Source organism: Apus apus, chromosome 4 (genome assembly GCF_020740795.1).
Source record: "Apus apus isolate bApuApu2 chromosome 4, bApuApu2.pri.cur, whole genome shotgun sequence".
Lineage (NCBI taxonomy): Eukaryota > Metazoa > Chordata > Aves > Apodiformes > Apodidae > Apus > Apus apus.
The window spans coordinates 3,250,350-3,394,147 of NC_067285.1; the positions used below are offsets into that span (position 1 = coordinate 3,250,350).

The following is a 143,798-nucleotide window of genomic DNA, read 5'->3' on the forward strand; positions in this document are numbered from 1 at the left end:
AACCCATAGCATTTTTTTTTTTTTTTTAATTTGCTGACTTGAAACACTTTGTTCCAAACCAATTTATCACGGGCTGTCAGTACTTTTAAGCACAATAATATTTTTCCAGCCAACAAAGCCTTAAGTGGAAATTAAAACACAATAGAAGTGTAACTCATCTGTACTGCTACAGTTTCTCTTGTGTGATGGAAATCCTGTATTTTAGTTTTCCATTTTGCTCAGTAAATGGCAATATAGTTACACTATAACCAAGGTTAAATGTTGCTGTCAGAAGGCCAGCACTGAAGCTAACAGAGTCTTCAAATGAGAGGGGTTTTTCCCACATTTGTTTGCTGTCTGTTGGCTGGGAACCAAGCTTTCATGTTCATAGCAGTATAAAAAGCAAGCAAAAAAAACCAAAACCCACAACCTGCAGAGACTATTGAAGTGTCATTTTTAGTAACACTACTCCATAAATCATGCTGTCATTCTCACCTCCAGGTTCTGCCAGTGCTGCCTCCCCTTGCCATGAGCTCCAGAGGGTTTATGGACACAGGCTACTGGTTCAGCTTTTATTAAACACAAGGAGAGCTCCATCTCTGTCCTTTGTCCTCCTTTTATCACAGAAAAGCTCTTCAGGGAGGATTGCCTGTGGGCCAAAATCTAGCTATGGCCCAACCCTCCTACCTGCAACACCTGCAGGTAGGGCAGGGCTGGCTGCCCCTTGGGAATGGTGGCACCATGGAATCGTGGATGGAGCTGCAGGTCCAGGGGACCACAAGCTTCTCCTTCTCCTGGACATGTTCATGGCCCTGGAGTCCCACAGCTGAGGCCACCAGCCTCAGGCCATGGGAAGCCACAGGTGGCTCAAGCAGGGTCAGTCAGTGCCAGGGAGTACACTAAGCTATCTGGGTAGGTAAAACAGAAAGATGGCTACTTTGGGAGGCCATCTGTCTTCTGAACTGTGTTGACTCCACATGACCCTTGTTTGGTCTCATCAAGAAAAACGAAGAGTTCAAACAGGTGACAGCTCCTGCTCTAATGTGCAGGGCAGCAAGTGGCTGTTGTACCGGGCACACAACTAGTAATGTTACCAGCATACATCTCTTCTTTTCTTTTTTTTTTTATATTAAAAGGGAAAGTTAGCAAAGCCTTCAGAAAAAAAAATGCAATTCAAGGTTAGGAATAGCCCCTCCACTTCCAGCTGCAAAGAGGCAGTTCCACATCCCAGTGGACAGACACACAAGGGATGCAGGGATTTGGCATCAAAAGATTTAGTGCTGGAAAACAGGATGGAAAGAGGAACTGTTCATGAGAGCATCTGCTGATTCTCATCTACCAAGAACAAACAATAATTTTGGTTTTTAAAATGTGACATGCTTCACATTCATATTTCATAGGCACCATTTGCTTCATTATAAAGTACATTTAAATTAAAGCTCTCTATTTAAACAACATTATTGGGGAAAAAACAAGTGACACCCTTAAATTCCCTTTGCTATTGCAAAATATTGCTGCCAAAATGGAGGATGAAGAAGAAAAGAGAGTAAAAAGAACACTGTAATACCACTGGTATCACAAATCCAAATTCTGTATAAAGCCCACACAGAAAAATCTTCCTCCTCTGAAAGACTGAGCAGCAAAGCTGCAAGGAGTACCCATATATTAACAAGGTTTCATTAAAGATACAGAATATGTTACGTGGTATTTACTGCTTTCCTACAGCACGTTATCATAAGCACTTGCACAACAAGATATAATTTAAATCAATAGCAAAGTTCTCATTGGGATCTTTGAAAGCAGCTTATACCCTAATTTACTAAAAGCACTCATCTGCAGCGAGTGTTTCTGTTATTTGTTAGGATTAATTAAATCCTTCTGTATTGTGTTAAAAAGTATATCTTGCACATCCTTATGGGCCTGCTATAATAACAGCAATCAGAAGAGATAATCAAGATGCTTTATGTCAGAAAATAATGCAACATCCCAAAGAGAAGAAGAGATCCTGCTAAATAGCAAAGCCACAGCCAAGAGTGGCTCTACAGGAGATATTCAACAGAAGGGTCAAAAGCAGGTGGAGTGACAGGGAGCAGGACAGAATAGGCAGACATCATGAGGACAAATTCAAGAACTAAAAGAGGCAAGATCATAAACCAGAACTCTGGAAGAAAATGGCAGAGTAGCAAAGAGTTGCTGCTTGGATGTCCTAATTTACAAAGGCAACACTCAATCATGCTCCTAGCCCAGGGCTTGGCTGTGCTGGATGGACTCTTCCAGTGCCAGAGGAGCTGCCTGCAGAGCTGCTGGAATGATGCTCCAGGAAGAGGCTCAAAGTACTCAGTCAGGTACCTGGCTGAAGGGCAGGATTTCTGTTAAAATACTCATCATGAAGGAGAATTAACTCATAATATGTCGATGTCCATTAGTGAACATTCTCCTTGATTTGGTGACTTATTTCAGTTTCCTCTCTTCCATTACAGGTACCAAAAGGGAAAACCAAAAAAAATTCCTGACCATTTGCATTTGTTCAATGAACCAGAAGATATTGTTGCCCAGTTCTGAAGTTTTGCAGCAAACAAGCCTGTACTGTGACTGAGGAAAGCAGAGAGAACATACTGCTACTGCTGCTAAGCATATGAAAACAACAGCAAAGAGCAGGATAACAGCAATTGACCTGCCTGCTTCATGTCATTTTAAGCAGACTTTTGCAAAAAGCAGCCTCTGTAGGATTATCTTCTGCCAGTCCCTCATGACAGTCATTCCTTACTGAGTGATTTCAACCACATCTGAGAGAGGCTGAGATCTCAATGGCAGTGGGTCTGCAACAACAATCAAGAAGGATGTAACAGAAAATGAGATAAAACATCAGACACCAAGGGATCCACTAAGGTCACAGGGAAGTGATTTCCAAGTTCAGCTGAATGTGACATAATCCAGGGTCATCTTCAGATATCATGATACCTCATCTTCACAGGAATCAGATACATCCCCACTGATAGTCTGAAGCCTGTAATGCCAGGGAGTGGGCAGATAAATCATCTGGTGCTTTTGCCTTTCGGAGATGCTTCTCCAGCAGATCACATTTGGTTTTGGCCTCAGACTGGGTAGTCTGTCAGTCTTTGCTGCCAGCCACTCTGAGTGCCAATAATGAGCCTGTTTTGTGAGCAAGCATACAATTAAACTTATCTCATTTGGATTGAGACATTCAGACTGCTGAACAAGATTTTCTTCTGCTTCCCTCTGTTGGTTTTCTATGCTGCTGTCATCAGAGAATGAATTAGTAGCTTGTAGCAAATATGGTCCAAAGCTATGAAACACAAAAAATGTTAAGAGGAGGCAATAACTTTTATTATATTACTTAGCAAAGAAAAAGCTTGATCCAGGAAAAGCACACAAGAGTTGTGCTCATAGGCTGTTGATAAAGACATTATCAGTATCATTGTTCAACAGAAGACTTGCCTCTGGAACTAATGTAAAACATGTTATTTGATATTTGTGTAACAGTACGGATCAGTCAAGATTAGGAGACTGTTTTGCTACTTTTGAGTCCTAAGAGTTAGAGTTACTTTACGTCAGTGATTTGTTCTTCCCCCATCTTTCAAGGCCACTTCTGGTGCCCTTGAAGGATTGGAACTGGCATCTCCTGCTGTTAAAGCCTCACAAGATTTCCAAGTGGAGTTAATACACAGAATATATAAAAAGACTCTCCACTTCTCTTTCTAAAACCCTGCCAATAACATAAAATAAACCCACTGGCAGCCCCTGAGGGAGGCTGTCACCTCCCGGTGGCCAGACCCTGCTGCACCCAGGGGTGAAGCCCTTTGTGTCGGGATGAGGTGGCCACATGACAAACTCTGCAATCACAATAATCGCCCTGGAGCCTCCTATTCACAGCAGCCGGGGGCGAGAAAGGTCAGGCTCAGTCTGCTCTTTCCCAATTATTCTCCAGCCTGGCAGTAGCAGACAAGAGCCCAAGCAAACACACGGGCTGGTGCTCACGGTTTGGCTCTACCGAGCTCCCAAAGTGCAAAAGCTGCTCAGCCTCTGCTTAACTTCTTCTGCTTTAATCACTGCTATTTAGAAGAGTTTGGATGATTTTTTTTTTAAATGTAATTTCTGGAGGTTCATTGGGATAATTAAACAACTCGAAGTGTGACGAATGGACAACAAAGAGGGCAGCTGGACACCAAGACTGACCTTGCAAACTGAAGAGCTGGGAAATTCTAATCCTGAAGCACAGAGAAATGGATTTCCTCAGGTTTAGGGGGCTGGAGTGACCAATACTTACACCAAGGACTCCTTCCACTACAGATGCATTTGTGCTGGGAATAATATACATCAGAAAAATGGAGCTTTTGACCTTTTCTCCAGAGATCCACTGCTTTTCAGAATTACTTGACTGCAGTGATGGTGAAGAAGAGGAAATACTAGTATGTGGAGAAGATTTAGAGCTTAATCCTTTTGATGGCTTGCCTTACTCCTCCCGTTACTATAAACTTATGAAAGAAAGAGAGGAACTCCCAGTCTGGAAAGAGAAATACACTTTCATGGAAAGTTTGCTTCATCATCAAATTGTGATTGTGTCAGGAGATGCTAAGACTGGCAAGAGCTCCCAGGTCAGTACAACATACTTGGTTGGGTTTGGGGTGTTTTTTTAAAACTATTTTTAGAACATTTAATATTGTACACTTTTCAGAGTGACTATTACTATTTTACTAATATATTTTTAAAACAGAAACAAACTTTTGGTGATTCATTCAGTATTCACTGCTGTTGCCCTTCATGTATTTTTGGCACATCAATATTCAGATTTATATTACACTAGTGTCTGGCTTCTGTTAGTAATGGGCTGTTTGATACTGCAATATAGTAACAATTTAATAACATCCAGTTGTGAAGAGTTCAGCTGTAGTGTAGGCACAAAGAGGTGTACTGAGTTTAGCAGTTCTCAGTGTAGAAACAGATGCATAGCCACCAGTTGTGATCTGAAGTATTAAGGCCACAGAAAGCAAGTGAAATACAGAACGTGACAGAAGATTAATGCAGTCAAATATAGATGTTATATATAGATATCAAAGCATACATTTAAATAACTTTATTCAGATATTCCCAAACAATTACTTTATGTTTGTGCAAAGCCATTGTTACTTGGTTGATCATGTCTTTTGGGCTTCAGAGTAAACGGAGCACTGAAGAGTAACACACCCAGACTGTGTGTCTGAGATAGTGTCAAAAACAACTAACAAAAATCTCAAATGACAACTTTTTTTGGTACTAAAATTAAAAATATCAAAACTTTTCTGAACCCTGAAGAGCAGGTGGATTAACTGCTACAGTTCCAAAGTCAGAACCAAATAGATACATAACCTTAGAAAAATTTTATATAAAGTTTCCTTGTATCTATTACTAAGTGCACTGTAAATCTATGCTTTCCTTGTATGTCACAACATCACATCTTAACTTGAAAAACTACATACTTTAAAATGTATTACAGAATGTATCACCTAAAATCCTTCACTACAGAAATTACAGGTATATTTCTTCTGTCTTCAGAGGAGCCAAGGCTAAGTGTAAAATGCTCGAGACCTAGCTCAGGTTGCTTCAGTATTTTATCAGTAAATCATATCTTCTACATTTGGCAGGGCACTATTTAGCCCATGTGGAGAATTTCATTGCCTCCTCCTTAATAGCGACTAAGCTTGTCATTCTATCCTCTTTTTCACCATCATCACATTGAATACCTAGTAGAAATGGTAAAACACTGCAATGCCTGTGTTAGATTCAATGCATGTTCTTACTTGAACAGTTAGTTTTGGTTCTGATCAGTGCTCTATCAGCAAAGAGATAGAGTGGATTTGCAGGCAGGTCACAAGAGAAGGTGAAAAAAGTTTTCAGGGAATGAAGGATTGAAATCAGCAAGGCTGTTTCTCAGGGAGAAGCTGTGGTCTTTCCCAAGAATACCCAATTACTTCACAGAACTCATGTTAAAAGAGATCACTGAAGCCAAGATCTCAGTTGACTCTAACCACATAAATATCCACTAGGACTATCAAATTCTGTTGTAATAATAGACAACAACATAAGTCTGATACCACAGCAAGCAGAGAATTTTCTAGTGTCATAAGCCAAAACATGATTGTTTATGACTGGGATCAGGAGCAAGCTCTCCTGCAGGTAAAGCTGAAGAATAATTACTGTAGCAGGGCATCTCACACATTGCTAGAGACCTTGATGCGGACACTGCTAGAGATCACATATTGAACTAGAGACATCATACCTCTCACTGGAAATTCCTCTGTTCCTACAAAGAGGATATACACCCACCTGGTGCCTGGAATATTTTTCTGCAGTGCAAAGTCTTTTCTCCCCGTTATTGACTATAGTTTGTACAGAACAAACTTTGTATAGTAATGAACTACTTGCTAAGAAATGTTAACTTTTTAAAATGCCCTTAAAGAAGTTTAAGATGATGTAACACTTTGCTGGGTGGTTTTCAAACATTTTAAAAAACATGAATTATTATACATAAATAAATGATATGTGACTGATGCACCTCGTTTATATACGTTGATTAAGGATTTGAAACCAAATACTTTCACTAAAATAATATTTATAAAGTAATCTCACTTTCTAGTGACAATAACACATTAATATTTTCTAGTGTTTATTTTCTACTGTAAATATATAAATTAGATAGCTCCTGCATAAGTTTCTGGAGCAGTTCAGTTTCAGTTATCTTTGTTTAGAGAGTAATTAATCTGAAGTTACATATATTTACTGTGGCATTTGTGGCATTTGTCAGTTTGAAACCTTCTTCTTGGGACATATTTCTTATGTCAAGCAGCTGAATGTGACTTAGGATGGGCAGGTTTACTCCTGAGCCAGCTGAGAAGCCCCTGACAACAATTCACTAACATTGCTAGTGAAGTGATGATTAAGAATGATCGTGCTGGTGCTACCTGCTCCCCAGGGGCCAATCTCATCCCTTCTGCGATATATTAGAACTAATCTGAGTCCAGCTGAGAAATTCCCAGGTAAATCTTCTAGCCCACATCACTCTAGCTCTTGACTGCTGAAGAGATTCAGACATTTATCAAGCCAGATGATTTCTGTGTCAGGTACAGCATCATTAGTTGGGCAAACAGCAAGCAGCGAGCGCTCAGATTGATTTAGTTCTTCCCCACTGCCTACTTCTTCTTTTTTTTTTTTTTGTCTCTGCTAAACATGTTAAATACCAATACGTTTTCTTATTTACTTACAGGTTCCTCAGTGGTGTGCTGAGTACTGCCTTTCTGCCCACTATCAGCACGGGGTGGTGGTGTGCAGCCAGGTGCACAGGCAGACCGCGGTGCGGCTGGCGCTGCGCGTGGCTGACGAAATGGATGTCAACGTTGGCCACGAAGTGGGGTATTCCGTCCCATTTGAAACCTGCTGTACAACAGAAACCATCCTGAGGTTTGTCTGCTTGGCTTCTCATGCTTTTCAAGCTAATAGGTAGCTTCCAGCTCTCTGCGAGTGCAAAAGCTTGCAGCTGACAGCATTTCAGACCTTCAGGCTCTTCACTGCGCCTCCCCACTAAGGTGGACAGGACAGGGAGCCTAACAGCCTTGGGGAAGCATTGCTGTCATGGCAAAAATATGTACACACACAGCATGGACACAAAAAACCGAACACAGCTTTACAAACTTGTGTATAATATTTTAAAATGCAGATACTGGCGATATTGTGATTGATCAGCAAGCTGTAAAAGGCTTGTGTCCTGTACTAAACTGTAGTAGAGATTTAAGTGGGCAAGGTTACCCTCTGTGCAAAGCTTCTTTAGCTCCTCAGCAACCTCCATGTCATTCTGCTTTTTCTTTCTCTATTTTGCAGTACAGGAGCATTCATTACCATAAGGGAACATGGGATAAGCCATCACAAAGTATGGAATTTAAAAGCAATCAAAAATCATGGCTAGAAAAGCGCATATTCTGTAACAAGAAGGGGGAAAAAAAAGCTTTTAGAAGGTTTTTTAAGATATAAGAAATGTACTTAATGTATTAAAGACAGGCAGGTGACAACTGCAATACAAGGATTCAGATTTTGAGCCACTGAAATTTAAGAGCTATTTTCTCTTGTTTCTTAAAGAGGCAGGCACAAATTATAAAATCTAATAATAAGCCTTTTTCCAGCCTCTGATTTCCAGTGAAGAAGAGGATACTCACAACTTCAACTTGTCCTCCTTTTGCATGTCCTTCCTCTTCCACAGAGAGCTCTGCAAACCACATCCTTCAGCTGATCTTCCTGCACCTGCTCCTGGCATGGAAGGGAGATGAATCTTGTCCTCTCACACATGGACACCTGAGCAACACAGCAATAAATAACATTTTAGAAAACTTTCAGTAGCAGGAGTAATAGAGATAAAAGTAAGGAGGGCCTTACAGGGTGAATTAATCTCCCATCTTGGTTCTGACACTGCCTCAAGCACCTTGTACACCTTCAATTCGTCATCTGAAAGTATCAGTTCCTATGTCAAGAATTGGTGGTGGCAATATTGGTGCTTAAGTTGGAAGATGAGAGGTTATATAAGTTACGGTTTTTGAGGCTTCCACAGCTGCACCGTCTGAGCCCGTGGGCAGCAAATCCAAGCCCAGCCCTCCTGGCACCTCCAGGGAATGTCCCACCACGCTCCTCCAGGGATGCAGGGGGACAGCCGGCATCTCACCACGGGCTGCAGGGACCTTCTGCTCGGGCACCGTCTGCCCCTCCTCCCTCAGCACCCACAGGCACCGCTCTCCTCTCCAGCTCAGCTTCTTCTAACTACTTTATCTTCTCAGCTCTTCTCTCAGTTCTTCCATATATTAATCACAGAGGCCCATCTATTTTCTCTCTAATGGCTCCTTGGCTGGTTTTGGACTTGGGGGAGCTCTTCAACTTCTTACCATCCTGGGGTCCCGTCCCCGCTACCAAAAAAACCCCACCAAACCAAAGCAGCACACTAGAGCATCCTTTCAAATGGAGTGCCACTCACCAGCATTCAATTAGATTGAGTTTCTAGCTACTTAAAGAAGGATTTAAACATATAGTTGAGACTGTGATACTGCCTACAAAACAGATTCTCTGGTCTTAGCGAATCTTTCTTGCTAGAACAGAAATAACCAAACTGACCCTGAATTAATTTCTTCTAATCAAATCCGAATATTCCACAAAACTTTGCAGAGTTTTCTGTGTGTACGTGTGTTGCAGATACTGCACAGATGACATGCTACAAAGGGAAATGATGTCTACACCTCTTCTGAACTGTTACGGTGTTATCATCTTGGACGACGTGCATGAAAGAACGGTTGCAACAGATGCGTTACTTGGCCTTCTGAAAGATGTATTGATATCACGACCAGAACTGAGGCTGGTGATTCTGACGGCTCCCCACATGTCCAGCAAACTGCAGAATTATTATGGCAGCATCCCCTTCATAAGAGTGGCAAACAAGCACCAGGCAGAGGTTGTATACTCTTGCAGCATTCAGAAAGACCACTTTCTGTCTGCGCTGCAACTGCTCTTTGAGATACACCACTCAAAAGAGAAGGGTGACATTGTGATCTTTCTGGCCTGTGAACAAGTAAGTTATTAACTGATTCAAATATCCATTCCTTTAATCAAGAAACAATTTACACCTCCGTTTTTATAAGACCTACAAGTATCTTGTTGCCAATACCTAAGACATCAGACGCTACTAGCAGTCTTTATCATTTCAGGTTTTTCCTACAAAGTCATGTTATACATAACACTGTATTATATCTACAGCATGAACTAACACAAGGAACTCTCAGATTTTTTGTAGGCTTAAAGAAAAAAGTAGCAAAGGTGGCACACAGGGACAGGAGCCACAGACACAGGCAGGAATGCATCGCAGTCTATTCTGGCATTGGGTACAGCACACTTTGTGCTATCCCTGTTTCACAGAAATGGACACATCCAATTTGCATCAATGTCCTCTTTCCTTAAATCTTTTACCTTAAACCTGCCTCGAGGGTTTTTCCATTTGCTCCCTAAATTCACTGCTGCCAGGACTGCACAATCAGGTCTTTCTCTGTCAAAGCAATCTGCCTATCAAATAAATATTTTAAGACTTGAAATCCTTAAAAATTATTATTAGTGTTTATTTTCCTGATCTTCAACCTGCCACTTTGAATTATTAAATCTGCTTTAGAACAAAATAGTCATCTTAGTAGCTCCAGGAGATAATGACTTTTCACAAGCAAAGATAAATGACACTAAGCTACCCAGGTAGCATTGCCTTTCACTGTAAAAAGGGCTGAATATGTAACACTTGTAATAATGCCAATAATCAGTTGTAAATGTTATAGAGACAAATTTTCAAATTAGGAATTAATGAGTTCCTATATCAGTTCCCATATTTACAAGAAGTAATGTTTGTGGAGGAAACACAGTCTTTCCATTTCAAAGGACTGGGAAGGAAGTTTTATTTCTGCTAAAAATAATTTGATGGCAAGACCCCAAAATACTAAAATAACAATTTCTGTCTTGCTGAGAAGACACTACTTAGTTCTCTTCCTCACAATGAACAAAACACCAGTTATGAACTGTGAGTGCACAGTTCACATCCCATGCAATCTTGCTTAACTGTCATTTAAAGTTTCATATCAGCAATGGCTCATTGTTCCCTAGCACTCAACTGTCTTTCAAACAGAACAAAAATATGAATAAACTAAGAACATGACAATTCATGTGTTGTCTTGGTGCCAGCCTTGCTATTAGATACCACTGTTAGAGCTTATAAGAATTTTTATAGAGCACTTTCAACCTATAACTACCATGAAAGTAGTGACACTCTCAAATAGAGACTCAATTTGGTTTGGTAGTAAAAATGCTTTGGAAAAAACCACCAGCCTTTAAAACTGAACATGTCTATGAATAATTATTGTATGCTTTAAAAAAAAATCATTCACAACACAGATTATTCTATATTTTAAAGAAAGACTAAACCAACAACAAACCATTTACAATTTATATCTGGCCCTTGAGTCTGTGGACTGTTTTAAAGGTGATGTTCCATTAACACAGCTTAGGGACATTTTACTGACTTTATGAAGTCTTCATAGACTTTATTAATCATTAAGGGGAAAAAACCCCACCATAAAAATCTTTAGAATACTTATATATTCTTAAACAAAGGTAAAGTAGGAGAGTTCCTGCCTTCTTTGATCTTTTTATGTATTGTAATTGGACTAACATCATCATAGTGGTTTCCCAAGTGACTCACTCTCTTTGGCACTAAACGTCTGATGTGGATGCATCCTACATGTCCTACATACATAAAGTTTAGTGACAGATTCATAATTTCTCAGCCTTGCTATTCCTATACCATATTTTTGCACATCTGTCTTCCCCTGGAGGTTGGTTTGAATATAATTAAAGCCAGAGAACACTACTTTGAAAATTACAGAGGGGAAAAAAACAGCCTAGCTATTCCCTGGTCAACAGTTAGTGGATACAGTAGGTAAATTCTCATGCATAGTTCTTTTTACCCACTTTAATTATTAATCATGTAATATTTAAATGTTGTTATAGTTTGATACATAGTTAAAATTCGTGTTAGAATAAAGAAGTTTCTTTAAAATTGAATACATATATTTGTTTGTCAGGAGAAATAAGAGGAAAACCCAACTTTCTCCTCATTGCAGGAAATTGAAAAAGCTTACCAGATGATCAGACAGGAACAATCTAATTTAAATCCTGACCTTGGAGAACTCATCCCAGTGCCCTTATACCCCACAAAACAAGACCTAATTCCCAAACCAAATGAGGACAAACAGAAAGGCTGCAAAAAATACAGAAGAAAAGTGCTACTCACCACAAGCTTTGGAGAAACCTTGATTTGGATTAAAAATGTAACCTTTGTCATTGATGTTGGTGTTGAAAAGAGAAAGGTTAGTACAGTTAACCCCAATCAGTATGGCACAAATTAACTATACATAAGGGTTTGTTTCCAGGGTGGGGGGAAGGGAAATATGCAGGTACTAGACAGATGCATATGGTTTCTAAAGGATGAAATATTTTTCTATTCTTTCAGAAATCAGATTCTATCTTTTTAACAGTCAAACTAACAAAATTCAAATAATTTCCATGGACGTCTCATATGAAAACCAAGCATGAAAACACAATTACTTCCTAAATTGCATCAGAAAACAAAATTTTAACGTTTCTATAGCCATTTAAACACTCTCAGCTGTAACAGACACTCCTTTGGGCACTAATCAAATGACACTTCATTTGCAAACTGCATCTCACCTTAGTTTTGGCCTATCAGTCATCATTAGCTCTTCAGTATCTCATAGACGGAGCAAAATACAACCAGTACTTTGCTACCTACTGGCAGATTGTCTGGTTTAGTAGATTAACCTCACCCCTTGTTTAACAATTTAGTAATCACCGTGGTGCCACAGATCATAGAAAACTGAAGGATGCTCACAGAGGGAACAAATCCTTCTTAAAGCTGCTTGTGCTCCCTCTGGATATGTGCTTCCATCCAAGTACCTCCAAATTCTGCAATTTAACAAGTTAATCTTTGACCCTTTACTGTTCATTCTAAGTATGCCCTCAGTTCCTGTTTTCCAGCCCATTCTGGGCAGAACTAGGGCAGTTACAAATGCCTGTCTTTTGTTTCTTTCATTTATACAAACCCTATGTCCTAAATAATGAGTGACATGATAAAGACATGAACATGATCATGTCATTACATGAACTGGAAAGCTGCACGACTACAGGCTTTGTAACTGTCCCATGTGTTTTGCTACTCAAAATAAAAATTCCAGTGATAGGCAAAAGAAACAATATAACACAGCTTCTTTATATAGTCCAGAACTGAATCACCAAAATTGAAGTGTTTGTAAAATTTTGGATTGGGGATCATTCATCCTGATTGGCCTTGAAAACAGTTTAGGCAAAAGCTTGGAACCCACCACTACATTTCATTTTCATTGCAGAAAACTGTGTCTAACATTGTCGTTTTTAAAGGTTCTCATATGGGGGTTATAAACTAATGTGGCCTCAAGTCAAGGGGAAAAAAAAGAAGTCATACTTCTGTGTGAAATGAGCAAAAGCTTAAAAACCGTCTTCAAGTAGATCATACATAACTCAGCTTATTTCTGAAACAGCAGATGTCTTGGATGATGGAAATGAATCTCACCTCCATGGTAAACTGAAGCCCAAAATAAAGTTCAGTGCTTCCAGACTTCTGTGAATCAGAAATATGAAGCAACGGGAACAAATCAGTTTCTACACAGCCCTGATGCCTATCAAATCACCACCACTATCAGTTAGACAGTTTTTACCCTTTCATTCAATTATTTTGTCCTAAAAGCTGCAGTTTAGTCCTCCTAATATTCATTCCTCAGCAGTCCAAATGCATATTCAATCCACAGAGAGCAAGAGTTTTGTGCAAACAAAATCCTGAGTGAGTCTTTCAGTGGGGATAGATCATAAATTTACCTGGAGAAAATGAATTTCTCCCTTGCACTGAAGAACACTTGATTTTTTTTCATTAAAACTCTATGTAAAGTTGACAAAGTCGATCCAGATGACATGACTAGAAAGTTGTCTTATCCAGATTTTATATTCCTTGCTGTATATCACAGAAGCTTTTGGACATCATCCTGTGGTCAGAAGAATGACTGAATCAGCTCCTCAGTTTAATCAAAACGAAATACAATTAAAAAAAAATACAATGAGCCATTGTACATCTTTGATACAGCCCTTGTCCCCTGTGCTGGACTGACAGATTTCAGTTTAAGACAAACATTGGGAGTTATGAAACAAAGTATTATCAGCCAATGTTGAGATTCTGTCACTGGAAGAAATAAATAATCTGGTTTTATGCTCCTCTTGATGATCCCATAGATACACATTTTGTGCTTTAGTAAGGTAAATTTCTTCAGAAAAAGACATTTATCTTACAATATATATACAGAGTTATTGCAAACCTGTAATTTATCAAAGTGCTGACTGCTCTCATTTCCAAGCTGGTATAAAAAGAAATGGAACTGTCACTACCCTTTCTGTATAACAACCTAGACAAAAATTCAGTACAGACCATTAATATATATGTAGTTTTCACTTACTTATCTGATACTTAATATCTCTTTCATTTAAAGGTGTACAATCCTAGAATCAGAGCAGACTCTGTTATAACGCAGCCTATCAGCAAAAGTCAAGCAGAGATGCATAAACAAATTCTGGGCATGTCTTCATCAGGTAGAATTATTAGCTCAAAATTTAAATCCATTAGCTCAAATTAATAATAGAATCAATGTGACAATGAAAAAAAATAGTAATAATAATAATAATAATTTTTTAAAAGGTACTTTTCCTGAAATCTCTTCCAGGAAAACTCTTCTGCTTGTATCCTGAAGAATTTACATACAAAGAAATGAAACCACATCTACCAGCCAAAATAAAGGAATCAAAGCTAACCAGCATGGTTCTCTTCCTGAAGAGGATGGATATAGCAGGCTTAGGACACTGTGACTTCATAAGCAGGCCAGGTAATGATGATGCACCAATTTTCCATGTTCTTATCATTATTTTATCAGTTATGTAAAGATCAATTTTGCCCTGTCATTGCCAGTACTGCTTTTTATTGAAGAACTTGTAATAATATTGCCACTGCTTTCAGACCTTACCTGCCAGAGCAGCTCATAAAGCAGTAGTTGCACTTAGAAAAATGGTACCATGTATGAACTGTTTGCTGTGAAAAAGACCATAAAACATTCAAAAAGGAACTGGAATTAATAGTAATTAAGAAAAAAACAACAATATTCTAAATATCTTCTCCTCTAGGTTTCATACTGTTTTCTAGGAACCCACAAAGAAAATTTTGCATTGTGCAAGGCATTGTATAGATATCTAACAAAATATATTCCTTTAATCCAAAGTTTACAACCCAAATAAACTATTGTTACTATCTAGGAGATCTATCTGGAGGAAATCAGCTTTCTTCTTATCATTCAGCATCTCCCAGCTCAAGTTTACAATAAGCTGTTGCTTAAGGACAATATTATTTATAAAATTAACTCAAACTTTCACTACTAGACAGGGAGTACTCTCAATTTTGAGGTAAAAGTGTAAAGGAAGTAGTTGCATTATTAGCAGCAGTAGTAGTAGCATGCAACATATATTAATACATAAAATATATACAAATAAATATATAATTATAGTATAGAAATTTTAATTCATATTTTAGGGCTTTTTCTATAGAAGTGGAAGTTTTTTAGGTAGAATTTATTCTGCTTTTTCTTTGTCTGCCTGTTTAGCAGAAACATGTCTAAAAGAAACGTGGAAAAGTTTTGTCAGTTTGAGTGGTAACCAATTCAAGATGGATGAGAATCTGAGTATTTTGGTCTTGTGAGTGTCACCTCCTGTGCTGCATCTAGGAAATCTTCATGGAAAATGGTTATGGAATACAGCTGGCTTCCACTCAAATTCAGAAAACATTTTACTATATAAAAGAAATTTATTATAAAATGTATTAATACTTTTACTGGACAGGAAGAAAATTGTTCTTGGACTGTAGAATGGAATTAGTGAAGTTTCATTAAGAAAAGCATTCAGTATTTTTGGATTTAAAAGCCCCATGGAGACAGTTGGTATTCATGGAGAAAGAAATGTTAGAGGCATTTAAGGATTTCACAGATGTAGGAAGTCTTTAAGTTTTGTCTGGATTGTTGAGATAATGCAGCTGCAGAAGGCACCTTGCTGATGTTTACAAAATTATAAAGGCATCTGATGAACGCATCAGCTTTACTTGGACAGGCCTCAATATGAAAATGTTGCTAACTAGATAAAAAGTGTGAGGTCAAGGTATTTAAGTCTGCGGCATTACTGAAACAGTGTGAGGAATGTTAGACAAACTGCCTGAACAAAGAAAAAATGCCACAGACACTGTTAGGGGCTCCTCTGAAAGGAGACGCAATTTCCTGGTCTCCTTGTCTTACAGTCCCACATAATTAAACACTTGAAACATTGCTTCCTATATCCCAGGACAGATCACAAATTGGCTTTCTTTGCCTCAGGTCTTTCTTTTTCCCACTTCTGACCAGGAAACAAACCTCTTTCCTACTAACACTGAAGTTCTATTCCCAGGCCAGGTCTCCAGAGATGACCATCAGGTTCAGGCTACCAGAACACAGACCAGGTGAAATACCTGGCATGAAACAGGTTTGTCAGAAAGACACAGGAATACTGAAGTAAGCAAATGTGGAAGGAGAGTTAGCACTGCATTAGACCAACTGAGAGTACTCAATGTTCAAGCTTTCAAGCACATAAAACCTTGTTTTGGGTCCTTTATCCTCCTGGGAGACTTGGGAGCTGCTTTTTTTTTTTTCAGCCTGGAAAAGCCCAAGTTTTCTCATTCTGTGCTGAGACAGCCCCAACCTGACACACAACAGACAACCCCAACAATGCCACCCAGCTCTGCAGTGGCTAAAGAATCCTCCAGCAGAAGCAGAGACTAACCCTAAAGTTCCATCAAATGTCCTTGATGCCCAGTTCCAAGTCCCTCTGGTACCCAGTTAAAGGGTTGCCCTGAAGCTTTTTGACTGCTCCTCATAAGGTCAAATAGATGTCACACATTTCACACAGCGTGGCAGAGGAGGCAAAGAGAAGAGCTACCAGAGATGGAAAGCATACTTTCTTACAAGAGATTTTAGCTTTACACAAAGGCTTTGTTATCTTTGCTGCAGTCAGTTTAGTTGCATAAGCCTTCTGTAACCCGAAGTGATGAGGTAGACTGAGGAAGAGGAGGAAGGGTCTCTGAGATGGTATACAAACCTAAGTGAAAAAGATGGGCAACAAGGCTCACAGAGCAAGCTTTTCTAACCCTAAGGAAACTCCTGGGCATAACAGTTCTTATTCTTTACTACTGCCAGTGCACAAAACATGGGACAAGACCAACTGGATCCCAAAAAAAACCCTGCAAGCAAGCACACAGGAAGACATGGCAGTAATTCCATATGCTCTCACTTCACTTGGCCAAATCAAGCGGAGTTCAGAGCATACAGATACTAAAACACAATTAGCCTTTCTGCTTCTCCCCAGTAGTCCCCTACAGCTTGTCCTGGGCTTGACCATTCTATGTCTCTTCATCTCCTTGGACTTGATTTCCCTTTGATTAAAGGGAGTAAGCACACAGCAGCACCTCCCACGTGCCACACACGCCAAGGGTTTTCCTGTGCACTGTTTCTGTTCTGCAAACATTCTCAGGTTTTCTTTGCAATTGAAATGGACAGAGGATTTAGGGGTTTTTTAACCCAAGGTGAATTTCTCTTAAACAAAATCATAACATATGGATACAAATTGGTGAACAAATTAAAAGTAGACTAAAATTCAGAGCAAGAACTCAAAGACAAGTACTCCACAGTCCATTCCCTGTACATGAAGTAGGGAATATAGAGCTGAGAAGTAAAGCAACAACAGTTACATCAGTAAAACATTCTATTTCTGCTCAACAACAATATGCACTTTTTTTTCTGCTGCTCTTTGAGGAAAAATAAAAGCCTGGATTAACTCTGACTCATTACTGCATTATGAAAGCAACAAACATGTCAGTCTTACAGCTGCTGCACTTAATTCATGCTATAATCGAGATGAGCAAATGCAGCAGAGTTGTTCTCCTTGTTGGAATTCATGACCCATATGAAAATGTATTTGGCACTGCAGTTCTGAAGTGCATTATTTGAATTCCTGTGCCACTTTAAGAGGGATATCTTTACATTTTTATCAGTTAATCAGCTAGATCTTTACTGTGTTATATAATGGGACAAAAGACCTCCTTTCCCATAGATTGCAGCAACGTTATGTATTTTTGTAAATCACTGGAAAATCATTATTTAAACTATGCAAATCAGTACAAAGATGAAGCCATGTAGAATTTCCCTAAGAAATCAAGGTGAAAGCAGCTTGCAGGTTCTGCATCCATACAGAATTACCATAAACAATTTTCAGATTAAAATATTTGGTGATTCATGGGTATCATAACATTGGAGAGCTATGCTATTACAACCCCTCTGAGAATATATTTCTAGAATAGGCATCATAAAAAGAGTTGTATAAATGCATGTAATTTCAAATTGTTTCAGAAACAACGTTTGTTTGCATGTTTTTTCTTTAGAAACAGGCTGTCAAAGACAAAAACTCAATGTAACATGTATGATCTGCTCAACAGAGATCACATCAGGGCAGATTAATTCTCCTAAATTCACTTGATGATTCTTTGATGTTTTAATTTCTGAATTTCATTGATCAAATAGTATTATATATCTAATAATGAAAAACTTTCTGATAGCATAGACATGGCTACATACTTCATATTCTGTAATGCACGAATCAATGGAAAAGGATAAAAGGAATTGGTGGAGGTAAGGACCAGACAGCAAACAAACACAGGAAGCAAAGCATGGACTGGATAACCTGACCCTTAGCAGCAGCCTGTATCCATGGCATCAGGAATGGGTGTCAGGGCACTATGTACAGCCCAATAACTGAGCACACACCTCACTGTGTGTAAACACTTGCTTAAAATAGGGAGCTGGTACCACCAAGGGCACCCCAAAAATGAGAAGAGATAGCCCAGGACAACTCTCATGTCATTTACTAGACAGTAACAGAAAAAAACAAAGTGATGGTCATACTCTTTGTGGATGTACTACATGTTGCACAGTCATGTGCATCCTTTGAGGATGACACAAAGCAGATGGAAAACTGACTCCACTGAACAGTCAGTGGTAACCCTGGTGTGTGGCTGTACCTTGGTATATTTATGGTAGGAAGATGTAGATGAGTCCCTGCCTGCTGGCAGAAAAGCACAGTAGGAACCATTACCAGCCAGCTTGGAGGAGTGAAGAAGCAGCCTAAGGGGGAATGCAAAGACTGCAAAGTATGAGTTTGGAAAAGTAATATTTAATGATATACTATTATTATAACTTCAAAATGATAGTTACAGAATTGGTGGCTTAAGGGCATGACAGAATCATAACAAAAATCCTACCTCAGAAGTTACAGTGGAAAAAAGAGAACTGATATTAAACCTGCACATAGAAGCTTGGCTTTGCAGAAGAAAAATCTTCAAGTAATTTGAAGAAAACTTGGCACTAGGTTTCTCCATTTCTTTAGTTTGCTATCCAAGGAACGATGTTAAAAAACAGTAACAGAAAACACCATTCTCCAGAATATTTTCCTGGCAGTAATTACTTTGGCAGTTCATCATGCTGTTAAGTCTAACATAAGCTGGAAAACAAACATGTGCTTTGCCAGGGAGCAAAACAGCTCTTGAAAGACAGTGTCCCTTCACCTGACATTTATGTCAGCCCTAACTTTGTAATAGCCATTCCCATGGAAAGAAAAGATCTATCAAAAAGACATTTTACATAGTCAAAATTTTCACAAAGCAGGAGACCAGAACACAGGACCTGTAAATGCTCCAGATAAGCACAACATGGCAGTCAAATGGACTATTTATGATCATCAAATCTACATTTTATTCCTATCTCTAACACTTGCTTATTACAGAATTTTTGGCAAATGGCTATATCACTTGCTTCCTTATGCAACAAGAATAATACTTGTATATTGATTCAATTACACATCAAATGCTTCGATTCAGCCATTTAGGATGTGATAATGAAAAGCTACAGCCACCTTTAGAAACATAATTGTTTACATCAAAGTAACCAAAAAACTGTAAAACAAAGACTATCATTTTAAGTCAGCTTGAAATCCTCAGAGAATTTTTTTCAGTGCTAACAATGACATATAGTTACATATTTGCTTTACTAAGCCCAAGTATGATCAAGAGTAGAATCTGTATTTGTACAAAACTGGTCAGATTTCCCAAGACAAGTTCAGAGTAGCCCAGTCTTAGGTAGCAAAGAACACAGGCAAGGGAAAGAAAATAACATATAAGGAACTACCTTTTAAACACCCAGGGATGTGGCTTCTTGTTGAAGGCACAGGACACATCTTGAGAGCTTCTTCTTAACTTTGCTCCCATGAAAGCAGCAGTTGAAGCACAAAGCCCTGTGGCTTGCTCGATGGCAGCAGTAGTAGGTGTTGGCAAGCAGCCCTAAAAATAATGAGACTTGCTTGCTAGAAATTGTTAGAAGACAAAGCAGATTTCTGTTCTTTAAAGAAGAGCTTTCCTGATCTGAATGTTTTCACTATTTTTATAATCGTTTTTATTTAAATAGGAACCATGCCATAAAGAACTCTCAAATGAGCATCTGCTGTCCTTCCAATGGCTTTTTATGGAGTTTGTGCCTCAAAATGCAGACCCGTACCTGAAAGCCCTATTCTAGTTTTTTTCCTTTCCTGTTTCTTCACCTGCTTCATCTACCTTTACCATTTTGTCCTTTCTAGCACAGTAAAACTCCAGGAGACTTCTTTATTCTTTTTTTTTTTGGTTTGTTTGTTTTGTTTTCTCTTACACTCCTAGTAAAACAGAAAAGCAATTTGTGCTCATAAATCTCCAGGCAACTAACTCTAGGGCATAAAAATGCAAATTACTGATGCTATCAGGGGATTGAAATTGGCTGCCATATAACCATGTATTTTGTAAGTTGTAGCACAAATTACTTTGTTGATTTCTAGAAATTAGCTTTCCATGATTTCCTGGTAATTACTATCTGTCTGAATGCCCATTTTACTCTCCTTGTATTTTCAATCACTGGTGTCTCTTTGCTGTCACTGACTCTTTTTCTTCATAAGCTGTTACTTCAGATGTCCTAGGTATTTCTTCTCAGATGCTTTAGCTTTTGCAAGGGCTCATCTTTTATCCCATTACACTTCATATGTCTGATAACAAATGCTCTCTCTAGACACAAACCCTTCATGTTTTACAGGCAATACAATATGAACTCTCAATACTGAAACAAAACAGGTCCACAGTTTTAAAAGGAATTTATAGACTCCTGAGAGAACTTCCCTGAAAACTAACAGTATGTGTTTTAAAATTAAGCAAGGTCTCAGCACTCACACATTTACACACTGGAGTAGTTCTGTAAAAGCTCATGTCAGGGGAATTAGCAATTTTCCCCTTCAGACATTAGTAACAGAAAAGGGCTAAAAACAAGTGTTTGCTTGCTTCCCTTTTTTCTTTTACTTTACTTCACTCTAACTAGTTAACTACAGAGTGGTGGCAATAAACTAAGAGCTCATTGCTAACAAAGTAGAAAACCAAATTCAGTATTTTCTTGCAGGAAGGCAGGGTGCCTGAAGTGAGGTGTCATGGCTCAATGTGACCTACCAGCTCCTTAGAGACTTTCTTTGCTTTTAATCTTCCTGATGCAGAAGTAGCCTGCTACTGAAATGTTCCTGTTCATCATGAATTCAAGCAAGAAATTATTTCTAGTTACCTACTAATGAAGATACAAGAATAAATACACACCCTGCCTGTGTGGGTAGCTGTGGTTGCATTTTGGGTTTTTTTTTTGTTTAGAGGTTTTTTTCCAACATTAATATGCAAACTGACAGCAGCCCACAGAAGTCTGAAAAATTGCCAGTGCAATCATTAGTTTCCCAGTGCTGGGTATGCTTGGCTGGGGATGAGGCCAAGTTCTACTGTACTGGAATTCTTTGGCATCAGCTTCAATGAGACTAGAATTTAACTTGTTATCCATAAAACAGAGTGAAAATATCAAACAGTTCCTTAAACTGGAATAAGGATAAAGTTGCTGCAGTGATAGGAGAGCAGTTATGAATTTAAATGAGCTGGCACTCATAGAAGGTATTGACCACTTACAATAAGACCTGGATGAGAAACCTACCTTTGAAAAGAGCTGGGAGGAAAGAGCCTTCACACTTCAAGCATTCCCAAATTTCCATCAATGTCTTTCATGCTCTAGCAGCTACTCTTAGGACAGCGTAGGCTTGACAACTTCTACTCAGCTCTCAGGTTCCCTCTCTCTGGCCCTAGAACCGCACCACCATGGTTGCACATAAAAGGTCTTCTATGCATGTCTTGCCAAAGGGACCTCCTTTCATCAACAGCAAATTTCCTGCAGACCTGCTCAAGTTCTCATTTTAAATACTGGTTTGCTTAATCCTGTCCTTCCAGACATGTTCTATCATCATTACAGCTGTGAGGGTCTGAATTGATTTCAGCAGAATCAAGTGTCACTGAGAATCTCCTGACACCACCTAGCAAAATAAAAAATAATCAATAATAGTAAAAGGGCTAGTGTTACATAAGCTGGTTGACTGCCTTAGATGCAGAAAAGCAAGAGAAAAATTGTGAAGAAAAAAAAGGTAAAGTAATAAATTCAACAAGATACTGATGAGAAAGGAGAGTCTTTGTCAAACTCCTTTGTTCCTTACTCCCATCCAGCTGAGATGTTCAGAAGAGCTACTGCAAATGCCATCTTTTGGTCTATTGACAATTAACTGCTGAGATGTAATGATAACTGATGAAAAGGCATATTGGTGTCCCTGTGTAAAAGCCATGTTCTGTATCTTGTGGGCTGTTGATTTCATTCACCCTCATCCATGAAAGAGCAAGATTTGTGGAGGTAATCCTGACAGATTAAGCTTAATAAGCCATTAGTCAAAACTGAATTAACTGAACAGTTAACGGAAATAATTGTTGATATTCCAGCAGTCTTCAGAAAAAAGACATGTGGGCCATGTTAGCCTGCAAGCTTGGCATTCAATGTAAGCAGAAGCAAGCTTCCTCACTGACCATCCTGGCAGGCCTCCTCCGCTTGCACTTCTCTAACATCAAAGACACAAAACCCAGCACTTTTGTCCCCCTTCCCCTCTGTCATTACTGTTCAGGCCCCATCTTAAACACTAAACTCTAACTCATGGTATCCCCCATGTTTGCCTCTGTTTAAGTCCATCTTGCACCCGTGCTCCCTACCACTGTGTGGCCCAAACTCACTTCCCACTGGTTTTCCCAAATTAATCTCTCGGCCTACTTCATTATTTTCCTACATTCACTCATTATTTCTTCTGCCTCACTGTTCTCACTTCTACTTCTGTAGGTTGTGAGGAAGTTATAACCTACAATGAGGGAGAACTGAACACTTGATTTTGTGCAGTGAGAAAGTACAATACACTATTCAGCACACACTGTGTCTTGATTTTTGACAAAAACTGCTCTGACAGAAAAAAAAATATCAACAAAGTTATTTGCAGCCCTATAATTGTTACCTCTTACTTTCTTCCAGAATGTTCTCAGCCTTCCATTCATCTCATTTATTACTTTTTCTTCTTAGCCATCACCAAACAATAGAAGCTGACTTCTGTCTTTTTCACAATATACAATTGAAGTATCATAATGAGAATTCAAGCATTCATCCAGATGTAGCCATTCACAAGAATTTGAATTATCTTTCCTTTTTATTAGCTCCTGAAAGCCTGATGCAGGCTTTGGAAGATCTTGATTATCTGGCAGCCTTGGATAATGATGGAAACCTTTCTGAATTTGGAATTATTATGTCAGAATTTCCCCTGGATCCACAACTGTCAAAGTCAATTCTGGCCTCGTGTGAATTTGAGTGCGTAGATGAGATGCTCACCATTGCAGCCATGGTAACAGGTACTCATCAATAATGTCTCACTGCACAGCTTGTGTCACCTGCCAAATCCATGCATACTCTTCCATCTATTCACAAGGGCAACCTGAAGGCAAACTTGTTATTCACATCCTGCTTATTGCAGGTTAATTAGGATCTTTTGCTAAGTCTTGAAGCATGCAGTGAAACACAGGTCATGAATTTTTAAGTAGCACTCCTGTCCCATGCTTCAGGTGCCCCATTAACTTCCAGCCTTTCATCAGAAAGCACACACAGAACATCCCTTCAAAGGAATGATCTTATCTCATATTCATCTACATTTGTTACGGATTGAAGCTGCAAATTAGGGGCACTTCTAATTACAAACAATTTTGGACACTGACCTACAAATAATTGCTTTGTGATCTTGAAATATTTTATAAAACTAACATAACCTGAAGTGCCTGTGTCATTCTGTCCTGACTCTACTCCTACATGGCACTGTAAGACAAACCAGCTGGCTCCAAACACTGGACTTGTGAACTCTGGAGGAAGAACATTTATATTAGAAGGTTGTTAACTATATTTGAAACCTATTCATTTCGTGAAAGCTGCTATTGAAATTTTAACACATGAAAGATTCACAGAATCAAAGGTTTTAAGATAACTGAGAGGAGGGTGACTCCTGAAGAAGATCAAATAGCAAATAATGACAAGGACTTCTCAGAATCTCACCAGATAGCACAGGACAGGGTTTAGATTCTTAGATTCTTCCAGGTCTCAGTGCTACACAGTGATGTTGCCTTCAGGAATATTCAGCTGTGTCCTAATCATATAGCATTATCCTTCTTATTTTACAGTATAATCCTAGTCCAGAATCAATGCTTGAGAGCTACCTACTGCTCAACAGCCACAGTTCAGCCTTGCCTGCAGTGAGTGTTCTGGCAAGGCATTACTGTGCCCAAAGGGAATATCCTAGGCCCAGAAATTGTTGAGAAGTCTTGGGCAGCAAGAACATAAACTTACAGGACATCATGCTGCATTAGCTTTCTCCTTGTAGAACAACTTGGTTTAATGCTCAGGCTGGCTTGATTTTTAATAGTGGGCCTAAACATGCGGTAATTTTTTTGAGTACATAGAAAACCTGTTAACAATTGAGCACAGGCACAATTTCGTTTTTAAAAAGCTCAACCATCTTGAAAGACACAATTAGGTAGTGCAGTATCACAACAGAACTAAAATGCACTGGGAGGTACAAATTTCAATGTAAAGAAGCAAATTCAGGCATTATATCCACAGGTTTAGTTTCTTTCTGTATTAAAGAAACTATATGCTTGGATTCTGGCTTAACTGGATGATGCCACTATGAAGCATTTTTGACATCAGCCTAAGAGAAAGCTGCTCACCTCTTCTTGTGTTTACAGCACAAGTTAACTAAATAAGAGATTGAAGGAATATCTGTATAAATAAAACCTTAGTCAATGCAAGATTCAGTTCCTCAGCAGCAATCCAATACCAAAGATTAAAAGGAACTGAGAAAGGAAAAGAACAAAAAATATCAGTGGAGTTACTATTTGTGCATGCACATCCATGTCTTAATAACCACTAGCTTGATTTTTTTCTAAGCTCCTAATTGCTTCTTACACGCCCCCCCTGGAACAGAAGAGATTGCTCTTACCTGCTGGAGAAAATTCTCACACCCTGCAGGAGATCACTTCACTCTTGTCAATGTCTTCAACGCCTTCAAGGAAGCCAGTGCAAACTCTGCAAGCCCATGTAAGTGTACCCATACCAGATAAAATGAAGCATATTCTAACCAATTGGGAAAAAAAAAACAGAACAAAAAACCCCTGAACTTTGTTGGCATTTAGTTCATAAACTTTTTGAATTATTCTAGAACTGCTAATTTGCAGAGAGAAGAGAAACCCAAGACAGCAGCCATTACAAACAAGTATTAGTTTATTAACTAGTTGAAATGATGTAGGACAGTGTACCTCAGCCAACAAGGACATGAAAGCACTATTACAATTGTCATTTTAAGTGACACTGTACAAAACCAGAAAGATGGTTCCACCTTTAAGAGCATATAATTCAGGTTTAAGATGTGAAATGACAAAATTGAGGAGGGACTTGATTGCCTCAGCAGCTTAACAATTCCAGGTCTTTTTTGAGAGTTGCCAACTAAAAGGAAAATTTGAGAGGAAAGCAGCAGACAGAAGCTCTTCACAGTATATTCCTGTGCTCAAACATCTTGCTTGGGTTCATTTAGCCTGAGTCCAGTACTTAGACATTGGAGTGAAGTGCGTAAGTGGTGTTGAAGGTTTGTGCTCTTATTTTATTTTTAATAGCTGAAATGCTTCTTGAAATTTCCTGCTGTCATCTGAGATGCAAGGTGATCTTAGAAGGTGTCCCTGCCCATGCAGAGGGGTTGCAACTAGACGGTTTTTAAGGCCCCCTTCAAGCCAAAACATTCCATGATTTGCACATACCAAGCACAAACTTATGGCATGACAGGATTGTTTCCTGTCCAAGAGAACCTGCCCTTCACCAGCATGCAGGATCATCACCAACACTGAAAATATCATTTCAGATCCCATATCCTTGCCTGAATCCACAAAGCCTGAAAATAGAGTTGCTACTCAATCTATTTGAGGCTATCAGTTTTTACACACCAAGGGATTCTGAGTATTTTTATTCAGAAAAATACAGCTAAAAATATGTAAGGATATAAAGTATTGCCCACTCACTTTACAAGCAAGATCAATGAGCCTAAGTTGCCTGTATGGTTCCTGTTATCAGAATTTTGGACAGCTCTGACACAGCTACTCACCCCACAATGATTTTAATCTATTGAACCAGCCCAAGAGCACTTTACAGAGCACTATCTGTGGATAGTGCCTATCAGTAAGACTCAGCTTTAAGCCAAAATGCTGTTTTTCCTCCACAGACTGCAGCAATGAGAAATGGTGCCGTGATTATTTTCTCAGCTGTTCTGCACTGAGGATGGCAGAGGTTATCAGAGCTGAACTAGTAGAGATTATGAAGCGTCTTGAACTTCCTATTTCAGAGCCGGACTTTGGATCACAAGAAAATATACTAAGCATTAAGAAATCTCTCTTATCTGGTTACTTTATGCACGTAAGGAAAATACTGTGGTCTCATCTTACTGCATTGTTAACTTACATAGAATGCTTTCAGGCAACATAAGCTAAGTAGTGAAGTATTTTCATCATCAGACAGGATAAAAGCCATTTTTTCCACTGTGCATCAGACAAGCACTTCTACCAATTCCAATCCTCTCTCTGGGTTCAGCTGTCACAGCATGCAGTCCATACACTTCACTGCAAGAGGGAAACTGTCAATGTGCCTTTCACTCAAAATATTTTGACCTCAAAAAAACTGTCATATTATCTCAGACCTGATTTCCTTTTTAAAGATATTGTTGCGAAAATACCCAGGAAACAGAGAACTGATTTGTTGAATATGCTTAGGTATCCATAATATACAGCTTTCTTCCTCTCCTCTAACTGTAACTGTAAACATAAAACATGAAACATTAATTTATTCCCACTTGAAAACATGGTTTCCTTCACATCACTATGCTCCTCCTCAACACAAGAATGACCTCTCCAAACGACACTACTTATAGTGCCTGGCCACACATTGCATTTTAAAGACTTATTCTTTAAAGACCCTTCAAAGCTAATTGCAGCTACTTACTGTGTCAGTTTGCTTTCATTTGTTGCACAGTTTCAAATACAGGGATCAACATCCCCTTTCACTCTAAGCCTCATTTCATAGTACCCAGTCCCTAGCTTCCCTGCAGAAATTTATGAAGAGGTTTAGCTTCCTCAGTTGAAAGTGTCTGAGTACAAATTTAATCACTGGCTTTAATATAACAAGCAAACACTGATGTATGCATCTTGAACATTCAATTAAATAATGGGTAACTCTTTGCCTTTTTTTAGATTGCTCGTGATGTAGATGGCTCAGGTAACTACTTAATGTTAACACACAGACAAGTGGCCCAGCTTCATCCCTTCTCATCATATTACAAGACCAGAAAGATTCCCGAGTGGGTTTTATTCCATGAGTTTAGTATATCAGAAGACAATTCCATCAGAGTCGTCTCCGAGGTATCACCTGATCTGTAAGTTAACAATGATGAAACTGTTTCTTCACTCCTACCTCTGTCACAGAAGTGTAACTTCAGTCACAGACAGGGTGTGTGTGCATTGAGAGCAATGCTTGGAGAAGTCAGCTCCAGTCATCTCCTCCTTTTCCCTTATCTCCATAGTAAAAATAGCTATCTTCTGATTCTGCTCACAAATCACTCCAAGCATAAGGGATTCACTCTAGGTAGAGATATGGCTATACAAAAACAAAACAAACCTAGTAAAACAGGCTTAAGAGAAAAGGACAATTTTCATACCTAGTCAAGCAAGAGGAGTCATCATCTCCAGAAAAACGGTTGTTTTTCACACTTTTAATATTGGCTAGTGAATGTATGTGGAATAGATTTTATGTCTTTGTTGCCAGTATTGCTCTACTACTGTGTATAGCTTTGCTAGATGTCTTCATTTTCATTCAAAATACTCATTGCATTGGAGCTCAGAGCTACTGGAAAGGGAAGAACTGTGATCTCACCCCCTTAATATTCTTTTCAGGCAGAACCAGCCATCATTTAAGTCAGCCTTTTGTATTTACTAACATGTGCTGATCTGTTCAGGTACCAAAACCTCAATTTCTGCCACTGTAACTGTAATCAATCCCCACTGAAAGAACACCTCACAAGTAGCAAAAGGTTCTTACAAGGTAAAATATAAAGAAAAAACATCAAGGAAGAGTTAACACAGCAGTGTACGAACTAATCTAGCTGGAAATGCCTTTGTTCCCTGAAAAGCTGTTTTCCAGCAAATCTTTTTCTCAGTATGTTTTATGTCCCAAGCCAACTAAATGATCCCATATCCACTGTTTATGGATTCAGGAAAAGACTAGAGTCTTCCTTCTGCCAAATCTTTTTGCATCAAGAATATACATTTCATTGTCCTGTCTCTTCTGTTTTCCATGCTTATAAGAAAGGCTTTTTCATAGTTTTAGTAAACCAAAAATATGTTCAAATCTAGGAAAATACAATTTAATGCCATCTGCAGCATTGAGAGCTGAACAACAATCAGCTGAAGTGTAGATTGAGTGTATTAAGTGCGAGACTACTGAAAGCACAAACTGTGAGTATATCTTGCAGAGTTTTGGTTTTGATTTGAAATACCAACTTTGTACCTCTGTGCATCATCATGTTGCTTGTGTCTTTTGTACAAGCTTGGAAAAGAGCTATTCAAACATTTCAAAATACAATTAAGAACAAAACATATGTTTTTTCTTATTTCCTCACCAGATTCATGGAGCTGGTACCTCAGTACTATTTCAGCAATCTTCCTCCTAGTGAAAGTAAGGATATTCTGCAAGAAGTGATCAATCACTTGTCACCTGTTTCAACCATGAAGGAGGAACAGAAAACTAACAGTGACAGCCAAGAAAATGAAAACTTTTCCCAAACTCCCACTGAACAAAGATGTATTATTCAGTGATTTTAGACTGAACTATCACATATTGAACAAATATGAATAAACACAGTATATGCAATATACATCCCCATCTTAACCCATGAAATTATTTTGAAATGTTGACATAAATGTATTTAATGGAAGAAACATATGGAAAAAGCACTTTGCTTAACAGAAGGAGTTGTGTGCAATGTTTCATAACAAATATATACTATTTTAGTTGGATTAAAAACATATTGAGTAGATCGAGTTTCCTTGTAACACTGGGGTTTTATTGACTGCTTAAGGATTATACCAAACTGTAATAAGATACAATATTTAAACATAGCAATTTGATGGATATTTTTAGTTGTACCAACTACTTGTCTTCGAAGTGCACAGATGAAGCATTTGAGGAGCACAAAACCATTAACTCTAGAACAGTCTGAGAAGATTGTGAAGTCACAGTTCTGCATGGCTGCTTTACAAAAAATGGTGTTCATAGAAATGCTCAGAGTGAGAGATAGTCTTTGAGTTTATCCATAATGACATTCATTCCATCAGCTGCAACTATCATAACAGTCCTCCAAGGTTTCATTGGGACATCATCAAAGGACCATCTCCCGCCCAAACAAGTGTCACTTTCCTCTTGCACAGAGTAGCTGAACTTCAGAAGGGCTTTCTAAACAACAGAATAAATGCATTAGGATTAATATTTTTAAATAGCATGAACATAATACAAACATCTAAACAAAGTAAAAAGGCCCTATTTTGCACACACTTATCAAAAAGTTGTTTTCTTCCCTCTCAAAAAGCCCACCAAACCTACTTGAGAACCCACCATTTGGAGCTTTGAACTACTTGCTTTTTGCAGAATTCATATAATTCATATTAAATTCTAAAAGGATTGCTATCATTATAGTTTGATATCAGAAGACCTAACGAGGAAAAAAAAATAAATCAATGCATCTTTATATGCTTACTGTGCCTCATTAAGGCAGCATATCATTCCATATTAGCACCTTAAAAAAATCACAGAATCATAGAATGTTAGAAGGTTAAAGCTCATCAGGTTCCTACCCCCCCTACTATAAGCAGGGACACCTCACAACAGACCAGGCTGCATAAGCCCCATCCAACCTGCCCTTGAACACCTCCAGGGAGAGGCACTCACAGCCTCCCGGGGCAACCTATTCCAGCACCTTCCTACCCTCATGGTGAAGAACTTGTTCCTGATGTCTAACCTAAATCTCCCCTCTTTCAGTTTAAAACCATTACCCCTTGTCCTGTCACTGCTCTTGCTGGTGAAAAGCCCCTCCCTAGCTTTCCTGGAGCCCCTTCAGGCACTGGAAGGTGATTTAAGGTCTCCCCAGACTGAATAGAGGTTATTGTGCCAATTAGAAGGGATTCCTGAATAAAAGGAGTATCAGGCTCTTAAGAGACCTTCAACCCTGGAACAAGACTAAACCTCTTCCCCTTGCAGGGAAAGCAAAGATTCAGCCTTTGTTTAGGTTTTCTATTTATGAACAGTATCTCTAGGTTGTTAATTTAATTTTGGAAGAAACATCACATTAATTGAATGGCTTTTGCTCAAGAACAAACCATATGAGTAATGGAGGCTCTAAACCTTTTAATAAACTCCAAGTCTGGTTATTATAGAACTTTTCTTTTGCTCCCTCATTTACATTTTAAGGAACAGAATAAAACACAGCAAACTGACATGAGGAAAATGGCCTATCTCTCTCTTATTTGGCTCTAAGGGTCTGTTTCACTGCACTGGACACTTTTTTAGGTCAATCTATTCATCATTATGTGTGATCAGGGAGGATACACACTCCACTACTAATTCACACATACATCATTAAGTACAGAGATCCACTTAATCTAATGCCCTCCATAGTGTTTAAAATTATTTTGTTAAAAACACTAGAAGGCCTGTTAAAACAGAAAAGCGTGCTCGGTTTGAGTCTATCCATTTGAGTTGAAAATTATTGCAGTTTAAGTAAAAGGACACAATTAGTCTTTAAAATGCAACTCAAAATAACAAAACAGATTAATGCAAAACAGGCCTCTAGAATTTAACACCTGTTGACACCACAGGCTTCCCCCCCTCAGCTTTTCAATAACCTATTTATGTAGAGTTCAAGTTCAGTTGGTAAAGCTGCTCTGGCAGGAACACAACAGGAAAATCCCAACTTGTTATTGCATAGAAGGTACAACACTATTCCCTATAGCTAACAATGAACTCACCTACTTATATTTTTCTTCTTCCCAAGAAATACAATTTCAGCCATACTACAGCCTCTATCAGAGAATGTCATGAATGATTACACACAGGAAGCTTTGCCACTAACCATATGATGCATGTGCATGCACTTTATCCTATAGGCACTGCCAGAAATGAAAAATAATGGGCTCTTGACAAAGCAGTAATGTTGTAGAGTAATATTTTTAAAGCTTAAAAAAAAAAAGACCACTGAAGAATTCTTTGCATTTCAAAGTACATTTTTAATTTCATTTCCTCAGTCTTCCCCTCTCCTGATTAAGTGTGGAACCAGCAGGATTGTGTAGAGGGGTTGCTTTAGGAAATAGGAAGTAATATTTTCATCTCGGTAATTTACCACATTTTATTAATATACTTGTCCTAAATACAACAGAGATAGAAAAGAGAAGCAACAGCTACTTGTTTGGATCTTCAAAATTTTGTTGCTTTTTTTCTTATTCTGAGCATGTTTTGAAAATAACAGGTACCCAAAAGGAAGCAGATCAATCAGCTTTCCACGTCACACCGACAAACAGGACACAAATGCAGAGCTTTGCATCTGTTAAGTTTCTTGGCAAAAAAACACAGAATGCACTGGATTGGAAGGGACCTCTGAAGGTCATCTAGTCCAACCCCCCTATAATAAGCAGGGACATCACAGAATTACAGAATTTTGAGTTGGAAGGGACCTTAAAGATCATCAAGTTCCAACTCTCCTGCATGGGCAGGGACACCTTCCACTGGAACAGGCTGCTCAGAGCCCCATCCAACCTGCCCTTGAACACCTCCAGGGATGGAGCCCCTACAACATCTCCGGGACCCGTTCAGGTGTCTCACCACCCTTACACTGAAGAATTTATGCCTGATCTCTAACCTGTATGTCTCTTCTTTCAGCTTAAAACCATTACCCTTCATCCTCTCGGTGCAAGCCCCTGAAAAAAGACCCTCCCCAACACATCTCCAACTAGACCAGATTGCTCAGAGCCCCACCAAGCCTGACCTTGAATGTCTGCAGGGATGGGGCCTCCACCACCTCTCTAGGCAACCCATTCCAGTGATCCATCACCCTCGTATCAAAGAACTTTCTCCTGATGACCAACCTACACCTACCCTTTTCCGGCTTAAAACCATTACCCCATGTCCTATCATTACATGCCCTAGTGAACAGCTCTTCCTCAGCCTTCTTATAGGCCCCCTTCAGATATTGGAAGGTTGCTATAAGGTCTCTCCAGTGTCTTCCTTTCTCCAGGCTCAACAACCCCAACACCCTCAGCCTGTCTTTATAAGAGAGCTGCTCCAGCCCTCGGATCACTTCTGTTGCCCTCCTCTGGACACACTCCAACAGGTTCACATCCCTCTTGTGTTGGTGGCTCCAGAGCTGGATGCAGCACTCCAGGTGGGGTCTCACCAGAGCAGAGGGGCAGAATCACCTCTCTCACTCTGCTGGCCACACTTATTTTGATGCAGCCCAGGATGTGGTTGCCCTTCTGGGCTGCAATTGCACATAGTGGCTCATGTCCAGCTTCTGATCCACTAGTATCCCCAGATCTTTTCCCAGTGGGCTGCTCTCCAGCATGTCTTCCCCCACCCTGTATTCATATCTCTAGTTGCCCCCGGCACAGGTGCAGGACTCTGCACGTGGCCTTGTTGAATCTCATGAGTTTCACCTGGGCCCACTTCTCCAGCTTGTTTGGAGACAAGCTGAAGATCTCAGAGACATGCATTTAACTGCATTACATAAAGCCTCAACACCTGTTTTCTCTGACACAGGACTACTATGTAGGGGCAAGGAAAATAGATCTATGTATTTAAGTATTAACATGCATTGCAGATGCTGATTGAAATTCTTAGCACCTGAGATTCCTCCGTATTTATTTGCATCTTTCTCCTTCTAAGTCCTTAAAACCATGACACAAGATAAAGTTAGAACACTCTTGGAAGCTACTACATGCTGTTTGAGCTGCCACTCAGCAACACCACTTGTGATGTAAATCATGTTAGCTTGAACCTCACTGACAGATATTCAAGCTAATCTGCACTTCCTGCAATTCCCACACCCAGAGCTTGCCTGTTCTGTTCTCCTGACACAGCTATTTAACAGGTCTTTCACATTTCTTCTCATTCAGATTAAAGAAGACCTCGGCACTGTTTCCCAAACAAAAGGGATTTTGTAAAGTGACAAGGCCTGAGACATGCTGCTAAATTCAATATCCAGATTTATTACCATTTGTACACCCTAAAAATGTGGACATTTCATTCTCAGTAGTTCAACAAGTCTGGTAATTATGACATTCAATTCAATCTCTCCAGTATAGCTATATGAGTAAAGAGGTGAGGTTTGTTAATTCTTTAAGGCCCCAAGATAAAGTAACACGTGATCTTTCCCCTAAAATCTGTTTGTTTCAGGTGTTCTTTGAATTTTTCCACTATCCTCATACCACTGGAGACCTTATCCGTTGGTAATGCTGCCAGAGGTAGAATCTGCACCGTATCATCTTATTATCAGGTTAATTGTGACCTGATACAAGTAACATAGTAGTAGATTCATGCCAGCACAGAGGAGTAATTGAATAATTTGGACTTATGGATGGCACAGCTCTCTCCATGATTCTCTGGATCCAAAACGTGTTGTGTTCAATGCACAAAAATAGGTTGCATGCTCATCTCTCAACATAGCTCTAAAAACCAGCTGGATTTAATGTAAAAAATATGTGACTTTACCTTTTTTTAAAAAAACTTGAATTTTAAGGTGAAATACCTTTTTTGCTGATATGTAAAGAAAAAGAAGCATTTTAAATTAAAATAATTTACATTTTAAAACAATTTAAATTGTTACCTCATAAAAGAATTCCTCCTCTGCATTTGCAAACATTAATTCTTCCTTCTGCTGATTTCCCTTTCCCCTCTTCTTTGAATTGCTCTTTGTGGCTTCTGTAAAGGTCTTGCTGATAAGAAGATAGTAGTGGCACTTTCCACAAGGTTTGTTTGTTCTCTGTGCTTCAGTCAACTCTTTCCTAAAGATAAATAAATATTTACAAATACAATTTTAAAATACACATTTAAAAACACAACTTAAAACCTCAACAAGCATATGAGTAAACCTTGTAATGTATTAGTATAGAAAAGATATTAATTTTGCAGCTTGGATCTCAGTGGACTTACTTGTCATCCAGCCTATGATAGGAATTAATGAATTGGTAGAGATCAACGAGCACTTCACCCGCTTCACTCACTTGTCTGAAACTGATCAAAACACTCATTCACCTTATAACCCTGTCCCTTGAGCCAAATCTTCCACTCCAGAGCCAGATCTTAACACAGGAGCAGAAACATCCAATTTGCTCATTATCAGCATGCTATAAAAAGTTATCATTTTTACATTTTCCTACATTGTTCTGAAAATAATCTGCAATACAAGCTACCACAGACAAACAGCTACTTCTGTAGTAGAACAGCACATATTCTTAAATTATTTCCTCTATCGTAAGGCATGAAGAGTTTGAAAAGCTTAAAGATATTAAAAATATCTTACTTATATCTATAGTATCACCTGCCTTAACATAGTTCTATATACATAAGTTTTCTTTAAAAATATGAACAAAAAGTATTAATCAACATCATGTAAAAAAAAAAACAGGCAACCCAAACTTACTGAAGCTGCTGGTGCATGGGCAGAGCAATCTGTGGTGGCACGTTAATGAATCTTTCACTGAGGAGAAGACCCACAGGCTTAGTACTGTCATTGAGGAGCTTATCCAGTTGTTCAACCACATGCTGTTCACAGCTCTTCTCACACCGGCTTAGAATCAGCTCTTTGATTTGCTCAGCACACTGTGTACCCTAGAATCAAAAGGTGTATTTCCTTTACATTACAGAACAATAATTTATACAACAAAAACCTTGAATGTGAACTCTAAGGAAATATTCTACAGACCTACTGGCAACTTCCTTAAGCAATCTCTAAAGCACAATACAATTTACCTGAATTTATTTACCAGCTCTTAAGCTGAGGGCAAACAAAGGCTCCTAACTGCTAGGAACACAGCTAGGAGCTGCAAGACCAGGACACTCAACAACAAAATTTGAAAGCTTTGAAAGATGAAAGTGAAGAAATACAAGAGGCTGACAGCTCAGTTACCTTGGAAATACGTGTCAGACTTAGTTTTGACTCTCTTCCACTCTTTGCTTTGTTTGACCTTCAGCAAGTTATGAGGGACTAGATCAGAAAGAAAGCTAAGTGATGTGCAACTTTTAAGACCACGATGGAATGCAAAATCCTTATCCAGTTGTCCACGTGTGTGATAGAAGGCAGAAAAGCAGGATGCAGTCTCACTTATTACTATCTGGGTATTACTGAGGAATACCAACCTTTCTTTCCGTTAAGTTTAAGCAGCTTATAAAACCAAAGACTTCATCATCATCTTCATCATCGTCACTACTGTCTTCTTGGACTTCTGCTTGCTATTTAATAAAAGAAAAAACAGCTCATGTTGACATTCTATTTCCACTCTCTGCAGCAAGAAATGTTTTTCTTTCCAGAACATGCTCAGCAGTTGACAACCATCTAGGTAATCTGTACACAGACACAACCTACCAATCCTGGTTATGGTTATGAAAGAATTCTGGTTACAGTTATGAGACTGCTGCATCACTGAATGTCTCTGCGTACTTAGAGCCAGGTCATCTATCTTCTACAGCAGCATTTTCTGAAAGGCACTAAAATTTGACAGCTCACCTATAATAAGCAGCACCTTAGCACAAGGGATGACAATGTCTTCAGCAAACCAATTTTCTGTGGTTTCTAACATAGGGAAAATAAGCCTGGAAGTCTTAAAAACCATTGAGCCATAGAGCTTTGATAGAGAGTGAAACAAAGCTCAATAAAACCCTGCAATGAAAAACATGGGGAAATAACTGCGAGTCATGCAGTTGTAATACAAGGATCATGTTAAACTTGGGCAGAAAAACTGTTGCCACAGGCCATAAAAGGAAGGTACTGAAGTGATGCCATGCAACGTGGTACAACTGCACAAGTGTGCCCTTTGGGGGCAGCTTGGAAAGAAATGTGGCCATGACCTCCTGAGCACTATGCAGTACTGAGCAGCTTCCTTAGGCTGGAGTAACTCAGGAGCCTCTGCAGAGCACTTCACTGCCATTGCAGAACTTATCCAGGACTCCCTTTGGGATCCTTTCCTACGTCCAAGGAACTCTGCACAAAAGGAAACTGCACGCAGGGTATTTTTGGTTTGTATCTCTGTACATCCTGAGAATGATGGAAATCATACAGTCTTCTTTCATATGGAGATGGTAACAAACTTCTCCACGGAATTTGCAGCATTATTACTATACCACCACAAAATTTAGAGAGAAAAGTGAAAAGCCTTCCATATGTGAAAAGGAAACAAACAAAAAAAGAAACCAAGTACCTTGTTTGGTTGAAAGCAGACCCTGAAAACTTTAGCTCCCAAAGAAGAATTATACTCAAAGCAAAAAAGCAAGAAAGCATACAAATCACAAAGACAGGATCACCTTCTGAAAGTCTGTTATTTCAACGTAAGTACTGTACTTAATGTATAAACATAAATTCTGTCTTACCTTAATAATACTTCCAACATGATTCTGTTGTATTAATATATCCGTTAACTCAGCAGTGTTAACAGGAGCTTTTAGAAACAACTGGGAAATAAGAAACAAGTACACAGAAATTTTAGGCCTGATGATGTATCATGGGCCACTTAAGTAAAAAAATACAGTCACCAACTTCTGCAAGCTGCCATGCAACACTGTTCCATTTTTTATTTCCATTTAGTGTGTTTATTTCATTTCCTTCAATATCATATTGTAAAGACTGAAAACCAGCTTCTTGAAGGGCTTGCTCCTCGACCCTCCACAAGCTGGCACGTTGCATGATTAGAGCTGAATGCTTGCCCAGCATAGGTTTACAAGAAAAAGACTGGAAGTTGCCACATGAAACACACACATTACTTGTTTGTCTGCTTTTTAAGGGTTGTAATTTACAAAAAAAAAAAACAACTCCAAGAAGCTGATTAAGATTGAATGAGGTTTTCTGGGCAGTAACTAACACAATGAGGATAGAAAGATTATACAAACTGTGGAAGAACAGCCCTATAGTTCTTGAAACCATGGTTTAGGAATGTTCACTTTGGCTGTAATTATTTAATCTTCATGAGCTGAAGTACAGTAAAACTATGAATCAATAAAAGTTACCTGATGATTTGGCATAACTCCTTAGATATTATTAATCAATGGAAATACCAATCAAGCTAACAAGAAGTCAAAGTACCTGTTGTAGTAATTTCTTTATCCCATTGTAGTCATTGTCAGATATGGAATGTGCTTCAAACTCAATATTCACCTCCTATGAAGAAGTAAAACACAGAATATCAAACATACTTGGTAAGAATCTATCTGAAAACGAAACTAAACTGAAGAAACTCGAAGACAAGTAATGGTCAACATCATACACTGAACTGATTTCTCAAGGAAGGCACGTTATTTACTTAAGCTACTTATGTAAGAAAAGAGATTGTATCTTTGATGCATACAGTATTCCTCCTGGCATCCAAGAACTTTTTGACCGCTTTAAAATTCAAGGATCTCCCTGAATGAGTAAGCCAGTAAATTCTGAAGAAAACACTGTTTACAGTGGTAGTGAATGCTGTGCAAATCACAGCCATAAAACTCATATATAAACCGCAGAGCACTAGATGTTCTAACACTGGTTTTGCTTTATGGCTTTTCCACTACCCAAAATAACAGCCTGGCATGGGAGAGTTTACGAAACCTCCATCTTTCATCTGTTATAAAAAAACCAAGCAAAATAAAGACTCATCATATATTTCTGTATGTCCTGTCTTGCAACTGTGCACTTACTCTCTCCCCCTTGCACTGCATCCAACACAAAGCAAGAGCCCACAGAGCAAGCTGTTACATGCAGTAACACTCTGCTAGGTACAAGCAAAGCACCTTCTCAGCAACCACGCCCTAGCTAGTGATTGTGGTGTTGTTCTCAGACTGACAGAACTGCCACATGCCTCCTTTTACAAAGAAAGTAACTGCATAAATGAAGGGGTTGCCCTTTTTCCACTTGAAGTGGAAGGAGGTGAAGGGAAAGACTAGTAAGGCAAAAATAAAGGTTATGTGTTTCAGTGTAATTCTCAGCATTTTTAAGTACATGACAGATTTCCAAGTCTATACAGTTCTAAGTGTTCAGTACATTTCTTTAACATTAGCAATGCAAACCTTGATGTCTTACACAACAACCGAGAGAAATTTGTATGTATTTAGCCCTCCAAACCAGAACACGTGTAATAATGATATATCACCCTCAAAAGCTGGAATACTAAACTAAAACTAGCACTGGACTGCAAATTTCATCCAGTGCACAACAACGCAGTAGTGCAGGGCACACAGGCACCATCCTCAAGATCTGTCACTCGAGACTCAAGAAACTTCATCCAGACACCACAATATGCAAAAGCCCTGAGCATTAAAGAAAAAAAAAGGTTGTCTAGACAGTAGTGCAACGTGCTGTGTGGGTTCAGAAACATCAAAGAGAATACAAGGACTGCGAGTCAAGAAACATATGTTAGCCCAAACCAGGCTGAACACCCTTTTAAGGCGGGACGTGTTTCTAGCAAATGGTAAGTGCACTTTTCCATCACGCTGGTATCACTAATAACACAATTAAACTTACGCTTTTTATCGTGTCACAGTTAAAACATAAAATAAAATATTGTAGGGGCTTTTAATTTGCTAACGCAAGCTAAGTGAGGCCTCGTCTAGGAAAAGGGAAGCCCACTAACTGACTCGAAGCGAAATCGTGGTGAAAGCAACCGAAATAGCGAAATATTGAACCTTGAAATGATGCACAGAGTTTAAGCCCATAGATAGTTCTACCCTCTGAGTCTCTCCAGCCCTGTGAAAGTGACCAGACTGCCTGAGGATCCCGCCCCCAGCCCCGCACCGACCGGCTGGAGGCCGGGGCCCAGTCTGCGCCACTCACCGCGGCCTCGGGGGTTCCGACGTGCAGAACAGGAGAGAAACAAGCAGACAAAGAAAGAAATCAGCCTCTCCGACCATTAACAGGGCGCGTTCCGCCTGCCCGACTCGCGAAGCGCTGTCCCCGCCCTGCACCGCCGGGCCCGGAGGCTGCGGCCCCGGCTCCCCGCAGCCTGGCGAGGGGCTCCGCACGGAGACAACCCCCCCTCCCCGGCAGTTCCCAGCCACAGCCGCCTGAGCTCGGCCGCCTGCTTCCCCCGTTTCACCGCTCGCTTTCGCTCTGCTCCGTCAAGGGACGAGGGGAAGGCCCCAGAGCAGGCGAGGCCGGGCGCGGGCCCCCGCCTGAAGGCCGCGGGAGGGCCGCGCTCCCCCTGCCGCTCACCTCACCGATCCTCTCCTCCTCCTCTTCCGACGAGGAGCCCGACGAGGAGCCCGACGAGGAGCCCGACTCCGCTTCCGACTCGGGCTCCGAGCAGCTCTCGGCGGCTCGGGGCTGGGCCCTGCGCTTGGCCGGCGTGGCCATGGCGCCCGGCGCGCAGGCGCTCGGCAGGCGGGGCGGGAGGCGGCGGGGCCCGCTCGGGGCGGCCCCGGGAAGCGGCGGGGCCCGGGAGGCGGCGGGGCAGGCTTGGTGCCCGCTCGGGGCGGCCCCGGGAAGCGGCGGGGCAGGCTTGGTGCCCGCTCGGGGCGGCCCCGGGAAGCGGCGGGGCAGGCTTGGTGCCCGCTCGGGGCGGCCCCGGCTGCCGGCCCGGCCCGCGGGGGAGCGGGCTGGGCGGGGAGCGGGGCCGTGCGGCTCCCTCGGCGGGGCCCGGGTCGGGCCGGTGGTCGGCTGCAGGTTTGCCGGGCGGGTGGAGGGGTCGCGGCGGAGCTCCCCGGGGGTGTGTGGGGGGGTGTGTGTTCAACGGGTTGGACCGGTTGAGGGTGGGATGGGGGGCACCAGGCGTCCCGGGCCGCCCTGCTCCCTCCGGGAAGGCCCGGGGTTCCCTCTAACCGCTGCTTTAAAACATAGAGCGTTCGGGGAAATCCCCCCTGAGCCGCTTGAGAACGGCCCCTGGGAGCTGAGGTGTGTGTGTTGTGTGTGAACTTGTCGCGGCTCCCAGCCCTGCTGGGGGCGGCAGCTGCTGGAAGAAAAGCCTTTCCCCGCCTTTCCCCGGCCCTGTCTCTCTTGAGCCTGTTGTCATGGGGAAAAATAAGCCGGAGAGAGGCTGAGACACGGTCCCGGGGCCTAGAAGTCTGTCCTGAGGGTGTGACGTGAGTCAAGATTCCTGACAGCCGAGTTAGAAAAGGAATCGAGTGCTTGCTGCTTGCTTAAAAAGAGAAATCTTGGACTAGTTACAGGGAATTCCAGGCAAACGAGCGGAAAAGGCAGTAAGGTAGAGTGCTGTCAACACAGTGTGAATGTGATTTATGAGTAATACCCATCAGGAAAACGTGTTGAAAAATCCTAAGCGCTAAAAGTGTAGAAGTGGCCATTAATGCTGCAGCCTCATTCGGGCAGGCCGTGTTCCACTTGAGTCTTTGTGTCTAGTTAATGAAGAAAGGTGGATGCTAATGAGGTCATTTGAAGAGGAAGACTGAGACTGGCCAGCCAGAAGAGATGCGAGGCGTGGGGCCCGAGTTGTAATTTTGGCTTTATAAATGCCATCCAAGTAGGTCAGAATCTGCATGTCCCTTTAAAACGTTAAACGTGCCTGTGTTTATTATTTTTTATTATTTTTTGGTGAGCTGTGTCTGCCCTGGGAGCACCTAGGTCGTTGCCAAAACATGAATGCTGATACATGGGGCAATAATTCAGTGTGGGAAGAGATGTCTTGGCAAAGCCCTGTATGCTGCAGTAAAACTGCCTCTGTGGGGATGCAGTCTGTATCTATATATACAGTCTTCCAGTTTATTCTTGAAACTGTATCAGTCAAAAATTGTACTAATTACTAATACTGCTTGTGGTAAAAATCCATTATATAGCAGAAGGGTCCTAGTCCTTTGCTGCTCCACTGGACTACCATGGCAAAGAACCAGTTTTGTTGTTGAGCTTTGTGACAGCCAAATAGCAGGATTTATTCTCAAATCTGTTGTTGTTGATACTTGATGGTACATGTGTTGCCTTATCTGTGAATTTGGTAGGTTTCTGAACCATACTTCATGGCAGCCTTATAGGTAGGCTTTTTTCTTCTCTGTTGATTAAAGCCATCTAATTATAGTAAAAGAATATGGGTAAGAAATGCATAGCATCTCAAATCCTAGCCCAGGGCTTTTTAGAAGTTTTTTTTAAAAATAATTTCTCAATAGTGCCTTATAATTAATCTCCTTTTATGTTTAGGATGGAACAGACAATTCCCTTGGCACTTGGCAATCAAATGTTATTGTGTGACCCATTCATTTGCTTATAATCAGAATGGGATTAGAAAAGTTTAATACATTTTGCAGCTCTTGGTGTCACTTAGCAGCAAGAAACAAAAGGACCCATTTATTTCCTTTTACAAGCTGTCCTCTGTATTAAAGATAGTTCACAATTAGTTTGAGGACAGCTTTTGAAAAGAAAGTGGAGTGACCCTCAGAGATCTTCTTTCTGTGCAATGTTTTATATAAAAAAATCTGCAAAGGTTCTTTCAATATGAAAGAGTATTGCTCATTTTTACAGTGCTATTATCAGGGATACACATTATGATCAGCTTTATATTTTAATTAAAGGTGCAGGGATGTTGAATTTTACTGTGTGGTGCTGTGAATAGGAAGCCTTTCAATTATATCTGTAAGCATAATACTCCGGATATACAATGTGACCTAAAATTACCCTTCTTCTAAATTAAGTGGACTTACAATTAATGGGGACTCAGAGAAATAGCACCAGGCTGAGTTGAGCTTTCAGTCCTGATGTAATGACTCAGATACTCCAGTCGCTCTTGTAATTTGTTATCAGAACTAATTGGATGGTCCCCAAACCTCAGACTGACTAATAAAGTTTTTCTTCAGCTTTGTGTCTGTGTGCTTGAGACAGAAAATCTGTTATCCTCTTATTAGCTGTTTGCAAGCCTAATGGCTTTTAAATGGTATTTTTTTTAACATGTGAAGAGCAGTCTTAGCAGGATTGTTATTGGTTCTCAGGCAGAGTGGTTGTTAAATGAGCCAAAAGTGGGTGGCCAGCAGCATCCTACAAACAAGGACTAGGCAGTGGAAACCTTACTAAGGTTATTCTCTTTTCCAGCTATAGATTGAGCATTGCTGGACTCTGCTAAATCCATTCATTGTTCTAGATAGAAGCTTTATATTGTTGTTTTGCAGTTTGTGCATACCTCTCTTGATTAAATACATGGTATGATTTATAGATAAAATATTTAAGATATCTAAAATACATCTTTGTATGGTAAGTTCTTCCCATCAAAAATTAGCAAAGATGCTGCATGTCTTATTCATGTGCTTTTTCTTAGTGCTTTTTGATTTAATAAGAATGTTTGTTGGGGTTCTTGACTCTTAAGTGCTTTTAGCAGGAAGCTGGCTGCAAAATTGCATTTCAGTAATTTGTAGGGCACTCCTTAGTAACATCTCAAGGACACAAGTAAAACAGTAAAAATAGTGTATTTCTCTTCCCATTACCAGTGCAGTGGGACCCCTGCATCATTGCATAAAAACTCCTCTTATGTGTTTTTTCCCCACAAAAATAATCCATCATGGAGTTCTAACTTCTTCACCCTTTGAATCTATACTGGGGTATTGTTGGTTTGAAAAGGTGCTGGTGTGGGTGTCCCTCTTTGGGATCTTGTCTGTCTGCTGCCTGCCTGCCTGTGAAGGTGTTTTTTTGCCTCAATTCCTGGTGATGTGCTGATGGTGGTGGGGCACTCTTGCTGAGGAAGTGTTGGGTGTGGTAACCTGGCATTTGGAAATGGATCTATTTCACCAGTTTTCCTTTGGTCACACCTGTCACCAAACCCGTGTGAACCTGTCTGAACTGCCTGGGCAGACAGAACAGAACAGTCTGAGAGGTTCATGGCTGCAGAAAAGGAGATGTAGTTTTTTGAGCCCTAAAACCAAAAGCAGTCAGAGGGTAACTGCAGATCAGAAGTTATTCACAAATGCACAAACTTACAGATTCCCTAGGTCAAATTCGTCTTCTGTTGGACACTTGTAGCCTCCTTTTGGAGTTGACCAACAAGCTGCCTTCTAGTAGAATTGAAAAGAAGTGAGTGGCTTCTAGGAGCACAGGGCTTGATCTTTTTACAAGTGAGCCAGGTGGCTGAGTCCAAAATAGAGCTTTTTGTGATCTCTTTGCAGAGGAGATAGCCAGACAATTGCAACTTGAAGTAGTTCATGCTATTTGATGGCTTTGGTTTCAGTGTGCATTTTGTATGCAGGATCTAAACAAAATAATTAGTTTGATTATCACAAAGTCACCTTGTTAAGCATGAATGTTTACCCGTTTCTTATTATTATTCATTACTTGACACAGTAATAAGGCATAGGATGGGAAGTTAATTAGTTTCTAACTTCCCACAGTAATTAATTAGAAATCTGCTTTCCCCAGGTGTACCTTAATTAAGTCTCTTGTGGCACCTGGATGGGTTTATGACAATACTTTTGGAAATTGCTCTTTCAAAAAAGTGTTATTATCTTGTGCTATACAGTTTGGAAATACTTTTTTTTTTCCTTTTACATTAGTAAGTTGAGGACTTAATAATGTTATTAAACATAATATATTTTGGAAATAGGAAGGTGTGGTATATTAGAGCTAATAAAATTTTTCTTGGCCCTGTTAGACATTTAAGAGAACTAGTAGAAATACAGGTGTATCTTACTTAAAGCATAAGCATTGAAGGTAGAGCTATAGTAAAAATGGTTAGTAACTACAGTATCAAAACAACTATCAGCTACAAAGAACTGGGAGCAAACTAGATGTTTACAAGGATTTGATTTTTTAAAAATGAAGACTGTTACAGTATTACAGTGACTGAGAAGTGTTACTTATCCCTACCTCCTTGGAGCCACTAGCAACTGGATATTCAAAAGTATTTGGGAGTCTAGCTCTTGAAATCCAGGGGTGGGATCTACTTCAGTCTTTGCTCTAGCTTAAAATCAGTGAGAATTATACCTTTAGAAGCTGTGGCCCTCAGCCAAGTCCTTGTTTCTTCTGCACGTGTTTGTAGTCATTCGCTTTGACTTGGTATTTTGGAACTGCAAAGCTCTACCAGCTCCCATGTGTCAATTTTGAGTGCTGGAAGCCTTCATGTGTAATGAATGGTAAGACGCTGAGAATCAAACACCTCAATTATGGCACCGCATTTTAAAACCCAGATTAAGAAAATGAAGTTCCAAATCCACAAAATTAACACAGTATCAGAGGGGGACGTTGAGTTCCTGGTGCTTTGGGTGCCCTTTTCCCCACCTCCATTTTGCAGTGCTTCTGGCCATAGGGCCACATGTGACACTGAGCTCTGGGTGTTGGTACCAGGATTTTGTCCATTTGTCTAAAGCTGCCTCTTGCCTGTTCACTTTTTGTCTGAACAGGCTTTTTTCTCTTTGATGAATTTTGAGGATTTCAGTTCTTGGCATACAAATGCATAAAATTCAAGATGTTCTGTACATTTGCATATTGATAATTATTAATTGTAAAGAGAATTTGCAAGTATGTAATCTATCAGGAAAGTAACACAGATAATTAGGGCAAATGTGTGGTTAGAGAATGGATTTGTGGTTGTTTGTGTTTTGGTTTTTTTTGATGCTTGGTATATTTGCTTAAGTGTTGTAACAGGCTTTGAATTCAGCACCTAAGTCAACTTTTAAGGACCTACAAACCATTTTAATGGCATAATGTATTTGTCTATCTTGCTTTGTTTACTGTAGATACATCAAAGAAGGCCTATGAATATTATATGTATTATATTCAGGTCTATAAATGTGTGTATATGTACACACACAAATGTTTGTTTGTTTTTAATTTCAAAACACTGCCCTGCACCTGTTTTCCCACATGAAAAGGGTCAGACCCCAGTGCATAAAATTAAATCACTTGATACAGAAGTCTTTGCATATTCATTATGATGAGCACGGGGTGGAAACTAGCATGGAGATGAATTCAGTTTTTATAGGTAGGAGCTTCTTATGTTGTTGAACGTGACTGCATTATAGGGGTTGTTACATCTACAAAATGTTCTCTTCTAAAATGTGTTCTTGATGACTTCCATGACACTTTCTCCCTCCCTTAAGCAGTATTATCTAAAGGCAGCATGTTATTTGTTGGTCTTATCAGGGTGGATATTCATGCCCAGAGAATGTACGTTAACTGCTTACTCATTGTGTAGAGAGCAGTGCAACTGTTTGCAGCCCAGTTTCTCTGAAGCTGAGCTATTCAAGTCACTGTTCAGTAGAAAGTCCGCTAGATCTAATTTAGATAAATTCCCTTATTGTGTTTCAGAGTTCTTTTGCAGTTATTTGGTAAACAATGCAGGTTCTGTTGCTGAAGGATCCCAAAGACAAAGAGTCAGGAGCAGATCCATATATTAAAGTGAGTAAACTCTAAAAATGCTAAGAATTGTGTCACTTCACTATTAAATAATAGTATCATAAGTTCAGCAAGGTAGATTAATGTAACTGTTAAAAGTGAAAAATGTGCTTAATCACAATTAGGAGTGCAGGTCTGAACTTATGAAAAAAGCATGCTAGAAAATTTGCTGTTGCTGAAGAAATTTTTTTAGTTATGGGGCACTTGTACTGAATTAAACCTCTCAGAAAGTACTGATATTAAAACACTTGCATTTGGGTTAATTACTATTGATTATGCTCAAATGGATAGAATTAAGATTACAAAAAATGTTAGTTTTCTTACTGGGAGTGTCAGGTGAAAAAGAGGTTACCTGTTGTGGTCCTGTCTGCTGTTGTCTTTAGTCATGTCAGTAGTTCCTACTCATAAAAGCAGTTCTAGTGACTTTAAAGAATTACAGAGATGTACAAGAACATCTATAGGACCAGGTTATGTGTTGGTTTCTGCTGCCACTATTCAGTAGCTATGTAGGAGGCCTCAGTTCCACAACTGTTAGCTTACTATTAATTTGTAATACTAATTAACTAACAAAACCAAACTAGATTCAGTAGTAAAAGTAAATAAGATGCCTTTGTATTTTACGTTAGTAAAAATAAGTGTTTGTGCTGACTTAGGCAATTATTTGAAAAAGAAAAAAAAATTGTTTGAAATCTATTTCAAGAGCTGAAACCATTTTTTTTTTTTTTTAATAGGAATTGGGATTATGTGGGTTTGAAGCAACTTTAATTCCAGTTTTGTCATTTGAATTCATATCTCTTGAAAGCTTATTTGAAAAGGTAAGTTTTACATTATTTCAGTTGTCTTATATTTCAACAGAATTTAGGCTATGGTTGCCAAGATCTTAATTCAGTAATGCTGCCCTTTGTGGTACCTCTTGATGTGTTTCCACAAGCACAGTTGTACACAATACCATACTGCATACAACACAGTACATTATTGTTTATAAAATAAAGTTGATTGCCTGTACTTGTTAAAGAATTAAGTTGGTCAGCTAGAATTGGCAGTTAGATTGATGGACTATAGATAGTTGCAGGTATTGTGGTATTTTTGAGGTTCACCTTACACTGAACTGAAATTCTGTCTGTTGAGGGGACAGGGGCAATCAGCTGTCTGGGTAGTATCCTCTGCGTTGCTACTTGGATTAACAGTTCATTTCTTTTGTAGGAAGTTGCTAAATACCTTCTGTGTTGTTTGCCTGTCCTTCCAGCTCATTTCAGTGACAGGAATCCTTGTCATTTCCTAAAGATTCTCAGAATTAATAGAATCCGTGCAAGTTTTGTTCTGAATTTGAGATTTGTTGTACATCTCTCTTATAAATACTCTGACTAATGATAGTAGTGAAATATTAGCCCTTTGCAGTTTCAGACATTTATTAAACCATATTGTTCTCTATAAGATCAGAAAGAATTGATCAACTTAATTCTTTCCCTTATTTATTAATTGTTTTATTTACTTATTGTTTGTATGTAGCTCTCGCATCCAGAATGTTATGGAGGCCTAGTTTTTACCAGTCCAAGAGCATTAGAAGCCATCAAGATATGTTTGAAAGATAACAGTAAAAATGAAGGTAAGTGCATATTTATATTCCTTAGTCTTTCTATTTCAGTATCTTGTGAAGTTTGTAATTTTGTTTCAGCCACCAGTAAGTGTTTGGAGTCTGCCTTTTTAAAAAAAAAGATCTGTATCTCATAGATCTTTGGGTATCATGAAGGCCTTATTCTCAATTGAGTGTGTAAGGGATTAAGGTTTGAGTTTTCCACCATTTAGGATGTTGTCAAAATTAAAGGAAAGAGCCTTTGGTGCAAATTAGAATTAGTGTGAGTTTTTTCAGTTGTGGTTGTCTTTGCTAAAAAGAGCTGCAAACAGAAACCCATGCATGAGGAGCATTTTGCTGCAGTGCCTAGTTTTGCTTCCTAACCACTTTCCTCCCTTACAGACAGAAAGTGCCCACTGCTATTTCTGTGTGGGCTTCATGTGGAGTCTTACAGAAAAACATATTTTTCTGGTTTGAATATAAAGTTTCTCAAGTGAATTACACAGTAGCTAAAAAGCAGGGAAAAAATGGCAATATCTAGAAGCCATCAGAGTAGTTATGAGTAAGAAGCCTGTAGAGTGCTAAATAGAAATTGCCATACCAGTGATACAGCAAATCATTGTGAACTCTTCTTATGCTAAGTGGTAATTCCTGGCTTTGAGTTTCTGTAAGCACTTAAACTGCATCATTGCTGTATCTGCTGCATGTTTAGGCTGCAGTCGTGCTACTTAATGTGCAGTGAGTAAGGTTACACTCTTGAGTAAGCAGTAAATACAGAGGCAGATTATTTTGGCATTTCCAGCAGCAGAAAGCTGTATTTTAGGATTCTTGGTCAAATAAAATCTGTAATATACAGTTCATCCTTAGTTTTGATTAGGAATTTTGGAAGCTGCTGAAATACATATTTTTATTAATTAAATTAGTCTTAAGTTCCTGTTTGGGTTCCTTTCAAAAGTAATAAATCCTTCTTCTTTTCCTTCATTAGAGCAGTTTCCTTTGACCTTTGTTTTTTTACTGTTGTAGTTTCTGTTTCTAATTTTTCCCTCCAAGAATACTAGAAGGGAACTCAGTTTGTGCTGTTTTAAGACAAAACAGTCAAAGACTTAGGAGATCTGTTTTTGACCCATTAGGATTTAAGGCATAGGATCAGGTAGCTAGATCTAAGAAATATATACTCTATAACATTCTTACTGCCTGAAGAAGAACCATTTCCCAGTAATTTTACTTTGTTCTCTGAACAGATATCTTATGTTTAGTGTATGTGTAAAATATAATGAGTTTCCATATTTTTCTTGTATAAGAAAGAGCTGTGTTATAGAGTGCTGTAGTGCATGGATATAGTTTTTTACCCTTTTATTTGTTGTCACAGAAGATTGTATTTGTTTCTTGCCTAAGCCTTCCATTTTAAACCACTAGTTTGTATTTCTAAATCTCTCTTTGTACTACGTGTTGGTTTTTCCTATGAGCTTTGATGCTTTTTGAAATTCCTAATGCCAAAACATAAATTAACATTGCAAGTTGCATCTGAACTGGCACAGGGCAAATGTGCATTAAGAATGTTACTTAACAAAAGCAGCTAAGAACTGTTGACACAAATGAGGCTTCTAAAAACATGTTGTAGACTGCTATTTACACAATGGAAAAATACATTAAAAATTCATTTTGTACATCCAGATTTGCTGAAATACGTAGCAGAGTGTTAGTTATTATTGCTTTGCTGTGTTTGTCTATCAAACAGAAATCCAAATTTGGATTTAGCATTCATATTTTGTTGCCACATGCTTCAATTTAATGTGATGTTTTTCAGCCTGGTCAAAATCTCTTAAAGAAAGATGGAATGCCAAGCCAGCTTACGTGGTAGGAAAAGCTACAGCTTCTCTAGGTAAGCTGGGGTTTAATAAAATAAAATAGCTCTTAGATAAATCTGTCTTGTAAGTACAGTTTTTGGAATATTAGCTGGTGTCCAAGGGTGCTTAGAAAAAATAGAGATAAGTTTTATAAATAATTGTGAAAACAGGTAATGGTGTACACGTTAGAGCTATATGTTCTTAGTTCAGCCAAGGATCTGGCTTCTGCATTTTTATTACTTTTATTGTAATGTGATCATAGAATCATGGAATGATTTGGGTTGGAAGAGACCTTAAAGATCATCCAGTTCCAGTCCCCTGCATGGGCAGGGACACCTCCCACTAGACCAGGTTGCTCCAAGCCCCATCCAACCTGGTCTTGAAGACTTCCAGGGATGGGGCAGCCACAGCATCCTGGGCCAGTGGCTCACCACCCTTGTAGTGAAGGATTTCTTAATTTGCATGTGGCTTTTTTTTTTTTTTTTCTTTCTCCTTGGAAAGTAAATTGGATGAGGGGGGATTAAAACTTGATTTCCTGAGGTAATACAGAGTGTAATGTCCTGACCCTTCATCCCCTCAGAGTTCCTGTGAGGCATTTGCTAATGAAGTCAGCAATATGCTTCTCATGGACCTCAGTGGGTCAGCTGCTTTATTTGTCTTGACATTGGTTTTAATCTGAAGCAATACATATTTATGTGCATAACAAAAAAGCAAGGTAGATTTTAGTTTACTGAAATAGTACTCATTTTTGTTACTACTTCAGGTGCTCTATTTTTTTGCTTTTCAAAGTATTTGTGAGCTTGGATCAAACTGTGTCTCCCTTTTCAGCCCCCATTTTGGTGGCAGAAATCTGAATTGTTTCATTGATTGCAATGTTTTTCTTTGATATTTTTGGTTATAGTGGAAGAAATTGGCCTTACTCCACAAGGAGAAAAGTCTGGAAATGCTGAAAAATTAGCTGAATATATTTGCTCAAGTAAGTATTTAATTATCTTCCATTGTTTCATAATTTCGTAGAATCCCAGACTAGTTTGGGTGGGAAGGGACCTTAAAGATCATGTAGTTCCCACTCCCCTGCATGGGCAGGGACACCTCCCACCAGCCCAGGCTGCTCCAAGCCCCATCCAACCTGCCCTTCAACACTGCCAGGGATGGGGCAGCCACAGCTTCCCTGGGCAACCTGGGCCAGGGTCTCAGCACCCTCACACTAAAAGCAGAGTGCAGACTGAGGAGAGAAGCACATACTGCATGGATCTCTCACGTGTAGAACCCGTGCATTCAGCTTCTGGGAATGTGGGTGACAGCTCTATAAGATAAAAAATACTTTTGAATACCTGTACAGAATATTAATTTACATGAAAGCTGTAATTGATTAAGAATACTATACAATCCAGTAGACAAAGTATTTTTTAGTAAAAGATCTCTAGTGGTTGGAAATTGCTGCTTAATTGAAATGTTTGTAACTACAGGTGTGAGTGTTGGGTGATCTGAGTGTCCTTGCTTCAAACCAGTTGATGCTGGGGATTTCTCACCATGCCATACATGTAGAACTCCTTTCCTCAGAATGAACGTGTGATTTCAAAGGGATCTGGTTTTCAACACCAAAGGAGGGTAGTTTTGAAGTAGTTGCAGAAAGGGTTAGTTAAAATGCTGGTTTACATTTTGTGTAACCATTTTGTGATGATTAAACCTGGTGTTCCTGGGGATGCACCACTGAGGTGTGTGCTGCCTTCTGTGTATCTTCTGGGAGGAACAGTTACCAGAAGAAGTTGGCAGACTTAGTCCCCACACTCTCTGAAGCTCATTGCTAAAATAACCTCTGTACCAGGTGACAATCCCACCCAAGGTTCAGGATCTCAGCAGCAAACTCTTAGGTGGCAGATCCCTCCCTGTACTTCTAAACAGCCTGGGAATCATCCCCACTCATGTGAGACAGCAGGGAGCTCTACAGTGGAGCCCCATACTTAAATTAGAGGGTAGATTTCTGTCTGATACAAAGATATGTCCTTTGCTGAAGGACTTTCTGCCCTAAATTTAAAAAGGGAAGCAGAAACCTTCATCTAGAGGCTCTTTCAGTGCCCATGAGTTGACTAGAGAATGATCAAGGCCATGAAAAGCTGTGGTTTTCAGCCAGTCTAGGTGAACAGGCTGCCTTTGGCTCATCCTAGTCAGAGAAACAAAGAACAATCAGTGCAATTATTCTAGATGTTGGATGAATTTTTGTATCTGCTGGTCTAAAAGCCCCACTGCTGACCACTCTTTAGGAACTTGCTGAGTAAGGTGCTAGGTGCTTCAGCAGTGGGAATGATGTCAGGAGCCCTGACATGTTAGTTTTGACTGTTAAGCATAACATTAGATATGAAAGAGAGTGATGATTAGCAAAGGCTGTGTAGTAGCAGAGATTTATAAGTAAAATAAAAACTGATTGGAGCTGGCAAATGTTGGTTTTTTTATGGGCAGAGTGCTCTGTAATTCCCTGGCAAATAAAATACTTGAACTATATGGAATATTTAATGATAAAAATGTTAGTTGCCAACACAAGATTAAGTAATAAATTCTGAAAATTAAAAATCAAAATTTCAATACAGAAATGCCATCAGTGAAGAATAACCCATATCTGCTCTTCAACAGATACTTTAAAACAAAGACAGATTTTAGCTTATTTTTTAGTGCTAGGAAATCTGCTTCTGGTCATGAATGAATGTTTGCCAGTTTGAAGGAGGGTTTTTTGAGGAGGAAGACAAGAAACATACTTGTGTCTTCTGTTGTATGAATGTGAAAAAACTTAGGATCAGGTCTAAGGAAAACAATCTGTGGAGTACCAGGGGTAGAAAAATTCCTGGGTGGTGAAGCTGTGACTTGCACAGTTGCTGCCAGTAACCTCCTCCAGGTTATTTTCTCAGTCCAGGGGAGTTCCTCCCTTGGGAACGGCTTGGTTCACAGGCTCTGTTCCTGCTGACCCTGTTCAATCCCATGGCTGTTCCCGGCTTGATCTCGTGGCTGTTTCGCTGCTTTTCCTGCACCCTCCTGCAGGGAGGAGCTGGCAGTCACCGCGGGAGCCAGGCAGGGAACTGCACTTGCTGGCCCCAGCAGAGGAGTCGGGTGCAGGGCCAGCAGCAGCTTTGGGTGGCCAGCACAGGGACCTGTGTGTTTCACAGCCTTTCACAGAGCATCATCCCGAGGGCAGTGCCCTAGCAGAGCACCAGCAGGCTATTTAAATTAACACAATGCTTCAACATTTCCATTATCCTTGCAAAAATGCCTGCCTTTGGATACCCTTCGGTTTTGGGAAGCCACCAGTGAATGTCAATCATTGGAGGCTGCCTGTTGTTGATACATCTCATCAGACTCAGGGATTTACTGGACTGTGCATATTTATGCCCTCTCAATTGGTCAAGTGGTTTATAACAACCTCTGAAATACAGATTAAATTACATCCCATTCCCCCTTGTGTATTTATTTTTCTTTATGCATAACATGCTAAGTAAATGAAAAGAACAGCTCTAAACTTCTAATAGCCTTACAATTTACTGTCAGAATAAAAAGAAGATCTGAAGCAGTGATGATTCTTTTGTTATTCACCTTCTGTGCTGTGGTGGCTTCATTCTCTTTTCAAGGCAAATATTTTTTAGTTTTGATAGTGTGACATTTGTGTTGGTTACAGAATTGGGGATACCGTTAAGGCAACTGCTTGTTGGATTGTTCAGGCCTATTAAGGAGTTCTTTTGTGCTTTGTAAACACAAGTCAGGAAGGATTAGTGTTTCTTTACAGGTACCACATTGACATTCCAATTAACTGAGGTGAGTTGTAGGAGGATTTATGCTGAAATATTTAGGTTTTATCTTACCATTTTAAAATCTCTTTCATGTTCTGTCCCAAGTTTATTCTTTCTCCCTGTAATTTATTACAAGTGTATCTCTGGCTTTTAATAAAACTTAAGAGTGCAGTTAGGACAGTGAGATATATCTGTGCTGACTCCTACTAGGGTCTTGTCATTTCATTTTTACTGTACTGCTTTTCTACAGCTGTGTAGAATTTCAACTTGGAGTTTCCTCTGCATTTGTGTAGAACAGGCAGACTGCAATAAAAGTCTGCTGTTAAATTCTTACCCAACAATGCAATTCTTCCTCAATTAGAATGCTATTTATCTTTTGCAAAGTGTCAGAATTTTACTAGATACAGTCTAGTAGTGAAAAACTTTCCAAAATAACTAATTTAAGCATCAAACCCAGTGAATGCCTGGGACTGATACAGGCAGTGCTGATGGAGGTCACTTCCATTTGAAAGGACAAGAGCAAGTGAGGATACCCACATCCACCAGTGGACATAGAATAATTTTTCTTTAGGGATGTAAGAAAATGAAGACTTTTGGATAGATGGAAACTTACCAGTGAAGTATTTCTGGCTTCTTTTTTGTCTGGGCATTCTGCTGTAGAGAGCAAGCTGTCAGGTGTTGCTGAGATTTTAAATACAAAATTGAGGAAGATTGTGTTTCTGAGGAGGAGGAGGAGATAATTTGCACAGTGCTTGTGCTTTGTGGGATGGCAAGGGGAATAGAAATGCAGTTTATCTTTGGTGAGATCTTTTTAGCCAGTATATTAATATTATAGTTATAGAATATTTTTTAATTTACATGCTAAGTAGCCTCTGTCCTCTGAATTGTGAACGTTTGCCGTTCTCTTAGGGCTGTGTCTGTGATGGAGCATGCAGCATTTACTGCAGTGTTCAGCATTTGCTACCTTTAAAATGTATTAAATATGTCATGTTTACTCCTTAATAAAGACATAAGTTAATTAAAGTTCTTGTTTGTGTGTTTACAGGAGAGAAGCCTAATTCCTCAGCTCTTCTTTTTCCTTGTGGAGCCCTGAAAAGAGAAGTACTACCTACAGTACTTAGAGAAAAAGGTTGAACTTCCCTCAGAGCCTCATTTTAATTAGTCAGTTATGAGAACAGTTGTATTTGAAGCTTGTGAACCAATTCTGAATAAGCAAAACTTGAATTTGCTGTTCTGTTGGCTAGCAGTTAGAGGATGAGAGTAAAAACTGTGAGGTTGGATTGCTGCCTACAGCTCTGGGGCAGGACGTGAGCAAGGTTATTTGCCTTGTTCTTCACTTGCCTTCTCTTCTGTGAGAAACTTATTCCCAGAAGTGGGGCAGGATTTGCCAGTTTTCCAGTGTGCTCCAAGATCTGCTGATTGCAGGTGCTTTAGTGTGCCTTGCAATTCTAGGAATACCTACAGATGCTTCACAAAATGTTTTCTGAAATAGTCCAGTTAGTATATTGAGAGTGTTTTATTGAAATAACATAAATTAATGAAGCCCTCTTTATTTATCAATGTATGTCCTGATTCCAGGTATACCCCTGGAAAGCCTGACTGTTTATCAAACAACCCAACACAGTGACCTGCAAGAATCTTTGAGCAGTTATTTCTCACAACAGGTATGGGATGCTGACATCATTTGAGAATTTTTGGGATATATGGTAATACACAGTAGAATATACTCCTTTTTTTTTTTTTTTCAGCTGTCTGTAAAGTATATTCGTGGTGATACAAGAATATCTTGCATAGGCTTTTTGGTTTATTTCCTTGTTGACTACCAAGAAAATCCTTTAGCAAAAGTTTCAGATAGAGAGTGAGCCCCTCAGTTATTTGTTATGACAATTGTACTTTGTCTGACTTTCAAAATACATGTATGTTTCAGAATTACTGGGAGATAACTGCATATATAATTACATACTCAGTCTATTCACTTGAGCTGGACAGAACTGCTTTTTCAGTAATGCCATGTTAGAAATTACAGTTAGTGAGGATATTCATTGAACAGCTTTATTATTAATTTTTATTAGTGGAATTGAAATATCACTGGACTTCTTTCTGTATATTACAAATCAGAATCCATCCAGCAGTAATCTGCCCTGACTAGTTTCGGTGTTTCTTCTCCAATTATCTGATCTATGAATGTGTTCATGAACTCATTTAAAATGTTAAAATTCCCAGTGACATGGAGTTGATAAGTATATTGAGATATATTGCTGGAATGATTAATGTTTTTCTCTCTTTAGAACTACCTAGTAAATGACATTAAGCAAGAATCAGTGCTTAGTAAAAGATCTGAAGGTACTGATAATTGCTTTACTCTTTTCAAGACTGGCCTTCTGAATATTCCATTTCTAGAAGCCCATGTGATAATTTTATTCAAAATGCAGGCTTTCCTTCTTACAGAACTGGGCCTCCTTGAGCATGTTGCACCTTTTTTAAACTGTGCATTAATGTCTGTTAAATTACATATTGATTTTAAAGTTTAAAGAGGTCCTAAAAGGTTATGATGTGGTAAGTCGGACTGATCCATTGTAGTTCCCTAGGGTTCTAAGTGGGAAATGCAGTTCTAATCCCCACAGTATTTAGTTTACAGCAGATATAAAAGTGAGTCAATAGCACATACACATTTTGTGACTTCCTGAGCAATTTTTATGAAACTCCTTGCTTGCTGCAATTAGATGTGAGTTTCAGTGTAAAGCAGTTAAGAAGCTGTCTCTCAGGTGCTGTTCAGTTGTTCTTAACTGATGATATTGTGGTGATCTATTTAGTGCAGGGAGAGCTGACATAACATGACAAGTGTTTAGCACTTTGGGAGGCAGTGAGCAGCTCTGCTTCAACTGTCAGTCTGGCCTCCAGCAGCTGGGGCTGCCTGCCAAGTCACACACTGTAAAATTACAGATGCAGTCCCAGTGTCTCTTTCTGGTTGGACAGAAAACCACGTGCTTTGGGTCTGCAGCTCAAGAGCTTAGGACCTTCACTCCAGACAGCATCTTGCAGAGTTTTCTTTTGGCTGCAGAAGGTTGCTGCTGCTTTCTTAAGGCAGGCTTGTTCTGGGAGAGAAAGCCCTTCTGGGTGTCTGTGGTTCTAAGGCATCACCTCATCTCTGCCAAAGCGTCTCAGGGCAGGAACTTCACATAAACAACATGAGCTGGGAACTGAAGAGTACGTGCAGAAACAAGGAGGATGGGGATGGATTTAAGGAAATAACCTGCTGAGTTTTCATGCTAAACAGGAGCATGAGTCCAGCTCCAGACCCCTTCCACTACACTGATCACCAAGCACTGTGTGACCAGGTGTTAGGTTAGAGTCATACCTGAGTTTCAGCATTCTGTGGTAGCATGTCCTGTCTGCACCAAACCCTTTCTGTTGGCTTATGTGCTGCTACACATCAGTAAAACCACTTAATGTCCACACAGAGACAGCTGAGAGGATATTGTGTCCAGTTTTGGGCACCTCAATTCAAGAGAGACATCGAGGTGCTGGAGCGAGGGCAGAGGAGGGCAACGAACCTGGTGAAGGGCCTAGAGAATAAATCTTACGAAGAACCCTTGAAGGAGCTGGGGATGTTTAGTTTGAGGAAGAGGAGGCTGAGGGGAGACCTCATCAGTCTCTACAGCTACCTGAAAGGTCATTGTAGAGAGGCTGGTGCTGGTCTCTTTTCAAAGGTAATTAGTGACAGAACAAGAGGCAGTGGCTTAAAGCTGCAGCAGGGCAGGTTTAGACTGGACATCAGGAAACATTTTTTCACAGAGAGAGTGGTTAGACACTGGAATAGGCTGCCCAGGGAGGTGGTGAAGTCACCATCCCTGGATATGTTGAAGGGTTGTTTTGATGTGGTGTTGGTGGAGATGCTTTAGGGGAGAACTTTGTAGAGCAGGGATGATGGTTGGACTTGGTGATCCCAAGGGTCTTCTCCAACCTGAATAGTTCTATGATTCCATTATTTATGTGGAAGTCTACTGGTACACTGCAGGGAGAAGGGTTAATCTGTGCCAACTTGTGGTTACTTTTCCTCAGGGAATTCCAGCCAGCATTGTGTTCTTCAGTCCATCTGGTGTCAGATTTTGCCTCCAGCACATCCAGAAGCTTTCTGGGGATTTTATCAACCAAATCCAGGTATCTTCTCTTTAACAGTGGTGAAATACAATAGGGAGTAAGTTTGGGGTAGGCAGGTGAGAGATAGGAAAGCTGTTATACCCATTACAAACCTTCATGTCCTCATTTGTGTTTGTTTCTCTGAAAAAAGAGGATATAGCAAAGGCATAGATAGCAAATACAATGTTATTAGGTACCTGACAGCCTTCTTTAAAAAAAAATAATTGTTTTCACCTAGAATTTTTTTCCACAACCAACATACCTAGTCTGCATTGGATACAGGCTTTATTTTCTCTTAGTGATGTGAAAGGGTGAGTAGTTGTTGCTTGGATCAGCAGGTACAGCCTGAGGCTTAAACAATTCCCCTCGCTTTTCCTGTTTTGTGGGACTAAGAGCTTTGAATGTTTGTAATGGTGAGAGAAACAATAATCTGTCCCATGTCATTTCTGAGCAGCTCCTGATAGGCAGGTTTTAATACTGAGAATCTTCAACCTGAGATGGTCAGTTCAGTTTTGTAAGCTCAGCTGTGCTGACACACTGGCAGTGTCAGCAGAGGACAGAAATGTACCTAATTAGTCAGGGGCTGATACCACAGCTGCCTACCCCAGTGTAACCCTGAACACCATGATTTCAGTTTGCTGCCATCGGCCCAACGACTGCTGAAGCCCTGAGAGGGGCAGGGGTCCCTGTTACCTGCACCCCAGAGGCTCCCACTCCCCAGGACCTTGCTGCTGGGATCCAAAAGGCACTTCACTCACAGAACAGCTCCAAGAGCACAGCGTGCATTTGAAGGTGAATATGGTGCTGCAGGTTTTCCCGTTTTGTCGACCTGCCAGAAAGTGTTTTTCAGGGCTCTGCAACACTGCCCTTGTCAGTGCCTGGTTGGAGAAGCTTGCATCTAAATAGCTGAGAAATCTAGAATTTGGCCAGCATGTTCTCAAGCTTCCAGCTATTCCCTGTTTTCTCATTTGTGCAGTGAGTGTAATATTTTATGTGGACAGTCCTTGAAAACTCGTTGTGAGAGGCTAATCTGCATCAGAGTAGTATATTGGAATAAATGTATCTCCTCAGGTATCTCCTAGCACGCCAGAAAGGATTTTGTTTCTGTCTAGTAAGTTTTGCACACACATCTTCTTTTATGGAAGAAAAGCACACTTACAATCAAGAAACTTCTGTTGTAAAGCTTGTTCATTGTTCTGCTTTTCAAATATTTATATTCAAATGATGATTGTACATTCTCAGTGGAATAGAACAATTCTTGCAAGTCAGCTGTTGCCACTAAATGTCCTTACAGTACAGGGTCTTAATAAGTTTGGATTTCTGTTCCTAAAAAGAAGATTTATTAACAGAGAAGTAAACTGGCTTATCTTGGTTAATAATAGTGTTGGAGTTGTCTGTTTGGGATGGGGTTTATGCTTTGTTTCTCTGTAAAAGGAAAAAAAATAATCCTATTTAGTACTAATGCTACCTTCAGCTAATGCTAAGAAATTCACAGAAGATTTAAATCATAATATGCTCCATTAAAATCCTCATGGAAGTCATTCATGCTGTTAGCATTGCTGTAAGTTTCTGGTAGCTTAATTCTGAGTCTGTGGCCTGAATTCCCAGTTAGGTAAAATGTTCCATACCCAGAACAAGAGTTAATCTGAGCCCAATTATGTTAATATAAATGGAAGTAATTTCAGATTCAGAAGCCAGGCTGGGCACAATAAGACAACCACTTTGCTTTGTAAAACAGCTCAGTTTCCTGAGATGAAACAGCATTTCAGAGTGTTCTGATTGTTAGAAGAAGACAATTGGAGGGAGGAATACTTCATTGAAGAAGATCATTCTGTAGGACACTACACTCTGGCAACTGGATGTAGCTTCAGGACCATGTAGACATGCCCCACGGGGAGAAGGAAGAGAGAATTACACAATTGTTGACTTTCTTCCTTTTCCTGTCTTTTTTCCCTTTTATTATTTTGTTGTTTCTGCTGCCTCCTGCCCCTCTAACCCCTGTCTTCCTCTGCTGCCTCACATGTCCTCTGCACAAAGCACCGTCTCTAGCACAGAGCTGTGCAATGCCAGTGAAATGCACTCAGCCTGGCACAGCCTCCTCTCAAACAGCCCATTTAGGCACCTGTTTCAGTACCAGGTGGACCAGTGATTACACTCCAGTCTGACCCTTTTTCTTGGGACAGACCTTCTAGACTGCCTGTCTTGCTGAAGTGAACCTGCAGCACCAACAGGCATGGACCTTCTGCATGAAGGCAGCCTGCTACATCAGATCCCATGAATGAGTTTGGGCTGGAATTTCCCCTTTCCATCAGGAACCTGCCAGCAGCACTCAAGAGCAGCAGGCTGTTCTCTAACCAGGAATCTCTGTTCTCTGCACCTGAGCCCCAGCTACTGCTCTCAGCAGTCTTGCTGGGTCAGCCCTCAGCCCTCAAGAGACTTTGTCATGAACAGCTTTCTTCTACCCCTGCCAGGCTTCCCAACAAGAACAACTTCAAGCAAAGTGCTTTTAGCCATCTTACTTCAGAAACATGCTGTTCCATTTTCTGCAGCTTTGACCTCACCCAAAAGCTGGGGTGGGTGTAAGGGGTGTTGCTTGGAGCCAGCCCCCATGGAAGGCAGGAAAGGACACCCAACCTTAAGGCCCTGCTCTGCCTCCTTTTCCAGAAGATGCAACAGAACTGATACTTCTAAAGCCTGTCCTCTTGCATCCTTTCACAAGGTGCCTTTGTACTGCATCAAAAAGATCAGGTCCTTCTAGAGACAGATCTAAGGATGCACTTGTAAAACCATGTTCAAAGTGTCAGGGCAGAAGCTGCTACAAACTGGGGTTTTCTGGCTAAAAAAGCAGCATTCAGTATCTCACCTCCTCAAAACAAGCAGCTTAAAGAGTTAACTCACTACTTGTGTGTAAATATGGAGATGTAAAAAAACCCCAAAACAGAAATACACACATGTAAAAACTGTTAATACCCATACATAGTGTGGTTTATACTGTTACTATACAATAATGAACCACATTTATTTGTAGAAAAACATTAAGACACAAGATATTTTATTTTTGAAATCTAAATAATACTTCTTTCTGAAAAGCCAAGTCTCACCTGCTGAGATGAAGGCTACACTACAGAATTTGTTCCATCCCCCACTGCCTTTCAAATAGTTTTAATTCTGTTTGGCAGTTTGCTTCTCTGAGGAGTGTCATGACAGCCATAGCCAATAAGAACAAGGCAGACTGCTGCATGAGCTTATATTTAATAAATAAATTTTTAATTTAAAAATATGCTCTCATTTATTCACAGTTTCAAGTCTGAAAAACATAATACTATTCTCAGCCAATTCAAACCCAGCTAAACCCCATTCAATTGCTGGGGTAAATAACATCCCAGGGATGGCTGGTATTGGCAGGAGTCTTGCATCCAAGCTAGAAAGGCACACGTTTTTGTGTAGGACAGCACCTAATGCAGGTGCTGTGTCCCTGTGTCCAGGTATTCCACAGAAATCTCCTCGTACAACTCGGGTTCATGTTTTTGGTTCAGCTGTTCTGACAAAGCCTTGCTTACAAAATACATTCCATTCAATGCCAAACCAGAGTGACTGTGATATTACAATTGTATGCCAAACATTTGTGTCACCGCAAAGCCCACTCTCTAGAAGACAAAAACAGTGAATTTCTCCAACATGAACTGTTACATGTACATCCAGAACCCCCATCTGGCATTTCCAGCAAAGAAAGGCTGGTAACCTTGAGAGAGGATAAGAGGGAATTCCTACTCTTTCCCTGATGCACAACGTAACAACCTCAGTGATATTATCACCTGCAATAAGCACAATGATCACATGGGAAAAAAACCCCTGATCCCATGCACAGCAAGGCACTTTCTGATGTTTTGGAGCATCTCAGTCACTGGGTTCCTCCACTGCTGGCCTCAGGATTTTGGGCCAGCTGGTCCAGTAAATTTGAGATGACCTCAGTTCGTTCCAGCAGCGTCAGGCTTTTGTTGGCAGTCGCACGCAGCAGCAGGGAGTAAACTTGCTTGTTGGTTTTAAGAACACCCTCTTCTTCATTAACACCCCTATAAAAAGAAAACAGATGATAAAAGCTATTAACCTGACCACAATATTGTCCTCTGCAAATTATGAAACCAGTTATTAACCACCAACATTGATGACTAACCCTGTGAAACCACAAGGCTCATGTCCTGCTTTGGGTCTCTTATCACCCTAGTCCCATCTGACTGCAGTCACAGCCTCTGTTTATACTGCAGGAGGAATAAGGTGTTGCCACTTTTTATTCAGCTCCAGTCTGGCTATTTTATTAACTCATCATCCCAAGTCACATCGTAAACCCTCTAAATCCAGGTCTCCAAGCCAAAATTCTAAGTCAGTGTCTGATCTGATCATGCCAAACACAAGACATTTGAGACCCTAGGGAGACACAGGTTGGCTCCCGTGCCATTACCTGCTGTTAGCTCTCCCCTCTAAACCACCCAGGCATCACTGTCCCCTTCAAGCCTGAAGCCCATAAGCTGGCCTCATTCTCTCAGGGTCCACATATCAAAGCTGTTCCCATGCACCTCTGCACAAAAGAGGTGTTCCTCTTTTCCCAGTCTGCAGGCTCAGCTCCCTCCAGTTTTCTCCACTTGACAAATATTGTTGATCACACACATGCTGCTTTTCTGCTTCCACACTGTCACCCCTTTCTCTTTGCCACCCTCCTCTGCTACCTTTCATGTCCAAGACTAATAAATAACTGACCCAAACTAGGAAAAACAAAAATACTGCCACTGATACTATAAATAAAGTGGGTATGTGTGCAAGTAGCAGACTAATTGCAAATGCTCTGGGAATTACCAAGAAATAGTGAAGCAAATTAAACTCGTAACACTTGGCAGAAATCACACAGGTTTATTTGTTACACAGTGAACAGGTAGCCACTGAAAAAGCCACTGAAATGGAAGGTATTCCCAGGATCAGTTACAAGAATCCCCAGAATAAAGTATTACTTTCAGTTACTACTTTGCTCTGATTTACACAGCCAAGGTCAGTTCTACGTATTCATTTAACTTTCAGAAGGTAAAACTCTGATTTCATCCAGTTTTATTGCTTATCTCCAAGTTTCACTATTTCCTGTTCTCTGCCAAAGTGCATCTGAGACCCTGAAACAGCATTTGTGAGCTCCAAGTTCCTCCCTTTTCAGCCTGTTATTAAAGCAGAAGGCAGACCTCACTTTCTCCTGCACAGCAGCACTGAGTAAGCGTGCACAGAACATGCACAAGGCACTAAAAGGGCTAAGCAAAAGGCAGTTTTCAGCTCAGACTCAATCCACCATTGTTTAAACCAAGAGTTACTTTGTTACACTTATCCATATTATGAGATAACAGAATTTAAACCATTTACTCCGTTACTTAGGAAATCCACTTGGTTACATACGAATTGTACTTCAACCTCTGCATGTCACATATTCAGATCGCCACCTTGTGGAAGCTCTTTTTCAGAGAGTGAAAGCACCCAGCGCTGCACCTAAACCACTGCTAAGAGAGCACACGGGCTTCTTTCCATGCTTCAGACAACTCCCTGTGCAGAATGAATTCATTTCACAGTTTACTTTTATCAAAATAGCACTTGCATCAGCAGCGCTTCAATCTGAAAAACTATTAACACAATTTCCAACAATAAAGGAATTCTCTAGAACTATATCCTAGAACTAATGCCACCTTTTCATAGAGTAACTTTATATAACACTAGAAACAGCACAGTGTGCTGCTGTAGCTTCTGCAATCAACACATTTGCTGCGGAGAGAATAAAAGGCATTATCTGAATCCCAAACGCAACAACATAACATTCAAATCTAACCAACAGAAGCAACAGTGATGCAAGAAATTACCCTGCCACACCTAATCCCAACAACACTTCAAGGTCAACACAAGAAGAAGCTTCATTTGTTCTGCAACCCACTGGCAAAACAGATTGTTTCCTCACTGCACTCAACCAGGCATCAGAAAAATCTTTTATACCAATGAGCATCCTTCTCCCCATATACATCCCTCTCTATTTACAGCATTACTGATGTGCCTACATTTATTCTGAAGTATTTTGCTTGCTAAACTATGCTGTCTCTGATGTACTTTATCATCAAGGTAGATCAAAAGATCCACCAACTTTGAGTGCTCTGTCACTGACTGATGTTAGTTGAGATAAAAGACACCACGCACAGGTACCTCATTCCCTGAGCAATGAGACAGTATGCCAGCAAAATTATGGCAGTCCAAGTTAAACTGCTTTGTGTGTGAGTATCTATGAAGGACACAAGATTTATTTCCTCTAAAGGGTAAGTTAGGTATCACAGAGCATAATATAGCATCAGTGATTCCTAACTGAACCACACATTTCAGACTGCGATTACAAACTTCTTTTCCTATCTGAATCCAGCCATTCCAGTCTGACTTCTGTCCTTGCTCAGTTCTGGATTGTTGTCAGGAAAGGGGAGAGAAAAAAGCTACCTAGACATTCAGTAAAGATGTATCTTGGTTATTCCCTCAGTTACACACAAAACCACAGAAAACATGCAAAGTTTAGAAGGTCAAGGTGTATCTCTGCTCCTTCTCCACGCAGAACACTCGCCTCTGTGAAGGAATAAATATCACACCTTCTTGCATGTTTGTATGGATTTATGGACAAGAATCACATTTACACACACACATCAGGGTTCAACTTACCCAATTTTTTTTTTGGTTGAAGTTAATAATTTAATGGACTGAAGGAGAAGGAATGACATTCTGGCCTCAAAAATACTAAGCAGTTTCGATACTTCTTCTTTGTTAAGGCCAGCAGAGGAATCATTAGGTGACATATTCTCAGCAGTACTTTTATCCTTGCTTATCTACAAGAAGAGAAAACCAGAAAACATTTCACTCAGCTCCACCAGTGAAATGCACTTCAGATGAGTCAGAGAGCCACACTGGCAGGTCAGCTTACTCATTACAGGGGTGGTACCAACACCACAATTGCTGTTAACACCCTCTTTATGATGCCTCAGTATATCCCTATGTGCACACATCCACACTGCACACTGCTTATGTTGACTGCCTGTGCTGTACATACCAGTGGAGTATTTAGTTATAAAAAGATCAGGAAAATGCAGCCTTGATTACTCAATCTGTTGCTCAGATTGTCAGCAAGGGATGAACATGTCAGCATATACTGCATATAATTATTTCTTGAGGCAGTAGGACTCTTAACACTGGCTGCAGATAACCTTCCATGTTCTAATATTTCAATATTAAATATACTACATAGAAAATTCCCATTTATATTGCACAGACATTGTCAAGTTCTCAAAGAAGACAGAACCCCAGTCAGTCAGGTCCATATACAAACATGCTTTAATCCATCTCCAGATAAAAGGTTTGTTCTATAGTGATTGTTTGATCCACTTGTATGTAAAGGCAAGCAGTGAACTGCAGGAAGTTCAAGCCCTCTCCACACTATTTAAGCAAATGTACTGAGAAATAGCCAAGCAGTATCTTAATTGCCAATTTTATGTGAGTGCAAGAGATACAAGGGAGCAGATCATCAGACCACTTGACTTTCATTTACCTGTTCCCTTTCAGCCACAAGCTCTTTTCTGATGAGCTGGAAAGCACCCTTGGTTTTCACCATTATATCTAGGGCCCCACACAAAGTCTTTAATTTCCCAGCACTGCTGTTTTGACCTGAAAAAAAAAAAACAACAACAAAAGACCAACAAGAAGTAAACATGAAGGACCCAAATAGCTTATGTTAAGGCTTGCACTTCTTCCATCCAAAGATTTCAAGAGTTCTCAAGAGAAAAAGCAAGTACTGTCCTAGTCAACTGAAAATTAGTGAGATGAGAATGTTTTCTCTTTTGAAGAGAATTCTATTTTGAGCAGCAGGTTACTCCTACTCTTGTATACAAAGTTACCTAAAAGTGACATGAATTAGGCAATGGCAGTTTAGAAAGCCATTGTATTCAGACAAGAGTGAGACTTACTGGCCATCTGGAATTCTGCAAAGGCCACTCTTTCCAGCTGCACACGAAGGAGCTCACAGGGTGCATCCCTCAGGAGCTGGAAGAGCCGAACTGCTTTGCTGTAATGGAGATCAGCAAGAATCCGGTGCTGCTTCCTCAAATGCTCATCACCAACCTGCACTCAAAGCAGGGTACACAGTGAATGCCAGGCAGTTTGTTCAGGAGGTAACTAACCAACCACTGGAAAACACTGCTTGTGGACCACACCAGGTACCAACAATCACTCTCCAGCTCATTTCATAATGGTTCTTCTAAATGGCTGCACATTTCTAACATCCATCACTGGCCTGCCATCTTTGAAGCTCTTGTAACTTCATAGCTAATGCTAACCAAGTCACAGGCAGCAGAACTAAGTTAATCAAGTAACAGTAATTTGAAAAAAATAAATAAATCAGAAAGCAAGATATAAGTCTACACTAAGACTTTATTAAATCATACAGTAATGTTCCAGAAGAAGGCTGTCTGCTTAAGTACCAGAAGAGTGGCAAGGAAGCAAAACCAAATCAAAGGAAACACATCATCAATGGCTTTTGTTATGAGAGCATGGAACTACTTAGAATAGAGAGAACCATAAAGCTCAATACACTGAATAAAGGACAGACTGTTCTTAAAAGTAACATTATATTTCACAATGATTTGCAAATAAACCAGCTCACATTTCCTTGGTTAAATAATAAGTATATCTCAACTACAGGCAGAAGGATGAACACTAATCTCCACACACACTGGACACGTTAGACATGGAACCTACAGAGAAGACCACAACTGTCTGTGCTAATACCTGGTTTCTCAAGCAACTGTGGTACATGGAAGCCAGTCTGTGGTGGATGGTTGCAGCCCGGTACTGGCAGAGGGGCTGTCGGGCAGACACTGTATCAACATCACAGTATTTCAAGGACTTCATCATGGCTTCACTAACTTCCTTCTCTATCTACAAAACAGAACAGAAGGATGAAGTGTGCTCACTTTGAAACCAGAGCACCAGAATGTCCAAGTGTCAAGGTTAAATCTCCATTTGTGGCACAGTCTTTTCATTAAGCAAAACCTTATACTGCAAGTGACTAAACATTTTATGGTTTGTTAGATTGAAGAGCTTTTGTGAAGTCGATCTTATGAAGATTTACAAGTTATTCCACTATTTGTTTTGCTCAGTGTTTAGTTTTTCAGGAAAACAACAGCTTATATTGCCAGATGTTGTCCCAAATGCTCTTGATTACCTGTTCCTGAGCCTTTCGAGACAGTGGAGCATAATCCTGCTGCAGAGTTGCCATAGTGAAGTATGTAGTAGACAGCTCCCAGTTGACTGAGTCCCAAACAGCTGGATGCACATCTCTCTTACCTAGTGACCTTAATGCCTTCAGGTAGTAGTCAATAGCCTACAGATTATAAAATAACACACATAACATGGTTACTGCTTTACTCATTCTCAAGGAAGCATGCCAACATCATCTGTCTGAGCCTTCCTCAGTATTTTCCTTACACTCATTTTGGTCACGACTTTAATCCTGGCCACACATTTCTATCTCCCCTGTGTGCAGCACTGCAGTCTGTGAAACATCAGAGTCCAAATGTCACAGCACTTCATCTGTCAGAGCAATGGAATCAAACCTCACCAAAAAACCTGAAGCCTGAATACTGAAACATACAGCAAGGATTAGGAGAATCACAGAATTAGACTGGTTTGGGTGGGAAGGGACCTTAAAGATCATCTAGTTCCAACCCCCTTGCATGGGCAGGGACACCTCCCTCTAGACCAGGTTGCTCCAGCCCCATTCAACCTGCCCTTCAACACTGCCAGGGATGGGGCAGCCACACCTTCTCTGGGCAACCTGGGCCAGGGTCTCACCACCCTCATAGTGAAGAATTTCTTCCTAATGTCCAACCTGTATCTCCCCTCTTCCAGCTTAAAACCATTACTCCTCATCCCTTCACCACAGACCCTTGTCAAAAGTCCCTCCCCAGCTTTCCTGTAGGCCCTCAAGTTATCACATCTACACCTACAGATATTTACAAATATGGTGAAGGGCATGTAAGGGTACAGGCCATTCTAAAACCAGCATGAAGTTACCTTATTGTAATAAAGGGCCTCTTCTGGGGAAAACTCTCTTTTGAAGTCCCCTTCAGCTGCACAATGTGCTTGGGCACAAATTCGCATCAGTCTTCCCGTGTTGCACAGCAGGAGAGCAGCATTGGTTGCATCATCAATTGACTCAAAATTCTGAATTCCTTCTTCAAAGCAAGAGAAGCTTTTCTTCCAGAGCTGCTGCTCTGTCGTTGAGACAGTTTTACTCACTAGGGTAAAATACAACACTTACCATCTCAGTCAAGTCATGAAAGATAATTAACAAACATTTCTATCGTCATCTTATGCTCCTTAATGACCTTTCAAAATGTACAGGTGGTAAATTATTCTGAAGTATGCCAATTTGTCCAATTAATGGAAAGTACTCTTAAAAAAACCACCTCAAACATGAAAATCTTAGTATCTGAAGTGCACTATTGCATATACTATACTTTCAAAAGAATTGTGATAACATGATACACAAAAAATAGGGGAAATTAACAAGATAAAACACCCTTTTTTTCTTACATTAAGGGATATTGCCATTATTTCTATAAGCTAACACTATGAAATAAATAAAAAGTGACTTTTCACAGACAAGTGAAATTCAGTGTTTGAGCTCTGACTTCAGACCTCCAAAGGTCCAACAGTGTTTGGGAGATTGGAGCTGTTTACACTGAACCACTAGCACCTAATTTGTTCTAGGTTATATACTACTTATATATACTTGTAGACAAGACATTACTGGGTTTTTGTTTTGGAAAGCAAAACAACCAACAACAACAAACACCTTATCTTCAAAGAAGTTTAGGTAACCTCCATCTCCTCAAAAAAAACCCCAACCCCTCCAAAAATGAACCAGAAGCAAAGCTTCAAAAGATTTATTTGCCAAAAAACTCAGACTGACCTCACTGAAACTATCTGTATGCTTAAATTAAGCTTTCACTTGTTCCTGCTAGGCTAACCAAACACACCAAGGATGTAACATGCCCTCCCTTTTATAGCAGAGTTGGTTTGCAGTTTCCATCATGTTTTTTGAGGGCACTCAGCAAACTTTCAAAGAATTTCTTCAAAGCTACAGACTCCCTTCTTCAGTTTAGACTCAATTAAGTTCACTGTACAAGCCACAGTAATGTAGACAATGATACAGACATTAAAGTTACACAGCATCCACTACAGAAAAGTATTTACCACAAAGTTCTTTAAATATCTTCTTTATAATAAGAAATACTCAACATTTCTTGCACTAATTAGTGAACATGATCAGTACAGCTCCATGCAACATAAGAAGTGAAGAATACTTGCCCACTCTCTCAGTCTGCACAGCAGCAGCCTGGTTCATGTAAAACACTCCAATCTCATTCCTGATATTCCCCATCCTCTTTAGTACCTGGATATGCTGCTCTGGATTTTGGTTTTTTAAATTACTGAAAAGTAAAATTTCATAAGCTGCTTCATAACATTTACAGCTGACAGAAAGTTGGCATTCCAAGTCTGTAGACAAGTCAGTAGCCCAGGCAAACACTAGAAAACAAAAAGCAAAGCCTGCATGTCAAACAGACAAACTGAAATCTGCACTGGCCATCATTTTGGGCACTCTCTTCTAGACAAAGTGTAAGATTCATGTCAGAAAAAAAACCACAATTACTACAGATAAGCACAATTTACCCATTACTTAAACAATTACTGTTAACTGACACCTTCAGGCATGTCATACAGCATCTCCTTACATTTGACAGGCACAAGAAGCTTTCTCTGAAGAAAGCAGAACTGAAGTGTTATCAACCCTGCTCCAGAAGTGACACTAGTACATGGTTTTGAGAAAGCACAATGAAATTACTTCTGCCTGTCACAGAACCAAATTATAGCAGTTATCTTGTGTCAGTATCATACCTTGGCACCTGGATTCTCTATGAAGACTGTGTAGTATTTCCTGATCTTCTTTTGTCTGGTAATTGTATTCTTCAAGATATGCTGCTCTGTTGTTTGCATTCTGAGCAAGCATTAACTGGATATCTCCACAAAGGGTTAAACACTGACAAAGAAACACTAATACTTCAGGAAGCATGTTGGCACAGAGACAACAGTAGGTATCTGTCAGGAAAAAAAAAAATCCCAAGGATGAGTGAGGGAGAAAGAAAAGAATTAAATGACAAAAGGTTTGACATAGAGAGACAATATAATTCGTTTTTACATTACTTGTCAGACATCCTCTGTATGCAGCCAACACATGTTCTTCTGAAAAGAACTAACCTATTTTAAAGTCCTAGTTGCTCTCTGTGGCTGACAGCTGCAAAAGTGCAACTATGTTGTTCAAGAAGAGGAGTGCATCTGGTAATTACAAGTACTAATCTCAGATTTTACTAAAGGGAAACTGACTTTCTAGAAATTAACTCAAGTGAGACATAGCCTGAAAACTTAATTTCCAAAAGGTACAGTTTGAACTTGATTCTCAAGGCTTTAGAAGACTGAAAGCTGAAAAATACTTTTAAGTTATTCATAAGCATGTTTATGCTTTATGTTAAGATCAAGAGTTCCTGCTTTGTAAGCCTCCCTCCCTGCCCCAAGCCCTACCAATGTGGAAGCACAATAGCAGTGCTACAGCACTAAGCTAATGGCATTTTCCAGTTTGTTATTCTCATTCTTGTAGTATATTCTAAATTGCCCAATTTTACTTCCTTCATTTTCCTCAGTAGTACCTGAAGATGTAATTCATTATAGAGGAATATCCAATTCATATATATATATAGATATATCCATGTATGTTTTTAAATTGAAACTAGAATCACCAGGTGTTTCCAGGGAGAAACCATCTGCTTGCAGCAATAGCACCGAGACCACCAAATACTATCTTGGTCCTGGCAGCAGGACTGACTGGCCCAACCTCAGTGCTCTTAGGCTTCAAATCTGCACTTGAAGTTCCCCACTTGTCAAAACAGGAGCACCTTTCTGCCAGAGATAAGAGTTATTCTTGCTGCAGACTTCCCTCCGGAATAACGAGCTAGACAGTTTAACTCAACACGTGGTTATCAGACTTGTCACTGCCTGCCACTGGGATAAATCATGCACCAGAGAAGTATTTGGTATCATGAAAGGTACAGACAGGTAATGGCACAGGTGACAAATATATCCCAGCAACTTACCATGGCACTGCAAAGCCAGCTTGATGTACCGCAGCGCTCTCCCGTATTTCTGCAGGATCATGGCAGCATCAGAGAGGACGTAGTAAGCCTTTGATGATTTCAGAATGAGCTGGAGCTTCATTTTATATTGCCATGATCCAGGAATCATTCCTGACTGACTGGAATGCTTACCCTTCTGAAATGAGCCCACTGTAATATGAACAGAACCTCATCAGTAAATCTCCTCTCCAGAACATATGCCAGAGGTTGGACACCACTTCATCAGCAGACAGACAGGATGTAAATTGCCTTATTACAGCTCTGTACAAGTAGTTATGTCAACTTGTCTGCCACTACATTCTTCATCTGCAAAATGGACCTGACACTTGGAACTTTTCCACGTACTCCACCTGATAGTGAGATGCTGGAGAACAGCAAGCACAGTGAGGATGCAGCCAACCTCTCCTGCTTTAAACAGCTCTTGAAACAGGTGCAGTGGGCAAGATTATTCCCTTAGGTAGCAGTAGAAGAGCACCAAAAATCCACAGGCATAATTTGTCATGGTCTCCACCAAATTCTGGAGATATACATGCTCTGTTTCTGTATCAACAGTCCCAAAGTGAGAAAGCTTCCATTTGCAGCTCTAGCCCCCAGCACAGAAAAAACTAGATAACCTGGCCCTTCCCACTCAGCATATCATGAAGGTTCCTTCTTTGGTTATGGAACCAGGAAGAACAGGCCACTGACTTCAGGTATGCCAAAGGACAGAATTTTGTCCTGACAAGATCTGCAGAGTAATGAGTCTCTTGCTTCCAAGGAGCACATACAAGGCCTGACTCCCAAGCCCACTCTTTGGTAACTTCTAGAAGAACTATGGGTTTGCTCTAGGAGAAAGACAGTAACACCTCATGCAGTTCAAGACAATCCACACATGCTGTATCTTACACTATTAAGAAGTTCTCTTCAAGGTAGAAATTAAAAAAGAACACTTGCCCTTTCTATGTGTATGTAAGAAGACACACAGAGAAACTACATAATTTGCATCAGAAAACAAACCCTCATACTGGAGAAGGAAAAGTTTCTCCCTTATATTTAAACTATTTTTCTCTAGGTTGAATTAAATCCTGATGACAAACAAGCAGCACTGTTGCTACTTCAGGAAGAACTTCAGCACAGATCCAGAAATAAAGTTTTTTTTTTCTTAAGATCTGTGCAGTATTTACCTCCCTCATCCCCCAGGAAACACTTGTTTCTAAACAGAAAAAGTTCACATGCAAACATTGTTCTTGCCAGCTGGCAAGCAGCTGCAGTGTCATCAGTTCCAGACTCTCAAGGCCAAAGCAGAGCCTGGCTACAGGAGAGCTGCCATCAGCACACTCTGCTTACTGAGCTGGCCTGACCTGAGGAAAATTCCTTGGTAGATCTTGGGAACACTTAAGTCTCACAGTCCACATGAACAGCACTGTGCAGAATACATGCAAGCACAATGCCATTTTCTGATGGAGGTATTAAATTCTGTGGTCACATATCTGATAAAAACTAAAAAGTCCTCGTACGCCTGGTCTAGTGGGAGATGTCCCTGCTCATAGCAGAGAGGTTGAATCCTGATGATCTTTAAGGTCCCTTCCAACCTTCACCATTCTCTGATTCTATGGTCTCCAGGTCATTGACATTCAAGAGTAAATTGTAAAATTGGAAGGGAAACATGAGAACACTTAAATGAATAAAGAAAAACTGAACTACCTTATTACTTAAGACATTTTCAAAGGGGAAAAGAAGGAGAAAGGGAAGAATGAGGAGTTGTAAAAATAGGCAAGACTCAGATTTCTTTCTGGATTATGCTTATATTGCTTCTCACCCTGCAGATAACTCTACTACTCTCAGAAGGGAAATCTTTCCTATGCCATTTCATGGCACTCCAGAGAAAAATAAAGTAGACATACTATAATCTGAAACTTGGGGAGTTTGAGCAACCAAAACATCCTTATTTCCTGCTTCCTTCCACAATTGTGGAGTTATGAGAAAGAAGACAAAATCCCCATCAACATCTTACATGCAGCCCAGCAGCAAGCATCACACAGGAGAAAACCTGCTGGAAGTGGAAGTTCTTTCACAGAGCTTCAAAGTACCAAAGCAAGAATGAAGGCCAATTTAAAAGCAATCCACACAACTTGCAGTGCCCCACACATAAATCAAACTACTAAGCCATCACAGAAGTCTTTGCAAACCACATCTAAGTAAGGCCCAGTAGTTTTATGTGCTTACTAATAGAAGATGCTTTGATATGCAAAATATCCCAAATGAGATGATCTTTTCATATTTAAAAAGGAACAGACTGTTCTCCCATTTTCAGTAAACTACTTTTGCTTATGCAAAAGTGTAATTAGTGACTTATAAGTACACTGTTTTGACAAGCAAAATAAAGTAGCAGCAGTTCCTCTTAGCACTGGAAAAGGTCTTATTTGCACAATCATACAACTTACTTTTGTCTAAAAATAATGCCATCTGGTTTTCCAGACACTCAGGACCACCACTGGTGGATTCATCTTCATATTTCAATGGGATTGGTGTGCTGGGGTCAGCTGCAGGAAGGTCACCCTCTTTTTTAATGCTGCTGTCAACAGATTTCAAGCCCTGCATGAAGAAGAAATAATTTAATTCACCTTGAAAGTCATATTTAGCAAACAGAAGACACCAAGGATTGGGTACTAGATGAAAGATGATTAAACTTGCCTCTAGGACATAGTTGAGCACCAGCCTGCAGCGCTCCTCGGTGCCATGGCAGACAGGGAATGCACAGCTGGGCTTGAGGAGGGAAGGAAGAGAATAATCCATGTGAAATGTCACAATTACTGACATAAATAGAACATCTGAACTGTTCATGAAGAAGCATCACAGTATTTCTTTCCTTTATCTCACTGAGTAATTCATATACCTGGCCATCTACACTTGGTCTCTCCTGACAATGCAAAGAGAGCAAGACATGAGATGACCCTATTCCTTAACAGCCACTACAAAAGCATCCACAGATGGTCTGCATGGCAGGCCCAGGAAGATAAGCAGATTCAATTTTTTCAGCCTATATATCAGAGTTGCACTTTCATTACCTCTGAACAACTCAACACCTTGGGGTTTTTTTTGGGAGTTGGTAATTTTGTTTTCTTCTGAGGTAGAACAGAAGGGGAAAAAGAAAGGAAACAGTATTCTGCACCTCTACCAATTGCATTTTAGGCTGATGGACCTGGAAGCATTAGCAATTGAGGGCAGGGAGAGTTACATTTTTTTTAGGGAATCTTTTGCTTTGCTACTCAGCACAGATGTTAGAAAAAAGGTTTCACTTTTGACCAGAGAGCCATTTCACAGTCATAGCCCTAAATAGGGAAGATGAGTAAAACATCAGAAGAGAAGCACAATGCTATGATTAGCTTCTTCATTCATCTTCCCAGTTTTTCATCTATTTTGTTACAGTAATAATGCACAGAAATGAAGGTAGCAGTATTAAACCTGCTGCTGATTTGCTTATGAAGCAAACGTTATGTCAATGGAGTTTCAGGAATACTATGGGTATGCACCCACGTGTCCCCTTAGACACAACAGGCACACATGTGCAGAGCAAGACTTCCATCTCTGAAAATTAGCAACAACCAACATTTCAAAGAAATCAAACTGCTGTATTCTGACCAGTTACCCTGCAATGACAAATCAAAGAGGGAAACCAAAGACTGACCCTCTGGATATGAAGTAGCTAGTGCTCACAGAAAAAAAAAAAAAAAAAAAATTACTGTTACTTCAGAAAAAACAATACTGAGACAGCCTAGGTATCCACATAAACTTGTGGTTAGCTACATCTCTCCCACATGTCCACAGCTGAAAATCTCTGTTGCTGTGATGGGAATAAGTTTTCTGTAGCCAGCTGTGCAGAATCAAACCATGAAGGCCAAGTACAAGGCAGGGGAAAAATCTCCATTCAACCTGCTATGCTGTAAAATTCAAAGACCTCACATTTTAAGAACAGCTCCAGAAAAGTTTCCTTCCTCACTACTTCATGCTTCAGTTCACCTGAAACAATGTTAGACTAAGACAAAACTAACACAACTGAATTTCAGTAACAAACCTTACTACATCAACTGAAGCTTTCAATAAAACCCTTAAAAAAATCCACAACTTACACGTATTCGATGGACAGACTTGTATTTCTCTGGTACTGACAACTCTCCAACAGATTTGATTATAGCCACTGCTTTGTTGTCATCTGGTGGATCAGAACTGTTACTGAAAGAGCCATTTTCATCACTGTCTGGCATTTCTTCCTCTTCTTCACTGTAACTTTCATCAGAATTTCCATTTATTGGGAAGTCTGTACTGTCTTCTTTTTTAGGTTCATCCAACTGAAAAAGCTCTGATAACATGTAGTTTGCTGAAGCAATTATCTTTTTAAATAAGAGAAAGAAAAATAGTGACTTACTTTCAAGTTACATTTTTCTTTTGAGAGGCAACATCAATTTGTCTTAGAATAAGGACTAAACAGCACATGGAAGTACATATTTGGTAACCTGCAAAGAAAGCCTGTATACACTCTCTCTCTGACCTGATGTTTGAGCACTGAGTTTTTAACAATATTTAAGAACTAAATCACTGCAAATTTAAGTTGTAACTTATGTGTGTATGTGTTTGCAACCCCTGCAGTCAGCTTTGCTCACACCTGCTTTCACACCCCACCTTACAAGGTCTTCACTTCTTAGTTTGCAATGGAGGTAATAAAAATAAAATCGGGAATATAGGCCACTACAGCCCAAGGCAGCTTTGTTTTTTTTTTTCTTAAATCAAAAACAAATAAGCTCTTGATCATGCCATTTACCTATTTTGAGGTCCACCCTAATTTTTAAGAGCTTCTAGTAGGATTTGGAGAGCTTTCCACAACTTCAGAAGCAATCTACAAGGTACTTATTGAGTTACCATACACCACGTCCTCTCTTGCAATCCATTTCAAATACAAATCAGATTTTTCTCATCACATTTTTGGGATCAATTTTCAACTGAAACCCCCTTACATGTAAATTAAGTTATACTTTGTATTGGATTTCAATTTCAGTAAAGATACTTTTTTTTGAAATTTAGAACGTGTTGCCTACAAACAGTAAGACAGTCATGTTGCCATGTCATTGTACCATAGCCTGCATAACTAGCTCCTGCCCAATCAACTTCCAAGCCTCCTGCACTAATCCCAGTTTACTTTTTTTGGTTAAACACACTGACACTCCCATGTATCATTCTGAACATATACATGTCTCAGCTTAAGACACAGAAGAGATTGTGAATAGAGCTGGTCAAAATCCCAAGGAGAAGGCAGCCCACTCCATTATCTCCTGCAACTACAAAGAAGCTACCACATCTGGCAGCTGTAATACTTAAGACACACACACCTTTACCACCCTCAACTTTAAGAAATTACTTGTGTTTCAGAGCAGTTAGATCCTTGATTTTCTTAGAAAAGAACCAGAACCAACAATCTGGAAGAAAGGAGGTCAATACAGCTTCACCTCCTTTTCATTACTTTTCTTGCTGCTTCTGAAGGTGCAGAGCATCTCAAGGTACCAATGGATGATGGTCTAAACAAGAGATCAAGAGTTTGAGGTTCTTCTCCTGACTTTCCCATGTGCCACAGAATAGGCAAGGTTACAAGGGACCCCTGCAGACTGTCTAGCCCAACCTCCTTGCTCAAAGCATGTTGCTGAGGACCAGGTGCAGGCAGGCTTCAGTCACCTTCACAGTGTGTTTTTTTTTCTTATATTCACATTTTATGAGGTCTATCCAAGATCTGCTTCAGTGTCTCTACTGCTTCCAAACACAAAAGGGCTCTTCAGGAAGCAGAGCAAAAGAACAAACATAATTACAAGCTCCTCTTTAGAACAGGACAGAAGATGGTGCAGTGGTGAGGACCAGTGAAGGCTACAAATAAACAAGTCTAGAGTTTCTTTAAACATAAATCAATTTCTAAGTTTATAAATACTTAAATTCTTTCTCTTCAGAGGAAGAAGTACCACACAAAATAACCAGGTGCATTATGACAGCAGCATTTCCCTTATATTCACACAAAGCTACCAGAAAACACAGAATTCTTACTTGAGGATGTCTGCCGTTGTCCAATAACTTCAGGCAATTAAGGAGCAATGTTCTGATAGTGCCATAGTGTTTCTTGTTCTGGTTTTTCTTCAGCATCATATTGCAAGCAACTCTAAAAGAAAGTGGAATAAAATAGTAAACCCCTGAATAATTTCCTTGTGTTAGAAGAAAAAAGCTTTAACTAATACTCCAGCAAACGTGTATCTCCCAAGCTTTATGGTTGGTCTAGGAGACTTACTCAGCAAGAGTGGTGTTTTACGTGAAGAAATGGTGAAAAGGAGATAGTCTGTTTTGGTTTAGAGGGACTCAGTCCTACCACACTTATTTGTAAGAGATTATTTTCATTTCATGCAGTTTCATTTCATCGTAATTTTCTCTGTATTCTTAACACCTACAATTGCATCAAGAACTAAGTACTACAACAAAAAAGACAGTAACTCACTTATATAGAAGAATTGCCACTGGCATTGTAAAAGGGTTTTGGTATTTGTCTTCTGTCTCTTCACACAGGGTGGTTAGGTCATAGAGCTTTACTATATCACTCCCACTTGCTGAAAAACAAGACCTTTCATTAATCAACATAACATTAAAATACATATTTGCCAATTGATCTAAATCTACTTACCTTTAAATAACCAATAAGTATGTCCTTCTTTGGTGCAATTTGATTTCAGAAAAGATAAGATATTTTGAGCAATATCTTTTATCACTTTGGTAGAAAAATTAGAGTTTTCCAAATTGGGAATATCTTCAGTCTTGATCATTTCATATTTCTGCAAGAAATATATATTAAAACTCAAGATTAGGAGAGTTTTCTTGCCACCTACCCTCCCAAAAATCTATACATCAGTGTGCCTATCACCTGCTAAAAGAAACAAAGACTACTATTATGAAACAGTGTCATGATAAATTAATTTTTATTATGTACTTTAAAAGCAAGCACATCTTGACTACACCAGTCAATAAAAACTTTTAAGATAACACATTTCTATTACAAATATAGTGAAATAAACGGAGAATAAAAGGTGGAAAAACAAGGTGAAGGTGCAACATCTAACTATTCTTTCAATGAAACCTAGTCAGCCTAGTACCTAGCACAGAGTGGGTAGCATATAGCTGCTGACAAGAGAAACTCAGCTGGTCTGTCTGGTCTACTGTAAAACAGTTAATACAAACAGAAGCTTTAAAAGCATCTCTCTTGGGAAAGGAACACTACAGATTTTTAGGATGCAAGAAGCTGGTGTATTTCTGCTGCTACATTTTTTTATTTTTGCCTTCCTTCATATATTGGGGGAAGAAGAAATCTTGCATGCATGGAAGGGAGAAAAAAAAAAAGAGAACACTATTTTTGGATAACTCTTGCAAGCTGTGTAGATACTTCTCATTCTGCAATACAGGATCTTTGTCAGAACAGTACAATAAGAAAGAGATGTGTTACGACTGGAGCAATTTCAGAAACTGAAGACAGATGAACTAGGCATAACACACAGAGCCACACTTACCTGAACAATTCCATTAACATGAAAGCACATCACAAGCTCTGGTACATTGCATATTAAGTTGTCCAACCAATAGTCAATCCCTGTTAGCACATTTATTGGCTTGTTGTTATCCCTAAAACCAAACATTTCTAGTGTTAGTTACTTCTTTTAGTTGTTTACTTTTCAGAAAACAACATGTATATCTAAAATGGAATTAGATGTAAGTCACCTAAGAGTGGATAGATACTGTGAAAAATTATTTTTTAATTGCTAATGAATTGCTATATTTCATGGAGGCAAAAAAGGAGTTCTATCAAACAAAACAGATGTACTGATCTCTCCAACGGAATACACGCATATTCCCTCATCAAATTTGCATTTTGGCCCACACTTATACTGAAACTTTAACAAGCTTCAGATATCACATTATTACTAAGATAACAAGAACTTAGTAAGTTTTAAAGAAATAGCAGTAACAGCTGCAGCTAATTATAGTGCAGCCTTTCTCCCAGACATTCTAAAATCGAGTGATCAACTGTTAGTGAACAGTAAGACAGTGAGAACTTAGAACTACTATAGTCACAAGTGTTAAGTACTTAATGAAGTGCACAACTAGCAGTTATGGAAATGCAGAATCCCAGTAAGAGAAGTATTACTGCCCTCTGTTGTAAAAACAGCAATGGAATGAAAAGAAGGACTAGATAAACAGAAGTGTTTTAACACTCAACACTCACACTGAAGTCAAAAAAGGCTGCAAACCACCAGTAGTTTAAAATACAGATTTAGTTACAGAGCCAGAAAAAGCAGCAGATCATCTCAAGTCCCAGTGCAGTGGCATGGCCCTGGGGCTGTTTCTGTTTTCCAGCACTTTACAATCCCATCACTATTTAGCTCTAAACACAAATTGTATTTTAAAAAAACCTGAGAGTTTATCAAACCAAACACAGACAGCTAACCAGCACAGCACAGCAACAGCACAGCAACAAGTCAGTCAAGGCTGGGATATTTGTCTCAACTTCAAAACTCACCTGAGACGCAAGCTCACAGCAGGGTACCTGCCACCTCCAAATATAGGCATATTTGATCCTACTAACATGTGGATATCTTCAAAGGTCCACAGGATATTACGAACAAAATCATTTTTAAGTCCCTCCATTAAGAGAAAAAAAAAAAAAAGGAAAAAAGTAAAAGGTCTATAAATCACTGTTATTAAAAAGGCTCCGTGACATTCTGCAGAATTATGAGAAAGCAAGAAGCAAAAGCAGCAAATAAAAGACAGCACAGGATGAACTATGCTAGGCATTCACATTAACTCAAAAGACTGAGACCACAGGTGCCACAAAAGCTACTTCTACAGGGGACTTCAGTATTTTTCTCTTGGTTCCAATTTAGACCAAATTTTAAGTGGATTAAATTGTGGGTTGAGTGTTTGGGCTCAGGTTTCACATATAGCATACCTGACTGTTCTCCCCGTCATTGAACAAAGTGGTCAGGTTTTGTTCTTTGGGGGCTGAGGCCACATGCCCCACTATATATGAGGGTTCAAGAGGCACACTGCCCTGTGAAAAGCACAAGGATAAGGAGTGATTCTGCTGCTGAGGTAAAGTTAGGCCACTACAAAATAAATAAATCTGAACAACAACAGTATAGAAGGGAAAAAACTTTACCTCTAACGTCTTTAAATATGTATTAAACTACAGAAAGCCTTTAATCAGTGACTAGAAGGCTTCTTTTATATAGCCAGCATCAAAATGTTGTACTTGATGTTGTCATAGGCTTTGGAAAGAAATTCCAAAGAAATCTCTTTATTACCCCAGCATCATCACCAGATGATCAGTCTCCAGAACATAAATCCTCTATCCTGATGTCTCATTTATAAATCAAAAAAATGACACTGTACAAAAAACACAACAGCTTCTTTATGATAGACAGTCTGCTGTGCTTGGCAACAGTTTCCCAGGAAGGTGGAAGACAGAAGTAGACCTTTTTCTAAAAGCATTCAAGTACTGAAGTATTTCTCCACTTTAGAATATTATTGCACCACAACACATGCAGTTACTATTTTATGGATAATGTAGGTTAGAGCCTTCTTAAGTTACCTGATCATTGGCACACCAGCTGGTAATACTGTCTAAGCATAACTGTAGCATCATTATTCTATTAATGTAGACTGAACACATCAGATCTTTCAACCTCTCAAAAATTAACTCAATTCCTGTATTCTATTACTCAAAAAAACAAAGGAATTAACAGTTTTTTAGACAAAAGCTTTGCCATCAACTGAAAGCCTGGATTAGAGCCTAATACTAATCAACATTGTTGCATAATTACTATAAACATCTCTCTCTTCCACTTGTGTAACCTCATAGCAAGCATTTGTAAATGTTGCTTAACTGTTTTGCAAACTTTCTGAATAGATCTGCATTTCCCTCTTCACCTAATAAATTCAAGGCCACAACAGATTTATTTTAGTTGCAGATTTAAAAAGAAAAGTCAAAAACCTTAGGCTTCCATACACATCTTCTGAATACCACATTTTCCTCCTTTCAGGTAGAGTCAATGATGACTACTCCTAGCCAGATGTTTTGTTTTTCAAAAATGCCCAGATAAAGATGCATGTAGTATTACTGTGATAGAAATAAAATCATTTCTGAAATCTGGAGCTCTGAAACACTGGCATGCACTAAACAACATGTACTGGCAAGTCCTAATGCCTTTGTTCATTTCTTTCAGCAAAATAATACAGCAGCAGCAGCACCTTTGAAAACCTTTCAATATATATGGCTCTACCAAAACTAAGGTGTGCTTTAAAACATGATATACACTAACCTGGTTAGAAGCACCTGGATCTTCAGATAAGGAAGAAGGCATTTCAAAAGGAGCTGGCCAGGAGGCCCTTCCTGCTTCATCACTCTCACCTGAAACAGGACCCTCCTGGTGCTGTTTTGAAGTGGAAGGAACAGGCTGAGCAGCCCCATCACCATTAATGCTGACAAAACAACATGAAACGTTTCAGTCAACAATATGCAAACAGATCTATTTTAGAACCGTTTTATTTGATGCACTGTTCTCAAAGAATGACTTTGCTAACAGGACTAAAAGACTGCTGTATTGACAAGCTGTTCATTAATCAAACTCTTACAAAATTACAGCAGATGTCACAATTTGCCTTGTGGATTTGAAGTTGTTCATCCCTCAAACCCAGAAATACTAAGAAAGGCAGTTAATTAAGTCATACTGTTTATTTTATTCTTTCATACTTTAATTTTACTTTAAAATACTTGAACTTCTGTTTAAAAATTTACTCGTTTCCTGATCTCAACCCTCAATTTTCTCTGTATAATTAAGACAGACCATAATGGAATTTTGACATTTACTTCAAAGACCAAAAATCAGGTAAAAGTAAGTGATGTATAAATCAAGATTCATGCAGACATAAGGTTACCTGTAATACAAAAATTTAGAAAGTATAGCCTTCTGGTACCAATGTTCTTTACTCTTCTTTTTTCGTTGCCACTTCTGATCAATCAGCCTTTGATAAAATTCTTTCAGCCATGTCCAGTCCCCTGTCTAGGCAGTATCATAAATATGAAATTAATATCAAGAAGCATCTCCAAAGTAAACCAACTGCCTTATTAACTTACAAATTCTCATCCACAACAACAAAAGAAATGCAGAAAGCAACTTAGAATCAGAGAATGGTGAAGGTTGGAAGGGACCTTAAAGCTCAGGTTCCAACCCCCCCTGCTATGAGCAGGGACACCTCCCACGAGACCAGGCTGCACAAATCTCATCCAACCTGGCCTTGAATACCCCAGGGATGGGGCTTCCACAACCTCCCTGGGCAACCTGTTCCAGCACCTTCCTACCCTCATGGTGAAGAACTTGTTCCTGAAGTCTAATCTAAATCTCCCCTCTTTCAGTTTAAAACCAGTACCCCTTGTCCTTTCATTCTGCCCTCTCTGGTGAAAAGCCCCTCCCCAGCTTTCCTGGAGCCCCTTCAGGCACTGGAAGGTGCTCTAAGGTTTCCCTGGAGCCTTCTCTTCTCCAGGCTGAAAAACCCCAACTCTTGCAGCCTGTCTTCATAACAAAGCTGCTCCAGCCCTTTGATCATCTTCATGGCCCTTCAAGCTGAAGTCTTGAACTAGTCATTTACTGACAAGGTATCTTCTAGAAAAACCATGATCTTGCTGAAAAGTTACTTCATTAGAAAGTCAAATACATGGCAAGAGGTTATACAGTAACAAATATTTATCAATAATAAAATAGTACAGCAATACTGAAGTAATTACAGGCAAGTGAGACATGGAATTTTAATCTTACAATACCATAAATATAGGACATCAGATAGTTATTGCTGCAGAAGACAGCACCTTTTCTACTTGCATGCTTCTCAGGAGATTTTGATACACTACTGTTGGCTACACTATTCTTGAACTAATTCATTTGGATCATATGACACACTTAACAGACAACAAATGATTAACCTGAGATGATCTCATGAAGAGTTCTTGAATATCCAGCTCATCTAACAAAAGCGTCCGGCCGATGCGATGCACCGCCATGCTGACGTGTGACTTGCTGTAAGGGATCTTCAGAAGCTTCTTGATATTCTTGCAGGAGAGAAGAGAACAGAGATTACATGCCACAGAATGACATGGCATTGTAAGACAATTGTCAGGAAAGAATAAGCTGCCAACATTGGAGAGGCACAGGCAGGCCACTAAAGCCTTTTGTGCCAGTGGTTTTAAGGGGGCCGTTCCACAAGAAGTTATGTTTGTTGAGGGAGGACAGAACTGGAATTACAGTGATGAAGAGACCAAGCAGCCACTATAAACCACAGACATCGTTTAAACATCTTCTCTCTTTGGATCATCACAACCAGGTATTATCAAAAGTGACCAAAAAATGCACGTGGATAGTTTGGATTTTAAAAGCTTTATCTTCACCACAGGAACAGCAACACTTTGTCAGATATCTAGAGGAATCTGGACAGGGATCTAAGTCTGAATAAAAAAATCTGAAACACAGACAGTAAACGTATGTCTCCTCTTCTGAATAGCCTCATCAGAATTCTACAGCTATTACCAGCACCAAAATAGCTGGCAAAAAAAAATCAGAGGAAAGCAGAAGACTGCAGTGGGGCTCTCTCTTCTAGATAACAATAGAAAAAAGTAATCTTGAGAATGATCATTTACATCAAAATAATAAATTTCCAACACAGAAGACAACTACATTGCAAGAGTGATGTGGTGTATTCACCAAACAACATATTTTACCTGAAGAATATTTGTAGAAATCCACAGGAAATATAATTTTATCTCTATATTTCTTATTCAGTGACAACAACTCCCTCAAATGTCAGGGCAAAAGTTAGGTGATGTCTGTGTTTCACTAGGGGATCTTCACTTTTCATCAAGGGACACAACGATGACAAGAGCCAGGACAGTATCTTAAAATAACATTTACACAAGTTTGAATAATAGAACTCAGAAACTTGAGCATACCTCTGAATCAGACACAACATCAACATCATTTCCAACCGAGTCGATGAAGTCATATGCCATCCCAAAGCTAGTCAGAAAAGATTACAAGTTAAGACAGATGCAGTGTGACAGTGAAGAGAGAGCTCTTTTTTCTCCAAGCCTTATTAAATCTTTGCAAGCATTTTCTTCCTCAAAAGAAAAATCTAGCTAAACATTACCACATGTAACAACAATCCGAAGTTCATTAACAAAATCACTTTGACATTGCACAAGTATTCCAAAGACATCCTTGGAAGTGCTCAGATCCAATTTAAAGATGTCCTAAAAGGTATTTTAAATTTTGTTGAAATCAAGAAAATTAAAACGATTTAATTTTTTTCTTAAGACAGCTATGGGAGAAAGAACTAAAAAATAGATTTGTTTTTTTAAAAACTAAAAAGAACAGTTTTTCAAAGAGTTTCTCTTTAAGGAATTAAGCACATGAAATTCTTTCATCTTACCAGCTGTCATTTCATTTTACTACTTATTTCCTTGTTTCCTAAAACTGACCTACATGTTTTGACAAACACATCCTTATAGCTTCATCTAGTCTCATTAAGGCATCTTTAAATTACAAGCTATTAAGAGTATTTCAACGTACAGAACATTCTTTCCAATTAAACCAGATGTTTCTATAACCCCAACAAATACATGATATGCAAGTGTCTGAAGTTACACCTGGGATTGTCTTTTAAATACTGACTCTACAGATGGAGAGATAAAACTGCCAGCCTCTATTTGACAAACATAGTATCTAAAATAAACAGTAAACATTCATAAAACACTGAGAAACACGTTACTCTGCTCAAAAAATTATTTCCTAAAACAGATTAGGAGGACTTAAACCCAGGCCCTCCACAAACTGTTACGTTTCACTAACTAGTTGACTTGGTGTGAATGTGCTTGCTCAATACAGGATTTATAAACACACTGAACTCAACACATCCAACTATTTCACAAACATCCATACTGAAATGTAACACTGCTGTTTGGTTTTGCCCCTTACTCTACCTTCTGTGCTCACTCTTGATGTGACTATTACATTTATTTTGCCTTTCGTTAGCCAGGCCCAGCTTCTGAAGACCCAGAAGAGCTATAAATTGGCTCTGCCACTTCCAAGGGGAGCCACATTTGTTCTATTTTCAGCTGTTATCAAAAGCAGAACAGCTGGCTGAACCAGTCTAGTTTGATTTTGGCCAACTGACAACAGGCAACCAGTCAGTTTGACAGTCTCAGGTAAGGCGTCAACATGCACTTAATAATAATCAACAGCATTATTAATAATTTACAAATAAGACAAGGTTGTATAGCATACAGGCAAGAACTAAGCATTAAAAAGTAGAGGGAGAACAGTTAAGAAAAAGCATTAGCTAGTTGCCATGGTAAAGTCTGTACTTTATACTTTGAATTACATAGGGTCCAAGTTCACTATTAGAATGATTCATATAGGTCTGAAAAAGACTAGAGCCTGTTGTTATTTACCTTGAAAACGGTTTGCTTTTTTTGTTGTTGCCAAGAATGGTGGTCCCTGCTGGTCCCAGCTTGGCGCTCTCTCGTAACCAGTTGGCAGGAGGAAGCTTCAGGTCGGTTTTCTCCTGCAGACGGGCAAAGGCTGCCTGCGGGGGGGCAGAGGAGTACTTCACCACAGCACTGCTCTTCACTTCATTGCCTCCAAGAAACAACACCGCCCCCTGGTTCCGAAGAGAAATCAGGCTTGAATTTCATGGAATCACAGAACTGTCAGAGCTGGAAGGGACCTCTAGACATCATCTAGTCCAGCTCCTCTGCTAAAGCAGGATCCCCTGGAGCACATTCCACAGGGCTGCATCCAGGGGGGTCTGGAATATCTCCAGAGAAGGGGACTCCACAGCCTCCCTGGGCAGCCTGTCCCAGGGCTCTGTCACCCTCACCATAAAGAAGTTTCTCCTCATATTCCACTTGCACTTCCCATGTTCCAGCTTGTGCCCGTTGCCCCTCATTCTGTCCCTGGGCACTGCTGAGCAGAGTCTGGCTCCATCCTCCTGCACCCACCCTGAGACACTTGTAGGCATTGATAAGGTGTCCCCTCAGCCTTCTCTTCTCCAGGCTGGACAGTCCCAGCTCTCTCAGCCTTTCCTCATCAGGGAGATGCTCCAATTCCCCAGCCATCTTTGTTGGCTCCCCTGGACTCTCTCCAGCAGCTCCCTGTCTCTCTTGAACTGGGGAGCCCAGAACCGAACCCAGCTCTCCAGATGTGGCCTCACCAGGGCAGCAAGTTCAATGCTCAGACATGCTCTACGATGGGCTGTTTTTAATGCTGAGAGACCAGAGCCCGAGTCCTGCATTCAACTTACAACTTTCTCCTGCACATGCTCAGGAGTATCGCTCTGATCCCAGCACCTGCACCAAGCAAAGCTCCACTTCACGATTCATCAGGCTAAAGCGCTGGGAAGGCCAGCTCCCCAGGGAACCTGAAGTTACTCAGAAAAGCCAGAGGTAAAACAGAATTCCTGCTAACGCTTTGTGAAAGTGCTCCCTAAGAAACACCGAGATTCAAGCCAAACGCCTTCCTAGCTACCCCAAGAATTAAGCCTTACAGCTGCGTGTTTACGTTCAAACACAGCCAAACCCGCAGCTGTCACGCCTGTTTGTGCTCAGCGCTTTGAACCGACACAGGCGAAGGGAAAAACAGCTCCACAGGACACGCTTTATGCAAACACAGGGCAGCGCGCCGCGCCCCCAGCACCGCCACCGGAACGCCGCGCGCAATTACAGCTCAGCCATAATTACCACCTCCCCTGCCGCGCTCCCGCCCCTGACAACGGCCCTCCCCGCCTCGCCAGGCCGGAGGGAGCCCTGCGAGGCATCGCTGCCGGCATCCCCGCGGGCCCTGCTGGCCGCCCCCGCCCGCCGGGCCCCTCGCCGCCGCTACCTGCTTGGGCTCCTCCGCCTCTCCCCGCAGCGGGGCAGCCGCCCCGAGGCCGCAGAGCTGCTCCATGGCGGGGGGTGCGGGGGTCAGGCCCGGGGTGCGGGGCCCGAGGTGCGGGGCTCGGGCCCGGGGTGCGGGGGGGACCGGCCGGAGCCGCCGCTTCTCGCGAGGCTTTCCGCGAAGGCGCCGGGGGCGGGAAAAGGAGGGAGGTGGACCAATGGGAGAGGGCGGGAGGCGGGGTTTGGGGGAGGCGGGAAAGGAGGGAGCGACCAATAGGAGAGCGCGGAGGGCGGGGCGCGCGCGGAGCGGGCGGCGCTGCGCTCTGAGGGGAGGAGGGAGGAGGGAGGAGATGGCGGCGGGGCGGGGGTTGCCCGGGCGGACCCCCTCGCTGGGCCGGCTTCCCCCGGCTTCCCCCGGCTTCCCCCGGCGGCTGGTGGCTCCCCCGAAGCCGGGGGAGTTGTGGCGGGGTTGCTCCGTCGGCAGCTGGCCTGGCCGCGCCGCCCCGCCGCGCTCCTCAGGGCCCCCCGCCGCCTGTTGTGCCCGGTGCTCCCGGAACTCGGCTGTCCTGGGGAAGGAGAGTGCCCCGTTAGGTAGCTGCGGTAAGGGAACGGGCACGCCGGGTCACTGAGGTGTAGGAAGGCAGTGAGCAGCTGGGGATGGGGCAGCCCGGAGCCGCAGCCTGCCCTGCCCGAGCGCTGGGCTCGGTGCAGGCCTAGCCGTGAGTGGCGTACAGAGGGTCTTCGCCTCTTGTAATTTTGGACACGTTTCCTCTCAAACGACACGATTCTCCGTGCCACGGGAGACGGTTTGTGACAGGTCAGGGAGGACCCGTGCCGGCTGGCTCCCCTCGCCCTCCCAATGTGCAGCAGCAACTGGGACCCGGGCCCACCCTGGGGCACTTGTCCTGTCTTGCCACTGGTCCTGATGACGTTTAGATGATCCTTGTCATGTCTGAAAATCTTGCTTGCTCTCAAACTTGATTGAAAACAGCCTGAAGATTTGAAAGTGACTGGGGGATCTCTGAGGCACAAAGTGCTCAAGTGGTGTTTCCTGTGTGAACGAAGCTAAATTTTGCTTATTTTTAGTGACACAAAGCTTATGTCCTTAAGCAGTAACAGCAATGCTGTAAACACAACAATACACTTTGGTATAAAAATACACATACTGAATTTATTTAAGAAATATAATTATTTAAGGTAATGTTTTAAAGCAGTTTTAGCCAAACTTCTATATGTTGGATCTGTGCTTGCTGCCAGACTAGTACACCAATTAAGTATTTATTCCTTATGTTGCTTTAGTATCCTTTTATATTTCATTCTTAAACTTTCTCAGCTTTCACCCATATTCTCAGCGGAGAGCTGCAGTAAATACTAAGCTGTTTCAGCCTTTCAGAAAACAAAACCAAATAAATCCCAAAACACAGATTTCTAACATAGTAACACTTTAAAAGCTAAAGTGTTGTTTGATTGAGTTTGCAACAATGGGCCCCAAGTTACTAAATCTGAAAATGACTAGAGGGGAATGAAAGCAAATTGCAGGTTTCTCTGCCTGTAAGGCTCTCTGTCCTTCTCTAGTTGTTCCTCTCACTGGCTTACTCAGCCCTAAAAATAGCATTATTATCTCCACAGCCTTCTGATCTGATCCTGGAACATGTAGACATCAGTACAGTTTGTTATAGTCAAGGCTGAGATGACTATAAAGTAAAGAAAGTGTTGTAAAACAGATTGTTCCTACAGCTTAGTTACAGTTGGGTTGTTGTGTTTTGGTTTTTTTTTCCATAATCAGAATTGCATTATAGGGAAGAGCTTATTTTTCATAGACAAGGTTTATGTTACCCTCTGTAAGTCATTGTAAAAGCAATTTACCTGCTTTTGTACAGAAGAGTAACTCCCAGCACAGCATCATTAATAATAATAAGTTCTATATAGTCACTTCTCTTTATGACTGAGAGTCCAACAGACACTTAGAGAAACGAGGTAGGTCGTTTAGAAGAAAGCCTTGAAAAACTCCACAATGGCAGCTAGTATTCCCAAATGTCTTTGCCTTTCTCTGATAGTGAGATGGAAAACGAAGTTTTCCCCCAGGAGCTTTATCATGGCACTAGTAAAGGGCTGTGTCCATCTGAATCATTCATACTTGACTAGGACAAGTATGGTAGTTTTTCTTGTTCCATTTACCAGCTGTGGTGTCTGATTCCCACATAAGTTAGCCTTGAATATCAGAATACTGGAAAACAGGCCACTTGCCAGGAGTGTTGTGTCTTTTTTACAGTCAGTCTGTCAAGGCCCAGGGTGTGAAGCCCTGGTTTGTGCTTGGTTGAGTGGAAAGTTCTGCCTTGTCTGCAGCTCACCCACAGGCTCCTTCCAGAGCAAGCAAGGGCTCACTGCCTAATTTTTTCTGTCTCTGAAATAAGCCTTACATTTAAGTTGGTTCTCCACTTCCTCATCCATAAAAACAACTTACAAAATGTTATTTAAAAAAAAAAAAAGTCTGCTACATCCATCTTGGGGACCTTTTATGTGATTAGAATGAACAGGCTGGGGACTTTTCTGGCCAGCAGGCAAGTGGCACGGGGCAGAGGGCATCCACGCTCCAGCCCTGTCTGCCACCCCCCTGTTCCTTGAGGGACACAGTCCCCTTGTCCCCCTGAACCCCTCCCTGCCTGAGCAGTGCTTCCTGGCAGAGAGAACAGTTAAAATACTGTGGATGTTTGCAAATCAGTGCTTAGACTTGGGGGGAAAAAATCCCTAAGGTGCTGTCAGGTTTTTTTTTTAAACAAACGCTGTTTGTGTCTGCGATGAGGATGCGTGTGTAAATGGGATCTTAAGAGAGCATGAAGCTTCTTCTTAATATACCTAATGTCCTTGTTTTTTGTCTTGAAAAAACCCTCCTTTCTTCAGATATTGTCATTCAGGTTGTAAAGCACCATTGAAGTAATTGTGCTGAATTAATTATTTTTAAAAGGAACTCGATTTGCTGGGGAGGTTTAGATGGGATGTCGGGAACAGCTTCTTCTCCGAAAGGGTTGTCAAGCCCTGGCCAGGCTGCCCAGGGCAGGGGTGGGAGTCCCCATCCCTGGGGGGATTTCCAAGCCGTGTAGATGTGGTGCTGAGGGACAAGGGGCAGTGGTGACCTGGGCAGGGCTGGGGTAAGAGTTGGACTCGATGATCTTAAAGGTCTTTTCCAACCCAAAGGAGTCCATGATTCCACCAGCTCTCTTGTTTACCTTCTGCAGTCGGTAGGTAAGAGCAGAGTTGTTTTCTCTCGTCCGATCTTACTGAAGCACCAGAGTCACTCGGTGACGCAGCAGGGGGGGTGTGACGCCCCGGCGGGGGGCACCCCTGGCAACCCGCGGGGGGCCGGGGGTGTCATGGCCAAGGGCAGGCGGGCCAAGCCCAGCGACCGGAGCGCCGGCGTCTGGGTGAGGAACGGGCCGGCAGGAGCCCCGCGGGGCTTTTTTAATCCTTCACGTCTAGCAAAAACGAAACCCCGAGTTTTCCCGTTCCTGATGTTTGTCGGGAAAAAGCGCCCGAGGCACTCAGAGGACGTGGGCTAAAACCGACCCTGGCAGGACTTTTTCTTCGGGTTTCCATCAGTGCTGGAGGTCTCTTGTTTCACACTCAGCCGGCTGTCTTCTGCAAAATGCCAGCTGATGTTTGCCTCCGTTCTCTCCCCTCCGTCTCTGAAAACCTTGGAGCTGTTACCTTAAAGTTTTGTGTTTTCAAACCTACAGTCGTACAACAGCAGGAGCAGTATGAGAGGGGAAAAAAAAAACAAAACATAAAAAGAAAAAAAAATATATAGCATGTGTGGTTTTGTTAGATGGATTAAACTGTTTTCAGAAGGGCCCTGGAGAAATAATACTCTTGTCTGGTTACTCATGTACATCGTAAGGTCCTTATTATGGCAGGGGTTGTGTTGCTTGGAGGAGCCTCCAGATTTTTCCAGAGGCCACTAGGTGCTGCTGCAATCCAAGTAATAAAAAATAAATGGGAACGTGCGGTTTTGCCCACACTTCTGATCGGATTTATTTCGGGGTTTTGTTGTTGGCTTTATTTATTTATTTATGTATTTATTAAATAAGGGAAGAAAATTTCATTCTTTTGTAGTTTGCTCACATTGGAGTACACCAGAGTCGACTTGAGTCGATTACAAGTTCTGCACTAAAACAGATCCACGACTCAGGAGAAGCTCAGTACCTTGAGAATCAGTTGCCACTAGGCTACAGAGCTCGGGCACAGGTGAGTCACTGTGGCCATAAAGCCAATTCACAGAGCTCCTAAGATATCATCACTTGCCAAATTCTAAGTCAGATTAGGAGCTAGTGAGGCAGTCAGAGCAGGCTGGCAGACTTTGTGCCTCGGGGAGTGAAATGCTTCCTAGCTGTGCTAAGGAGGAAACAGATTTTGCTCTTTCTCAGTCACAGTTTTGGGTACTCAAAGTCCTGCTGTAGTTACTGCTGATTTCCAGCATCAGTTACTTTCCCCTTTTCTTAGCTACTACAGCTGTTTGAGGCATGTTTGTGTGCTAGAATATATTAGGATGGATCTCAGTCCAACATACATCTGTATGTACAGCCCTCTAAGAATGTCTAATTGACATTTGAAGATGTTTTCAATTGAATGTCAGAAATTCTGTGTATTCAGGCAAGGGTTAACTTTTTTTTACCATTGAAAAGTTAGAAACTTCCCATTTGAAACATATTTAAGGCTTGTTTAAAAATGGGGAGATCTGAGGCAGTCTTTGAAACAAACAAAATACAGCATAAAATGTTACAATTGCACAAGCACATTTTTATATCCTTGTCACCCACCAACTTTGTGCACAGAATATCTTCTGTTTTCATCTTCTCTAAGTACAGCAGTTCTACTGAGTTCATTTCACAGAGCTTGCTGTAAGGAAGGGCACAAATAGGCTGAGAAGGAATATTTAAAAGGGAAGCTTGAGGCTAGTGAAAAGGAGAAGATTATACTGTAACATGAGTATATGTTATGTTGATATTACTTATACTTTTCTGTGGAGCATTTGGTCTTAGCTATTGTATGAAAAGGAGAACTGGGTCAGAGGGACCTTTTATCAAGTCTGGTATGAATGTTCACCTGATGTTTTATGCCTTCAGTGTCAGAACGAGGTAATGGAATTCCTTTTCTGTCATGAGAGTTAAAATAAGGTCAGCGCTGAGAGTACAACGATGCATTGAAGGCCAAAATGTGATGTCACAGGAACAATCTGCAGAAGTTTGTCTATGTGATATTTTTAAAAAGTGCTGGTAGAGTGTTGGAAGCTCACTGCACGTGAAGCTGGATGCCTCATCTCTTTACATGGGGGAACTCACTGGCTGTGAGGTTAATTAATTTTCTCAGAAATCTAGTAACTGTTTAAGCTTATATTACCTCTTATTTCATGATAGTCCTATAATTATCTATAATAGATTTTTTTTTAAACCATCAGTTAATATGCAGAATACTTCCAAGAGATTAATTTCAGCATTTACCATCTTGCTTTTCCATTTTCCTGCACTATATATGCACTAGCAATAAACACTGTACCTAAAATGTGAAGATTGACATGAAATTGCAGGGAGTTATTTTAGTAAGCCTTACATTTTACTGACTTACAAGGTGCTTATTTTTAAACACATATGTGAGAGTGTATCCATGTGATTTACTTATCCATTCAACTACAGTGGGGTTAAATCTGTATGAGAAAAGAAATAAAAGTCTGGCATACAAAGGAAGAGAATCTGTCTAGTATTCAAAACACTCTAAGGTATGACCCTGCAGCTGACTCCTTGCAGATAAATCGTGTATTTGGTGATTCTTCTTGCTGGATCAGGCTTCTAGTTACATTTATCTTTAGAACTGATTCAGAGTCACTTACTCTTGAAACTTGTTTTAAAAATTGTGTTACCTTGAAACTTGCTCTTCTCTTTGGAGGAGAATATCACAGTTAGAAAATGAAAAACATATTCCACAGTGTTAAAATAAAAAATTGCTAGAGCATTTACAGTAAAAAAGCATAAAGTTCCCAAGCAGGAAAATTATGCTTGAGGAAGAACAGAGGAAATCTAATAGTCCAGAGGAGTTTTCAGTGTTTCAATTTTTAGCTATTTTAATCATATTGCAAAGATACATAATAAAAAACTTTAAAAAATTAAATATGTTAAATAACTTTAAAAATAATTATTTTGCAGTTTTTCTTTTTTTCTTCTAAAAATCTAGTTTCATTTTAGAGACTGGATGCCCATTATGTGAAAGAATGAGATTATAAATTAGTTATACAATTAATACCCCCTCCACTTCCCCTGCATCAAGCAGTGTCCATGACATTCAGTACATAAATCATAGATTAATTCAATTTTGAGGTCCCTTTTGTACTTCATTTTAATTAGCTTTAGGCTTACTAGTGAACCAGACAAGGCAATCCTGACATATATCTGGTATTTTGCTGCTTGCAGACAGAGTGTAGCATTTATTTGAAAATTTACCCTTTTATATTAATCATCTATATATCTATTCAGCAAGTCAAGGGAATGCAAATCCTCCTGACACTTTTCAAAATAAAATAAAATAAAATAAAATAAAATAAAATAAAATAAAATAAAATAAAATAAAATAAAATAAAGAGGGCTTCTATAAAACTATGTGAAGTTGAAGATTTAACAAATGAATGTGACTTCTGTATTAGAACATAGACAGCTTAATGACTAGTAGACTTCAAACAAGGTATGTGAAAATTCATAATTTTTTTGCTATCATTTCTTTTTTTTTTTTTCAGAAAGCAGTGAACAACAATTTCCCATTTTCTTCTCATGACAACAGACACAGTCTAGAGAATGTAGGAGAGTATTTTGATTCTGTAAGTACCCAACACTGAGAAAAATCAACCAAGTTCTCAGTCTGCCAGAGATTAAACACAGTATCTTTTCTCTCCCCTGCAAAACTTAGAGATGCTAAAAATTGTGAGAAGAGAAAAATGTAAACAGCAAAGAGAAACACATTTTTTATTAGTATTGGATGTGGCCTCTCTGGGGCTGGCACAGGTATGCAGCAGCTCAGATGGTCATTGGCAGAATTCAAGGGGAACAGATACCCCATCTTTGGGTCTCTGGCAGGCATTTTCTAGTGGTCCTGGTTTTTATGTCTTCGTATGATTCTGTACCCAGCCCTGCTGGCTCCTGAAAGTGACTGGCCTTGTGATGAACTTTTGTAGAGGTCTCAGACACTGCTAATTCACAGTCCAACATATTTGGTTCATACTCATCTTTATCCTAAGTTTATCCAAAATCCATTAAACACCCACAGTATATCTTCAGAACATATTATTTTCCAATCCACATCTCTTTATAATGCACCTGTTTAAATGTATGTTGCAGGAGCCACAACTTGGAATAGAAGTTAAATTGTTTGGGGCTTTTCTGTACGTGCAATGGTTTCATGTTGTTCCACTTTTCTTAGATTGTTGACATCTTTCTCAGAAGCAAAAGAAAAGTGCAGTTCAGGTGCTGATGAGGAGGAAGCAGCACATTGTGATATTGGAAGTTTGTCTGACTTTGGGCTCTGTTAGACCTAGATTTTTTGGTATTTATTATTCCCTGCATAAGCTCAATTTCTGTGCACTTTGTGTCATGTCTTGTATTTTTAGAGATACTGATCAACCATAATTCCAAATAAATTTCCAGCAAGCTGTGGAGTGTGAACATCAGGGTCTCTCTCTGTGTTGGGACACACAAGTGATAGTTTTGAAGGTTCAGACTTCATGGTCTGTTTCAGTTTCTTTCTTGCATTCTGACCAAAATTATTAACCTATTTCTTGCCATTGCTCTGCAGATTAATTTAGTCAAGTAGAGCTAAAGAGCTTTAAGTATATAATATGCCACAGAAATGCAAAGTGTAAGTGGTTTATTAGCAATAAGAGGTGGAAGGTCAACAGATTTCTCATTAGATATGCAACCAGAAATGTTCAAACAGGCAAGTCTGACAATATTATTTTTAACTTGCTGAAGATCAGCCATGAGTTCTTGAAATCACTGTGGTAACAGCTTTGTTAACTTCCCAGTGGGGTAGTGACTGTTACAAGATTCATCTGTGAAGCTGTGAGAGTAAGTCATATGTTTACATGAATTTTTCTTGCCATTTTTTTTCCTAGGGCTTGGGCCGGAGGAAGGTAGAACCAGAGAGACGGCAACATAACTCACAGAACTTCTTCCTTGAGGCTCATGAATTAGTTCCTAACAGCAAGGATGGCTTAACCACTTATCAGACATCATATGTGAAACATGAAAATGCTGAGAGTGCATTTTGGAGGCGGTACCCAAAGCAACACAAAAGATGGTGCACTGACAAACCTGCTCCTGAGACTGGAAAAAAACCTGCAGCCAAATGAGCCACCTGAATTATATAAGCACTGTTGGAGCTCTGACTTACCCTCAGCAGAGCCTTTTCTTGAGAGCTGAACTCCTTCTCATCAAATGAGTGATGAAATAAACATTGTATAAGATGAATGGGGTTGTACAGTTCATTGCAATCAACAATCTCATGTGACTCTGAAGACATACATTACTAAAACAATTTTAATGAAGAAGAGCATTATCAGGAAGAGCATGATTGCACGTATATTTAGAAGTACCTCTGTTGTGAGAACAGAGGTAGTGGTTGTACTTGTGTTATTTGATACTGGTTGACCTTCATCTTGATACAAAAGCTCCTTCAATTTCAGAATCAGTGTTATGGCTGTACCTGAAGCATCTGTGTTGACTGAAGTATATAAAGGAGCTGGGTCCTTGAGGGTTCACCACAACAGGGAGCCAAAACTGCATGTTCAGGTAAGAGAGAAACTTCAGAAAAGTTTCATGGGTTTGCAGAAAGGTTACTTGCCATTAGAGAAGCTAGATAAAAAAGAAGATGCACATTAGATTGCTGGATGAAATAACTGTGGAGTTTGGTTGTAACACAGCAGTTGCATAAGTAAAGCAAGAAGGGATCTTGTAAACAATGGCTGCATACCTCAAATGTGTGTGCCCTCAAAAGATGTGAGTGTATGTATGTGTGTGTCATTATTCATGGCAATAAGGGGGAAAAAAGCTCAAGCTGAAAGTGGAAGGCTGCACAAACATTTGAGTTTGAGGTAAACTGGATCTGAAAGACCTCCAAATAATGTGTTTTATGGATAATTTCCATTAATATCAATAAAATAACAAATAAAACTCTGTGTCTTAAAATATACTAGAAGCAAGCTTGTTGCTATGCAAAACAATGTTGACTAAAATAATTCAAGCAGAAGTTTATGGGATTATTTCCTTTGTCAACAAGATATATGGAAAAACAAACCCTCAACCCTTAGAATTCCATGCATTAGCTGGAATTAGCTGTGTTAAGAAATGATTTCTGCCTTCCAGTGAATTATCTTTTCATATCAAGATGGAATGGCTGACCTTTTGTGGGCCATCAAAATAGATTGTAGTAGAATATTTCCCCAAACATGTAGCAATTTTATTAGCACACACTGAACTAATAAACTTCTTTATTTTTTAATATGAATATCCCCCTAGTAAAGTTCTTGGGGTGCTACACAATGCCTAGAAATGCAAAACATTATTGAACAATGTAAAAACAGATAAAAAGCCAAGTAACATAGCATTATTTAAAGAATTATTTTTTCTCAAAGTAAAGCCAGCCTGCCTGACAACTCCAGAGTCAGAATTTCCAGAGCTTTAGCCAACAATTTCATCTCCAAACTGATTCAAAACTCCACTATGTGCCAATCACATGGTAAATGAAGTACCCCATGCTGTTTGGCATGCTCAAGAGGGCAATCTTGGACCTCCATCAGAAGGAAGAAACACATTCTTGCTCCATTAGTAATGTTTATCTGTGGTTTAGCATTACAACTGGATATGGTGAAATAAATTTGCTGTAGTTTGTTATGCCTTTAAACACCAATAGATTTCTCTTTTTTTTCCCCCTCACATTTTGACTCAAACATGTTTTTGGTTTTTTTTTCAAAGTAACTGTGGATTAATATATATTCTTAATGGTAGAGTGATGAAGGTTTCAGAGGAGAAACTGGAGACCTCATGAAACCTCTGTACAAACTGAAATATACTGTGCTGAGTTAAACAAAACAGGTGATTCTCATCTATCTCATGCCCTGGCTGTGTTTCTTGGGTAAATAACATGAGATCCAATACATTGAACTTCAAAATGAATGATAAATGCCCCAGATAAATTCCAGAAAGTCACAGCCTTGCATACTTTGGATAGAAACCATCAGTATTGTTTAATCTTGTGATAATAATGTGCTTGTGAAGAAAGCCCTATTGAGTTAAAATATTTTTTTCAATATGGGTTTTTTCCTTCTTGGGGGATGGAGGAGAGAGGGGGGAGGGCTGGTAAGTCCCGTAATAGGAAAAAGGTAGTTAATTAGGATCAGATGGGTGTGGGTAGGTTTAGCAAAATGAGCATCACAGCTGCTCTGGAGAAGTAAAGCTTGTGCTCTAGGTGGTGCTGATAACGATGGACATTGTGGTACCTTGTTCTGTTTAAAACAAAGCAAAACAAAATAACCCAAGCAAGGTTGTTGCAAAATTGCCTTGGATAGTATTGTCAACAATTTGAACACAGCCAAAACCTCTTAACAGAAACAGCAGGGTTCGTGCTGTAAACTTTTGGAATGAGCATCTCTTGCTGCCCTCTGTTTTTTCTCCAGAGCCTACACCAACTTGGGGACTCTCTGTACAGCTTTCTGAAAAAGTCTCAAGTGTTTTCAATGGGTTAGCTAAATTCACAGAATGTAAAGACTTTAAACCAAGGGGATGGGCAGATGGCTGCAACTTCCTTTGATTTAAAAAGTTAATACTTGTCAGCTGAGCCCAGCCACAGGCTGAGGCTGGTGATTAATATGGCTGAGCTGAAGAGTGGCAACTGTGTTACTTAACCGCTCCTGCCTGGGTTGAAGGCAGTTTGCTTCTCAAGTTGTGTTAGGCCACCTGCATGGGAACAGTCTTATGCTTGTGTTTGCATGGTTATGTTCACTTGTTTAAAGTGTGTTTGTTATTTTTTTTCTTTCTTCTTCCCTGGTTACTGATAACTAGCGCTGAGAAAATGGGCTTGCTCAAAGCTGCTGACTCTTGGACTCTGGTAAGTTAAATGTCAGCTTTTATAGCTGTTTCATTTACAAGATATTGTGACCTATGAAATGCTGCTAATAGTAATTTTTCACCTGGATAAAGAAACTATTGATGTTGTGTGATAGCAGATTAGGTTTGGTGTGATAGGAAGCAAGATTTAAATTTTTGCCTCTTGTTTTCTTGGTGTCTAAAGAAGCTTAAGGAGATGCTTGAAGCCTGAACTGCCTGGCCAGTGAGGACGGATGGGTGGAAAGGGGAGTGCTGCTGCTTGTGGAGCTAGAAATTAAATGGGGATGCAGCAGCTTGACTTCTAAGTCATCTGCTGCTAATCTAATCACTCTCTGTTCATAATTGAATCAGTCCGTGTAGCTGAAATGTTGTTTCTTAGTGTGTACTCTCAAGGTTGGTCTGAGTGAAGTAACTTCATAGAAATGTTGTGCTGAAGATGAGCCTGTTTCCTTCCCTGGGCCAGGCAGCTACACAGTAGCAATAGTGTTGGAGAGCTGCCTAAACCCCAGACTGGTTCTGATGTATTTCCAGTGATGTAGTTTTGGTGTGGGTAATACTGAGCTTCTGTAGATGTTCTTCTACTGGTTTAATTTTTCCCTTGCTGAGGAAAATACTGATATAACTGTGATGGTGATAATGTTGAACTGAGAGTATAAGCCAGTATCTGATAGAAACATTTATGTTGATGAAGTGGCTGTGGTGGTTGACATGAAATGAAATTTCTAAAATTAAGTAGGAACTTTGGGTTAGGCATTTCTGTCTTTAAATCACAGTCTGCTAATATTTTTTTTGTTTTTCTGTAACCTCCCCCTCCTGCTGCTACTTTATCTAATGAGCAGTAGATGGCAAGTAGGGAGACCTGTTACACTCTGGAGTGAGAAAGGACTAGGTAGAGCTGCCTCATCTCAAATTTCTTGTTTTATCCTTGCCTACACCCACCAGATGGGGCAGGGGGGGTTGCCTGGGTCAGAGGCATTGTATGGCTTTTAAATTTCAAGTAAACATTAACTGAGGCAAGGACCGAAACTTGGGTCTGCCTGCTCACAGATGAGTGCCCAGACCACTGAACTTGAGAAGACCCTGTGCTTTCAAGTCCAATGTTTAACTATTTCATATAAAAGGTAACAGCTCTGACAGAAGGGATGTAGTGGGGTCAGTTTTCCAGACTATCTGAATGAGATCAAAGATTTAGAAGAATCTTGGGAAGACTTTTTTTTTTTAATTTGGTGTGGGATGTCTAGAAATAGTGATATGATGATCCTGCAGCACTACCCCTGTAACAATAAATGACTGTAAGATGGAGGACACCTGACTCCTAGACTTCTGTTACCAGCCCTTCTTTCCCTGTGGACAGACTTGCTATGGAGTATTTAGAGCTACATTAGAGACATAGTTGCCTGCCAGTGTACTATTTTAATAAACAGTGGCTGTGTGTATGTTCTTAGGACCCCTTTCACTGTTCTATGGAAGGAGAGTCAAATTTTATAACTCAAGGCATGCTATTTTTAAGTGGAAGTGGGTTTTTAATTTAAAATGAACATGCTCTCTCCCTCTCTCACCCCTTCACCCCCCAAAATATTGTGTTTAGATTGTCCAGTAGATACCTACAACTGGCAGTGGCTGCTATGCAGACAGACCAACAGAAGTATCAAGTACTCTGCTCAGATGTAAATTCTTGTGGGATCAGGCTGTATAATACTAACCAGACATTCCTGCTCCAAATGGCATTTTAGGCACACATTAATGACCCTAAGCGACAGACCTTCTCATCTTATTGCTTAATTAATCAATGGCCCAGTGGCACACTGGCAGTGCTTTTTTTCAAGCTGTGCATCCCCTCAGATGGTAATCAGATGGTATATGGCTGCATCTACTTATGGGCAAGTCAAAGCCCAATAAATAAAGTTTAATTTCCTGATTCCCCTGGGATATAGTGATTCTTTTTAACAAAGCTTCTTCAGTTGAGTTGAAATTAAAAAACAGCATGATCAACATATTGCATAATATTTCATTGGTGGAGTTAAGTATCAGGTTTAAAGACTTAAAAAAAAAATAAAAATAGGGGACACTATTGATACTGAAGTAGGGTATTTTCCATCAAAAATACCTAAGCCTATTTTTGTTACTGGTGTTAAATTCTATGTTGTCAGCTTTTAAGCAATACTGCAAAGGTTTTCTGTGCATGTGTGGTGTTATTTTTCACTCTAAATTAAACTTGCTATCATTTGGAATAGAATTAACATTTAATCTTAAAAAATATTTGGTAATATGCAATACAGTTTGGTGCCATAGGAGGGCAGATGTGTTGAACAGCTTTATTTTGGTATCCAAGTGTTACATTAGTGTAAACTTGATTGCGGTGTGTTGGATGATCAGATTTATACTGGTACCAATGAGCTCTCAGTCATGTCAGAGAAATGCAGCAACTTGATTCTGATACAAATGGAAGTATGTAAATCTCGTGGAGTTTGAGTTTAAATACCTTTTTCTAGCGGTTCATTTTTTATGTTTACAAAGTCTGAAGATTTTTCAAGCCACAGTTTTGTTTTGCCTTTGAGAGCCTGTCATCTGATTACAGTTACTTATTTAATCACTGACAATATCAAGGAAATTAACAGTAAGTTCTTTAGTTTACTACTTAGATTTGTCTTTTTATTTTCCTAGTGTCAAGTTTGTCCTAGTTTATGCTGCAGTTTTCTTCATGTTTCATGTTAAATTCAGTCTTAAATATAAAAGAACTTTAGCCTCTTGGTGAAGTAATTCCTTAAGAAATTTGGAATTCCATTCAATCCATATTTGCCTTTTCAAGTGAGTGGAGAAATGAAGTTGTTTTGTTAGAGGAAGAAATCTGTGTGTGTGTTTGCATGGCCTAGATAATCCCTTTCTGCAGAGCATTTGGGAGGGACCTCACTGCAGTGATGGGTTCCTGAGACTGAGCTTGTGCTCGAGGTTCCCTCTGACAGACTTCTAAGTTTGGAAAATAGTTGTGGTGTCCCCAGTCTGTCCATTTGGCTCTGTTGTTTCTGACCCTTCTGTATCATAACAGGGAGATCCCTGCTGAGTTGGTAAGCAGAGGCTGTCCTGCAACCTGAGAGGCCTGCTTTTCTGTGATGGTTGTGGGATGAAGGAGCTCAATGGGCAATACTGCTTCTTCTGAAAGTGGAGAAAAATTTCCAGCATCTTCAGCTGAATGAGTAAGATGAGCATTTCATCTGTCTCATATAATGAAGTCCCTGAAGTAGAGGAGGGCTTGCTAAGCAGTGAAGACATTAAGAGGCACACTGTCTAAGACAAATCTAGTCCCTTGGATGCAGGAATGACTGTGTGGCCGCCTGACCCTTTCTTGCTGTTCAGCTGACCCCTCTATGCTATGAGACTGGCAGGGTCTCTCTCCAAATACACAGCACCTGCAGAAGGGATTCAGCCAGATTTCCTGCAGCATGAAGCGGCTCTAAACTGCTGTGGAAGCAAATATTCTTAGGTCATAGAAGAATGATGTGGGGAAGTGGTGTTTTGTTGTCCCCAGCCCCAACAGCCCACAGAAGGCAAAGCCTACTCTGCTCTAAAAATAAGTTGTCACAGGGTCTGTTAGCAGATGAGGCAGCCCTTGCTTGCAGAAGTGGACACTTTTGCTCCATAACCACCTTCTACAACAACACTTTGGACTATCAAGTTGTCCTCTACTGCCTTAAGGAGGAAGATCCTTCTTGCCTCTGTTCTCCCCCTTATTCCCTGGTTGCTCTTATATTTAAACCATCTATGTTCTGATCTTGCTGCCAAAGTAGATGTCAGAAGCCAATATGGCAGCTGTCATACAAAGATCCTGCTGAGATCTGTAAGAATAATTTGTGTCAGAACACAGGCCATTGATAATTTTATTTGTCCTGATGTGCAAATGTCTTGTTGGATAAGTGCAGAATAATCTCAGTCCGCTGCCCAGTGTGTGGTCTAAATGCTGGTATCTAAGTCTTGACTAAAATCTGTCACAACTTTTGATGTCCTTAGTGCACAACCCATGGGAAATATCTCTTCACATTTTCTTTGCACTTTTGTAATGAGTATCTACAGCTTTTTTTGTGTGATGAAAACCTCTCTCCCGTTTTCTGAGTGTCATGACTGTAGGCTAACATGCCAACATTGCTCTTCTACAAAGATGCCAAAACTTTTATAGCCAGCTGTGTTTTGCTTTTTCTTCCCTGCTTCTCCCTGCTTCCCTTTAACTCTCCCCAGTAGGATTTTTGCAATACATTTCTAGAAATATTGTATACACTCTGACACAGACCAATATCTTCTGCAGTAATAATAAATTAGATGCAGTGGGAATTCAAGCTTGTTCTTTTGTCCAAGGTGATATAATGGAAGTCATTCGTAATGAAGAAAAAAGTAATTGTTATGCAGCATTTTTGTATTAAATATGCCTCCCCAAATTATCCAGAGTATAAAAGAGAATGTTTTTAGACCTTTGTTACAACCATAGTTGAGCAAAATGCATGTGAATGTCCTTTTATTTGCATAACTGAGATTTCTTAAAATACAAACCATTTGTATTGTGTTAAGCTCCCTCAAGCCTTGCTGCCTCACAAGGGGTATCGTAGTTTTATCATTAATCAAAACAAAGCAAAAATCAATAAACATGCATAATGAGGAGTCTCTGATTCCAGTATGCAAATACAATACATATTGATGGAATGTTTCTGAATCTAAAATAGTTTTACTCTTTTTTTTTCCCTCTCAGAAGTCCCCAAGCCTTTTAATTTTAAAATTTTATGCATTGCAATGCAAGCAGTGTTAGAATAAGTTCATGTATCAGAGATAACAAGTTAAAAGATAAATGTTGGATGAATCTCCTGATAGTTTTTGTTTACTTTAAAGGAAGTTTATGCTTCTGAAAGGCTGGTAATTACTTGACCTTTAAAGGCTCAATCCTGCAAAAACAGTTGCTCTGCTGTGTACTTTCCTGCTGGTACCAGAGCATGGGCAGCTGGATCCCTGGGCCCTGTGCCAGGGCTGTTTGTTAATTAGTGAAAATCAGTTGTTTCTTATGTGTAGGGCAATCAAAGTGTTACATTGCAGTGGGACAGAAATTATATTCAGTCAGGACAGGCTTGTGTCCTTGACACGTGGCCAAGACAGTGATCAGTACCTGCAGCTCCACAGAGCAAGGGCACAGTTCAGAGGACACAAGAGCTCTGCTTCTAACACTGTGGAAAGCTCAGCTCTTCTCACACACTAGCAGATCATGCAAATCGTGACTGATATGTATTTACAGCTGCCCTCTGTAGTTTTAAATTCCTTATCAAACATATGTACGCTGTGATACAAGGAACATTACATCTGAGGATGCATCCAAAAACATTTCAACAGGAGACTCAGTAATTTCATAAGTTTCAGGGGTGTTGCACCACTACAATAAAGAACCTTAGGGCATGGTTCAAATTAATGCTGCAAATTCCTTTATCAGAATCACAAATTTCTAACAAGTGAGTTCTGATGGGCTAAATCTTAGCAGCAGCTACTGCTTACCTCTTTCTGAAGCTGTGCATATCTCTAGCAAGTACAAAACACAGAACCAAGAAAGAGGCACATACATCAACAACTGAAGAATTTAAATAAAGTTCCATGAAGGCTAAAGTTAAAGGAAAGAAGGATGAAAGGGACCAGTGGTAGAAAAGCAAGGCTGCAATTAAGTTGAAAAAGTTCCTTGTTTGTTAGTCAAATAAAAAGCTGTGCCAGAGCTGTAGAATTGGCTAGTCTAGCATAACTGCATCTCTTGTGTTCTGTGGGACTTGGCTAACCACAGGCACAATCCGCTTGTGAGAGTCATCCCCTCTGAGCTGATTTGTTAGCAATGTAAGAAGTTTAAAGGTATGATGTGTATTTTATATAATAATAAAATAAATGTGGCAGCAATCATAGATTAGGAAGTATAGTTTCAAACTGTGAGAGTCTTTTAGGCTTATTAATTTGCTGTGGATGGGTTTCACAATGGGTATGTCTGTTTGCCAAGTCACAGAATCATAGAATTGTTTTGGTTGGAAAAGACCATCAAGTCCAACCTATAGCACCACATCTACATGGCTTTTAAATCCCCCCAGGGATGGTGACTCCACCACTGCCCTGGGCAGCCTGTGCCAGGGTCTGACAACCCTTTTGGGAAGAAACTTTTCCTGTGCTTATGTACGTTTGTTCAAAGTTTGTTTTCATGATCATGGTGTGGTTGTGGCAGATCTTATGTCTAGCTGCACTCCTTGTTTATGGAGGCAGCCCCACTAAAGTCAACAGGATCATGTGTGTATATGTGTGTATACGTATATATCCATGTTCATGCATATAGGTAGATACATAAGGTGAGGGATGCAGTTTGCTCCTCAGTCAGTTACTTCTTCAGTTTTCTACAAGGATGTTTGATGAGAAACTTAGTAGTTACACTTTTTAAATTGATTCTTCAGTGATCTGAAACTTTTCTTATAAAAAGAGGATAGGTATTTGTCATGAAAAGTAAAACTCTGCACTATGGAGCATCTTTGGCAAAGGGATGAATGAAGGTTACTGCAGCAATGGGTTGATGATCGGGAGGAGCTGATGTTTCAAGCCAGAACAGCTCTTGATGTTGCTTTTCACTTTAATTGCTTTACTGCTGCTCTGTAGTGCTTGGTCGGTGTTTGCCTCCTGTCTGTGCCCTGACCACACTGCTTTTCCAAGCATGGTGGTTCTTGGCAGCAGGATGCTCTGCTGGGATAGCTGCATGCTGGCAACACTCTGGAGAGCCTGGCAAGATATTCCTCAGCATGTCCTTTACTACTCAATTTCCCTGAGCCAGAAGAGTGAGAATTGTGTACCTTTGTTTCAACCTTTGCTTATACAGTGTGAGGTAGAACTTATAACCTTTTCCTTCCTGGTTTTGGTAATTGTAGTACATGGCTGCTTGCAGCGTCTGTGTCTGCTTTGCCCACCGTCACTTGCTACCTTGCATGTATCATAAATAATGTCAAGTCTTTTAAATATGCTTGTTGTTTATTTTAACTGTAATTTAGGTAGGCCTAAGGCTAACAAGTGAGTGTGATGACCTGATGTACCTTGCATGCGAGTTCTACGCTACATCTTTTTGCACTTCATTATTTTCAAAAATGAATGAAAAATCCATCAGCCAATGCAGGAGAAATTACAGACCATCTGGTTTTGGCAAGGGTGGTAGAGGAAAATACAACTGAGGCCATTTTTGTGATGCTTGTAGGAGGCCTTCAAATAGAATAAGAGTAGTGATGTGAGTGATTAATAGTTTTAAAGCTTTGGGGTTTCTTTGGCTCAAGCTTTCTGCAAAAGGGTGGTCAGCCTGGCACCTCCTCTCACTAAAAGGGAGGGATGAAAAAAAAATTACCTGGTGATCTTTCAGAACTGTTACAGAGGGTAACAAGCTGTGGGGTAAAGGAAAGTGTGGTCATCTCATCCAGGTCTGAGGGCTGGAAGCTTCACCCTCAGTGTGTATTGCAGCTCAGAGGAGTGGTACTGCTTGGGCTTGTTAATCTCTAGCTACGTGCAATGCTGCCCTCATGTAGAGTCACACACCATTCTGTGTGTTGAAAATATTTTTCACATCAGTCTTCTGAAGTGCATTGAAGAGAATAAATGGACCTCTCTCCACCCTGGAGAGGTATAATTATCTACTTGGCAAAGACAGGATTGAAAGCAAAGAAACCCCCTTGCCTTTATCTCCTTACCCTGCTCTAAACATTTTCATGACCTTTTTTGGAAAAGTTTTACGAAAGTAAGATTGAACCGAGGACTTTTCTCCCATGTCCTCCTCTGTTTTGTTGCACAGTGTGGTCTGTTTTAAATAAGCTCCACAGTGCAGTCATTTAAGGAAATGAAGATATTTCATAGCACGCTTAGCATTTGCATTTGAATATGGGCCACCCTGCTGTTTGATTAAACTGGAGTTTAAGAAAGCTGTAAGAATCGAGGTTCATATGCAGTGCAGTACTTCATACTCAGATTGCAAAGGTTGTTGAAGGGAAAAAAAAAGATAATATCCTTGGAAGTACATGACTAATGAGAATATATATAGCACTTCTGAGACAGCTCAAATATATAATTATTGTGAGGATTTCACAGACACATAAATATAATGATCCTCAGCTAAGTAAATTGCTACCTACCAATGAAATAAATACGGTCCCTTCAGAATTTGAAATAATTCAGTACTGTAGGTGGTGGGAAATGATTCACCTTAGCTGTTATCTCTGGAACAGTAATATAGAAATGTATTTGCCAGTACTGTTAGGTTTACATTGTTCTTCATATCCTGTGGAGTTTGTCAGAAGATCTGTGGTCCCTGCCGGTTTCCACCCCCTATTTTGATAAGGTTCTGCACAGCATGGCTCAACAATGGGTTGGAGCAGCTAATATTGTTTACCACAGTAGGCATCTCAGCCATAATATTTTTCCAAGAAACACTGATGTGTTTAAAGGTCAGGTTGATACTGATTTGACTGCTAAACATGAATTCATTTTTCTAGGAGTAGAAGGATGTACATGCCTTGGGATAAAGGTTAAACTGTTGTTTATGCACTCAATAGGTGGAAAACACAAGGCTTTAATATACAAATGATAATAGCCTGTGCTGGTCAGTCAGGGAAGTGTGATGCTTTACATTTAAGTGGAAGCTCTGAATCCACAGGCATTTTCTGACTATTGCTATAGAAGAAAACTCACTGAAAACCTTCACTGCTTGCCTGGAAGATTTGGACTTCACAACCAGTTTAAATGTTTTTGTTTTGTTTTGTTTTTCCTGGTCACAGTAGTTCAGAACTCATCTGGGTCTTTCAGCAGTGCCTGTTACACTGAATGTTGCTCCCTCTGATGCAGTGCCAGAGGCTGGCCCCTCCAGCCATGCTAAGGGGAGTGAAAGGTAGGAGGGCAAGACTGAACAACCCTAAAATTTGGATTTACTGTTCTTGCCATCTTTGATGGGAGTGATGTGATGGTGTCTGAAAGGAAGGTCACCTCCCCTGTTGTAGCTGCCACCTCTCCTGTTCAGGTGCCTCTTTCCGTGGCAATGAAGTCGTGGTCAGTACCCTCTGTGCTCAATCTGTGGTGTTTTCCAAGCCACGTGAAGAGGGTATCACATGCCAAAGCTGAGAAGGAACCTCTACAACATGAATACTAACAGAGCAAGGACATACATACACATCCTTCTCAAGGTCTGAGTCACCTCATTTACCCATCCTGTTTTTTCCTCTACTTCCAGCTTTCTTTCTTTCTGTAATGAGAAAACCTTTAATGTCATGTTAGAAAGAGATCACTGTACCCATGTGGGAGGCTAACATACTTCTTAAAGAAATAACCAGTGCTCTCTTACCACATGATGTACTTTTTTAACCACACCTTTTGGTATTTTGGGACATGGCTTTGGGGGCTGTTTATGCATTTGGAGGGGACACTGTCACTGTTTTCAGTACAGTATTCAGCTTCTATCTTCACTAGGGTAATGTTGGTCTATGACAGAGGCATCCCATTAGCTCCAAAGATTGAATTTAAGAACTCAGGTCTACTTACCCATGCTGATAAACACACAGTTTCTGTAATTTTCTTGTAAAAGGATTTGTTCTTTTCCCTGTTTTAACTTTTATTGAGTCATTTGGTTGCAAACTCTGCTTCAAAGACTTAAAGTCCATCCAGGATTGTTCCTACTTAATTGTCTTTAAAGCATCGTATAGATTTGTTGCTGTAGTTCATTTCTACAGATTTTGTCTCTGCAAGGACTGCAGTCCTGGCAAGGCAGCTCAGGTCACTTCTTTGATCCAGTTTTCAGTGGGATGTTCTGACACCTTGACCATCTTGGCATTTGCTTTGAGAACAGATGGAGAAAACAGTCCATAATATGCCTGTTGGCCTAAAAGCAGAGAATCTAGTAGTGCCATGAGTGGCTTGCTGGCTGACATCAATAGCACAGGATGCTGCATTTGATTAGCTTTGCTTTCACAAGAGAGACCCACTGTATTGTTTTGAAGAATGTGTTCAGTTGTTTTAGCAAACTTAAAAATCCCCCGTGGCTACAGAAATAGAACACTCAAGTGAAATGACTGCCATGTCAGGGATAAAAAGCCTTGCAAAGTGTTCTGTCCACAGATCACACTCAATCCTGTAGCTGTATCTGTTCAGAAAAACTTCTGGATTTCTTTTTTCTTTCATCTTCTGAAGACAGTTAAATCTAGAGACTCCTCAGGAGGATTTCTGGCTTAGCAAACAGAACTTGACTGCATTTTGGTTTGGTATTTTAGCTCAAGTTTACAAATAGCTGTGTCAAAGATCTTGGCTTGAATCCTGGAATTATTTCAGATGTTATAGTGTGATAATAAGAAAAAAATCCTCCCTGGACTCCCATGCCTGCCTTTTATCTGTGCCAGGTTGCCATTACTCTGTCACTGAAGAAGAAAAGTGGAAAAGCTAACAATGTATTCCTGAGGTTTCTTACGGGAAGATGATTTCCATGGATGTTGTGCAAGGAAACTTTTTGAACGGAAAATGTGGCATAGGGAAAAAAAAAAGATCCACTTGAGAAAAATAGCACTGGTCTGGAAATGAGAACTTTCATTGTTTACTCTGCAGGAGGTTTTTCTTCTTCCACCCCCTCCTCACACCAAGGAGTCCCATGCCCCCTACTCCATCCTTAGTATTAATCATTCCCCTGCACTGGTATCTTATCTTCTCATTGCTTTCTTAGAAAGCCATCTGTCCTAAGTAGGGCCTCATTCCTTAAATGTTGAACAGTAGTGACAGCCACTTGTTAGATTGATTCTGACATGTATTACACAAGGCTAAGTCCATTTTTCTTAAACATTCTAATAAGTATTTAAAAATACTATAAAAAGATAGATCCTGTATCTAATATCCACTCTTGTTGGTCTACTTTTGAAGAAATTATGTAGGTGTTTACATTTGGTTGTTATTTTATAATCCTACAGATTATTCTAGATTTCAGAAAACTGGAAAATATGAGATAAATATCATGCCAGGCTACAGTTGTTTCTAACCAGAAAGTGGATGAGGAAAAAGCTTAATCTGTTTGAGATTCTAGGTCTCTTTTCATTTTCAATAGTAAGTGACAGATATTCACCACAGTTTAAAATATTAATTGAACAAGACAGAGGATACAATTTGATTTTCTGTTTACTGGTGAATTTTGTATCATCCTCATTACCACAGTGTCTGAGCGTTTTTGAGTTGCCCTTTAAGTGACAGAACTGACATCTGTCATTGTTTTGATGCCTCTTCTTTAGGAGATTTGTTTATGCAGTTGACACTTTTGGATTGGTATGTTAATGAGGTACTTTTTTGCCTCCCCCCGCCCAGAGCTGTACTGACCAGGCAAATAAACAGCATACCTTGTACTCAAAGTAGACTGAGAAATGTATGATGAATTTTTGGGTTGTGAATTGCTGATCAGGATATTAGGTCGAGTGGAGTCTGAGCACTTCCTAGCTTTGCATCAGTTTCTCACCACAGCATTCATCATTGAAGATAAGGTCCCTCTCTAATGGAAACAGAGCAAGCATAATGGGTAAGGAAGACCTAAAAAATACAATATAATGCCCAGCTTCATACTGGGCACTGAAAATGCCTTGAAAGGAACTAAAAAACCCAGTGCTTTCTCAATAATAGCACAATACAAACCTTTAGCTATGAGGTGTTGCCTGGGCAGGTTTAAGGCCTATTTAACAGTAAAATGAAAAGACATCTCCCAGATGTTTAAAATAAAAAAGAACCAAACAAACGTGAAAAGAAGAATGTCGCTCTTGTTAATAGTAAAAGGCAAGGGTTGTAGACACCTTCAGATTAAAAAAGGCAATTAATATTTATTTCATATCAAAGTAAATTGCTAATTAGGGCTGTGCTCTTCCCATCCCCCAGGGAAATAATCAGATGAGTGAATCTCATCTGGAAAGTTCACATGTGGCAATGAGAAGCTCATAATGAAGATAAAACCAGAAAAGAACCTGGATGACCTGATATGTTCAGTCTCATAGACTTTGGTGTTAGTGAATTTATTTTACTGGTTTCCTGGTGACACTTCCTAAAAGGCTGGGATTATATATAGCTCAGTCACTTGTCAGTGTCCTTTCATTAACATGCCAAAAGAATCTTAATTGCTCAATCAGAATAGCAGATTTTTCCTCTGCTGCTAAAGTTTAAGAGGTTATTCAAGCCAAACAGAGAAAATGGAAATCCTGTCCAAATGGATCCAATAGAAAGAACAAACTATTACAGGAAAAAGTCAAGCAAGACTAAGAAGGAAATTGCAGAGCAAATAACTGAAGATGGCAAAATAAACAAGAAATTATTTCACATATACCAAAAGCAAGAGTGGCTGAAGGGACAGAGTCAGTGCTGGATATTGATATGTCAAAAAATGTCAGAGCTGAAATAAACCACAGGATTGAAAAACAAGTTCTAAGCTAAACTAAATGGACTTCAGCACTAAAATGTTTGAACTGTTAAATAAACTGTGCAGGTTTTCCTACCTCCTGTGCATGGTGCCATAGTCTGGGCACTCCGTAGAAATGCAGTGTAACTGTGTTCCTTGGAGCAAACACCCAGTGAGTCTGTGTTTGGTACAGGCATGTCACTTGAAATGATGAGTAAGGATGATGCAAAATTTTCTGTTAATGACAAATTGCCTCCTTTTCTTTTTTTTTTTACCAAAATCTTGCCCTTATCTGTGCAGAAGCAGTTTGTTTTCCATTGGAAGATTTCAACTCCTGCCAACCTTCCAGCAAAGTCCTCTCTCTTGCAAGTTAAATGTTGGGGTTTTGGATGAGAAGTTTATATTTCTGTCTTAAAAAAATATTTGAGAACTTCTTGGGGAGAATATTTGTTTCCAACAAGATCTAATCATGACTGTGTTGTAGGACATTGGGGAAAAATATAGCTGCTTTGGAAATCATGTCTTTCTGGTCCGGAATAATTTTTTCATTATGGTTAACTAGTTAAGATAATAAATTCAGACTTTCAAATGCCTATGATAAGCTGGTAGAAGAGCTATCCTGTCAGGGAGAAAGCTAGTTTTATTTCCAGTTTTTTAACTACCTTTTAATCTAAAAAAACCAAACAAAAAAACCAAACCCCATTAAACATCAGAATAACAGTCAACATCTACTGTGACCAAAAATTAGCAGAGATGTATCCTGAGGATTCGTGTCACGTCTCATTCAGTCTCTTAACATTCAGGATATGGTGTGAACAAAAAGATGCTAACGTTTACAGATGGAACAAATTAGCTACTTACTGAAGACTGGAGAGGCTGATGAAACTTTGAGGGAACCAATATACATTGTTGTTTGGACCTCTTAAAAGAAGTGAAATTAGATGTCAAAGTTGCATTAAAGCATATTTAAAAGAATCATTGTAACTAGCGACATGGATATAACACAGCTTCTAAATTAATTCCAGACCCTCAGGAAAAAGGTCCAGAAGTCCCTGTAAGAAGATTAATGGATAACCTTTCAGATGTATAACTTTCAATTAAATATAAGGCTGTTTTCAGAAATGCATAAAAGTAAAACTGAACTATTATAGTGCCTTGTATTGATTCCATGCACAGCATTCCCTGAATTACTTTCCTTGCTTCCTATTAACCTGTATTTGAAAAGATTTAGTGGAAATAGAAGAGCTAACATACATTATTAGAGCTATGGAAAAAAAACTTCCCCAAAGAACTTGAATAATGAATAATAAATGCAAGTAAACAAAAGCCTTCAAAACAATTCAAATAAAACCTGGTAAATTTAGTAAAAAAGCCATGCAATGTTCATGACACTTTCCTATGTGGGTGTACATGTATTTAAAATTCTTTGAGTTGATTCTTTGATGTTTTGTAGATTAAATTGTGTCCTGAGGTATTTGTGTGAGGAAAGGTGAATAGCTACGATTTTTCCCCCTTTCTTTAAATACCCTCTTTGCTATTTCAGGTTTAACTGAAAGATAGAGATTGTCTTCTAGAAGCTTAATGTTATTAAATCAGGAGCAAGTTGTCTGACATGGTTTGCCATTGTTCTTAAAAAAAATAATTAGGCAGTGGAGTGGAGTCAAGCCCAGTGGAATGCAGGTATATCTGCTTTATAACCTTTAAGACTCAAGTCTTAATTACACCATGGCAGTAGTCACTTTAGCAAGTCAGTCCATTTTGCTGGGTGTTGACATTACTAAATTATCTCATGTTCTAAATGCAAAGTAGCTGATTTTTCCTAAATGCATTTCTTGCCAACCAAGAGATAAATTGGTCTGGCTGCATTTTTAAGAAGGGCTTTGTCCTTTAATGGTCCTTAACTTAATCCCTCTAATTCCACCCGAGAGGATGGCACTTGGAGACAGCAGAGGGCAAAATCATGTATTGTATTGCTTGCTTGCATTTACAAATAGTCTGTAGTCTGCTCCTGTTCACACCTAAAAGAAATTTCTATGGATATTCAAGAACCAAGATATAAATAGATAAATGTCCTTCAAGAGCAGCCTTCCTGCCTTTGGATTTAATGGTAGAGCTTTAGATGAAGTGGAGGACAGTTTGTCCTAGAAGAATGCAAGTTCATTTTCAGTAGAACTAGATCACTTAAATTAGGTGGTAGTGATACATTTATAGGTGTACATCATAAGAAATCCTGATACGTCTCCACTGCACATTCCTTGGTCCATCTTAATTCCTAGACTGATCCATTGGAACAAGAGAGTGTTAGTAACCTGGTTTATCTAGTGAAGCTATAGGGAACAGTGTTCAGGGATCTACATCTGTTGTCTTTGCTCCTTTCCAGAAGGCAAATTTTTAGGCACAGAATTTCACTGAGATCAAGGGTGTGTTTAGGGGAGCCAGAGCAGAATCTGTGTTCCTCACTCCCAGGGTGTTTCTACAGAGTATTTTTTGTTTGTTTTTTTTTTAAATTCTGATTCATAGTTCTTTTTCAAGTGTTACTTTGGTGAAAAGTGGATACTGGATGTGTTTAACGAAGGGAAAGCCATAGCAAAAGAACTTTCAAAGAGCCCAGCCCGCCTGGGTTGGGTGTTCCCACCTCATCTGCTGCAGCCAAACATTCTTCTTTCCCCCCATAAATGCACAGATACCACCTCTATGTCCACCACATCAGTCTGTAGTTAAAGCAGGGATTGCCCCTCACACCCTGTGTACCTGGGGCCTGTCTCTTCCTTGCTACTTACCTGAAGGACCAAGAGAGAGTCCAGTGATGTGCAGCAGCCTGAGGTCTGAGATCTTTGTGCAGCACTGACTTCATGAGGACCCCTTTGAGCATCATGTACAACAGTGGACAACATCCACCTCTTGAAACTGTTGACACAACTTCTTTCTCTTTTAGTCTGTGGAAGGAATACAGGGTGGAACACAGAATTAAGGGGTTTTCCAGCAGATGGTGCTGCTGCCAATGCTGCGTTACAGCACAGAGCTCATCCCTCGGGAGGCTCAGAGGGCACTTTGTGCGTGTACACACTCTGTCCTAGGGCATGGATGTTTATCACAAATTTCCCAAGGAGGCCTTTCCAGCTGAAAAGACTCCAGAAAAAAAAAATCTCTGCATTTACTTAACGTAGCTTAATATGTTTTAAGCACCATAATTATAGCTACATATACAAAAAGTTACTCAGCAGCATACCAGTTCCATCGTTTGAGATTAGAAAGACATCAATCTTGGTGCCTTCAGAGAGAGGCTTATTTTACCAGCCACGAAAAGGATTTAATTCAGTAAAAAAGTACTATTAATAAATCTGTAGTAGTGTATTATATAAAAAAAAAGGGACTGCATTTTTCTTTTCACTTGGTTATGGTACCAGAAAGTCTTTATAGTGTGATATAAAAAAAAAAAAAAGGGGAGGGGGGGGGCCCTTAAAGGATATCTGTTCTTATAGTCCTTTTATCTTGGCCACACAAGGAATAAGGAAGGAAAGAGCTCTTACAAGAGTTAAACTTCCCATATGGTATCTGAACCTTTCTCTTCAAATGCAGGATAATCAATGGAGATGTTAACACTGTCCTTAGGCAGCAGGATCCTGTTCCTTCTAGAGGTCTCAGAGAATTTGATTTTGAGGCAGGGAAGCATTTTATTGGTTAGTAGATTAAAGTGTTGCCTGCATCAGACTTTCACAGCTATCATAGTTAAAGTTAGCATGATATGCTACTTTACGTGAATACAGGATCACACAATCACAGAATCATCATGGTTGGAAAGGACCTCTGAGATCACAGAGTCCAACCATCAACACAGAAAAACTCAAACAAAAAAATCCCCAGGGAAGCACAACCAACCACACACTCCACCAAAAAGCGTCCACAAGAAAAAACTAACAAACCAAAAATCCACCTCAGCCACTACAGCATGCCCTGAAGTGCCACATCTACAGGTTTGTTGAACACCTCCAGGGATGGTGATTCCACCACCTCCCTGGGCAGGCTGTTCCAGTGATTGACCACTCAGCTGTGGTCTCATCACACCTCACTTTGAACAAATGAACAAACCTTCTATCAGAAACTGAGCTGGACTTTTCACCTTTCTGAAATATCATTGCAATGAGAGCAGTTAATTGAAAAGCAAAAGCTGCCATAGTATTTTCACCCCCGTCTTCCTGATTTAAAGTTCTGCATTTGTTCCTTTGGGAGTGGGAGAGTTTGTACAGAATGGTCCTGCAGCAGAAATGGCCTATGTGGAATAACCCACAGAGACAGGAATACACTGATGAGAGACTTTTGGGTGTGTTTATCTTCCTGGTTATCTTTGATGGGATCAGAACAATATTAAAAAGCAGTTTAAAATGTATTTTGCAATTGAAGAAAAATGTTTCCAGTCCATGATCCTGCCAAAAGCAGCAGCCTGGGCTCTCGCCTGTTTCTTGGGCTCATGGTCCTGGTCAGTCTAGCACTGACAGCAGTGCTTGAGTAATCGTGCAGATGCCAACGTGTCCTGGTGTCACTGGGAAAGAATTAGAGAATCAGTTTTCTGTTCAGGGAAGCTGCAATTTTTTTAGAAGACTGCAGCACCTGATTCTGTTAGAACAAGGCTGATAAGACACTTCGTTTGAGTTTGTGGCCAGCCATGGTATGTGGGTTTCCATAGTGATCAAGGTCCTTTTGCAGTTTTGAGTTAGCCAGGTGCTTGGGCTAGGAGGAGTGAAACCCAGGGCAGCTGATCCAAGCTGGCCAACACAAGTATTCCATATTATAAGCATCACTGTCACTATAAGTTGGGAATTTTGCTGGGGGTGGTGTTCTTTCTCAGTGGCCATCTTCCCTGGAGGGTCTTGTCAGTGATTCTGCCCCCTGAGGCCTCCAACTTAGTAGAAAGGAAAAGGGCTGAATGGGAGGATCTGTCTTTAATAAGAGTTTGGCTTGTTGTACAGAGGAGAGAGAGGCTCTAAAGGCAGCCTAAAACTTATTATACATTGAATTGCTGTGTCTCTGGGAAGTTATCAAATGCTATTAATCCTAAAATCAAACCTTAATGTAATTTATTGTGGGATCACAACTCTGCATTTATCTATTTGTCATACTATTTGCAATTTAGAGCTCTGTCTTTTTATGACCCTCTGTGGTGGTATCATCTGGATGTGAATATATAGCAAGCCCTTAGACTGTATGAATGCTGTAGGTTACCTTTGTGCTATTGTCTGTGTGTTTGCATTACAGCTGAATTACCCAGGACAGCAGACAGGGACAAAGCTCAGGTTTCAGCCAACTCCTATGTGAGGAGTGTATGTACATCAATGGCTTTGGTTAGTTCTGCTGAAAGACTCTTTGCTTCAAGCTGAACAGTGACTTTTTTTAAGACCGAATGTGCTTTGGAAACATTGCTTGAGAGACTGAGGATAGAAGATTGGTTGGTTTTATTTATGTGATGTAAAGACAGGGAGACTCTAGAAGGAATGGTAGTATATGCATAATGATGTTGATTTTAGTACAAACTGAACTCTGCATCTACTTCTGGAAGACAACAAATAATGGGACTCTTTTCCCATAATTGTGGTTAAATAACTGCCCCATAGTTGCATTTCTGGTGTCAAAATTAACTAACTGTACTTTGTGTTGCTTTTATTGCAACTGGCAAGTGAGCAAGTAGCTAATAGTAACAGAGCTGTTTTGTAATCAAAGCTAATCCTTACTCATGGTAAGAATCAGAGTCAAAAGCCTATAATCCTACCATAGGCTACATTCCTCTGTAGGTTTCCTCTTAATATCTCTTGATTTTTCACTCCTCGTGTACTATTTTCTGTATTTTTAGATTATATTCTTGACCTAAAACGTGTATTGTTATGTTTTTGTAGTGTTTTTTTCCTATGGGGAATGTGTTGTTTGGGTTTGCCTCAGTACCCTCTTCCTTGCATAGCAGTCTGCTGTTATGTCTTCAAGACAATCACAGACTTGCTCTATTTGCTGTATACTCACATTCCAGTTTTTTAGATTGCTGCTTTATTTCTGAGAGTCTCAGCTTTTATTAAATAAAGTAAGAGGAAATAAAGTATTTGTGACTGTGAAGAGAGGTCTACTATAAAGGCCTATAAAACAGAAAACCAAAAGACCTTCAAATTCAGTCCTGTGTTTTTGCAGGCCCAATTCAGAAGTTTTGAATACTTTCAGCTTAATATATTAACAGTTGATTTACAATGGATTGTGGTTGAAAGGGACATTGTGCACATGCAGACACAGGTGTTTGCAAAGGCTTTTCCTCTTGTGGCAGACTTGAACAAGTGCATCTAAATCCTCTGTACTTCACTGTTCATTGGTTAGTGGTTCTGGTAACAGTTGCTGGAGATGAAGTATAACTCTTTAGTGCCTGTATATGGTGATTTCCTCAGGTACTGAGTTAGTCAAGCCAGTAATTGATAGGTAAGAGCTGTTCTGTGGCTTCTTGCACAGACTTACTTTTTTGGAATAAAATCAGTTGTGATCCCCAGCTTTCATGTATTACTTCAGCACCTGTACTGGGATGGAATATAGATCCACCCAGTTTGCTAACCAGTCCCTACCAGGGCTGACATCTCAAACTGGAGAAGAGAGACCACAGGCAAACCACAGCACTCAGACTATCCAGCAGGGCTGTGTGGGAAAATTCTTTTCTGAGATCAACTTACAGCCAGGAGCATGAGACTGAATGCTTCTTATTATCTTGATTTGAATGGACGCAGGCTCTAAAAAAGGTAGAGGAGTTCCCCACCCTCCCTTGTTTATGTGCCTGACCTGGGGCAGGAGGGCCCTCTGCAAAGGCAGTCTGCCTTTTTGGATAATAAGATGCCAGGAAAAGGTGGAGAACAGCACGGCAAGGCAGCCCCAGTGGGTGTCATTGCACTCTGCCATGAGTGGATTACTCCTGGATTGTAGATGGTGGTGCTGAAAAAGAGAATTGGCCAGAAAAAGCATTGCCTAAACTAAAGTGGAACATTTTCTCTGCCATTTTTCTTCTTACTTTCTCTGCACATCTGACTGTCTGATTAGTAATACAAGAAATCCAATCTTGAAGTGGCAGCACACGAACCAGCAGAAGGGTCATGAAGCAGCAGAGCATTAGGTTATTTTGTGCATCTGTGTATAGGATAAGTTTCAGCCATTAGATCCTTTCTCCCCTGCCCCTGGAGGCAGCTCTCTGAGGTTATGCTCCTAAGCACACTGCCAAGCCTCTGCTCTCTGCTCTGTCCTGATCAGTGCCCATTGCTCCTTCAAGCTGGGGAGGTCATCCCCGGCCAGGACCCTTTGAGTAGGGGTCACAGTTCCTGCCTCTGGACTGCCTTTCCTTATTTTCCTTATTATCCTTAATATGTTTGGGCTTGGTGGAATTTTTTCTGTGGGAAGGAAGCAGACTGGCTGCTTGACTTGCTGTAGAGAGGGTTTTGGGTAGGGTCAGCCCCATCACATTGGAAGTTCTCAAGCAAACTTTGAACAATAACAGACCATGGCTCTAGAAAACAAGCCCTAGATCAGGCCTTCTGAAATCACCAAAAGTCAATTCCCTTCTGTTTTTCCCACAAACTATTCAGAGTTGCTCATTTTCAGGAAATTTTTTTCCCCCTAAACTTCGTGTAATTCTTGCAAATATAATATTTGGTATTGAAGGACACTATAAGGAATCACAAATCACTGTCTGGCCAAAGAATAGCCACTGTGTGACACAAAACTGCTCTAACAGCTTTTTTTACTGCCTAAAATTAAAAAATGGTTTAAACTGAGGGCAGACTACAGTGTAGATCAATGGTGAACTGAATGAGGAAGGCTGTAGATTAATTATTAATTTGATCAGAAAACAAGATTTATGACCAGTCTGCAATATAATAATACTGGTTTAAATTGTACTGAAATTATTTGATTTTGGATTAAAGCTGCATAGGGTGGGTGGAACTGAAATCAGTATCTGTTGCAAGTTTGTTGTTTTTCTTCCAGCTGTTTTAGGTGAAAAGGAAGAATAGAATAAGTGTATTTATGAAGTTTTGATCGTGTTAGATCTTCAAGTACCAAACTCCCAGTTGGATACAGTGTCATTCTTTCACCTGTAACAATCAACACTTCATTATCACTTGCCTTATAATCTGGAAACTTAATTACTACCATTAATTACTACCACTGAGCAACAATTCCCACCACTTATCCTTCCGTAACACAGTACATGTACTGAACTCCACGCTTAATGTGGAAATTAAGTACAAAACTTTCCATGGAGTTTCAGACAGGTAATTTGGATTTGCCTGTTCATCAGAAGTGTACTGTAATTCTGCATATTGTTACATGCTGCCTCTTCTGTTTCCAAATAAACTATGGTACTGAAGTGTGAAACCAAAACCACTTGATACATTGTGTCTTGAAGTCACAGGGAATTAAAATTAAAAGCTTTATTGTCTGACAAAGAATGGTTATTGCTTGTCATCAGCAACAATAGATTTTTTCTTGCTCCTAGAGTTTGAAAATCTCTGCCAGCAGACAACCATGAATGAAGAGTTTTTATACAGATCAAATTCATCTTTTAAAAAAAAAATTACTAGGAGGGGTTTGGTTTTGTTTTTGTTTTCTTCAATTTTGGATTACAAGACTTAACTTGAAGCCTTATTTTAAAATATTTTAAAATATTTTTCCATCTAGAAGGGCTCTACAGGATGGAGGTACACAGGGCGTTGGAGCAGATCTTACAATGAGGTTGTGGTGTCTCCATCTGTGGAAGTTGGTTGGCCTCAGAAGTTAATAGGTATCACAATCCTTCTTGTGGCTTGGGATGAACTAAATGACCTCAAAATGTCCCTCAAAATTCTGTTACTTTGTGATTAAACAGTATTAAACATTATTACCAGGTAGCTCTCATGTGTATCTTCTCTAAACCCAGGCTCGTGCCACTGAGCTTTGTAAGGCTTTATACCAGAATGTCTCATCACCTAAGTAGGCTCAGCAGCAATATTTAATAACCACTGATCTCATAGAAATACTGAATTATAAAAAAGAGAACTCTTGAAAGCAAGGATTCTGTGTGCCAGACTGCTTCCTTGTGAGAAGGGAAGGTAACCTAGGGGAGGCAGGTACTTTTGCATGCAGTTACAGCAACTGGTTAAGTCATTGCAGATTCAAATACGATATGTAAATCAGATTATATTCTAGAATTATACCTGTTAAAGAATGAGGGGCTGTTTAGGTAAGAAGTCAATAGGATACAAAAGCAAATTACGAAGCCCTGGAAAAATCCAATAGCAATTGTCTCTTCTGGCACCACATTGGATTTTGACTTCACAGTCTTAAGAGGCAATGAAAAAAAAATAGAAGACACAGAACTATAAATACAGAGACATCAGAGGAAAGACACAGTGAATAAGTGTAATAAATGGCAAAAGATGATTCACCAGGGAAGAAATGTCAGCATACATTATACGCAGGAGACAAATAGCTTTTTAAAATCAATAGTTTAATTTGCTGAACGTTGTTCATTGAGAACATGTAAGCTAAGGGATCAAAACCAGTTATGATGCACTTCATCTCTGCTAGCATCTGCTAATAAAGATTGAATAGTGAAGGGTGAGTTTCCACCAGTTCCATTCGTTGCCTCTTCTTTCACTTAAGTAAATTTCTAAATCACACTTACGGTTCTGAGCAGCCCCCTAATGTGAATAGATTATTTTTTTAAATATTAAACTGAGTTGCATAAAATACATCTCTTGTGCAAATGGAGGCACTTTGGACAGCGATAAACATCCTCTTCCTGCTATCAAGAGGTTGGCCCTGTGATCTGTCTTCAACTTGTAGCTGTCTAACTCTTGTGTAGCTGAGGACAGGAATTGGTATTTACTAACTGTGCAGACAGGGTGAAACACTGAGATGCAGCAGAGGATGACAAAAGCTTCGCTGGAGACTTTGCAGCATTTTGCAGACATTTTATGGTGCACAATGGTGTTTTTCTCTTCCAGCTTTCAAGAACTGACTGAAGAGTAATTTTGCATTTGAACTAAGTAGACATTTAAAACTGGCTAAACCACTTTATCTGTCAACATTTGTGCCTCCTGTCAAGTGGCTAAACCTTGTCCTCCCATGTATTTGCAGTTTCCTTTTAGCTATCGCATGTTTGCAGAAAGTAAACGGTCCATATGCTACTTCTGGCAAACCTGTTCCTTCATTGAAGCCAGGAAGGATCATTAGATCTAGGCTAGTCTTGCATGTAACATATACTCCAGGATTTCACCTGGCTATCCTATATTTTGAGTGCAATAATTTTTCTTTGAGAAGGAAGAGTCTGAGTTCCATTTATCAAAACAGTCTTTGTTCTCGTGTAGAAGGAGAATATAGTCAGAGAGAAACTTTATCTTCCAATTTCTTGGTATGATATAAAAGCAAGTATCTTGAGAGCTGACTTTTAAGCAGAATGGAAAAAATCAGGATTTTTTTTCCACAGAATTTCCTTTTTAATTTTGAAGTAATTGGAAAATATTAGTACACAGTAATTGGAAGAGGTCTGTGGTTGTGATCACTGCAAATAAACTTTAAATAAATTATAGGTGGCTTTTTGTACTAGCAAAAAGTTCAAAATGCCTCAGTTGACAAATATATTTAGCTAGACTGCATGATAAAGTGATGAACAAGTCAACAAAGCAAACAAAAAAAGAGATTACTGTCTTTTTAGAGGGTGCACATGAATTGCAACTGTTGGTAGAGGAGCACAGTCATCAGAATTAGTGGGTTAATCTGCACATAACAAGGACTAGGCTCAAAGCTGGGGGGAAAGTTTCAATAACAACAATAGGAGCATTGTTGAGGAAAAATGCAGAAAACCCATCTGCTGAAGACATGTGACTGAGTCACACAGAAATGCAGAGGAGAATTGTGCATCCCAGAGAGCAATCTGGTACTTGGCTGAGAGAAGATCTAAGCTCAAGACAGGCTGGACCTGCCTTCTGAACACCTTTCTAATTGGGGGGGGAAGATACTAGAAAGAAATCTCACATAAAAAGTTCTCATTTATTCAGATGATGGAACGACCTTTCCAGAAAATCATACAAATTTCCCACCTTTGAGTCTTAGATTTGAAATATGAATTGAAAAGGAGGGGGGAGGTAGAAGGAGAGTGTGTCATTTCTTTTGGTATTTTGTTTCCAGCTTTGTTCTTTGATCTCTGCAGCAGTGTAGTTCAGACAATCTGTAGGAATATTGCTAAACCAAGTTACTTTGTTATATTTTACTTCAGCCATTTGTCAACATATGCCATAAAAATTTTAGTTTTCTCTCTTGATCTTTATCAGAGATTGTTGTTTCTCTTTGATGTCTCCCTTCTTATTTGACATTTGGGTCTGGTTTCCCATTTAATTATCTAACTCTCTATTGCTATTTCAGTTTAAAAGTTCACGGCAATATTTTACTCCTCCTGGTTCTCAGTCCACTTCTCTGAGCTCCAGCTGAGGCACAAGAAAATTATGAGAGTAGTCACTATGTAAGGAAGTTTTATGCCTGAACCCTCCTGTGAACAGAGGGGAGCACACACCCGTTGGTCAGTGAGCCTGGGCTGCAAATGTGGGTTCAAATTCTGGGTCTCCTAAAACAAAATTTTCAGGGGCCCTCCTTAAATTGTAAATGTAGACTATTTTGTGTAGGTTTGGAAGACTGAAATGTAAACAGCAATGTGGTCAAAATAGCTGTATAATATGTCATTTAATACAGTTCCTACAAGCCACCTTGTGAAAATACCACCCTCAGTGGTTAGCTGTGTCAGAAAGCAGAAGGAATTCCTCCCATTTTGTGGCCTAGCTGTGAAGCAGATTTGTCCTCAAAAGAAACAAGCTGAAGCAGGGTGAACATTTCTCCTCCTCTCCAAATTTCTGGGAGTAAACTGAACCAGTGAGGAGCTGAGACTCGGTGCCGTGGTTCAGCAGCCATGAGATGTCTGTTGTATTCATGTATTCCAAAAAGATCTCTTGTAATACCTGGAAGCTCTTCAGGACAGCTGGTTCTTGAGGCTGTTTTGTAGGCCATAGGCCTTTGAGCTAGGTGGGGATGATCAAAGGACAAACCATCACTTGATCTAGTTGGTTTATTGCTGCATAGTGTGGCCACATGAATGTGATATGTGAAGAACTGTCTGTCTCTGACATGGCTAGGGAAGTGCACATAAACCAGTGAGGTGACCACACCACATCAGTGATGTGATGAAGTCAGTGAGCTCCTACAGGATCAGCAAATGGAATGGAGAGATTTCAGCTTCGGGTAGAACACGACAGGTCAGAGAAAGATGAGTTGTCTGGGCACTGTTTGTTGCTCTGGGGTGTACAGGACAGGTTAGAAGAATCTCTCTTTGGGTGCTATGAGATAAAAAATGACTATTTCCATTTATTATTATTATGAGCAGAACTGGGGCCATGTACAGCTACAGGGTAAGTCCTTGCATATAGGCTGAGGGTCTTTAGTGGAGGGTGTGGAGCTCCATCTGGCAGACCCAAAGAAGCATATCCACTGGGAGCCCACAGCAGAGCTGCTCTGCAGACTGAACATATTGTCCTTCTGGCTGGGTGACCTCCTTCCCCATCCCAAATTTGGCAGCCAGGCTAAAATAGTGGAAGGAGATGCTTGGTTGGATAAAACCATTCTCTTTTTGGCTTTTTTTCTGCCTTTTCAAATGAAATCTTTAAAAACCAAGAAGAAACCAGGCAAGTGATGGTCCCAATCTCCTTACATTGAAGAGGCAGAGTGCTTGTCTAGAATGAAGCAGACCTAGGTTCAACCTCCCCTGTTGCCTGAGAAGACTGGAGCTTGTAATATTTTCTTTTCCTTAGTGTAATTCTGTTCAAGTCAACTTTCACCATGTATAAAATGCCTCATTTCTAATGGACAGTGACAATAATACACCAGTGACATGGGGGAAACACCTTTTCCCATTAGCACCTCAAAATGTAAGTCTCGAGGATCTCAAACTATGGAGCTGTCTGTTTTCCCACCTAGGGTCACATTTAATCTCATTTATCCTGATACACCAGTAAGCTTTTGCCATCTCTTGCACACAATCCTTAGTAAGTGGATTTTCCCGCCAGAAACCTGCAGGAAAGCAGAAGGGACTGACACTGTGTAGGTAGCCCATCCATCCCCTCTGATGCAGGCAGAGGGGTGCTGCAGGTGGGAGCCCCATGGGTGGCCCCTGCAGCCACAATGGGCATGTCCCTGGCTCTGCATTTTGGCAGGTCTCTTTTCTCAGCCTATTCTAACAACAGGCTTTGCCTCCTTTGCATGGAAAGGATGGTTTAACTTCAGGTAACTGCAAAGTTGTGTTTATTTCCCTGGCATCTTGTATGTCCCTGTGGAGGAAGGACTTTGTATTTGATTTGTAGCTATGCATGGCTTTAAAAAGGCCACTAATATCCTTCTAAGTTTCCTTTCAAAGTTATCACAGGGGGGAAAAAAAAGAGAGCTAAGGCATTAAGGACTTTACACGCTTAGAAGGACAACAGCAGAAAAATGAAGAAACTTAAAACTTAATCTGGGATACACAAAGAAGAAGTGGGGGGGATCATGATGTAGCTATAATGAGAAACTGCAAGATTGACGTGAAAAAGATGGGACAGGCAGCAGAGTATAAATAGTAGCTGCAGTTTATTTGTAACTTTCATTTTTAGGTGGAGATGATTGACACATGGATGGGCTGGACGAAGGTAACCTCCCTGATCTTTAACTTGCAGGTCACATGGAGAAAACTTTGAGAAAATACTCCAACGTGTAGATGTCAAATTGAGTGACAGCCGCGTGTGAGGTGAATTGCATTTACTGGCTTTTTTACATGCATCACTTCACAGAAATGATGGCTGCCATTTGAACAAAAAGACATCCCTCCCGACCCGGGGCAACAAACTGACAGTGCCCACCCATTAATAGAAAACACTGTCATTTAAAATAAAATGCTATGGAGAAAACTTCAAAAATCTATTAGCCAACACAGCAGATAGTATCAGTTTATGCCCATGAATTACTGTATAGCATTCCAGTGTTAATGTACAGCACAGTGTGTGGTACAATTTTCATCTGTAACAATATATATAGAATGCCATATGGCTGACAGCATGTACTACACATGTCAGGCTCTTCTGTTTTCTAGCTCTGTACATCTTATTTGCTTCTGTCTAATTATGTTGTTCTGGTGAGGGGAAGGAGAGAAAAATAATAAAAGCCAATGAGAATTCCAAAATTGAGGGCAACAAATAGTGCCAGTTACTTAATTCCAGTGTTAATGTGTTTCTGCAATATTTCTTAAAAGATGCAGTTGGACTTCCTTGCTTGAGGTGGAATGTGGTACTTAATAAAGGCTCTATGTGGCATTTCAAGAAAAAAAAAGGCAAATGAGAGAGAGAACAGCTCTGGTTTATGATGTCTGCTTATATTAATTCTAGGCATAATTCTTCCATCTCCTAGAATGTGCCCATTTTTTTTCCTACTCTTAACTCTTGTCTAAAAGTAGCATTTGAACTTTTTTCCTAGCAGAAGCAAAATGGTCTGAAGAGGAATGCTATGATAATTGACCCCAGGATCTGAACTGGTCTAAGGAGCTCCTCAGAAGTTTAAGCCCTGAATTTCAGGGGTTTTTCTGAGGGATTTTATATTGTTCAAAGGTCAAAGCCCCAAGATTTATCTTCAGAGATTTAGTCCTGGCTCATCTGTCAGTCATTCTCACCCTTGTAAAGGCCAGAGGCAATTGCTAGTTACCCCCCCTTGCTGCATCCCCCTCTCATTGAGCAATTGCACAGCTGAGAAATATCTTGTCCTAGACTGGAAGGAGGAAGTTCCCATCTCTTCTGTAATGGGAACTGGAGACAGAAAAGAAAAAAATGGGTCTACAACCTACTTGCAAAGATCCTGAACAGGGCAGAACTGCTCCCTCTGCTCTGCTTCTCCTGCAGTGATGGAGTTGAGGGCTGTTAGGGAGATTGCAGGGCCACTGCAGAGCTGCTTGGAGGGGATGGGATGGGATGTGTGCGTGCCTGGGGTTTTCATCCGTGTTTCATATGTGAGGGGTAACCTGTCAACCACTGAGTACTTCTAGGTTGTGCTGCCCAAGCACCGGGAATGGAAGGGACTGGAGAGGCTGGGACGTGCAGATGCTGCATCCTTCAGGCTATGAAGCAAAACCCTTAACTCCATGGTTAGAAATGATTGGTTGGTCCACTGTGAGCTTCAAATAGTAAAATTTTTGGATCATTAACTTTTACTAGCTACTGCTTTGGAAATGAAACTCAATGCCGTGCTGGAAAGTCAATATAGTTAGAAATTAATTATAAAATTGGTCAGGAAAAGCAAATGACATGAACAACTGGTTTGGTGCACTGATTTTAGGCTGCCAGATGCTAAATAGTACTAGTTAACGTTAGTATGTGTATTTAATAAGTTCACGAGTTAGGGGCATAGAGTGAATTCCATTTTTAATCCACACAAGATGGTATTCCAAGCAGGAAAAAAGACTTAATCAGTGAGTATGCTGTTCAGGCCTACCTTGATGTGGTACCTGTGGTATAGTCTATGTGATTGGGATGTTCCAAAAGGTGTCATTCTTTGATCAGCAAAGCATTTTTTCCTTAATGTTTTGAACAGCAAAATGGTTTTTATAGTAGAAATCTCATTGAAAATTCAGGAAGCAGCCAAAGTTATAACAGCACTGCTTTGTTGTGTGAGGATTCCTTGCCATATTTTCTCCCAAACCTAATGAAACATGGCTATGCGTTTAGGAAAAGAACCCCTAGTGTAATTTTCTGAAAGTTTTCTTAATTCAAAATATTATCACTTCATACCATGATATTTTGCTCAGTGATAGGTCCATTTCTGCTAAACTTACAGCATGATTGCAGCTGGAGTTTCCTGCTCCCAGAAATGTGTGCTCTTCCTATGACTTATGATGATCTTTGTATTGATTCCAAGTACATGATAGTTCATTGACACACATTTCTTCTTGTTCATATTTTTGTTGATAGTGTCAGCTTCCTTCTGCACAAATTCCATGGTAATTATAGGGAAGAAGCATATTCCATGCTCCTATTTTGGTGTGAAACCTGTTCCAGCAAATGGTATATAATTCCTCTCTCCTAGCTTTAAAGTGGAGATTTAATTTTCACAGCAGAGGAATCCCAAAATGGGGGCACAGCACAGCAAGGCAGAAACAGAAAACTTTTAAGACAGAAAATAAGAACATTTAGTACAATGAAAATAAAAAGACTTACCCACTGCCTGCTTTGCTACAGCAAAACCCCTGGATAGCCAGAGTGGCTTCTGCTGCAAAGCCAACTGTGATCCTGGAGGGAAAGCACAGCAGGTATGGCCAACAGGAATATGGTGTGAGGAGTACTTCCCAACAGCAACAGGAGATCTTTCTTCTCCATCCTGTGGCCAGCAGAGCCAGACTCCCCAGAGCTTCTGCTTCCCTTCCTGTACCCCAGTTATCTGTTTCCAGTATGTTATCTGCCTTTTTTCCTTCTATCTTGCTCCTCATAGCATGGGTTCAGCTGCAGCTGCGGCCAGACCCTTGATCTTATCTCCAGGACATGAATGTTCAGTATTGCTGTTGTTGCTGGGAACCCTGTGACATGTACCTCTGATGGTTAGGGTGTCTACACAGTGGCAATAGATGTCATTTGGTGACAGAAATATCTCAGTAAACTGACCTGCAAGAATAACATCTCCAGTGCCTTTCCTGGAGCTTGTATGCATACCTCATGTAGCTAAAGCTAAATGTTGCCTATCTAAATATTTCCTTCTTGATAATCAGTCATGCTGGGTTTCTCCAGCTTTCCAGTCTATTGCTGTGAAGAAACATTACAGAGCATCTCTGTTTCTGTCTGGGAAAATGACTGTATGCATTGGGTTTTGGTCTGGGGCTGGCTTCTGGATAATATCATTAATTCTAATGAAGTTAGTGGTTTGGGTCCCTTTTCTGTGTTACAGTTTTGTAAAGAATACGTATATTCCTAGGTTGAAAGGTTCAGAATAAATGTGAGGGATCATCTGTAATGGGTATGAATAGCTCACTTACTGAAAACAGTGTGAGTGATTAGCTTGGGCTGTTTGTTCATTAATTGTGGTCACTGGCACTTACAAGAAAGCAGAAAGCCTGCAGGGAAATCCTGCCAGGCCTTTGCATCTGCCCTTTTCACCAGAATAGATGTTCCTGCTTCCTCTCCTTTGTGACTATGAGAGCTATTCCATCCGTGGAGTGAGTTTCCGTATGGATAGGTTCTAGTTATATGACCTTATACAATTGTCAGTTGTCTGTGTGTGTGTATAAAGCATGTAAAGGTCTCAGTGGCTTCCTCTGCTACTACCAAATAACAGTAGTGACACAGATGGGCAATGGGACTGCAACTCTGAGGGGCCAAGTGGAGACACTTCCATGATGTTCAGACTTCCTGCTTCTTGGGAGAAGCAGCTTCTTACTCCTATAGGCATTGCAACCTGATCAAGCTATTTCCCATAAAGTGTCTCCAGTTGTGACCAGGGAAAGGGTCTTGCAGAGGGAAGAAATCGCTCATCTCCTTGTAGCAGGATCTGCCAAGTGTGGGAACCTCAATGAGATGTGTGAGACAGGGCCTGAAAGGGGGTTTGGGGGAGAATAACTGGGTCCATGCAGTCTGGAGCCTGTGGTCCTTCTCTGACACTTAATGTAGAACATCCAGAAACTGGATCCTGCAGCAGCCTTTGTTCCAGGTCCTGTGTCTCAGACTTTCAGAAGGTAGTGTGGGTGCACCAGGAGCCACAGAGGCTTCTCTCAGCTGTTGCAGTAGGCTGTCCCTTTGCAGGTTACACCCTCTGCCTTTCACTACACATCTCTGCAGCACCCAAGCCCCTCGGACCCCATTCGTTTCTGGGATACAAAGCTCTTCCTTCCCTCCAGTCATGTCTGGCCTCCCTTGTGCAAAGGCCCTCCCTGTTTCTCTCCAGATGAGCTCCAAGGTAAGGAGCATGCTTAACACTGATGTTTCCATCTGTGCTGTCTCCTCTTGTCTTTGGTTGCATATGAAAACTCAATTATTTTATTTCTATTTCATTCCTTCAAGGGCACGTGTCTCTTTTGGGACAGGAGGTGTATTTGTGCTTCTAAGTTCTCTTTACCCAAATACCATCGCGTTTCTATCCTTTCCATTAACTTTTAAGCTGCTACTGGAACTGCCTACCCTGTGGGAATATTTCCAGCCTTGTGTATCTGACTACACAGTGGGAAAGACAGTTCCCAGAGCAACTGCTGCAATAAATGCTTTTTGGCATCCAGATGTGTATCCGTTCCTTTCCCGTGCTGTCCATGTGCTGTCTCTTCTATCTGTGCTCCAACAAGTGTGGACAGGTATCAAGGCAGATGGTGGTGATATTTCATTCCTGATGCTGAGGAGGGGCTTTCTCCTACTAAAGAAACCAACTCTGTTTCTCCTGCAGTGTCACAAAGGAGACTTCTTGGAGGTCAGCAGCAATTCTGTTCTTTGCTCCAGCACTGACTGTCTTGCAAGTGGGCAATTTGCCATCTATTTCAGGCCCAGGTATGGCTGAAGGCATGCAGCTGAGAAAGTGTGTGTGTGTGTGCTGTGCTGTTTGTCAGGCAGGTCATTGCCAGACAGGTGAGCTGGGGTAGGAAGCCAATCTGGGTGTGACAAACCCAAGCTCACTTAAACATGTTGTCATTAACCCTGCTCTGTGGTGGATTGCTCTTCCAGAGCGACCCTGGCTGACAGAAAGTCAACACAGAGGAGATCTGGGATTCTTGGTGCTGCTTTAGGCTTCCTTCCTGAAACTGCAGAAAATATTTAATACATCTTAGTCCAGAGAAATTAAAATTAGATACACAATTAAGGAAAATGCTGCCCATAGGGTTTCCTGCAGCCCTGATACCTGGATTTCTTTCCTGCTACTATTCTCTACACATGGAATGCAGAAATTTTCCAAAGGATCTACAGACTTAGAAGCTCTAGTGGGGACTTCTAGCTCTTTGAATTACTTTATTAGCTTTCCTCTAGTAGTACCATATGCTAAATAATGCTGTTAAATTTGGCTTTGTTTTTTATTGTTTTACATTCATAATCTTGGCTAATCCTAAGAATGTTTGTTTGGGAGCATTATTCATTATTTAAGCCAAAATATTTAAAAATGTCTGTCAGTTCTGGGGCCTTGGTTTTTTTGTGAGTTTCATTTAAACTTTCTGGACTTCTTGCAGTGGTGCAAAGCATCCCACTGCCACTGCTGAGGGTATAAACTTCAGAGGAGTATGTCTGGCCTGGAAAGTGGAGGAGTCCTTTATGCTGTACCGAGTACCAGGCTGCCTGATGGATCTCTTCTGTAGGAGATTTGAAGTGACTTCTGGTGATTGCTAGATACTGGGCTGGACTTTAATGAAAAAAAAATAAATCTCCAGCTGTGTTAGCCTGGCTGTACTCCTCCCTGAGAAATGATGTTTGCTTTTTCTCAACCCTTCAGCAATGTCTGTAGGACCCAGCATTCAACAAAACTTCCTGCCTGAACTCTTGTATTCTAGTTGTGAACTCCTGAAAACTGTGTTTAGTCCCTGAACTGCTGCTTTTCAGTATTGAGAAAACTCTGTTTCAGTATTGAAGCAAATAGATTTTCCAGTGTTTGTTTTCTTCACGTGTTTCCCAGTGGTGCCTGAGGGCTGACAGTTGTACCAACACCAAGCAGCAACCAGCTCCTGCCCTGCCCAGCTTGCCATCTAAGTGGACAAGACACAGAGGGTGGAGAGCAGGGTGTGACACAGGCAGGGCTAAGGGCACAGCAAATGGCTCCATGGCTGCATGTGTGTTTTGTGAGGTGGTGGAGCTGGACTGCCCAGGAAGTGGGAGAAGAGAGCAGAGGACAAACAGGAGAAGCAGGAGTGAGCTGAGTCAGGAGGGGATTGTAGTAGAAATCCATAAGAGCCCCTGTTACTGTAACTGGTTGCCCAGAGAAGCTGTGGCTGCCCCATCCCTACAACTGTTCAAGGGCATGTTGGATGGAACTTAGAGCAGCCTGGTCTAGTGGGAGGTGTCCCTGCCTATGGCAGGCAGGTGGGAACCGGGTGATCTTTTAAGTCACTTCCAACCCTGGTGTTAATTCTTGGCCAAAGAGGTTGCAAGGTGATTTCCTTCTTGCAGGACATACACTGTGTAGCCGTGGTTGTGAGATCTATACCCAGTATTGTCAATGAATAAACCTGGGTAACAGAAGTTTCCTGTAACAGCAGCAGCTTGACTACCAAACACCAGCTTTGTGAAACAAAGTGCCTTTACTTCCCATCATGAGCTCCAAGTGTGGCAGTAATCCTGGACACTAAATATGCTGACTTTCATACGGCACATGTACTTGCAGAAAAGGGACACGTACTGCAAAATTTGTTATATGTAGCCAAGCCTTCTTGTGCTGGTTAATAAATATTCATGGCATGAATGCAGAGTGGAAGGTGGCATCTTCCTTGATGAATTGGAGCTAGATGCTATGACTACATTATTTAGACTGCTTTTTTAGAAGGGGTTACAATTTTTATTGCCTGTTGCAAAGCAGATAGATACAGTAGATCTTCCCAAAAATCAAAGTGTGTCTCTAGGGCAGCCAGTAAATTAGTGGAGATTATAAATGAGTGCGTAGTCATTGATGTCTTGAGAGCTTGGCTCAAGAGATCAGAGTATTCTTTCCCCCCTTCCTGTTCTTAAGTCTCTTTCTAGAATAGTTTACTTTTTATACACTTAAAAGCAATATCCACGGACTTCATAAGAACAAGTATTTCAGTAGGACATGCTCTTATCACATCACTCCCTGTTGTATGTGGTCTCATTATGGACTGATGCTTCCCTGTAATACAGAGTCATGAAAACTGATGCCAGGGATGTGTTTGGGGAATCGTATCGCTTAACTAATTTCATCGTGTTTTATAGCAAGTACAGTCTCTGTAGGAACTTTTTTGGCAGAATGGGAGCTCTCTGACACTCTGTTATGAGGTGCAATGAGTGTACGAAGTAAAATAAAAGCAAATTAGAGAACACTTCAGTATCCTGAAAGAGGAGATTATAGCTGTGGTGGGGAAAAGTAAATATAAACCAAATCACACTATGCCAAAAATTGCAAATAAAAACCCCAAGAATAAACATCCATTTTATGAAGGGATTTGAAGTTAACTTTTAATATCCAAGCGGGGAGAGAAGTCAGAATAGTGTCTTTGTGCAGAAGATGAAACAGAGCTGTCATTTACTACAACAAATCTGGATTCTGTATATTGTAAGAACAAGCTCAATCTGAAACATTTAAAAACTTTTTTTAAGTTTTTGTGTATCCCATGAAAGAGAAAGGGGAAAAGAAATAATCCCAGATCTGAGCTTTCTGGACCACTCAGCTTTAGAGAAATGCTCTGTGTAGAAAGGATCCCTGTGGAAATAACTGAGTAGGATTATACTATCAAATTTTGAGACAGTTATCTGGTAGTGTCAGTGGAAATAACAGCTTTAGGTTTTCAGGGGTGGCTTTGATTCACTCATCCTAGAGCCCTATTACAGGATGTTCCCGCTGCCATCCCAGGGGATGCTCTGGTCTGGTTGTCCTGAGAAGTTTAACCCAGGTGAGGGGTTTCCAGCAGAGGGGAAGACTCACAGGGCAGTATGAAGTACAACAAGTAGATCAGTTGATGGTGGTTTTCTACGTGTTTGTTTGCTCCTGCAGTATGCTGAATGTCTTGGACGACGTTGCAATTCTTTATTTGACTGCCCTTGGGCAGCTGAGTCAGTTTTTGTTAGTTATGCTACCTTTTTCTTCAGGCCTATTCTGAACCTTGAGCCAAGCTCCCCTGAGTTCAATAAAACAGATTCTTTTTGCCTTTGCAATGACAAGAAGGTCAGCTCCACTAGTTTTATTTCTTGTTTAAATGAGGACTGGCCATCATGAAAATACTGCGCAAGCTGTCAGGTAGAGCAAAAGCAGTTTTGATAGGTTGAGTAGCATGAATATTATGTGGAGTGGACAGTTGTTTTGTCTGATCTTCTAGGTTTGACTTTGCCTGGTGGGGTCAGGTCCTGTGCTTGGGTTGAAACTTGTATGGGCACAGAGAGACGATGTTTTGTATGGAGAGGAGCATTTCATGACTGGCCACAGAAGCCTGTGTAATTGCAGGGCAAGATGTCACCAGCCCTCAGTGCAGTTTCCAAGTACATTGTAGGTTCTTTTTGCTAACTTAATCTATGCCAATGACTCAAAAGAAGCCAAAGATGCCATAAAGCCCAATTTGATTGAAAGGTACACGATGAAATGCTGTGCCAGAAGCAGCTTCTTGCCAAGAACAGTTTTGCTAATATGAGATGCGACATTGTGGTGCACTGCTGAAATCCTCCACCCCTCACTGGAGGGACTTGAGATGTGCCTTTGCCTTTTATCTCCTCTTGCTGTGACTGGTAGGACTAACCAGGACTGGCAGTTAGCACCAGCAGAGCACTGGATTTTGTTCTGTAGATCAGCATGTTTTGAATTGGCTCCAAGTCACAAATTCCTTTAACTGAAACAATACTACAAGTTGTAGATGTCCTCTGGCCACCCTAGCTCCACGGGGAAATTGGGCATGAAAGTTTACAAAACAACTCCCTGTCTTTGAAGATGTTAACATTTTAATGATGAAATCCCAGGTGATACCTGTCACAGTGGTAAATTGCATACAGTAAATTGGTAGCTGTAGATCAAACTGTGTAGGATTTGTTTGCCATGTTTGTGCTGTTGCCCAACTTAAATGAGTGACATACCACAAAGTGACACGTACCATGCTGTCCGGAGTGCATCGCTTGTGCAACACAGTTCCTCAGGGTTTAGCACTCAGAGCTTTGTTTTGATGAGCATCTTAAGCTCTAACATCTGCTCAGAACTGTAGCAAAAATGATGTTATTAGTTTTTACAGAAGGAAATTCCCACTCCCCATGTGAATTCCTCTGGAATTTGTTTTCCTTCTCTGGTTGCAGAGGATTTAATGAGCGACAAAATACCATGTCAGGAAACGGTCTGATTATTGATGCCTTTTCATATGGAGAGGAGTGGGTTATCTAGGGAATTTTTTGCTTGAAATGTGGATCCTGTTTTCTAAGGTGATTCCTGCAGGGATTCAACTTTTATCAGCATGGTGATGTGCTTTTCCACCTACCCTTATAAAATACTGATACCGTTTTTTGAGAACTACCATGATGCTTTCTTAAATGTCAGTTGGTACCAGCTTTGATGACATCTTATGCTGCTTTCTGTGCTACTTAAACTCTAAATGCTTAAATTTCCTCTCAGTCTTTGTTCAAAGGTCTTATTCACCCACTTTTGTTCTTGCACAGTGTAGCTGTTTGCTTTATTGTTAAGATCCATCTGAGGACAAGCTAGATTGGATGGCCAATGCCATGTAAACATGTGTGACTAGTCTGTCTGATATGTTGCTGTTTGGGCTTCCATAATCTGGGCTGAAAGATACTGTCTGAAGGGGTGGGAAACTGGCAAACTTCCTTTGGATCAGAAGAATCATCTTGGAAGACTATCAGGTGGTAAACTGAGATTTGAAGCAGTCATTAAAAGATGTTTAATTGTTGGGGATTTTTTAGGGAGTGACATGCTGAGTCAACCTTTCATTCAGAGTTGAGAGCTGGGGGTACATTTAGATAGCTAATTTACCCCTTTCATGTTTCTGCACAGGAGAAAAAAATACACTATAATTTTTAAGCTTTTAAAATATGGAGAAAAAAGTCTGTTCCTGTCCACTGTAGTGGAAATGTGGGGGAATCCTACCTGAATTATCTGGCATGACATGCTTGCTCCCTGTCACTGGATTGCTACTCTGGTTTTTAGTTCTTTCTGGGTGAGGAAACATCTACGTGAAACACAGATTGCACATGAATGTTTGCCTTGTGAAAGCAGGTGAATTGACTCAGTAAACAAGCATTTGGCCTCAGAATTGTTGACGCTAAATGTTTCTGCTCTGGCACAGTAACGTGCTGTGAAGAGTGATGGGAAATTCAGAGATGTTTGAGGCAACCATGGAAGAATCCTTTTTCTTTGGGGGACGTGGTATTGACCAAGTTTCTCCTGATACCTGGGGGAAGCAATTGAGTTCAAGGAGCAGGGGAAGGTGCTGGGGGAGGCGTGGATAAGAACAAGAGGCTGGGTGGTCAGAGCAAAAAATACCATATTTGTCTTAGTGCAGAGTTTTGCTCCTTTGGTAGATACTGTGTCCTGGTTTGGCAGGACAGAGCAGGCACCCTGGGCTGCGGTGCGTCGGCGTGGCTGCGGCCACCGTCACCTCCACCGCCTGGCCTCTCCTGGCTGATGGGCCATGAGCTGATTCCTATTGATTGGGATGCTGCTGACACCCGCTCCCAGCTCCCACTCCCATCTCCATGACAACCAAGAGCCTGAATCCTTGTCCACATACTTTAGGCACCTCATTAAATCAGGCAGCAGGACAGCAGCTGTGGTCTCAATGTGTTACGCTGACAGCCGGGGACTCATTTTATGATGCTCAGGTGATTTTTTTTTTGGCCCTCTCTAGGCCAAACTGTTGAAAATGTGGGGAGAGTGGGACAGATGGTAGAATAAATAAATATTGCCAATATCTTTAATGTGCACACATCTGAAAGGTGCAAAGCAACCGCACTCAGTTTTATCAACTCTGGTAATTTTGAACAAAGCACAAATGACTAAAGAGTACAGCTGAGGTGTTTTTTAAGCATCATTTAAGTAGCTGATTTTAAGAGCAAATTTATTTACTTAAGGCTTTTAGTAGATCTCTTAAAACGTTCCACAGGTATAAGTAATTAAAGTTCTCTTATCTTGATTTATAATCATTAAAATTCAGTAAAGCAGGGCCCAGATAGGTAATTTTTACCATGGCCTTCCATCAGGCTCTGCCAGAGGAAACACCAAGAGAATAATACTGCCTTTATTTCTTAGGCAGAGGAGTTTGTTATGCACCCAGAGAGTGAAATACTCCAGCCATGCTCCCAGCTTTGGCTTTGACCTAGCTTTCTGGTGCACTCCCCTGAACTGAGGTTTGGAATTATTAGTGTAAATGGGACTTTATACCATGGGTCTCAGCTAAAGATAGATCTAGCCCAAAGCCACTCTAAAATCATGTACAGTACATTTTATGTGATAATGATTGCAATTATTTCATGTTCTTCATCGTTCACCTATTTTGACTTAGGGTGTTAAAAAGCAGTAAATTTGGAATGTAATTACACACTTTGTGTCCTAGTATTTTGCATAATTTTAGGTTGTTTTGGGCTTTCACAATATTGCCTAAATAAGGTGAAAAAATAGTGGTGTAGAGTTCTCATTTTCCTTTTTAATATAAACAAAATTGAATACATTGATGGTGAATTATTTCCCTTGTGAAAGGTGGTCACCAGGAGTATTTTCATGGATCTGATAATTTCCAAAGGACCAAAGGAAACAAGGAGGACACTGAACTATGTAGAAAAAGAATGTTACAAACCCCGAGATCTCAAACCCGGTGTCTCAACAAGAGCTGAAAAATAGCAATACTGTCATCCAGGTGCTTTAGTTTACCCTGAAAAGAAATGACAGATGCCTCAGACCTTAAATTATAATTTGTAGATACTAAACAAAGCACCTCAATTAACCACTAGTAAAGCAATTATTAATATTGGCTGGAATCCATTGTGCCCAGGGTCTCAGGCTGCGCTCCAGTCCCATCAGCTGCCCAGGACTGTCTGGCCTGGTAGGCACCTAAATTCATTCTACATCATGTGAAACTGATGAAGAGACCTTTTCCTATTGCTTTCCTACAGCCTCACTCAAAGAGGAAGATACATCTTATTGTGAAAATTAAACCCACTGAGGGGTTAGTAAATCTATAAAAAACACTTCTTGCTCAAAATATCCTTCATTTGCAAATAGTGAATAGGAGTACTGGTCTGGCTGTTCCAGAAGACAGGACTCTGCCAGAGGTGGACCTGTGGTCTCATCTCAAGTATGACTATTCTTATGTTAAACTTTTGTGGATTGGATTGCTGTCTAGAGGCACATATGTTGTATGTAGCTGTTGGGAAGAAGGCAATGTATACATTAGACAGATTGGATTGCTCTCTGTGGTTCCTCAGATTTTCCATTAACTGCATTAAAGATTAAGCAGTGATGTGAGACAGAATCATAGAACTAGTCAGGTTGGAGAAGACCCTTGGGATCACTGAGTCCAACCATCAGCCCTGCTCTACAAAGTTCTCCCCTAAACCATCTCCACCAACACCACATGCAAACAACCCTTAAACACATCCAGGGATGGTGACTCAACCACCTCCCTGGGCAGCCTATTCCAGTGTCTAACCACTCTCTCAGTGAAAAAATGTTTCCTAATGTCCAGTCTAAACCTGCCCTGTTGCGGCTTGAAGCCATTCCCTCTTGTTCTGTCGCTAATTACCTGGGAGAATAGACCAGCACCAACCTCTCTACAGTGTCCTTTCAGGTAGTTGTAGAGATTGATGAGGTCTCCCCTCAGCCTCCTCTTCCTCAAACTGAACATTCCCAGCTCCTTCAAGCATTCTTCATAAGATTTTTCTCTAGGCCCTTCACCAGCTTCATTGCCCTCCTCTGTCCTCACTCCAGCACTTTGATGCCTCTCTTGAATTGAGGTGCCCAAAACTGGACACAACACTCCAGGTGTGGCCTCACCAGTGCTGAGGACAGAGGGAGAATCACCTCTACTTCTGCTGGTCACACTATTTCTAAGACAGGCCAGGATGCCATTGGCTTTCTTGGCCAGCTGGGCACACTGCTGGTTCATATTCAGCCACTTGTCAATGAGAACCCCCAGGTCCTTTTCTGCCAGACACTTTCCAGCCACACTTCCCCAGGCCTGTAGCATTGCAGGGGGTTGTTGTGGCCCTATGTGTGTGATGAACCTGTGTGCCCCTGCTCACTGCCCCTCAGTGCAAGAACCTGAAATCTCAGACAACAATTGAGGTAGGTGCATCAGAGGGACTCTCAGGATATCCCCCTTAGGATAATATTTTCAAACTTCTCCAGCTGTTTTAGGACTGTGATCTGTACTATGCATGGAAAATCGGACCCTTTTTTGTCAGGTTTAGTTTCTCATCCATTCTCTTCTTTTGTGTAATTGGAAGTAAAAATAAATGCATAGTTCATGATCAATGGCACTTGTTATACTCTCCTTTGAAAAAGAGAAATGTTACAAATACCTTTTCTGAGTGTGTGAATGACTGAAAAGAATCTAAACTTAATGACCAGATCTGGTTGCCTTTCCCCTGCAGGGGATCTGCTTAAGTAACTAAGGTGCCCAGAATGGGACTTTGAAAGTGGATGTTGTACCCGAGAGAGCCGAAGGACTGACTGACTGGCATCCTCTGTGACTCCTGCACAAGAGAGACAGAATGCCACTGTGCATCAGATAATATGTGATCATAAACTGCAAGTAACTACAGGATAATAATGGCTTTTGTTTGCCAGCACAACCTGTAAGAGCTCAGGGAAAGGTACTGGGGCATTTCTGTAGCCAAAATGCTGGCAGCATGGCTGATAAACAGTCTTTCTTGGGCCAGGGTTTGCTTTTCCAAGCAGAGCACAAAATATTCCTGCCACATGCTTGTCAGGTCTACTCACCTCCACTTTAGGGACAATTTGTAACTATAGAGGTGTTGACCATGGGAAAAATACATTGGAATCTTGACTTTGGTAGGGTAGAATTACACTCTGAGTCACAAAGAAAGTATTTTAATTGTTAGTCTGTTAGTCTGTACAATGAATAACCAAAATAATATCATGTAAGAGAAGGGAAAATACGATTTATAATGGCAAATCATTAGTAACTGATATGATTACAATAGTGACAGAGGCTGTCCATTCCATAAGTAACTTGTAGTGATGTTTAATAACTGATAATATTGTTATTCCTTTCCTAGATTCAATTTATGGGTGCTTGCTTAGCATAGAAATATTTTTATTGTGATATTAAAATGAATTAATGGATTCTGAAAAAACATGTATTAATTTAAAATGACTCTTGGTAAAACCAATTAAACAGCAAGGATTTGTTTTACTCTGTATCAGTAGTTTTAAATTGGCTTTTTCAATTGAGAAGCAAAATGTAACACAGTGGATGCACCAGCGTTTCTAATTAAGCAGTTCACATTTGGAAAAAAAAAACCACAAAACAACAAATAAGAACACTTTGAAATGAGAACAGGTGAAATTCAACTCACTGTGCATTTTAGTTTGTGTTGTGCCCAAAGATAGTCCCCGAATCTCATCAATTTCAGTGAAAAGTTATCAACTTCAGCCAAGTTATACAATTTCTGTAGGTACTCCAGGACTTTGCTGAAGACTTGACCTAACGCCTGTGAGAGGCACCAGTCCTGTGGGAGTGAGCAGAGTTATATTAGCACAGGAGAAAATAATCTGTCATAGTAATCCTGAATTTCTTTTCCCAAATCCTGTAACAAATCCCGTTTAATGATGTGCTATTAAAGCAGTTATCCACACTGATGAGACTGATAGGTTTCAATCTCCATGGAGTCAGCTGGAGACATGACAGAGTCCACAGCCCATTCATTTGAGAAGAACTGCCTTAAATTTCTTGGTTCTCAGAGAGGCCAAATTTGCACTCTAGAGGAAACCTACCATCAGATAATGGGTATCCAGGTGGGAAGAGCCATCTTCTCAGATTTTTCTTGAAGCACATGAATTTGTACATACTGAAGACAGAAACCTCACTTAATCTCAAGTAGAAATGACCATTTTTCCAGTAACAAATGAATTATTCATTTAAAAAAAAGTCTCTTCCAAAATGTTCTAGAAGGCCAACCCAGACTTTATCTACAAATGAGTATTCATTCCTGCCTACAAAGCAGCAGTGGCCTTTTTGTCCTCACATGCTAACTGAATGCTATAAGCCACACAAGCAGGCTGGTTCCTGCCTGCCATGACACCCAGAATACCCCAACAACTACCTGGAAAGTATTTTAAGGTGAAACTCCATGACACTTTGGAAATAGCAGTGGATAGGGTCTGAGGAAGGACTGTGCTGGGAAGGTCTCCACCAGCTGTGGAACATGCTGATTAGAGCATCTGCTCCCCTGAGATCAGGGTCATGCTGCCAGGACTTTGTCTTGGAGATGCTGCCTGTGAGGGATGTGTTGTTGTGTGTAGAAAGGGATTAAAAGCAGATTTGGGTTAAATTTATTCCTTCCAGAGCTTGTGTGACTGGGAAAATGACTTATGTTTGGCTCTCTCCTGGCCCAAGGCTGTTGTGCCCATCCTGTGGGAAAGGGGTCAGCCACTTGGCAGAGTCCCTTTGCGAGCCAGTAGAGTATCAGAGAGACTCTCAAAACCTGGTTAGTAGCGTCACTTGGACTTTTTATAAACACTGGTGAGTTGGGAGGTGAGTGTGTTCTTCAGTGACTGTATAGTTTTACAGATTCATTTGCAAGCACTAGCAGACTTTAAAAATTAATCTCCTTTAAATGAAATGTTCATTTTAAAATTATGTTTAATGAGGTCTAATGCATCCTGAGATGCTGGCAGGAGAAGGTTTGATCTGCAGCTGATCCTGACAAAGGAGGGTGGGAAGGTAATTAACAAAGACAATCAAACTTTCATTAGTATTAATAGAGCCTGCAAGTTAAAATGTTTTGATGCAAACAGCTGTTATTTATGTTTCAAAACACCATTCTTTTCTATCAGCACATCTTTTACAGAGGCTTTATTGTGTGGGTTTCTACTTGACACCACATGTAATAGATTCCTTGGAAATAGAGTTTAACCATTAAACATGAGGATGTATGTCATTATTTTCTTCAGCTAAATGCCTGAAGGTGAAGCTGAGTGAATTTAATGCATTAAGAAAGGTAATTATCAGATAATCTTGATTGCCAAGATTCTTCCTGCTCCAACAAAAACTGATGGTGGCATAATCTGTGTACACAATCATCTCATTTTTCCTTTATGACTTTGATGTAAGTTTGACAACATTGTACAGCAACATTTCTATCTTATTTTTATACTTTTCTTCTCATATTTCTTCTGTATTTCTCATCTGTTTCCTTGTTCATCCCCATAAATTACCTATCTTTTACCAACTCTTTTTCTTTAAGTAGTCATTACCTAGTCAAATGGATTGCTGTGCATTAAGGGCTAGAGGGGAAAAATTGGCAAATTTTCCAGTAACAGATTTTTTTTTCTCCTTTTCTGAAAGCTGAGGTGTAAGTTTGTCACAGCTTTCACAAATCTTCTTTCTCAGCAGTCACGCATCAAAGGCTTAGAACTGCAAATGAATTATTTTGATTATTGCTGCCCTAGGAAGATCTCCAGGGATGGGAGGTGGCAGGCTTAGCTACTGTCCCTTCCTGCTGGGCCAAATCCTGTTCTCAGGAAAGCAAGGCATTAGGAATTTTGCCATGGGTTTCTGTGGGACTAGGGTTTAGCATGTAGAGCACAAACCTTTTTCTTTTTTTTTTTTTTTTTTTTTAAAAAAAAAATCAGGCTCCTGTGGGTTCATGGTTGTTGGCTTCCCAAATTTGGTGGAATTTCATGGAATCTCAGAATCACAGAATTGTCAGAGCTGGAAGGGACCTCTAGAGATCATCCAGTCCAACCCCCCTGCTAAAGCAGGATCCCCTGGAGCACATTCCACAGGGCTGCATCCAGGGGGGTCTGGAATATCTCCAGAGAAGGGGACTCCACAGCCTCCCTGGGCAGCCTGTCCCAGGGCTCTGTCACCCTCACCATAAAGAAGTTTCTCCTCATATTCCACTGGCACTTTCCATGTTTCAGCCTGTGCCTGTTGCCCCTTGTCCTGTCCCTGGGCACTGCTGAGCAGAGTTTGGCTCCATCCTCCTGCACCCACCCTGAGATACTTGTAGGCATTGATAAGGTGTCCCCTCAGCCTTCTCTTCTCCAGGCTGGACAGTCCCAGCTCTCTCAGCCTTTCCTCATCAGGGAGATGCTCCAGTTCCCCAGCCATCTTTGTTGCCTCCCCTGGACTCTCTCCAGCAGCTCCCTGTCTCTCTTGAACTGGGGAGCCCAGAACTGGACCCAGTTCTCCAGATGTGGCCTCACCAGGGCAGAGCAGAGGAGGAGAATAACATCCCTTGACCTACTGGCCACACTCTTCCTTGTGCACCCCAGGATTCCATTGGCCCTCTTGACCACAAGGGCTCATGGCTGACTCATCGATAATTCACTGTCTACCAAGACTCCCAGATCCTTCTCCTTGGAACTGCTTTCTGGCAGGTCCACCCATAACCTGTATTGGTGCATGGGCTTCTTCTTCCCCAGGTGCAGGACCCTACACTTGTCCCTCATATTTTCTTCAGGATTTTTTGATCGGTTTTTGTGAGCTACACTACAAGGCATATAGAATTTTTTAATTTCAAGGTTTCCACCATGAGTCTCTGAACTGGAAGGTGAGAAGGTTGGGGCAGGAGGAGTTTCTGGGCCTGGAAGTCTCTCTCCATGTGCATGTCTCCTTCATTTTTGGCCCAGCAGAGGTTACCTTACTCGTGCTTGGCAGCTTCCTCAGGCCTTTAGGTAGGCTCAGCCTCAGACTCCATCTCCCGGGTACCAAGTGACAGCCTCTTTATTGTAGACCCTCATTTTCAGTTTCTTTGAGCCCATCACTCCAACATGTTGTAACAAGTCCCTCTCCAGCAGATGGAGGTGGACTTTTTTAAAACAAGAAAATAAGGTCTTGCAAGAAAAGCTTGAGGTTTACTAAATTAGCTGAAGCAGAAGGTCCATCTCAGGATGGATGTCTTCTGGCACTAAGCTGCTGTGGAGCTGGCCAGCTTCCAGAGCAGAGCACTTGACTTTAATTTTCTTCAGTCCTATATAAGTCTTCCTCCAGCTTCTTCAGACCTGTTTGGTGTTTCTGGTTTGAAATCTCTCTGTCTCCTTGGGGGTGGGGAGATGGACTGATCTCTTATTATCCCTGAATACTTATTGTTATCACAATGTCCCTGCAGACCAAATGTCAGAGTAGGGCAAACCTTCCCTTGGAGTCAGAGAGATTTCCTCAGACATGACATTTCCCTCTGCTATCTCCAAACAAAAGGATGTTCCCTCTCCTTTTTCCCACTACCTCAGTTCCTCTGCAAGGAGCTGAGTTTTCCCCAGGCTTGTCACAGGTTTGGAACCAATCCCTTCTTTGTGTGACTTGATGAGGCTCAGAGCTGGGAATTCCCAAGGGGGATTATATCTTCAGTCACAAAAAAAATCCATGGAAAGTATCAAGTGACCAATAAGCGTTGCTGTATTTATACAGCAGCAACAGTGGACATGTCAGATAGCATGAAGGCAAAGTTCTTGCCAAACAGGGCATATAAAATAGTCTCTTATTTTAATTAAAGTAATTATTCATGGTACTCCAGATCTTTCTGAAAAGGAAAGAAGAAAACCCTCTGCCTGACAATGAATAGCAACATAAATTGTCTGAGTTCTCTGTGTCAGAGGGGCAGAACGGATCTGCTAATCAATATATCTCTCTGGTTTTATAAAATAATGGTAATAGCTATTGCTGTCAATACTCCTATGGAAAATAATTTAATAGGAGATTATTGTCCTTCTATGACTTTTTTTTTAAAGCCCCATTCATTAGAATTATATCCTTCTGCAAGCTGTCTGAAAAAAATGGCTCTGAAAAGGACTCCCTGCTGTAGTAAATTCTATGGGCCTTTAGAGGAAATTCCATAGACCTGTATTACATTTCTGTAGATTTAATTCCTGGTGCTTTCTCTGGGAGTTCTTTCAGAGAGGACACATGTGAGAGATCTAATGCTCTGCCTGTAAGTGCTTTAGTATTCAGTAGTTTTCATCCTTTTTTTTTTTTTTTTTGGGCTACTGAAAAATTTTCCACCAGAACATGTGAGCTCTTGTGTATTGAATTTAAGCTCAGGGACTGTAGACTTAACATCTTTATGCAGGAGTTAGAAGCTGGCAGAGTCCAGTGGATCTGTGGACAACACGTTGGGAACCACTGCTTTATTTCTTTCCTTTGCATTGGCCAGGGAATAGAAAATGTACCCACCTCTCCCTGTGTTTGTAAGCAGCTGAAAACAGCTGCCTCCACATTTAGACTTGTAGCATATTAGTGCAATCATCACAACATGTTAGTGCAATCATCACTGTTGTCATTTATTAATTTACACAGATTCACATTTTCTTTTCCAAAGTGAAGATCAGGCTGGAATTATCCCCTCGAGTAGGAAAATGGGCGCAGTTTTAAACCATAAGTAAACTCACTGCCACGGTGCTAGTTTTCAGAGAAGCAGCATTAGGGAGGTGGAGGGGATACTCAAGGAAGAAAATATCCCCAGGCTGCTGGGAAACTCCAAACATGCCAGAGGGGGCAGCTCATAAAAGAACCTGTGCCCATCGCACTGAAGTGCAGTGTGTGATCGAATGTGTGTGTGTGTGTTCAGTGTTGGGTTCTCACTGACACTCATTCCAATATGAGAACCAGTGCACTTTATTTTTTTCAGAGACCAGCATTTTGCACCCATTCTGGTGTTGAAAGGCAGCAGAAGAACCTGTCCAATATTGCACATAATTAGATTTTTCTGAGCTTTAGACAGCGAGTGTTTGCTACTGTGGCCCTCTCTGTGAGTAAACAAGACTAAACTTTGTGGAAGTGTACTTCCTGGCTCTGAGAGATCATACAGATGAAGGAGCAGAAGTTTTAAATGATCCTGATGCAAAGCAATTCTCGAGACAGGGTAGACTTTTTTTGTGTGTATGTGTGCA

General features: G+C 40.4%; 5 protein-coding genes across 13 annotated transcripts; 3 read left to right on the plus strand and 2 right to left on the minus strand.

Annotated features, from left to right (window-relative positions):
* Positions 1-4,325: 4,325 nt before the first annotated feature.
* On the plus strand, positions 4,326-29,178 carry DHX32 (DEAH-box helicase 32 (putative)). Its single transcript, XM_051618026.1, has 11 exons — positions 4,326-4,595; positions 7,241-7,434; positions 9,205-9,577; positions 11,664-11,909; positions 14,133-14,232; positions 14,364-14,522; positions 23,375-23,566; positions 25,149-25,298; positions 26,470-26,660; positions 27,491-27,672; positions 28,918-29,178. Exons 1-11 carry the CDS (start codon positions 4,326-4,328, stop codon positions 29,108-29,110), a joined length of 2,250 nt encoding a protein of 749 aa, XP_051473986.1. The 3' UTR covers positions 29,111-29,178.
* Positions 29,179-29,336: 158 nt separating this feature from the next.
* Positions 29,337-39,901, minus strand: BCCIP (BRCA2 and CDKN1A interacting protein). The gene is made up of 7 exons (XM_051618027.1): positions 39,733-39,901; positions 37,633-37,707; positions 36,924-37,004; positions 35,697-35,789; positions 34,981-35,168; positions 34,165-34,342; positions 29,337-29,747 (listed from the first exon to the last, which is right to left on the minus strand). Exons 1-7 carry the CDS (start codon positions 39,871-39,873, stop codon positions 29,577-29,579), a joined length of 927 nt encoding a protein of 308 aa, XP_051473987.1. The 5' UTR covers positions 39,874-39,901; the 3' UTR covers positions 29,337-29,576.
* A 61-nt stretch (positions 39,902-39,962) lies between these two features.
* UROS (uroporphyrinogen III synthase) lies at positions 39,963-81,495 on the plus strand. Of its 8 annotated transcripts, XM_051618031.1 has the most exons (12): positions 39,982-40,182; positions 40,876-41,000; positions 44,483-44,576; positions 45,751-45,840; positions 46,569-46,652; positions 47,347-47,443; positions 49,218-49,292; positions 50,159-50,233; positions 54,079-54,162; positions 54,612-54,697; positions 57,096-57,194; positions 57,808-58,552. In XM_051618031.1, exons 4-12 carry the CDS (start codon positions 45,778-45,780, stop codon positions 57,961-57,963), a joined length of 819 nt encoding a protein of 272 aa, XP_051473991.1. In that variant the 5' UTR covers positions 39,982-40,182; positions 40,876-41,000; positions 44,483-44,576; positions 45,751-45,777; the 3' UTR covers positions 57,964-58,552. The 8 variants fall into 8 exon arrangements, with proteins under 8 accessions (XP_051473996.1, XP_051473995.1, XP_051473991.1 ...); XM_051618029.1 differs by lacking the exon at positions 44,483-44,576; XM_051618034.1 differs by lacking the exon at positions 44,483-44,576 and having other exon boundaries at positions 40,876-40,996.
* Positions 60,407-86,567, minus strand: EDRF1 (erythroid differentiation regulatory factor 1). Of its 2 annotated transcripts, XM_051618019.1 has the most exons (25): positions 86,449-86,567; positions 85,020-85,228; positions 83,520-83,586; positions 82,500-82,625; positions 81,458-81,582; positions 80,842-81,001; positions 79,470-79,571; positions 79,041-79,162; positions 78,034-78,145; positions 77,157-77,304; positions 76,974-77,082; positions 76,532-76,643; positions 74,578-74,838; positions 73,142-73,213; positions 72,892-73,042; positions 70,430-70,618; positions 69,180-69,380; positions 68,592-68,810; positions 67,293-67,516; positions 66,442-66,600; positions 66,006-66,155; positions 65,186-65,339; positions 64,771-64,886; positions 63,891-64,054; positions 60,407-61,246 (listed from the first exon to the last, which is right to left on the minus strand). In XM_051618019.1, exons 1-25 carry the CDS (start codon positions 86,512-86,514, stop codon positions 61,075-61,077), a joined length of 3,690 nt encoding a protein of 1,229 aa, XP_051473979.1. In that variant the 5' UTR covers positions 86,515-86,567; the 3' UTR covers positions 60,407-61,074. The 2 variants fall into 2 exon arrangements, with proteins under 2 accessions (XP_051473979.1, XP_051473980.1); XM_051618020.1 differs by lacking the exon at positions 79,470-79,571.
* Positions 86,568-89,815: 3,248 nt separating this feature from the next.
* On the plus strand, positions 89,816-94,914 carry TEX36 (testis expressed 36). Its single transcript, XM_051616683.1, has 4 exons — positions 89,816-89,866; positions 90,555-90,686; positions 93,223-93,303; positions 94,594-94,914. The coding sequence occupies exons 1-4, from the start codon at positions 89,816-89,818 to the stop codon at positions 94,828-94,830; spliced, it is 501 nt and encodes a 166-aa protein (XP_051472643.1). The 3' UTR covers positions 94,831-94,914.
* Positions 94,915-143,798: the final 48,884 nt, after the last annotated feature.

Coding starts and splice junctions, on each gene's coding strand:
- TEX36 (XM_051616683.1), top strand. CDS start 89,816: ATGGCCAAGGGCAGGCGGGCCAAGCCCAGCGACCGGAGCGCCGGCGTC. Junction 89,867..90,554: donor ACCGGAGCGCCGGCGTCTGG/GTGAGGAACGGG, acceptor ATTCTTTTGTAG/TTTGCTCACATTGGAGTACA. Junction 90,687..93,222: donor GCTACAGAGCTCGGGCACAG/GTGAGTCACTGT, acceptor TTTTTTTTTCAG/AAAGCAGTGAACAACAATTT.
- DHX32 (XM_051618026.1), top strand. CDS start 4,326: ATGGAGCTTTTGACCTTTTCTCCAGAGATCCACTGCTTTTCAGAATTA. Junction 14,523..23,374: donor TGACTTCATAAGCAGGCCAG/GTAATGATGATG, acceptor CCTTTTTATTAG/CTCCTGAAAGCCTGATGCAG. Junction 23,567..25,148: donor CATTGCAGCCATGGTAACAG/GTACTCATCAAT, acceptor TTTTTTTCTAAG/CTCCTAATTGCTTCTTACAC.
- EDRF1 (XM_051618019.1), bottom strand. CDS start 86,514: ATGGAGCAGCTCTGCGGCCTCGGGGCGGCTGCCCCGCTGCGGGGAGAG. Junction 77,083..77,156: donor TACTTATTGGTTATTTAAAG/GTAAGTAGATTT, acceptor CTTGTTTTTCAG/CAAGTGGGAGTGATATAGTA. Junction 68,811..69,179: donor TAGAGAATCCAGGTGCCAAG/GTATGATACTGA, acceptor TTTGTTTTCTAG/TGTTTGCCTGGGCTACTGAC.
- BCCIP (XM_051618027.1), bottom strand. CDS start 39,873: ATGGCCACGCCGGCCAAGCGCAGGGCCCAGCCCCGAGCCGCCGAGAGC. Junction 34,343..34,980: donor CCCATGCACCAGCAGCTTCA/GTAAGTTTGGGT, acceptor ATTTATCTTTAG/GAAAGAGTTGACTGAAGCAC. Junction 29,748..34,164: donor AGGAGGAATTCTTTTATGAG/GTAACAATTTAA, acceptor TCTGTTGTTTAG/AAAGCCCTTCTGAAGTTCAG.
- UROS (XM_051618031.1), top strand. CDS start 45,778: ATGCAGGTTCTGTTGCTGAAGGATCCCAAAGACAAAGAGTCAGGAGCA. Junction 45,841..46,568: donor GAGCAGATCCATATATTAAA/GTGAGTAAACTC, acceptor TTTTTTTAATAG/GAATTGGGATTATGTGGGTT. Junction 49,293..50,158: donor AAAAGCTACAGCTTCTCTAG/GTAAGCTGGGGT, acceptor TTTTGGTTATAG/TGGAAGAAATTGGCCTTACT.